We start from the raw sequence: 144179 nt of genomic DNA on the forward strand, positions 1-144179 counted from the left end.
ATACACAAATTGATGAGGCACGACAATCGTAGAGATATTTGCAGATTTAAAACCAGCTTTATAAGTAGATTTATAAAAACTCCATAAACCTAAGTGTGAAGATTTTGAAGGGGGTTTCATGCAAAGGTAAAGAAGACTTTGGAGTAGATTTATGCATTTTACAAGAGAGTATAGTAACAAGCTTCTATGGCAGATTTATGAGGAGATAGTAATCAGCTTAGTGGTAGATCTATTGTTACCATACTAGCAGATTAGAAGAAGTTTAGTTCTTCTGAAGACAATTTAAATGAAGCATTGCTGCCACTAGATGAGCGAGGGGTTGGTGCCTACAAACTGTAAAAGAAGATTTTAATAAAAGCATTAATTTCTGTGGTTTTTTCCCCATTAAATTTTCCAAACATATCTTGTGTTCTATGTGTTACGAGATAGATCTCATATGAATATTAATATGCAATAAATTATGCTTTGAGATCAAGTCATATGCTTTTTTAGTTGAAAAGGTAAAAGCTCGTTGCCTCACTAATTCACTCCCATCCACCCCAATATATTGTTCGATGATTGTACATTAGATATGGGAGGTTATTGGGGACTAACCATGGGTTGTGCCTTGGAGATCATCTTTGCATATTCTACACTGTCGTTGACTAATTTATGTTCTTGGACCAGAATTTTGGTTTGTCTTTCTATGTATTGGTATCGTATTTGGTCCACTTTAATAGTTTCACAAGTCCTTTAGCTATAAGAGCCTTTTGGATGGAAACACCCTTTTCAATGACTTTTTCAAACGTACTTGGGCACTGGACTTGGAGGTGAAACATCACCTCTTGGTTGAGATTTTGTATGAAGATTTGGAAACATTGTCTTCCAAGTATACATGACAAGGACATTTGCTAGCCATATTTCTTTTGTTTGGTATTGTAGAGATCGGTCATTGATATTATATGTTCAATATTATGGAAGTGTGCAATAAACTTCTCCAGTAGCTCATGGAAAGTCTAGATGCCACGTAGCAGCTAGTTGAACCATTTGATAGCTTGTTCACCTTGACTATGTGGAAAGAGAGATGCAAAAGGTATGTGGCATTGTGTGCCCCTCTAAGAAAGCTGCGTAGAACTCTCTTATATGTTCTCTTGGGTAGCCTTTCCCCTTATACTTGATCATACAACATAAACTAATCAACTTATATAAGCCAAAAGGGCTTTTTTCCCAAGGCAATCATTCCTCTCAAATCATTCAATTTGATCTATAGTGGACTGTTAAGATTGCTTTATCTCTATATTGAATTTTGGAATAATAATAGAGATCAATACTTCAATGCAAATTTTTGATGAATAACATAACCAGTGATTCTTGTTTTGGTCCGTTAACTGTTAAGACTGATCAAATAACAACAATTAATTTGCCAGTTGTCCTCTTGATTTTCTATATAACATTATACAGCTCCAATTCTTTCAAATATAAAACGCTAAGGTTCCTCTGCTGCCTTGAAAACATGGGCCAACAGAAAAAAGAAAAACTTTTCTAGGAAATTGGAACATCCACATTTAGCAAGGATGACTTCTATTGACCAAAACAATGTTGTCAAAAACAGTACTACCATATGGGTGACCACCAAAATAGTCTAAAGGCGACCATTAACAAGCTGAAGTTTCCTGGAAGAGAAAAATTTGAAACGGCCTTTACCACTGGATTCCAGATCTTCTGATTTTCGTTTTAGAGAAAGGAAGTTTAACTTTTGTTGCTTTTTCGTGTCCCCTTTATTGCTCCCTCCATCTTTGTCTTCTTCATCTGCTTCCCTGCTCATAATTCAAATCAAGAGGGATCAGAAGCAAAATGAGCAGAGACTGTCTGCAACTGAGTAATTAGCCATATGTACACACAAGATTTGCATCCTTTAAAAGAAATTTGTTAAAAAGCATCTTAAAGCTCAAAAACAATTAACCAATGCATCTTGAAAAGCAATTTTTTATTATGTCCTCAAATTTGATAAAATATTTCTGGATATCCAGAGTTCAATGATGGTTAAAACCCTTACGGACAACAAAGTTCCTTTAATTCTTGTTTGAATCATGTTTTGGGATAAGACACCCATAGCCATTATATCAGAAAACTTTAACCCTTGTGTAATTGTAATGTCCCTTCTTTGGGGACATTAGAATTATTAAGAAGGAACGAATTTTCAATATTAAATTTGACTATGTTACCTAGAGATCTATTATTAAAGGACAAATTAATATCTCATGTGGTCACAAGAGGACGACAAGGAATAAGACGATCTATCAGGGAGAAGTTGAAGAGTCACCGTTGTGAAGATAAAAGGGATGAGACTCATACTTTTGGCATGCTTGATTTACTATTCAGATTTTCAGTTCTCTCTTGTGAGAGTCATTCAAAAAGCTTCAGCTTTCAGCCCATGTGAGGACGTAGCTCTTCATGCAAGCAAGCAGTGGACGCAAACCCATTGCCAGTGGAGATATCAATTCAGGTGTCTCGGTTGTGCTTACAGGTTCTTCTCTTAAGTTTCCAATCTGACTGTAGAACTATGTTTAAGATTGGATTTATAGTTTATTAGTTATTGTATTGCTGTTGTATAATACAATAACGTTTTAGGAGTTATCTAGAAGTTGCTGGTTATAGTATTGCTGATATCTAATGCAACAACATACTTCCAAATTGTGGAAAGTTACTAGTTTAGTACTTTGATTTGTACCGCATTTTCATATGCTCACACCTTTATTACCATTTTGAAGAAGACAGAGTGATTGGAGTAAGTTCTAGCCTTTATTTGTTGTTTGTGTTTCTTCTTCGTGAGTATGTATTTCTGAATATTATATTTAAGAGTTGAAGAAATATCTTTCCGGGTTATCAACTGTTGATTCACTTTTGTTGGTTATTTGATTAGAGGGTTTATATTCTGGGGTTAGCATTAAGGGGAAAACACAAAAATCTGGTTCAAACATTATAGTGCTGGTTCGGGTCATTACAGTAATAAACAGAAATATGCTTGAGAAGTAACTCTTTTTGCACTAAATCCATAATTTGGGCTAAATGTCTGACAACTGACAGGAAATTCTATCCAAACTTTATACTCTATTGGCAGAGTATAAACTATGAAGTAGTACCGGATTTGGACAGAAAGACACTGATGGAGGCAAGGGTCACCAAAGATGTCTCTACACTCAGATAAGTTCTCTACAACTCAAGTTAGTAAAACTCCATTATCAACTCTTGCACATGAAAAATATAAAGCAAATGATGGCTAACGATGACTCATCCTGCCATGAGCTAAGGTGCTTGAGATGACAAACAAGATCCCCATGCTATTGCTTTGCAATATGTGCTTCGTCTTAGACACCAGTTCAATGACCGAATTGTAGATTCAATTTCTTGCCCTGTAGTCTTCATGTCAGTTTCCCAGGCTAACTTCTGGATCCATTTGGGAAGACTCAGATTATATCTACAATCTTCATCTAAATTTAGCATCCATTTGAAGCAGTGTGCTTCAGCATGATACCTGTAATCAATATATCCATTTTGTTGCAAACATTTTGCAAATTTTTCTATGCACTAAAATTTTTATGACATTTTTTAAGAAAACTGTTTGTATCACACTAGTATCTAAATAGACCTATAATGTTGGGTCAAACCATGAGCATACAAATTCCTTTAAAAACTTAAAAAGTTTATTTAACGAATGTTATGTTTTAAGGACTTTTTCTGTGTAACTTGGACCTTTTCACTTTCAGGAGCTAGAGTTTTACAAATGGTGTTATGAATAAGAAACTATTTGATATTGGTTTGCAATACAAATAAAAATTTATACTAAAAAAAATTTCTTATACCTATTTAATAGATACCAGAAATGACATTGCCAGATTAGACTTTTATATTGAGATCCTGTTGAAGATTGTAGCTGCAATAGTGATTTTTATCTCTGATTTTGCTATTGAGAAAATACCTCTATGTTATATCAACAGCTGGAGAATTATTTATGATAATATTTGAGATATTATTATATGAAAAGGCATTTCATGCGAAGAGTCATGTGTTTCAAAACATGAAGAGTCTTGTATTTGGAAATTGAAGAGACTTTAGGGTGTAATATTAAGGATCTCTAATTGCATTTATATATTTGGTTGGTTAGTGTAATGTGATACAGCATCATGTGGAAAGTATTGTACTTGAATAATTATTATGAATAAAAGAGATATTTTTCTGGTGTGGCTGGGTTTTTCCCTTCAAGTTGAAGCGTTTTCCTAGGATAATCTCTTGTATCTTTTGTGCAATTTTATTCTACTTTTTGTTGTTGTTTATCATTATTTCTTGGGCAAAACTTTAATATGGTATCAGAGCCAGGTTAAATAACAGCCATTTAGGAAGTTTCTTTTGTATAGTTCGATCTTTGCTCTTAGCGAAATCTTTTTGCATTGCATTTCTTCTCTTGCTTACTCTGTAAGCACACCTGCTCGTTTGATATTTAATTTGTCATTAATCATCTTCTTTAGAAACCTGAACATGGTAGGATCATTTTAATAATCCTTGAGTTTCGATTCTTTTGAGTTTTGATCTAAGAAAGGCCGTTGACTCTCTTTGTCCGATTAATTGGGTTTAGTTGATTTTTATCAGATTTTGGTTATTTGAGCGTTTCCAGGGTTCTGTATTTAGTTGTTCGAATATTCCTGTATCATTAACCTAACGGACTTTTGATCTGAGCGATGTATTCTTTATTAAATTGCAGAATTGTTTTGGGTCCCTCAGATTTATATCTCTCAGGTATTAGGTTGGCAAAACTTGACTCGTGCGAATGGCATTTTTTTTCTTCCTTCCAGAAAACTGTTTTTTTTTCAGGGTCTGTTAATAGATTTCTACTTGTTTATTTTATTAAAAAAAGACTATATAATATATTATGTTGCCAAAATATTCTATTGTTTTACCTCTGCAGATCTAATATATGTATGTTATCGTGTGCTGGCCTAGATCAGTGAGTTCATCAGATTGCCTTCATTTATTTTGGTCGTTTATTTTTTGTCTTGCTTTTGCTTCCTCTTCTCTTGTCATCTTCAAGCGATTTTAAATAGATCGAGAAGTTACGTAAAACAAATTGCAAGTTGGTTTGAGATAAATTGATCATTTGTCTGTTGGTGGGAGTATTGGGCAAGTGTGTTCGTGCCCTGTTCATGTTCATGCATCTGGTCAAGTTCATCCATGGCCCCAGAAGCAGTGTCTGCTGTTTTTAACATTCCGATTTGACATTAAACTATTTAGTGGGAATAATGCCTTTGGACCAGCATGGCCTCCTGATTTGAACCGAATTTGTGCTGCTATGCAAAACTGGCCACTTTGCATTTTTTATCAATCCAACTACAAGCATATTATCATTCGTGGTCAACGGTTTCAGTTGTCTGTTTCTCACTCATTCAAACAGCTCCCCTTGACAGTGACTTTTCAGGTCTTTTCTTGTTTTCTGGTTACTTGTTTGAGCATCGTGACAACGATATACTCGGCTCTTTAATAGTGTGATATATATATATATATATATATATATATATATATATATATATAGTTCAGTTTGGAATGTGCATGTAATAATCAAGCATCTATTGTATCAGAAATTCAGTGTTTTCCTTTGCTTTGAATGAGGTGATGAATAAGTTAAGTGAATGGCGAGAACTAGTTGAACCACATATAAGGATTTGCATCCTGTTAGAAACCATCTCCGGACTCTGTCACAGAGGAAAGTAAAGTGCTAATCAAGAAAGCTTTACTAGGCTTGTTTTATGAAGGCTGAATATGATAACTAGCATTTCATTATTGAAACTTTTGTGCAAAATATATTCTGGTTTTGTCCAACCCAGCCTATGCAATCAACTCTGACTGGGAGCGACAGATCACACACCATATATTGCATACCAGACTGGCTGGGATGCTTGTCATCATTTGCAGAATATAGAGCTGTAACCCATGGAAGGGAGTTTAATTCTCTATGTACAATTAAGCATCAATATTTGATCAGATAAATTTTATTATGCTGTGTATTAATCTTTTTTGTGTGTGCATACTAAGATTAGACTACAAAGAAATAAGTACCCTATGATTATACCTATGAGTATAGATCTTGATTTTTTGTTATATTACAGGGAACTATGTATAGCATTGATTTGTTTTGATAAGTTATTAACATTTTTTCTTGGGTACAGGATGCATCAAGAAGAATAAGATTATGAGAGATTATATGCAAAAGTCATGAACATAGGAATAATTGCTTACAGTCATGAGACTGAATTGATGATACACAAAATGATATTCAGAGGAAGTACTGTTAGCTTCAGAGGGAGGTTACGTGACAGAGGAGGTGTCTAATTCTTTGCAAGCATACATAGCAGTACAACTGCTACAGCTCACTATTTGGTCAAATTGAAATCAGTTGTTTTAATGGGATGATTTGCTGAGGAGTCTCTGTTGAGAGGGAATCTCAGCCATTCTTATTCATGGTGTTCATGAGTTCTTCTCTGTAATGGAAAAGTTCAAGGTGAAATCCCTCATTCCACCCTCTGCGAGTAGGTATGGTGGATCCATCCTCTGCAAGTAGGCATGGTGGAAATGCATTCTTCTCTGGGAGAAGTCTGAGGTGAAAGCCCTCGTTCAACCCTCTATGAGTAAGCATGGTGGAAATGCATTCTTCTCTAGGAGAAGTCTGAGGTAAAAGCCCCTGTTCCACCTTCTGCGAGTAGGTATGGTGGAAAACACTCTGCGAGAAGGCATGGTGGAAGTCGTGCGTGACTCCATGACTTAAATTTTATGTGCTTTATGTTATGCTGAGATAACATGTTTTAATAACAATCTATATGATGAGAATTTATCATTGACATCTTTAGTTGCAGCTATGTGTGCCTGCCATACTAAAAATCTCTCTTGCTAATAGGGAGAGTTGAAGATTGCAGCTGCGATAGAGATCTTTATCTCTGATTTTTCTATTGAGAAAATACATTTATATTGTGTCAAACAGCTGGAAAAGATATTTATGATAGTATTTGAAATAATATTATATGAAAAGACATGTGTCATCATCATGGAAAGAGTCGTGTATTTTGAAACATGAAGAGGTTTGTATTTGGATATTGAAGAGACCTTTGGGTGTAATATGAAGAGTCTTTCATTGCATTTATATGTGGTTGGTTAGTGTAATGTGATATGGCATCACGTGGAAGCATTGTACTTGAATAATTATTATCAATAAAAGAGATATTTTTCTGGTGCGTCTAGGTTTTCCCCTTCAAGTTGAAGGGTTTTCTCAAGATAATCTCTTGTATCTTTTGTGCAATTTTATTCTACTTTTTATTGTTGTTTAAATTTTTTCCTGGGCAAAGCTTTAACAGATCCAAGGATGTAACTACCATATTACATATGTATATCTAGTTGTTTTACTTCCCAAAAGTTCTATTTCAGGTAAAACTTCAAGTCTTGATCATTTTATTTGAAATGGGAAAAAATATACCACACGTTATAACTTATATTTTTTAATTTTTCAATTACTCAAAGACCACACCATAACAATGTCCATGAATTGTCAAAGAATGAAAATTATAGCTGAAAGCATAGTACGGAGGTTGGTTTGAGTCATTCCTTGCAATTGTGTTTTGTATTTAGAGAAATGGAAATGTAAAATTGTCATAAACTCAAGTTGTAGGTATAGTTGTCCAATTGCTTTGTCATGGAAATGTCCAACTAGAATAAGCGCACAAGTGGGTTAACAAATGTTGCATGATACTGAGGAAGCTATACTTTATAGGTGGCTGATTTTGCCTACATACATTTTTCAAGATAATATTGCATGGATCAGAGAATGTTTTACATATCCACACATCAAGAGAAAACACTAAATAACTATGTGGTCGTCGATGGCCAGATAAATACTTTATGATTTGAAATGTTCCCTTTTTTAATGGGATATAATAATAGATAAGACTAAAAAATTAAATTTAAATGAATAAAATTTAAATTAAAAAAGGAAATTAATTAAATTAATATATGATATAATTATATTTATGTTAAGTTCAGTGAATGGTCAAAAGGCATGAAATAAGAACTTGTGACTCCATCAAACATGGGATATAAAAGCGATTAGAGAAATTTGTTTGAAAAGAGGAAGGGAAGAAGAGAAAAGGAAAGAGGTGAATCAAGAAAGAATTAATAGAGATGAAAATAAGGAAGAGACTCCTTCAAAAGGCAAAAGTTATAAAGGGTTGTACTTATGAAAGGTTGTGACTCTCCCAAGGGGTAGAAATGATGAAGGGTTGTGACTCTTTCTAGAGGTGGTAATTGTAAAAGCTTGTGATCGTTGTAGAGGGGCAATCATGATGAAGAAAGTGAACTCTCTCCCTTATATTCAAAATTTAAAGGGATGAAGGTTTCATTTGAGGAAAGGCATGAGAAATCAATTGGGAAATAAATTTATTACCCTCAAGGTTGACAACAGTCCCACTAAAGTGTTGCTGATAGAAAACAAAAATCTAGAATTTTGTAGGTTTAGGGTGTTGAATTTATTATAGTTCTGCTCAAAATCTACAGGCCAACATAGATACTATAAAGGTTGTGATTATATTTATATTATTAACCATGAGATAACATAATTATATTATGTGATAATATAATTATATTGTATAATTATTGTATTAAATTAATAATATAATAATTGTGATAATCATAATAATATTGATAAATATAGTTATTCATAATATATTGATATTGTTATATATGTTAATATAATTATTTTAATATACAACTATATTAATATATGAGTGGTGTCCCTTGGTGAAAGGGCCTCTTGCATATATATAATGAGATATCTGATCTCATTCATATAGATAAAAAGCGGATAATATTATTCAGATCAATTTACCAAAATGCTCAGGGGAGATGATTGTGTTCATCTATGGTTGGGAGGGCAATGAGATTGCCCGTGGTTAATCGAGCATTGTAAATTCAACATGGTATTGGAGCAAAGCCTAGGAAAAATAATCAGGCCTGGGAATCCATCAAAATAATTCAGAATATTTTGTCGTTGTTCCACGTTGATGAAACATTGAAATCCCAAGTTATAGCCGAAGATACTTGTGATTGCCGTGAATATTATATCATTGAGTTGTTGGCCAAATGACTGGTGATTATTATTAAGCTTGTGAGAATATATTTTGGTTGGCCATAAGGTTCCATATATAAAAAAATTGCAGTGAATGTGAATTTCATTGGGCTGGTAATGTTTGATAATTTCGAAAGTGCGAATGAGATAGAGTGCAGAAGTATTGTGCGTCTGTGTCATTGGAACAAAACCCCCACTGCGACTTGTTATGTTGGCTTCCACATTTTGTGTTAAGCTTTGCCATGTGCAATGACCACAGCCTGCTTATTGTCGATCATATGATGTGTTACAACGGACAGCCAAGCTCTCTACGTGTGTCAAGGTAGGGGGCCATTGATGCTTGGACTTAGCCACAGAGAGGGGTGTGTAAGCCAGTGGACACCAATAAGAACACTTTATTTCAGAAGATATCAGCAAATATGGGTTGAAGTCACCGTGTTAGGAAAATATTTACATGGCTAAAACATACTGGAACAAAGATAATACATAGGCAAAAGGAATGTTAGATGGGAGCAATTTAACCTATGTTGAGAGTCTTTCTAATTCATCAAGTTTCACATGGGTGGTTGTAGTTTTAGTTTGGGTGCACATATAATATGTGGCAGGAATCTATAATCACATTAAGTATTGTATTGGTGAACAACTTGAGCATAAATTATGACGAGCAATATTTTGGATGGAAGAGTTCAAAGATTGAAGATGTTTTTGATGTGAAGGATATCTATCAGAGATCTGAGGGAATCTACATTGTGCGCTGACTAGGAGAACTCAGCCTAGTGATTGCGTCTTCCATCGTTGGCAGAGATTGGCAAATTCAACTCAACAATTTCATATGCTCTTGAGGTTTTGCAGTTCATTGTAGATTGTTGCTAAAGATAATTATATGATGGTTAAATCATATGTGAACCTGCAATATTAAATATTGAGTTACTGTGAGGTGTGGTTATGAGGGCTCATTGTAGCTACCCATTCCAGGCATCATGAGCTGCAATGATTTGAAAATATTGATTGTCATTTGTAGAAAAATAAGCTATTAGACAACGTGAATCTCTGGGACATGGTGCAGTTCCCTTTACTCTAGAGATTGTCTGTGAGATTGTGTATTGTGGATGTAAGCTACAAAAGCTTCTAGGCCTGAAAGTAATAACAACTTTGGACTATGAGAAGCCTGTGGTAATTGCTCAGAGTGTAAAGTTCATTAAGGATTGGTTTTATTTTTCAAACTTTAGACTTTGGGAATGAGTTTGACAGTTGTCTATCATTCACACATTTTTCTCTGTCTTCATTCTATTGCTTCCATTAGACAAATATTGATCAATGCGTCTATATCTGTATGCTGCAAATTCAATGACAGATCAGTGTAGGTGGTTGACAAGTCAATTTAGTTACAAGGTTGATCACTTCACTTGGTACAAAGAGGGAGTCTGAAAATCCATTAGAGGCATCCTTGGACAAAACGAGAAGAGGTCAGAACTTGAGCTTCACTAGGAGCAGTTAGAGGTTCAGATATCCAAGGTATTACAATAATAGATAGTGTCTATTATATTTGTTTAGAATCTAATGGTTCTCTATTTTTTCTAATATTTAGTTTTTTGTTTCGTTTCTATTCTTTAGTTAGCTATAGATAACTGTTAGTTTTCTCTTAGCTAGAATAGAAAGTTTCTATTCTTTACGATCGTCTCCTAAGAAAACATCGTTCCATTCATTTGTATATATAGACCTCTTGGTCTCTGTTAATAATAAGCAAGTATTTTACCAATTACTTCATAATATGGTATCCAAACCAATACTCTAAATTTTTTCGAAAATAATTATAATTTCTTGGTTGAAATTATCTACCTTTTATTTTTGAAATTATTTACACGCATATTTGCTTCAAACTCTCTCTATAATCCGACTAGGGTTTCTGTTCTGAGAGATTGGAATCCGCCGACTTCTGGTTTGGTTCTGCAACCCATTTCTGTCCAGATCCGTCATTTTTTTTGCATATTCAACCTCCATGGTTGTCAACCTGCCTTTTTGCTTGAAACCCTAGTTTTTTACCTCAAATTTTTTTTTTTATACAAATTCTTAGTGGGTTTGTCAAGAACACAACTAGGTTGTCATCCGTTTTTTCTTGGTGCCTCAATTTTCGTGCCTTGATTTTCATGCCAATTGATCCAAAAACTGACAACATATTATTTTTGGATTTTTCGAGCTCTCTTTTAGGTCACACTTCAAATTTTTTGGGTCTTTCGTTTTTTGCCTCAAAGAACATGCCTTCACAAATTTTCATGCTTTTTCATTGAAAAACGTACTATGGCATCATTGGCCAATATTCTGTTAGAAAGCAATTCAAGATTCAATGGTTGAAATTATGGCACTTGGAAGCAACAAATCATAGGATTTCTTTTGATATCAGAATACTGATCAGATTGCTCTAGGTGTTACACATCGTCCGACTGCCCCTGATACTGGTCAGAATTCATGGGATCTGAATAATCAAGAGGCGGTAATGCTTCTCAAATTACTTGTGGCTGATGATCAACGCTCTCAAATTCCATCCAGCAAGACAGCTGCCGAGATATGAGCACATCTCAAAGCACTTCATGAGATTTCTGACAAAAGACGAGCTTTCTTCTTAAAGAACACTCTATTTTCTATTATCATAGATGAGCGAACCTTGCTCCAGGCTCACTTGAATAGGATTCAAGAAAGTCGTGATCAGTTGCTTGCCATTGGTCACAAGATGGAGGAAGAGGACATTGTGGTTATCACTCTCGGAAGTTTATCAAAGTCCTACGAACATTTTATCGAGACACTCAACATCTCGTCTTCTAGTGTTGATCTGAAGTTCACCGATCTCTGCACACTTCTTCAACAAGATTGATGGAAACAATAGTTCGGTAGCAATTCCAGCTGCACCTCCACAGAGAAAGTCTTTGCCGCCAAATCCTTTCAAAAGGACAAAGGTCAATTTCAGCAATCTTTTCAACAAACATCCTTTGCTCCAGATTCAAAAGGCTTCTGGAAGAAAAACATTCAATGCAACTATTGCCACAAGTTTGGCCACATGAAGGTTGAATGTCGGAAGCACTTAGCTGCCCTATCTAAGCAATCTAGTTCATAGCCCACAGCGAACAATGCAAAGCACCTTTAGAAGACAAATCTGCCTTTTACGCTTTTTGACAGCTTTGTGCTCTGGATAGATTAATCATTAAGGGAGGATATTACAATAATAGATAGTTTCTATTATCTTTGTTCAGTATCTAATGGTTATCTATTGCAATCTTCTGTAAATATTAGAATGTTTCTAATATTTAGTTTTTTGTTTCTAGAATAAAATGTTTCTATTTTAAGTTAGTTGTAGATAATTGTTAGTTTTCTCTTAGCTAGAATAAAAAGTTTCTATTCTTTACGATCATTTCCTAAGGAAACATCGTTTCATTCATTTGTATATATAGACCTCTTGGTCTCTGTTAATAATAAGCAAGTTTTTTTACCAATTTTTCTCTAATCGCAACATGTCCCAAAGATTCATATGGATGAACATATGGATCTCCAAATGCTATCAAACAATTGTCCATACTACGTGTGGGAATTGAATACTTACGATCTTGGTGTACAAATCATGACAAAAATCCAAACCAAGACTCAAAGGAATCAATCCTCTAATATGATCATTTTTATCTTCCCAAACTATTTTTCTCCACTGTGTCTTTGGCTTAGTAATGAGACCATAAAGATGAGGCAAGAGATTAAGCCGTCTATAATATGTGATGATTCATTTTGCCCATGCCTCATAATTAAGCTTAGCTGAAGTTATTACAGTAGGATGTATTCCATATCCCATGATTACATCAACGATACACTACTCACATTACAAATTGAGATCAACAAATGTTTACAACCCACAATCACGCTATAATAGATCATTGTGCAAAAGACCAAACTAAGGCCTATGCATTACAATTGCAAAACTAAGCCAAATTTTGAATGTATAATTTCTTATCTCAATCACCATAATCTAATAGCACCACTATAAAATACAAAAACAATTATGCACTTCAAAAATTTGCACCTGAACAAGAGTTTGTATAAGCCCAAACGAAGCCTTGGAAGTTGCAAAAGACGAGATTAGCGATTTTCAGAAACATCAACAACAAAGATCCAAAACCATCCTCACCACTATGTAGATTACGAAATTCTACCCCAAAACAAAAAAGAATATTGCTTAAAGAAAGGAGCCTAGATGATTAAGATATTGTTGTTTAAAAGTTGCCTCTGTAATTATTTTTTTGAATCGTCGCTATTGCACCTCCAAACTTTAAATGGGTCTAGATTTGGCCTCTATTGTCCAATTTGGAGTGGACCTCCTTAATATGATGGCAACTCTGATTTGCACTAGCAAGCTCTAATTTTGACCTCCAATCCAAAAAATCAAAATCATGCTCTTTTAAAATGTCTTTGTTGTCCCTTATTGCATCTTCAATAAGTGCTGGTCTATGAAGCTGAAATGAACAAGCTTTTCAAGCTGTCTTAGTCGTCGAACTTATCAAAACCTACATTACCTTCTCTTTTATGATCCTTTATGAAACAAGGTGATCAATATTAGTACTTGACTAAGCATCATCATTGTCCAAATCATAATTTGATTGGTTTACCAATAAGATACAAAGTTGGTTCATGCAAAAGAACATTAGTAGAATACCCATCTCCATGCAGCTGAGTATTTCATTCAATGTTATGGCTCTTGTGAACGCTTGTGTGTTCTCCACTTGGAAGTGTAGTAGTTGATTCTTGCGTGTGCATGTCTTCCTATAGTTGAAATGAGCTTGTGTGAATGGTTTGATCCTTCTTAGCACTAATTTTGACGCTTTGTTGTAGCCTATCATCCTCAACACCATCACCACCTTCCTTGTTCTCATGCAAGCGAGCTTTAATTTTTCCTCACATTGATCGAATGCATTGTGGACCAATCCACACGCAGCATTACAAGGAACACATTCTTGCTCACAAATAACTCATAGCATGGATGAGATCAGAGAAGCAATAATTTTCGAAAAAACTTGATTATAGCAAATTAATATTGAATTCTACGACTAGTCAATTTTTTCCCTAAAATAAACTCGATTCACGAAAAAAATTGTAGACCAGATTTTCAATGACTATTTTGCATTTGAAGCACATTAAAATCATATTTAAATACCTAAAAATGTCAAAATATTGTAAATCATTGGAAAACCGTGGAGAAACTCACAAAATTAACGAACCACTTAGAGATAGGGTTGATTCTAGGACGGAAGCAGAGTCAATGTAAAATTGTCGTAGAAACAATTTTCTATTTTGTGCCTTTTGATTTCTTTTTTTTCTCTAGAAAACCCTAAATGGAGGAGCAAGAAGAGAAATGATAGTGACCAACCAAATTTGGAAGGGCCTCAATCATCCTAAATTGTGGGGAACGTGTGAGATAGTGCAGAAGCAACTAATGAATTTTCTATAGATTGTGATTTCAATATGACCTGAGCTCTCTAAACACCTCACCTTGTGGATTCTAATGTGATCAAATATATAATTAATATTATATTTTAATTTTAAAATTATAACTATTACGCACAATTATAAATGGCCCTTTAACCAAGAAGCAACAAAACCCTATAGTTTACAATTAATATTATAAAGTAGTTTAAAATTTTAAATTATTGCTGACTATTAATATATATTAATAGTTAGGGTTCATGACTTAGTATGTTGGTTAAGTGGCAGTGGTGTTGTCGTCCCCACCCATGTTTAAACCTCGTGGGTTTGGGCCTCGTGTATTGGGACTTTAAATGGGTCTAGATTTGGCTTCTATTGTCCAATTTGGAGTGGACCTCCTTAATATGATGGCAACTCCGATTTGCACTAGCAAGCTCTAATTTTGACCTCCAATCCAGAAAATCAAAATCATGCTCTTTTAAGATGTCTTTGCTGTCCCTTATTGCATCTTCAATAAGTGTTGGTCTGTGGAGCTGAAATGAACAAGCTTTTCAAGCTGTCTTAGTCGTCGAACTTATCAAAACCTACATTACCTTCTCTTTTATGATCCTTTATGAAACAAGGTTGGGTTATTGTAATCGCTTACATTATCATTGTAAGCGTTGTACGTGGACTGCATATTGCGTATATGAATAAAGTATGTGTTCTGTGTTACATCTTAATCTATTGAATGTGATAAGTATCCTTTTACCCTGTATGGTAAACATTTGGCATCCTTGCCAGTCGAACCTGGTATACAAGAGGTGTTATGAAGATTAATGTCGAATCAGCTTAATAAAAATAGGAATAAAGTAACAGATAAAGATGACATATGTACATCATGAGAAGCACTAATCCTAACACAACAAGAGAAGCGAAAGTAGAAGTTTCAACAACTTACCGACGGGCACCAAGGGGGAGAAGCACTGACTGAGGAAGTGCATTCACCTAGTAGACCAAGGAGTGTTGAGGAGTTGATTGAGGAAATGCGACAGAGATTAAATTTGGTAGAAGAGACAAGGGAGGAGTTCCTAAACCTGTACACGCCGAGGATAGAGAATCTGAACAGAAGAGAAGTAACTCGCACAGCTCAAAGTGTTGAAGGAGCACGAGCATAGAGTGAACTCTTCATTCCTGATACACCTGACAAACAGATTCAGGTAGAGAATCAAACAACTTCGCTTGAAGATGATCTCTTCACATCAAATAATGCGGTTGTCCAAAGTAGGGTGGTTGTCTGAAGTAGCACGGTTGTGCAGAACAATGCGAGTACTCAAAACAACGCGGGTACTCAAAATAGTGCGGGTGTGCAACAAACACCACAGATTTAGAAGAAAGTAGCAATGGCAGGACCGAAGGAAAAATTGTCGAAGTTCAATGGTGATGGGATGACCAATCCAATCAGACACTATAAGACATGCGAAACAATTTGGATGGCAAACGGTGTAACGAATCAAGATGACTGGGTCTGACAGTTTCCAGCGACCCTACGGGGTGTAGCGATTGATTGGTTTTCGGATGCCAAACAGCAAAAATTAACTACATGGAAAGAGGTCAAAAAGGAATTCATAGCAAATTCCAACTATTAAGGGATGATAACAAAATAGTAGCGCAAATATACAGTACGAAACAGGGAAAGAACGAAACAATCTGTGTATATGCAAGAAGGCTAAAGGAGCTGGTGGGGAAAATGGAAAGCCAACCAGCTGACGAGTTAAAGAAAAGGTGGTTTGTGGAAGGGCCAATGAGCAAAAAGCAGAAAAACAAATTGTCGGACTCAGACAATTCTTCATCCGAAAGCAACAACAACGACAAAGAGTCAAGTAAGAAGGTTCGACTATTGCAGAAGGATATGTTACAGATGATGGAGTTCAAAAATTTGAAAAAGAATCCTAACTCAATGAGAGGGGAACTGTGGTGTACAGACTGTAAGGAGGAAGGCCACACAAAGGGCTCTTGCCTGACGAAACATTTTGCGATATCTACCAAATTACGGGACATTCCACCAAGGAATGCTCGTTAAGTATGAAGACAAAGGGACATCAACAAGTATTACTGACGCAAGAAGCGTCCACCGTAGGAGCAGGAACGAACACGAACAATGACACAACCTTAGGAGGGTACCGTAACAATAACCAACACGGGCGAGGCGGTAACAATAATAATAATAATAGAGAGCGAAGTCGGATATAGTACAACTCGAGTGGACAATCGATGATACAATGTTGTGCATGCAACCTCTAGAGACACTTCACCAGAAACTGTACCACAAAGGAAACACCACAATTGTTGTGCAAATGGTTTGGTCTGGGAGACCACAAGGACTCGAAATGCCCTAAGCAATGGGTGAACTTGTTAAGTATTGAAACATGTGAGGAGGAGATATTAGCCATCATGCGTGAGCAAGCAAAGAAGGCAACGTATCCAAATGCAAACGAGGGAAAGAAAAGGTTGCAACAACCACAAGCGGAATTGGAAAAACAAATGGAAGCCGAGAAATTACAAACACAAGACACTGTCGGCACCTCGAAGAGGAACCTAGCAAAAAAAATATTATACGATAGGTAATGCAAATGGAAGTTCCTATGAAACTAAATGACCTTCTTCTTACAATGCCTTAGCTACGAACTGCGATACTGAACATGACACCACTCCCGAAAGCAACGGAAGAGATAGGAAAAGATGGCAGCAGAATGACTACAATAGACACAATGCTACTGGCACTCACTATGGGAAGACATCCTGTAGTAGTAGAGATAGGTATCCTCGGAACCATACTCACAGGCACAATCGTCGATGGAGGGTCAGGAGTGAATGTATTACCAGAGGATGTATGGAAGAAGTTCAGACAACCTACGTTGTGGCCACCTACATTTCAACTACTCACTGTTAATCAGCACGGGATCAAGCCCTTAGGGACCCTAATGGCGCAACCTATACCATCGGGACACAGCCATTCTTATTGGATTTTGTGGTCATACTGTTAAACTGAAAAGGGTATGATGCCATTCTCGGACGGGGTTGGCTGGTACAAGCAAAGGTGAAACATGATTGGAAATGGAATAACCTGTCCATGGAAGGCGGATGTCAGAGATTTGTAATCAACTTACACACAGATGGTAGGAGAGGAGGCAACATCGTCGGATTTCGAAGGTAAAGACAAAGATGAGGGGAAAAAAGAATGGAACCTAATAAAGAGGGGATATTGAGATTGGAAGGAGGGTCTAATGATGATGAGCTGGACTCGGTGAATGACCTACTCCATTGGCAAATGGAGGACTACGAGCTCTTTTCGAGTTGTAATATGTTAGGGTCGACGAAGGTAATAAAGGAGAGGAAAATGAATGTCCGAAGGAATACAGAGAAGTAAAGGAAGGAAAAGCGGTTATAGCTTAAGTTGAAGGAAATAACATACCATACCGCCAATACAAGAGAAAGAACATACCGTATGAACTCAGCATAAGGAAAGATTCCACTGTACGATACACGATGAATGAATCGAGCAGAAAAAAAGGTTACACCGCACGACGGATTTAGTAGAAAGGTGTCGGCAGCAAGGAAAACACATTGTGCAATCAACAGAAGGAGACAAAAAGAACTACGTAGCAACCAGAAGTGCACACCATACAGCCACTAGGCAGTACCGTACAGATCTTGCATGCAGACACAAAACATGCACTGTACGGCAAGGGGAAGACACTACCGTACATTGTACGGACAAAAAATCATGGACACAAGCGAGGGGAACCAGTTTTAGAAGACCGCATACGGATTGTAGACAACACCGAAGACAACACCGTAAGGAAGCATCAAAAAGTGCCACCACACAACAATAGGAGGAAACCGTACAAACACACAAAAGCAAGTGACCATACGGACAGGAGAAGACCGCAAGAAAGGGCTATTGTACGGTTTGCGCAGAGAAAAGACACCAAACACCATATGATCCAAAGGAAAATATAAAAGCATTGTGTTGATGTACAGACCGAGAAAAGGAAGCAGTTGTGCGGACAACGTGGGCGAACAACAAAATCGACCGTACCGTCAACATAGTTAACAAGCATAGCACCATATGGTTTGGGGATCACCATAGGGCCTAGCGAAAGAGGGTTGTGTTGTGCGACGTACTGATAGTGCCAACAGAGGGAGCGCACCTAGGGCTCTGCCTGAGGACCCCACGGGGGTGCTGCCCCTCGACCCTACAAGGGACGTTGCCCCCTAGACCACTGGTCAATTCAGTTATCAATCTTGGGAAGTGTGACTAGTTGATGAGACCTGGAGCTATTGCAGGCATAGTGTCTGCATGCCAGAGGTGGAGAGAGCACTGGAGAAAGCCTTTAGAGAGGGGTGCTACTCTTTGAGGCACTCAGAGTAGGTGTTGGTTGAACGTAAGGCTGTCTTGGTGGATGAATAGAGAGCTTGGGAGGAGTTGACCACCCAGTTGGAGGTAGTAGAGCGACACTTGGCTCAACGTACCTAGGAGTTGGAAGCAGAGAAGGCGGTACAGGTGACTATCAAGGTTAGATTGGCAAGGGAGATAGTATTGAGTTAGTAAAAGCTACAGATACAACGTGTTTTTGGAGACTAGTTTGGTGCAAGCACAGGAGGAATGTGAATGTGATGTGACGGAAAAGATATATCCTATTATAGTTAGTCACAGTTAGTGTATTCCATTTTGTTAATCTGTCTCAAACATTTTGTAATTGTCGTCCAGAGACGACTTTACTTTTTTGGGGGGTATGATGTTTTCGGTAAATTTTATATTGTAGCAGATGGGTAGAATTGTATCTAAAAGGGTGTGTGACAGTTGAGTCACCCCTTCAGAAAAGTAGATGTACATCGTCTGTAGGGACTATTGAAGAATCATCATCATCATTATCATTGTAAGCGTTGTACTTGGAGTGCATATTGCGTATATGAATAAAGTCTATGTTCTGTGTTACATCTTCGTCTACTGAATGCAATAAGTATCCCTTTACCCTATACGGTAGACAGATGTCAAACCCAATTAAATTTCACTTTATTTGGAATCATCATTTTCAAAAAAAAATGGAATTTAAAATGGGAATCCCAAATAACAAGTATTTTGGAGGAATACAAAATTCTTGTTTTGGGGATCAAATGGGGATACCATATCCACATTTGCCTGAATTCCAATTCCCGTTTTGTGACCAAAACAGTGGATTAAATTTTTTTAAGAATTTTGAATTCTAATTCCTACTCAAATCCACAATCCAAATGAGCCCTTATGGAATATAAAGCAATGCAATAGTGGAATATGATTTAATAAGCTTTCTCAAATATTGAACTACCCCTCCAAAACTCCTTGCCTCAATTGCAATGAAATCTTGGACCACTTCAAAATGGTTTCCATTTTCAATAAATTTCTGACAATGGCTAGATTACAGTCTAATAAAATTTAATCTCAATTACTTCATAGATTTAGATAAAATTTGATCTCAAACTTAGACAACTAATTGGTGACTGCCCTATTAAACAATTTGATAAGTTTTGTTCTCAATTACTTCATAAACTTAGCCAATATTTGTTCTCAGACTTAGAAAGGTATTTGGTGACTGCCCTCTTTAAAAAAAAATTGAATATAGTTGTCGGTAAAATGTATAGTGTAGCCGATGGGTAGAGTGGTATCTGAATGGGCACGTGACGCTTGAGTCACCCCTTCGGAAAGGTATACGTACACCGTCCGAGACAAACTTTGGAATCATCATTGTAGTCATTGTATTCAGATTGTAATCATTGAGTGCATATATGAATAAGGTATCTGTTCTCCGTTGAATCGTGCTATACTACATGTGTTAAGTTTCTTACCCTGTACGGTAAACATTTGGCGCCGTTGCCAGACGTACCTAGAATGAAGAAATGATATGAAGATTAATGCCAAATTTGCCTAACAAGGATAGGAACAAGGTGAAAGATAAGGATGAACTACGTACAACACAAGAAATTTTAATTTTACCACAGCAGGCAAAGCACAGGCAGAGACTTTAGCAAATTGCCAAGGGGCACCAAAGGGGTGAAGAGGCACAAACGGAGGGAGTGCACTCACCTAGTAGGCTAAGGAGTGCCGAGGAATTGCTGGAGGAGACTCGACAACATTTAAACTTGGTGGAAGAAACAAAGGAGGAGTTTCTTAACCTGTATACGTCGAAGGGAGAGTGTCCGAACGGAAGGGAAGCAACTCGCATGGCTCGAAGTGTCGAGGGAGCACGAGCATGGAGTGAACTCTTCGTTCCCGATACACCGAACGAACAGATACAGGTGGAGAATCGAACAACTTCATTTGAAGAAAACCTTTCACCAGGCAACGCAATTGCTGGCAAGGTTGTTAACCGAAGCAACACGGGAGTTCAAAACAGTGCGGGAGTTTAGAACAGCGTGGGTGTACAGAACAGCACAGGTGTGCAGAACAGCGCAGGAGTGTAAAAAAGCGCAGGAAGCAGTTCTGGAGAACCCATTACAGGAGGTTGGACAGACACAAAGTGAAGGAGTACCGTATAGCGTTGTTGAGCGTATGGCAGAAGCACTGGAGAGGGCTATGGGTGCACAGTAGGAACATCCAGTAGCGCAGGAGACAAGGATGAGAGAGGCATTTTTTGTTGATATAGCAGCTCTAGCGTCTCTAGCATCTCGAGCGTCTCTAGCATCTCGAGCGTCTCTAGCATCTCGAGCTCGCCAGGTGTTAGCTTCAACGGAGACTCAGGCATTGGACTCAGCCGTTAAGGAGCTAGAGAGGGTTATATCTTTTATGAGATTAGGACGCCCAACTACCTTTATTGTCTTCTTTGAGAAGCAAGGATGGCTAGATGTGGAGACTGCAGAGATGCGGCAGGATTGGGCCACGACGAAAGATCCCGATATAGAGAGCCAAGTAGAGGCTTTGATTCATGAAGTAGTGAAGATATACAGGGAGGCGTATTACACTCTTCGAAGGAGTCAAGCGGATCAGGTAGCAGCTGAGAGAGCTCAGGAGGAGTCAGCTGCCAGGTTAGCTTCAGAGAGGGCAACCTAGGAATCTGAGAGGGCGGCTTGAGAATCCGAGAGGGCAGCCCTGTTGGACAGACAAAGTCAACTACAGAGGCGGGCAACAAAAAAGGAATAGTTAGCAGCAAAAAAGGAACAAGTGGCAATAGGAAAAGAGAAAGAGTTGGGAGAAATTGCAAAGATGATGCAGTCAGCCCTAGAGCTTTAGATGGAAGCAGAAGTAGAACTGAAGATTAGGAAAGAGCAAGTCTACAAGCTACGGGAAAAACTGAACGAGTTGAGGGCGCAGACGGCCACTACGCCAACGACGCATCCCTCTGTCTAATATTCATGCATTGATGGATTTTATTTTGAGTTTTGTTGTATTGTCGTTCGGAGACGACTTTTCTTTTGGGGGGGATGATGTTGTCGGTAAAATGTATAGTGTAGCCGACGGGTAGAGTAGTATCCGAACGGACACGTGATGATGCTTAAGTCACCCCTTCGGAAAGGTATATGTACACCGTCCGAAACGGACTTTGGAATCATCATTGTAGTCATTGTATTCGGATTGTAATCATTGAGTGCATATATGAATAAAGTATTTGTTTTGCGTTGAATCGTGCTATACTACATGTGTTAAGTTTCTTACCCTGTACGGTAAACAAATATTTGCCTTTGTAATTAGTAATATTAATATAAATAACAAAGCCATATTTGTAAAACTCATTTTGGTCTCAATTACTTCATTGACTTGGCTAATATTTGATCTAAGACCTAGCAACTATTTGGTGATTGCCCTCTTAGAAAGTTAACTAAATATTTGCCCATGCAATGAGCAATATGGCTAATATTTGATCTCAGACCTGACAACTATTTGGTGCCTGCCCTCTTAGAAAGTTAATTGAATATTTGCCTATACAATCAGCAATATGAATATAAACAACAAAATTTATTTACCACAATTCATGAGTTAAACTAAATTTTATTTTCATTCTATATCTCTATGCTATGGAAATGCCCATAAGTTTTTAAAAAGTTAGTTTTTGTCCTCTTTTTCTACAAGTTTTTACCTCTTTTTTTAAATCCAAATTTTCCCCAATTTTTTCAAAAAATTGTCGAGGACTTTTGTTTGCGGATTAATTATTCAAACTATTTTTGGTCCTATGGATGAGATAGGTTGGGATATAACATCCATCTCCTCAATACACAAAACCATAATGTTCTTCATGGCTTCCAATAACCTCCATGTCTTGATGTCCCTTGATCGTAACCAAAGTAGCTCGCTTTGATTTCTGCAAAGATTCTTTATATTTCAAGCCTGATTGAAGAATGAATGTTGTTGATGTCATCAAGACCTTGAAAACTATCAATCATCAGGTGCAATACCTCCTTCATAGTGTCATCATCATACAGAACTCGAGGAACCAAGATTCTCAAAATCTTGCTTAGGCACAAGGTAACCATCGGCTTGATCCCTTTACCAGGATATGGCAACAACCATTGTTGTCTTAAAGCGGCCACACTAGGAACAAGGGCTAGTTGTGCTAAGATTGAAGATCACTATACTACACTCAAACGTCTGTTGATGGTGAAAACTGTGCTTGCCACTTGTTTCTTATAGTGCTTCCACCAATCACTCCCCATCACTTGGTGCCTTACTTGTATCCAAACTCCAAACTCTGAATCTTTGTGATATGCAGGCAAAACCACTACCTCTGATACCACTATAATATTGCTTACTTGTTTATGAGTCGAAGTGTATGCCAATTACTATTGTTAGTATCAGACCTGATACACTATAAGACTTTAACACAGAAAATGAATGATCAATCAGAAGCAGTATTTGGGCAGAACTGCATTGAATTATTTCAATCCTTAAACAACATACAAGCAATGTACAATCTGACAATTTTGCACCTTCTATAAACAAGGATTCTGCATTTGAATTCACGGAATGGTGATTCCTTCAAGCTTTTGGAAAGAAGGGAGCTCCTAAAGAAATCTTGCCCCCACTCTGATTAGTTTTGGGAAGCACCAGTCAACACCGAGTGATTGATAATTTCCCTTGCTATTGGTAAACTGGTATCTCTGTTTTGTCCTCTCTGATCAGTTTTTCAGAATGATCTCAATATATATATTTAGAGTTATATACATACATATATCTGTGTGTCTGTGTGTTTGTATATGCTTGTTGTTGTTCTGGATTCAGTATATATTATTTATTCATACTAGGGTCCCACAAAGGCAGTGGTTGGAGCTCCTGTAGCTTGACAATATGTTATTGCAGTTGTGATGTTATTTGTTGATGCCCAAATCACGACTCCAGCAATGATCAATCTCATTAGGAATGGACTTATGACATTCGATAAGATATGATCGTTGGGATCTAATTTTTCAGATTCTTGCTTCATTAGACCATGTGACTCAATTTGAAACTTTGTAGCTTGGCACCATGGCATAACACAGATTGTCTACTTCTACTATTGGAAGTATTATGGACATCTTGACTGCATGTATCACTATTCCTTGCTTCAACCCGAATTGAAGTCTTCATGCACCTTTTCCTCAACTATGCAAGTAATCAACAACAGTGATGGAACTCTAAATTTTGGCAAGATTCAGAGTTAAGCGCACAGGTTCTAAATTTCCTCAACTATGCTTTCTAATGAATAATTCATAAGACACAATACTTGGTGAAGGTTTTGCAAATGGGGTTGCAAGCTTTTGGGTTTAACCATGGAGGAAACTATGTAGTTAAGCGCGCTCAGGCTGGAGTAGTACTGGGATGAGTGACCTCCCTGGAAGTCTCGGTGCTTAACCCTTGTGAGCATTACCTAGATCCAATGAGTGCTAAGTGTTCCATTTATTCTCATGAGAGATGGATTCATGTTGAATACTGCTCGTGAAACATGGGTCAATGAGTTTGACTCAAAATCACACGGTTAAATCCTGATAGCAATATCACAAGATTCAAAGTCCCAAATATCATGCCAAAGGGAGAATCTTTAGATCTTAACCACTACTTATATTCAAACAATATGCTTCAAAGTATTAAAAGTCATGAGCAGGGCAGTTGTAAGTGGTTCACAAAGAATTAAAGAAAGAATGAATAGACAAACAGCAGCAATTCATTCATGACAAGAATGACAATACAATGGTTTGAGAGATAGTGCAGTTGGAACAAAGTAATCATGTACAGCAAACAGATTTATATAAACATAGAAAGTGTTAGATTCCAAATTGCACAAATCAGTGACAGATACATGAAGGTCAAACAGCATACACTTTCATAAAGCAACTCCAATTTGGAAGACCAATACAATGCAAGCAGAAAGGGATAATGTAAGCAAGCAGATGCCACTAACATACAACAGCGATAATCAACACATATGCTTATACAGTGATTATTCATATACAGCTTGATATGTTCTGGGAAGAACCCGGCAATATAAAAGGAGAAAGTACCGTTGAAACAAGACACTAGCGATGAAGACTATCCATAATCAAACAACATACTGTCAGAGATTATATGTATAGAGTTTATACAAAACTAAGTGTCATTATTCCTGAGGAACACGGAGGCTAGACTTCATGAGACAAGGAAATGAAAGAGTGTCTTCACGTTCTTGGCAACTTGTAACTACTCAAGCTTTTTTTCAATTTGTAAGGCAAAGGGACTACATTGAACTGGTAATTGGTGGTATGCGTACACGTCCAGCAGATGGGAAAAGAAATTAATGCAAGGCGCCTTCATTCTGCATTACATGTTTTGAAAGGCAGTTTGAAGGAGTTGTGTGCGCTAGAGGAGATGAGAATAGGAAGCACCAAGACAGAGTTATCCGCAGGAACACTCGAGCAACCTGACACTGAAATACTATCGTGATTGGTTCGTGCATCATTCTGAGACAAGTCGGAAGGATACATGGGTGTATAAGACCAACAATGTGACCAAATCTTATTTCCTTAAGCAATGAATGATTTCAATCAGTTGCTCCTCATCTTAGTAGTGCTTCTAGGCTGACATGAGCAGAGTACTGCAGTGGTGAGATCACCAAACTCAAAATGGAAGACTGCCTCGGCAAATGGCTTAAAATGGATGGCCCGTGTTCGTATCTTGCAAAGGATGGAGGAAATGGGTTAAATCCCACAAGCACCAGACTGTCGAGTTTATTGCCCTTAAAAGTATTAGAACCTGCAACAATCACAATTGTGTGAAAGATGAGTAGATGTGTTGGACTTTAGAAGTCCGGTTCATGTCTAAAGCTGTCAAGGTTCATATCATTGACTTCTCTATAAATTCTGAACGTGGAGACCAGTATGTCTGATAATATTTTGCAAAACCAAAATGCCTAGAATTTCCAACATTGAATGATGTCGTAGATAAATAATAATAATAAGGGACCCGATGACTATATCAAGTGCTTATGATAATAAAAGTGTAAAAGTTGCGATTACAATAAAATTATTATTTTAATGTGAATTGTTAATAAGAGGTGTGACTCTTACAAAAGGTCATAACTCTTATGTGAAATCACAGATATAAATGGGAGTTATAAAATGAGATGAAAAACAACAAGAGACATATTAGACACTAAAGAAGAAGAAAAGCATTCATATTCATTTGTATAGAGGGATAAGGAGCTTTAATATGGCTTTGTAACATAAAATTCAAAAATTATATTTTAATGATCAATAAAAGCCTTTTTTTCTTTTTGTTTATTTAAAAGGCATGGAGATTTAAACTGCAGCTTATCCGTCCTTTATAATCATCTTTAATTTCTGTAAACAATTTAGATGTCAGATAAGTGGATAGGGTCATTAATGGCATTTTAAACTCGATCATCATAGATATAGTCAGAAAAATCTATATCTTCCTTCTTGCAAGCATCTAATCAATTATTGATAAAACATTATACAAACATTTAACCATTTCAAGCAAGCACTTAGATTCATATTGATCGAGTTTGAGGACCTTTCCAACCGGAGAACTCGCAAAGCTTAAATTCGCTATAGAACAACTTTGGATCAGATGATCAAGTCTGAGGTAAATGTCTACCCGCCTAGGTATAGCGAAGCCTGAAGTGAAGGGGAATTAGGGTCATTCCCATTTGTTGGCCAGAACTGATTGTGGAATCTTAATGGAGAATTGGAAAGCTCTTGGATTTCCAATCTGTGGTTTTGGGAACCAACAGATTGGCAACTCTACTAGGGAGAGTTGCTCACAATAAGCATTGTGAAGTTACTTAGAGTTTCAGATTCCGTAGACCAGAATCAGAAAATAGTTGTATCAATTTGTTTGGAGGCATACTTTGTTGCAAGCAAGAACCCAGAAGATTGTCAAATTATTATGAAGTAATTGGTAAAATACTTGCTTGTTACTAACAGAGACAAAGAGGTCAATATATACAAAAGAATAAAGCAACGTTTCCTTAGGAAACGATCGCAAATAATAGAAATATTCTATTCTAGATAAAAGAAAGCTAAATAAAGCTAATAGATAACTACAGCTAACTAAATATTAAAAACATTCTAATATTTACAATACATTACCATTAACTAATAACAGACGTTCATCTATTATCGTAATACCCTTCCTTAATGGTTAATCTATCCACAACACCAAGTTATCCTCTAAATTTGACAAACTTATCAGGACAAGGTCAAACAACTTCACATCCTTCCTTAACAGTCCCTCTGTATTCAGCCTCTATAGACGAGAGAGAAATTGTCTATTGCTTCTTACTAGTCCATGTGATGGAACCGGATCACAAACTGAACACATATCCAAAAGTTATTTTTATCGTCAACAGAGCCTACCCAATCTAAATCTACGAACACATTGAGTCTAGGATTAGAACTTTGAGAATAAAAAAGCCCATAATCTGAAGTGCCCTTCACATAACGAAGCACACACTTTGCGGCCATCCAATGATCAGCCTTCCAAGTTGTCATAAAGCAAGAGATATAGTTGATTGCGAAGCTGATGTCAAGCCTAGTAGCAAAGAGGTAGATGACACTGGCTACTAGTTGTCTATATGTAGCATCATCAATGGGAGGAGAATCAAACTTGGCTGATAACTTGAGACCTTTCTCCATGGGGATAAATGTAGGCTTGCAATCCTGCATACGGAATTTGTCTAACAGAGCCCTAGCAAATTTGGACTGAGAGATGAATATACCAAGAGATTGCTACCAAACCTCAACACCTAGGCAATAATGCATGAACCCAAAGTGAGTCATATCAAAAGACTGGCATAAATTCTATTTGATTCCCTAAATCAAAGATGCCGAACTGCCAGTGATAATCAAATCATCCACATAAATAACCAGAAGGATGATGTCATTGTCAGTAGTCTTGATGTACAAATTTGAGTTTGAAGAACTCTGGAAACCTTGATGACTAAGGTACTTATCAATTTTCATGTACCATGCCCGAGGGGCCTACTTCAAGCCATAGAGAGCTTTCACCAATCTGAGAACCTGATTATCTTTACCAGCAACCTTGAAACCAGGAGGTTGTGTCATGTAGACCTCTTCATCGAGATCACCATTCAAGAAAGCACTCTTGACATCCATGTAATGGACCTTTCAACCAAACTGTGTTTCCATGGCTAGGACTAATTTGATGGTGCTCATCTTTGCAATAGGAGCAAAGGTCTCCTCATAATCAATGCCCTAACACTGAGAAAATTCCTTCGCAACTAAACGAGCTTTGTACTTATCCAAAGTACCATCAGAATTGTATTTGATTTTGTAAACCCATTTGCAGCCAATGGGTTTCTTCCCTGGTGCAAAATCAAAAAGAACCCAAGTGTTATTCTTTAGCGGGCTCTGGTGTTCAGATGTCATGGCATGTTCCTACACTGGAATTCCTTTAGCCTCAAAATATGTTTGAGGTTCAAACACACTATGAATGTTGGCCATGAGAGCAAAGTTAATAGACTTTGTAGGTTTGCTCTTTTTCCGAGCAGTTCTCCCATCAATGAGCTCATCATCACGAAGATGAGAAAATGTCTTAGCCCACCACTTAGGTCGGAGAGGAGAACAACCAACATTAGTATCAAGAGATGCTTGGTGATCAATTTCCTCATCAGAAGAATCTGGATAAAACTCAAGTGAAGCATCTACAAATCGAGGTGATCCTGCAAGAGAAGCTAGAGGTGTCAATACAGGGATCACTAGTATAACTGGAGTTGTAGGAGCTACTGAAGCCCTCCCATCAGGTGGACCTATGAAGCCTAACTCCCAAATCATGAGTCTTCATAAGCTGGTCTGTTGGAACAGGAATAGGAGTAACAAGCATGAATGGTCCTCGCTACTCATCAAAGACTACATCACGACTGTACATGAGACAAGATGTCAAAGTGTCAATCAAGCGATAGGCTTTGTGAAGACTATTATATCTAGCAAGCATGAGTTTCTGACTCTTGGCAACCAACTTGGTGCGTGACGCATCAGCGATCCAAACTAAAGCAAGGTAGCCAAAAACCTTTGAGTGACTGATTCTAGGCTTGCGACCTGACCAAGCCTCTTCCGGAGTTTTACCTTTGACCGCCACTGTGGGTGATCGGTTCAAAAGATAAACATAAGTGTTGACTGCTTCTGCCCAAAAGTTCTTCGGAACATGTCTATGTTTGAGCATGGATTGAGCGATCTCGATGATTGTTTTGTTCCAACATTCAACTACATTGTTCTGTTGTGATTTGTGGGGTGTGGTTAACTGGCATTTGATGCCATGAGTATCCAAGAAGCTAGACCATTCATTAGAACAAAATTCCCCCCCATTGTCTAATCTAAGAGTAATAATAGATTTCCCTAACTCTTTTTCAACTAAAGGTTCAAACTTCTGAAATACAGGAAATGCATCTGATTTCATTTTAAGAAAATACACCAAAATTTTTCTACTGAAATCATCAACAAACAATAGAAAATACCTAGACCCAAGAACAATAGGAGTGGCCATAGGCCCGCAACTATCGACATGAACAAGCTGAAGTACCTGAGAAGCTTGTCATGAATCACCACTGGTGAAAGGTGTGTGATGTTGCTTCCCAACTTGGCATGCATCATAAACTCCAAGTTGTTGAGTTTGAATCTTTTGCAAACCAAGGACAAGCTCTTCCCGAGCAAGCTAAGAGAGATAATGCACCTTTAGGTGCGCATACTGTTGATGCCAAAGTGTGCTAACAGATGACAATTGAGAAGCAATAGCTAAGTCTCGAGAATCACCACCATCCGTAAGTCAAAAAAGACCATGATCCTCAAGACCAACTGCAACAATTAACTGAGTCGCCATACCAGCGATGGTACACTGATGTGAACTGAAGGTGACATCCAAGTGTGGAGAATGTCACAATATCTGGCTGAGAGTAGATTTAGTTCTATCCTTAGAACATAGTACACATCGAGGAAAATGAGATTCCTCCCACCAAACTGAATCTAAAAGATGCCTTTGTCGACAACGGTGTACACTTCTTTGCCACCAAAAATAACAGAATCTGAGTAAGGTTGTTAGTCAGTGAACCAGTCTCTACGATGGGTGAAGTGCCAAGAGGCACCTGAATCAATGTACTAGGCAAACGATTTCACATGATCTGCATGTCTTTTCGCAATGGAGTAAAAGGCAAATTTTGTCTGCTCATTGTAATCTGCACTATTCGCTTTGGGCTACGAACCTGATTGCTTGGATTGGCCAACTAAGCATTTCCGACATTCAACCTTCATGTGACCAAACTTGTGGCAATAGTTGCATTGAATGTTCTTCCGGGAGCCTTCTAAAGCTGGAGCAGAGGGTTTCTGCCAAGAAGACTGCTGAGACTTGCTTTTATCCTTCTGAAAGGATTTAGCAGCAAAGGCTTGCTCTATGGAGGTAGAGTTGGAACTACTACCGAACTATTGTTTCCACCGCTCTTGTTGAAGTAGAAGTGTACAGAGATCGGTGAACTTCAGATCAACACTAGAAGACGTGATGTTGAGTTTGGATAAAATGCTCATACGACTTTGGTAAACTCCGAAGAGTGATAATCACAATGTCCTCTTCCTCCATCTTGCGACTGATGGCAAGCAATTGATCAAGGATTTCCCGAATTATGTTCAGGTGTGCCTGGAGCAAGATTCGCTCATCCATGATAATACAAAACAGAGTATTCTTCAAAAAGAAAGCTTTGTTTTTGTCAGAAGTCTCACGAAGACCTTTGAGATGTGCACACATCTCGGCAATTGTCTCGTCGGATGGAATCTGAGAGAGTTGATCATCAGCTACGGATAATTTGAGAAGCATTACCACCTCTTGATTATTCATATTCATGTATCCTAATCAATACCAGGGGCAGTTGGACACTTTGTAACAGCCAAAACAATTTGATTGGTATTCCGATATTCAAAAATTGCTATGATCTGTTGCTTGCAAGTGCCATAATTTCAACCATTGAATTTTGAGTAGCTCTCAAGTTGAATATTTGTCAAAGATGCCATAGCATGTTTTTCAATGAAAAAGCATGAGTATCTATGAAGGTAAGTTCTTCAAGACAAAAATTGGAAGACCCAAAAAATTTGAAGAATGACACAAAAGAGAGCTCGAAAAACCCAAAAAGAATATGTTGTCGATTTCTAGATCCGTTGGCTCGAAAATTGAGGCATGTAAATCGAGGAACCTAGAAAAAATTGACGATGACCCAGTTGAGCTCTCGAAAAACCCACCAAGAATCTATAGTTCGAAAAAAATTTGAGCCCAAAAATTAGGGTTTTCAAACAAAACCCTAGTTGGGAGCCATTAAAGGTCGGATTTGCAAAAAAAATGGGGGTTTGAGGTAGAAAACAGTCGATTTTTCACGAAGAATGTCATTTCTAGCAGAGACGTCACTGGATCTACAGATGTTTTACACAAAAACGTTGTTCAGGCACGCATCTTTGAGAAATGATTACAGAAAGAGACGTTGCAAAAAACGGCGCAATTTGCAGAGACAATCACAAGCTTTTCCAATGATGTCGTGATTTGCAGAGAAATCAACAATAGAAGACGTGATTCACAGATAAAATCAGACACGAGCAACCATCGGACGTGTTTGTTCTCAGTTACATTAAAATTGCGAGCTACTAGAGACCAAGTCGTGATTCTTGCCGATACCCATAGAAAATATATTCGTCTCAGAAACCCTAGCCGAAACTAGGTGTTAGGAAGCAAGTAAAAAACCGTGAAAAGATTAATTTTGAAAATAAAACACAAAAATGTCAATAAGAAATTATTATTTTCAAAAAAAACCAACCATATTCTAATACCATATTACGAAGTAATTGGTAAAATACTTGCCTAATATTAATAGAGACGAAGAGGTCAATATATTCAAAAGAATAAAGCGATGTTTCCTTAGGAAAGGATTGTAAAGAATAGAAATATCCTATTCTAGCTAAAACAAGCCTAAAGAAAAACTAACAAATAACTACAACTAATTAAATATTAGAAACATTCTAATACTTACAATAGATTACAAATGGATTACCATTAACTAATAATAGACATTTATCCATTATCATAATACAAATCAATATATTCCAGTGTTACCCCGGCGCGGGGGTTCGGCGGTGCGGGGGGACGTCGGGACGAGTTTTGGGTGCGGGAAAAAAATAGCCTCAATTTGGGTACGGCGAGGGTGCGGCGGCGGGGGAGCGGAGGGGGGGTTCAGGGGGGGGGAGGAGAGGGAGTGGGGGGAGGGGGTTGCATGTTATATATATAATATTATTAATATATATGATTGAAAATGCTAATTATGAAATGATACTTCAATATATTATATAACAATGTAACATTAACATACCAAACATAGTTGACTACAATGAATAGAGAATTAAAATGCGATTCACAAACCATAAGTTCAAACTTGATTCTTGAAACTTGAAATTTGAAATTTCATAACCATTACTATTACTAATGACCATTTGACAGATTAACTTAGTTCAAGATGCAAGATTCAAAATTCATTGTTCAAATATGATTTTATGAATATCATATATCATAAAGATGCTCATGATGACAATGAGCCGAACAGCATGAAACAGTGAAATAATAATAATGTATCATAGCCATATCAAAGTGAGTATAATCAACAAAATGACAAAATGCCAATAATGAGAAGCACCCGCGCACCCGCGCACCTGAGAAGCACCCGAGCACTACGTCCCACCCGAGTGCTCGACTGGTGCGGCGGGGGTGCGGCGGCGGAAAAGGTGTTGGCGAGGGTGCTCGGGTGCGTGACGCACCCGCACCGGGTGCGCCGGGGTTTTGACCCGGGTGCGCGCACCCGGGTAACACTGATATATTCCTCTAAGTAGCAACTCTATTCTACAAAATTTCAGTTGGTAGCTTTATTGAGAGAGAAGACTTAGAAGGAAATGGTAGATAGTTTTTCAAATGTATCAATCATTTCAAAGAAAGTTTTTTATCCCATATGGCATCAAGCCATTGGATTTCACCATTTTTCATTATGAACCTAGCAAGTTATCCCCAAAACTTTTACAACTTGAACCAAAGTTCCATGGAGAATGGGATGAATCAACACTTCAACACTTGGATGTGTTCTATACATTCATAGAAGACTATGAGATTTCTATAGAGGATCAGGTGATGAAGCTATTTGTCAGGACATTGAAAGACAATGCGAGGCGAGCATATGAATCACTACCTACACAAAGTATCTCATCTTGGAAAGAGTTTGAACAATGGTTCTTATAAGAATTTCATTGTGCAAGCGAGGAAGTCCCAAGAATCACCAGAATCAACAAGTTCGAAAAGACCATAATCCTCAAGGATAACTACAACAATAGATTGAGTCTCCCTATCAGTGATGGTGCACTAGTGTGGGTTGAAGGTGGCATCCAACCGTGAGAGTGTCACAGCAACTGACTAAGAGTAGATTTGGTTTCATCCTTGGAATATAGTAGACATCGAGGAAAATGAGATTCCTCCCAGCAAACTAGATGTAAATGTTGCCTTTGCCGACAACAGTGTACTCTTCCCCTCCAAAAAAAACTAAATCTGAAAAAAGGTCGATAGTCAATGAACTAGTATCTGTGGTGGTTGAAATGAAAGAATCACCTGAATCAATGTAATGGTAGGCAACTTCACATGATATATGGGTCTTCTAGCCATTAAGGTGTAAAAGGAAGACTTTGTCTGCTCAGCGTGCTCTGCCTTGTTTTCTTTTGGCTATGAACTAGATTGCTTGGATAGGGCAGCTAAGCGTTTCAGACATTCAACCTTCATGTGAACATACTTGTGGCAATAGTTGCACTGAATTTTCTTTTTCTTGAAGCCTTCTGATGTTGGAAAAGAGGACTTTTGCTAAGAAGACTACAGTACATGAGAAATGCTCTTATCCTTTTGAAAGGATTTAGTAGAAAAGGCTTCCTTTGTGGAGGTGAAGCTGGAACTGCTACCAAATTGTTATTTCCATTGATCTTGCTGAAGCAGAAGTGTGCAGTGATCTATGAACTTGAGTTCAAAACCAGTAGAAGTGATGTTGAGTCTCGATAAACCGCCTCCCGATTATTCAAATAATATGTATCCTAATCAATACCAACTGCAGTCAGGCGTTGTGTAACACATAGACCAATCTAATCAGTATTTCAATATTCAAACAATTGCTAGCATCCAGCTTCCATGTGACATAATTGCAACCCTTGAACTTCTAATTTCCCTCGAGCAAAATATTTGTCAAAGATGCCATAGCATGCTTTCAAATGAAAAAGCATGAAAATCTGTAAAGGCACATACTTCAAGGCAAAAATCGGAAGACCTAAAAAAAATAAAAATGGTAACCAGAAGAGAGCTCAAAAACCTAGAAAAAGTATGTTGTTGGATTCTGGATCAACTAGTGTTTAAATCGAGGCACCCATAAAAATGGACAACTTAGTTGAGCTCTGGAAAAACCCACCAAGAATTTCTTTAAAAATTTGGATTTGGTATAAAAATTTAGGGTTTTGAGAAGAAAATGTACTTGGCTCCAAGAAAGCAAAAATTGGAAGACCTAGAAAAAATGAAAAGGTAACCAGAAGAGAGCTCAAAAACCCAGAAAAAGTATGTTATTGGATTCTGGATCAACTATTGTTTAATCGAGGCACCCAGAAAAATGGACAACCTAGTTGAGCTCTGGAAAAACCCACCAAGAATTTTTTTTTTAAAATAGATTTGGTATAAAAATTTAGGGTTTTGAAAAGAAAATGTACTGCACTCCAAGAAAGCTTCAAAAATGACAGATTTTGTAGTTTTAACAGGAAAAAATGGGCACAGATCTAACACAAAGGGGTTAAAAAAACCCTAGGCATCACTAAACATAGGAAAACAATGGGTTGAAATGCCCCAAAAATGGCAACGAGTTTCTACAAAAAGCCGCTCAAAAATGTAGGCAAATACCAAACACGATAGGCAAAAAAGGGAAAATCTTCTACAAATTGTGGCTCAATATAGGTGTGACTTTGCTGAGTATGTGGTCACAATTTGGAGTTGAAGATAAAAGCCACGAAAAATGGAGGATTTGGTCGCATGGGCAGCCCTAGTAACAAACCAACGTCCTACACAATAAAACCTATTCGAGTTTCAAATAAATCACAACCCAAAAAATGATGCACAAAACAAAATGATTTTTGACAAAACAAGGAAAAATTTTGTTCGAAACTTTTTTTTTAAAATGATAATTTAAGTATTTGTTCTAACACCATATTACAAGAAGTAATTGGTAAAATACTTGTTTGATATTAATAGAGATCAATAGATCAATATATACAAATGAATAAACAATGTTTCCTTAGGAAACGATCATCAAGAATAGAACATTCTATTCTAGCTAACAGATAGCTTAAAGCTAACTAAGAGCTAACTAAATATTAGAAAGACTCTAATATTTACAGTAGATTACAATAGTAACCATTAAATAGAAATAGAAACTATCTATTATCATAATATTTTCTAATATTAAAGATTGTTTTATTTTATTTATTAACTTCTTTACCAAATTCAAATTGATGATTCGACGCCTTGGCCCAAGAGTAGATCTACCTTTTATATTCCCCGTGAAAGTATGAAGAGTTACAACTTTTATTAAAACTGTAACTCTTCACAATGGATACTTCTTGTAGTCCCTCATTGATATTAATTGCTCCCCTTCAAAACCAATCACCGCTTCCTTAATTTGTTAGGTAAAACTATACCCTTTGAAAGAATCACTGCCCATAACTATCACTGACCTTGTGTTTCCTTCATTGAGGGTTGAAGGCAAAGTTTAAATGTTGCAATCTGAGTCTTCATGGCGGCAGTATGACAAGTAGAGGTAATTGTTTCTTTCCTTTGTTTTTATTTCTGAATTTCCTTCCAAAGTTTTAAGGAATAATTTTTTTCTACTTTCACTTTTCATTTACATTCTTTTTTTCACAAAAGAACGTGGGCAATAGCAATGACAGTAGTGAACATGACATAAAATAAAAAAATGTTAAAGAGTTTTAATCTCAGCTCAAGGTCAAAGAGTGGAAGTGTTGTGGATGAGGGAGAACCAACCACATAACCCAAAAAAATCATGGGAGAGTAGGGTGTGGTTGTCTCACATTTACAAGACAACTTTTAAAGGGAGATACACCAAGGTAGGTTCTCATTTCTTGGGCATTAAAGACAAGGGTGAAGATTTATCCAAATATAAAGGAGAATGAGATGGTAGAGAGGCGGATACAACGTCTGAGAATGTGCAAATGCCAATACAATCTGCAGAATCGGTTATGCATATGATATCCATGGTTGCAAGTGGTAGTGGTGATATTTCCGCAAAGAAGAAATAGAAAGACTAGTGGTAGCGAGAGGTTAGGAACAATTACAAATATAATTAATATGCAAGCATAATACGTTACAAGTCTTCCATTGCAAAAAAATTATATGCCAATGTCGTCCCCTTTCATGTGGCTTGTTCTCCTTAACTCAAACAAATTTACCTCCCTTACGAACACAAACCACGCATTACCCTCCTTGATATTCTAGGGTGAATTTGGTGATGGGGAACACAACACAAACTTTGCTTATGACAACTTGCTCTGTTCTCATGGATGGGCAGATCGATATTGGCTATTGGCCTCTCATCAACATAATGTTCCCATGTGCAATTTGCTTTCATTTGAGTGAGCTTACAATTTCATACTTTGAAAAAGGCATAGAGGAGGTAATGACTTCAAATGTTGAACAAGAGAACTAATTTGGTATATGTGTACAAATTAGTTTGAATGATGATGGAAGTTGCTTACAAACACATCTTTTGGACTTCATGGTGTGTTCATATGTTAATGCATTGAAAGGCATAAGAATATTGAGTACGTGAAGCAAGTGGTGGCAAAAACTAGACATATCCTTTTTGAAGGAAGAATTCCTCAAACTTGTGGAGACTAGATATAGTAGTTATCTCATTTTGTTAGAAAGGATGCTTCAGGTGCAAGAGGCTATATAGTTGATGATGATTAATTCAAAGTGATGTAATGGTATTGAAAGAAAATTTGTCAAAGAAATGATATTTGATGACAATTAGTTCTATCATTAGGTAAATGAATTCTGATTTTTTTACTTTACTAATGTTTGTAACATGATAACCTTATTTATTTTCTTTTTGGATTAGCATTTTCTCTTTGTTACTTGATTTTACTCTTTTTCTTTCTTTTTTTTGCAAATATGCGTGGTACTCTATCTCACCAATTGTAAATGTCCTTACATTTTTTTTTTTGGACTTTCCTAGTCTTCAATAAATTTATAAGACATTTGAGAACAGGCTTGACCAGACAAGCTAAGCAATTTATTATAGGAACCCTAATTTGGTGTAACATACCTTGCCTAATTACACTAGGAAACTCCTCTTTCTTCGAAGACATTTGATACAACTAGTTGTTTAAATGCACCAATTTAAAATTGCCTAAGTATGATGGCTTTTGAAAGTTCCACAATATTAGTTTGTTCAATAATAATTGGTAAAGGTTTCAGAATCATAGTAATAGTCTTTGGATTTTCTTGATTGCAATGTATGATGCTGTCTAATCGACATTTATATTTTTGAAACTCTTATATAATAGGAAGGGTTGCAAACCTAGGAGACATGCCTTATGTCTCTTTAATGTCATTACCTCACATAACATGCAAGATGTATCTCTTAGAATATACTAATTGGTTTATTAACAAATCCTTTTACTTCAGCGTAAGTAGTTGCTTAATATATAAGTTGTCTTTTCTTTGATTGTTGATGTCATTAATACACCATCGTTAATTGCCATTATCAATGGTTATCATTCAAGACAAGTCAATTTAGCCATCTATTTGATCACTGCACGGTATCATATCCCATCACTCTACAATTATTCATTAATACTTTTATTCAACCCAGACCATTGATACCCAAGTAATAGTTTTTTCTGATATGTCTTCCCTCTTCTATAGTATTGTTTAGAATTATTGACGATGACTTCGATCTTCAATGTTTGATACTAGTATTTGACTTCTACGAGCTTCCAATAAAATAGACAAAGGATATCCTCATGTAGTTGTTTGTATGCTTAATGCTGAGTTGATTGTTTCTGTTGAGTTGGGTGATCTTTTTATAACTGGTGACTCCCATATATTCCTCTTTTCATACTGCAATTCCAAAAACTCCTCCATAGCCTAATAATGTTTGTGTTCCCCTCCATTGAAGTTCATGTAGTGGCTGACGGTAGAGATCTGAAACCACTGGTTGGATTTCTTAGATTGCTGACTGTATGTACGCTTTTCTTCCTGATTGGCTACCTTTTTCTCATACGCCTATGCTATTTCTCATTTAAATCTCATTTACATTTCACTGCTTGACTTCTACTGGGACTTGTGCAGACATACTCATTTTTACTATTATTAAAAGTAGTATTGTCAATTTTAGCAATTAGCAGACTGTAAGTAGGTTTGTGTTCGACCAGTCCCCACCCAAAATTGTCTGGCTGTCACTATTAGATGTTGATTGTATGTTTCCCCAGTATTTATCATATCCAGTTCTAATGTATATTCAGCCTCTAATTGTATTGCTTGGGTTGGCTCCATAAGCAATGATATGGTCCGCAAGATATATATAGCTGTGTGCACATAGATGATTGTAGTTGTTGCCTATGTTGTATAGTTTGATCACTAGACTAGGAGATTCTCATCTTGTTTCCTTGATGATTATATGTATGCAGATCATTGTCCATCATGGTCTATCCACCGTGGCGCTCCTGTCTTCTACATCTACATATAATCTAATGTTGGTTTCCATCTGTTCTTTGTTGATTCTATCCATTGCTGGTTCTCTTTTGATTTCTCTTTGATGTCTCCATATATAAACATGTAGTAACTCACATTATAAAAAGAATATACACATCTTTTAAAAGAAAATCTTATTGAGACTCAACCTTAAAAAATATATTAAATTTTAATCATACCAAATTTACCTCTGAAGTGTTCCACTTTTAATTTTGAGAGCGGCTTGGTATCTCAATGTGTTTTGATCTGTTTTGACATGCTGAATTTATTGAGAGTTTCACACAACTCTGGTTATCACAGTGAATAATAGTGGGGTCCATGGATTGTTCAAACAATCCTACCAGTAATTTTCTCAACCATTCTGCTTCTCGAACTCCCATGGATGTTGCAATGTACTCGGCTTCCATAGAAACCTATGCAACTGAAGATTGCTTTCTACTAAACCATGATATCATGGCAGAACCTAAGCCGAAACAATATCCAGTAGTGCTTTTACGATCAACAACATTGCCTGCCCAATCTAAGTTTGAATATCCATGAACACATATATCAAAATTATCATATTTTAATCCAAGTCCAATCGTTCCACATAGATACCTCATTATATGTTTTGCAGCTACAAGATGTATCTTTTTGGGTTCACACAAACTGACTGAGAGTATTTTTAGCATAACAAATGCGAGGCCTTGTATTCACCAAATACATTAGGGATTCAACTATTTATCGATAGAGTGTGGGATCAACTAATTCTAACTCAAAGGTTGCATCTGCATCTTTTAACTTATGCAGATTTGTTTCCATGGGTGTAGACATAGTTTGTAGTCCATCATTCTAAATTTGTTTAGAATGTCAAAACAGTGTATTTCCCTTGGTTTAGGATGATATAATTCTCTTCTTGCCATACTTCTAGTCCTAGGAAGTGATGCAGGAGACCCAAATCCTTCATATCGAATTCGGAAGCAAGATCTTTGTTTGCATTTTATAATGAGATGATCCTCACCTATGATTAGTAATTCATCAACAGAAAGAACTAAGATTAACATATCACCATTAGTTACCTTGAAGTAGAGGTTGGGATCAACTTCATTTTTGGAGAATCCTAACTTGGTGAGATAAATGTCCTTCCTCTCATACCAGGCTCTAGGGGCTTGCTTGAGGCCATAGAGAGCCTTCTTCAATCGATAGACATGAGAAGCACTATGATAAATAACAAGCCCTTAAGATTGCTCTTCACATCCATTTGATTGTATTTTCCACCCTTTTGAGGCAACAATAGCAAATATGGTCCTTACTGAGGTGTACCTAGCAACTGGGGCAAATGTTTCCTCATAATCAATTCCTATCTTTTGGGAGAAACCTCAAGCAACAAATCTAGCTTTGTATTTTTAAATACTTCCATCCATTACGTGCTTTATTTTAAATAGCCATTTGGATGAGACAATTGATTTTCCTTTAGGCTTGGGTACTATGTCCTCGACATTGTTCTTTAGGATGGATTGATACTCTTCACCCATGGCATCCTTCCAAACTTGATGTTTTAGTGTTTCATTAGCATTAGTTGGCTCAAACATAATAAGTTCACTCATGAGGGCAACATAATTTGAGTGATTTCTCGGATTCTTGCTTTCTTGGAATATGCCCTTGGGTGTAACATAATTTTCTGCTTCTTCAAGAACCTTCCTTGCCCAGAGTGATTTTTTTCGATTATTATTAGTAGGTTTAGATAGCTCGGGAGTAGAATTCATAGGTTCATAATTTTCTACCAAAGTCTTCCTTTCAAGTTCAATATCAAGCTCCTCTTCTATCTCTTGAAGTGACTCATCGTCTATCTCACTAATGTTTTTAGATGTTTTGAATGTTATGTCCTCTTCAAAGGTTACATCCCTGCTTAATTTAATGATTTTATGACCAGGAACATATATCATGTATGCCTTGGATGATTCACTATATCCAACAAATATCCCCTTCTTCCCCGATGGGTCTAGTTTTGACCTTTTCTCCTTAGGAATGTGAATATAGACTGGGCAACCAAATATTTTTAAGTGGCTTAAGTCAGATTTGTTTCCAGTGAAAGCTTCTTCAAGGGTGATGTTATCAAAACTAGAGTGAGGACATCTATTTTGTATGTAGACAGCAATGTTAGAGACTTCTGCCCAAAATGAGGTATTAAAATTTTGATCATTCGTCATAGCTTTAGCAGCTTCTACTATAGTTTTGTTCTTTCTTTCAACTACCCTATTTTGTTGAGGATTATATGGTACACTGCACTCCCTCTTAATCCCAAAAGTATTACAGAATTCTTTAAAGTTTTCAGCGACATATTCTCCTCCATTATCTGACCTAAGGATTTTAATTATTTTCCCAGTCATATTTTCAACTAAGCCTTTGAACTCTTTAAATTTAGCTAATACTTCATTTGATTCTTTAAGTTTTAAAAATTAAATCCAAGTCTTCCTGGACTAGTCATCAAAAAAAATAACATAGTACAAAAAAACCTCCTAGAAAGGGTATTGTCATTGGTCCACATAAATCAGTGTGCATAAGTTCAAGTACATATTTTAGATTTGTGTTCACCACAATGACAGGTCACTTTAGAATTATTTCCTAATGCACAGTCCTTACATATTCCTTCATGTTCAAGTTTTAATTTAGGTAGTTCTGTAACAAGTTTTTCAATAAAGGGTAGGGAACAGATATTAACATGTCCTAGCCTTCTATGCCAAATTTCATTTGTAGTGGAAATATCATGAATCAAGGCTTGATTTTGAACAGTACATAGTTTATAAAAACAACTCCTATACGATAAGCATTTTTTATGTTAGAGTTCTTAGGCCAGGTAAAAACCTTTTCATCCAAAAAGATGACATGAAGCCCTTTATATTCTAGGGCTCCAGTGGATACCAGATTTCTTTTGATTCCTGGTGCAAATAACACTCCGGTTAGTTCTGAGGAAATTCCAGATTTTAGTTGTATAGTGCAAATTTCAGTTCCTTTCACAGGGTCTCTGGAGTTATCTCCAATGTGACTTCTTCATTTTAGTTTTCATCAAGACTATCTTGTTGTTCTTTGAACTCGGTCATATGACGGGATGCTCCATTGTCTGTCCCAGGTATTTCTACCAGACATTAATTCACTTAATAATGCTGAGTAGAATACCATTTTTACTGTATCCTTGACTTCTACTATGGAGGGACACCTGATTTTTTTATTGTTCAGGGCATTTTACAGGAACATGACCAAACTTGTCACGTCTATAACATTGAACTTTAGACATATCCCTCTTCCTTTTGAATGAATGTTTATTGTTGTCTTTTCCCCTCTTTCATTTGAAGTTTCCTTTCTTTCCTTTCTTATGAGAATTTGTGTTGAACACTTGAATCTCTTCATTGGTTTTACTCATGATGATTCCTCTATGATGACTAATCTTGACTCGCATTGAATACAATCAATTTTTAATTGATCTAACTTTGGAAGTTTGGATTGGGCACTTATACCTTGTATGAATGATTCCTAGGATGTGGAAAGTTCATCTAGTGCCAGCATTGTTAATTATTTTTTGTCAATTATCTGTCCAATTGTAGATAACTGGTCCCTCAATTTTGTTATCCTTATAAAATAAGATTTAATAGTCTCACCTTTATTCATCTTAATGTGATGTAGTCATTTTTTTAATGCAAGGGCTCAACTAGTATTGTTTATCTCATACATGTTCCTTAGGAAGGTCAACATGTCATAAGCAATGTTGAATTTTGATATGACAGGGACTCTGTAATCCTTTACTGAATCTACTAGGATCTTCATGGCTTAATTTTTATTTCTTTTCAATTGGGTTTTTGCAGTCTCATCATCCGGTATTGATACAACATCTTCTACAGATGAATCTAATTCCTGTCCTCTAAGTGTCATTAATCTGAGTTTCCGTGAGGCAAAGTTAGCAGCACCTTCAAGTCTATCTTCGAATCTAACTCTGTTCATCATGATTGCTAATTTATTGCAAACTCCTTTTGATGATGTTTTAGATTTTCTGAGGTTGAATGTATTCTTTACAAACTTGGCTCTGATATGTTAAGGAAATTTGGATGAAAAGTAATATCTTTAGTTTTTTTACAGTCTTTGAACAGATGTGTGTGTGTGTGTGTGTGTATGCTGCAACTATGTGAGAATTTCTGATTTAATTCTTAATACAAAGTGTATAGAATAGAGAATGCTGCAGATGTAGTAGTATTAAACTGTGATTGATATATTTTTCAATTGCAGCAATTCTCTCAAAATAGATATATTTGTGAGGAGGCATGTCCAGTGTAGGGAGGGACATATCTCTATGTAGCTCTTGCCACATAGGGACATGTCCCCACATAGGACATGCCCCGTCACTCGTCACCAATCTTCACCATTTAAACAAAGTACGATAACCACAAATACCCGATACTAACATATGTTAATCAGCATTCAAAAGGCCTGATCAGAATATGATTATCAGCAGTAGTTTATGTATTATTTATATAAGGTGATTGGTGCTAATAAGAGCACAATATGTATATGAATTGATTGGTGATTAACAAGACTGATTTAACTGGTCAAACAATTCAGTCTTCATCATAATGACAATAATCACTTGTTAGTTTATATGCAAGGAAATATGTGTGTCTGTCTGTGTGTGTGTGTGTGTGTAAATATAATTATCTAATGATTAACCTATTAATCATCGCAACTGCTTTCCTTATGATCAACTCTGACTGAAGCTATCACATTAACATCCTAAGTGGCCAAAATGCAAGATTCAAATGCAAATTGATGAAAAGGACAAATGGAGCAGGGTAGGAAGATGAATCCAGGACAAGATGATGATTTTACAAATGCAGATCCTTGGTAAAATTTAATAAAATCAGATGAAAATGAAAGAAAACAATGGAAATAAAGATCAAATCTGAAGATCAAGTGGAAAAGATGAAGTCTGTGGGATTTGAGAGTTCAAGCATGTGATGAGATAATTCCAAGAGGTCAGAATCCGACCACCTCTGAAGACTCTTAATCTTGAGAGAAGTAAAAATTCCACCCCCTTTTCCATGTAAAATCCTGACACGTAATCAAATTCCACCTAGGTATAAGGGCAGTCCAATGAGATATTTTGATTTCAAGTTGGTCAAGATAATAGAAAATAAGGATGAGAGGCAAAATTCATGAAATTTTGGAGAAAGATAATCAGATTTTAGAGAAAAAGTATAGATTGAGATTGGATGCGGATGGATTTCGATCAAACAAAGATACAAATCAGAACAAAAAACCATAAAGACAAGCCTTTGGAACGAGTTGGAAAACATAAAGTGAGAGCTGGAAAGGCTAAAAGGCAGATTGTAAATCAAAGTAAAATCAGATTTCCCTCATCAAGATCCTTAATGTCGACAACCCTATTACAAGTGTGATTGTCATTGGACCAAAACATTGAGCTATCAATACCTGATACAACCACTAGACTTATAGAATCCACAGGAGGCGATTAGTTCCTTGCAACGAATCCTAAAGGGAGCATTGACCATTTTGTCAACAATCTATTAAGTTTTGTCTAGCAATAAATATAAAACAGCAATAAGGAAGAACAAAAACAGGTATAAAAGACGCAAGAGATTATCCTGGGAAAACCATTACACTTGAAGTAAAAAACATAGCCACGCCAGCAAAATATGTCTTTTATTGATCATAAAATGTTCAAGTAGAAGGCTTTCACTTCACTTGCATTACAATACACTAGGCAATCACATAAATAGTTTGAAATTAGACTCTTCATCTTACACGCGAAGGTTTCTTCAAATTCCAAATATAAGACCCTTCATATTGCCAAATATTCAACACTTCATATTTCCATACACATGCCTCTTTGCATGATGTATGACCCATGTCTCCTTATATAATATTATCTTAAATATTATCACAAATGTCTCTTTCAAATGAAGGTGACCATAATGTTCATAACAAACATATTTCTATTTCACAAAATCAAAGATAAAGATCTCTATTGCAACTACAATCTTCAACACTCCCTCTTAGCAAGAAAGAGATCTTTAGTAAGGCAAAGCACTCATAGCTGTAACTAAAGATGATAAATTCACATCACATAACACATATTATCTCACCATAACATAATTCATCATAGTTAGTTCATTATTACATAAAATTAAAGTCATGGAGTCACACACAACTTTCATCATGCCCACTCGCAGAGGATGGAACAAGAACTTTCACCCCAAACTTCTCCTAGAGAAGAATGCACTTCCACCATGCTTACTCACAGAAGGTGGTCCGCCATACCTACTTGTAAAGGGTGGAATGAGGGCTTTCAAATAATGCATTTCCACCATGCCTACTCGTAGGGGTTGGTCCACCATACCTACTAGAATGGGTGGAATGAGGGCTTTCACCTCATATTTCTTCCAAAGAAAAGTGCATAAATAAGATTTTCTCTTAACACAAACTCCCTCTCAATACGAACAATTTTAATCACCATAATAAGATAGCTGATTCCAATTGTTTTACTATTGCATAAGCTTGCAAAGAGTTGGACATCTCCCTCTATCACATCACCTCCCTCTGAAGCTAAAGAATTTCCCTCTAAATATGGTCTTCCTCTTTTCATGAAGGTAATGAGCCACCAATTCAGTAACATGATTGCAAACAACAATCTTATATAGTCCGTATAATCTCTCGCTATCTCATTACATCCTGTAACCGAGAGAGATTTATAACATCAACTTATCATAAATGTCCAACACAAATGTATGATCCATACAAGAAATATAGTCATAGAGTACTTATCTTTATGTCGGAGGCAATCCATTATTCTCTCTAGGAGGCAATCCATTATTCTCTTACTACAGCTCACATAATCTCCAAATAGTTCACTAACAACTCCATAAGTCTTGCATGTATATGATGAAACTCAACAAGAAGTGTCAATATAAGCTCAAGTTCGATTGCTACTGTCATCTAGGCATTGAACAAACACTAGAATATCCATCGTATGGAAGAGGTGTTCAACCCCAACTCAAGAACTTTCTTTACATGAAACTCTTCAATACAATAGAATAGAGAAACTCAGTTCCTCGATAATATTGCACTTGTCAGGACTGATACAAGGAAACAATTGCACAAAGTCAAACAATGTGTTTCATCATTAGTTAAGCACTTTAGAACCTCTGAAATGAACTCCCTACTCACAACTGAATATTTTTTTATCAAACACTAACTGCATTGAACAATGGAGAGACCAAAACGTTGAAACCTAGTCCAACTAAGTAGGAGGGCATTGCAACTACTTACACAAGTCCTTATTTAATTTTCATCTCCCAAGAATTAAAAGACAAGAAATTCATATTTGAGATTCACGATTTTAGCAACACACAATAATCCAAATCTCACTTAGAAGAAACACAATTAGGGAGAGAAACTTTGCCCATTTTGAGTAAGACAACCTTCAAGAATAGAGAGGTGGCATTCCCGATTGATGACAATATCTCTAAGGTACTTGATTGTTTTTAATACAATCTCTGTTGAGCATGGTGCAGTTGTCTTCCCCGATTGAATTTCTCTACAATTGTTTTCATCTACTCCTACCATCAGTCTCTTTTGTCATGAGGAAAATGATGAAAAATTGTATCGCCATACGTGGAGAATCTTCAAGTCATCAAATATTTCAATAGAGATAGTCCCATAGTCCATAAATGAATCTAGGCTTCATCCAATGAAAGAATTGAAGTTTGTCCTTCAAAACAACATTCCACAAGATAGGAGGTCCAAATCTTGATGGATATCAAAATCAGCCCCAGATTGCATCATACAATTAGATGATAAGGTGGAAGATGATACTTTTTTTCATCATGGATATGTATTCAACTACATCCTACAAGATAATGTTTCCTTGCTTGTCTAGGCAATGGAATTTTCCCAAGAAAACACGGCCATCAATAACACTAACATATAGCTCAAAACAACTCATTCCAAGTCGATCACAAGTTCTATGGCATGGCCCCACCAAATAGAAAAATGCAAATATCAATCTCAATCAAAATCTCAACTTCATTACCAAATTTTCCCAACACTACTTACGAAATTGGGTGACATTCCCCTATTTCTTTCATCGTTCCATTGAAACTCTGAAATAGGATGTCGAAACATATAATCACCATGAATGTTCCACAGAATTATCGTCGTTTAAAAAATAAAGATCACGCGCATGATAAAGAGACAAACAGGAACCCAAACAAAAAAAACTCTCAGATGGTAAAACCTACAAACGAAATAAAGAATAGAATGATTAAAGAGGGTTGCAGAACTGCATTCTTTGGAAATCTTTTATTTATTGCTTGCTAGTTGTTCCACCCAAAGTATTCAAATATAAGTTATCTTCAAGCATTCTTCATTCTCTACTAAAGAGGTATACAAGACCAACAAGAGTTTGTCAGTTACAAGATACTGTTTGTATATGAAATGTAATTGACAGTGACTACAATAGGCACAACTCGTCAAGACTCAACACACACACACACACACAATAGAAGTCTCGTTAAAGGATAGGACACACTTTAAATGCTATTTTGTACAAGAAAAGAAATGTTGATGATCATCGATGGTATATAACACTTGAAAATAAGAAGGTATCCACTTATGATAAATTGAGAAACTTCAACATAGAATGAGAACAAAACATGTGATCTAAATTTCCTTAATAAAACAGTTGCCTGCTCCAAGTGAGGGTCAAAATATATATCACCTTTGCACTAAATTTGAGGGGTGATACCCAATACCATCAGCTACAGTGATATGCAATTCACAAACACCAACAAATAAAAGCTTTAAGCTCAGCTAACCAAGAGGACATCACAACAGTCCCTAGGATGCAACAAGTTTCTTCATCCTACTCCATGCAGAAGTGAATCTCCCTCTAAAATATATGTCTCTATATTAGTCTGGTTACCAGTTTTGATTACTACCAGAGACTGAAATCTATAGAATCTGTAATCTCTGGCAGAGTTTGAGGCTAACAAAATATGCTGAAAACAGAGAGCTCTTCATCACATAGAGAATGCCTAAAAAATTAGAAAACTAGAGGACCCCCCTTATTAATGTTATCCAACTAAGCTCTAATACCTATGTTAAGTTTTGTCCAGAAATAAAGATAGAACAGCAATAAGGAAGAAAAAAAAGGTACAAAAGCCACAAGAGATTATCCTGGGAAAATCCGGGCCACACCAGCAAAATGTCTTTTATTGATCATAAAATGTTCAAGTACAAGGTTTTCACTTGACTTGCATTACAATACACTAAGCAATCACATAAATAGTTTGAAATTAGACTCTTCACCTTACACACAAAAGTCTCTTCAAATTCCAAATACAAGACCCTTCATATTTCCAAATATCAACACTTCATATTTCGATACGAATGCCTCTTTGCATGACATATGACCTATTTCTCTTTATATAATATTATCACAAATGTCTCTTTCAGCTAAAGGTGACCATAACGATCATAACAAACATATTTCTATTTCATAAAATCAAAGATAAAGATCTCTAGCACAGCTACAATCTTCAACATAATCTACCCCTCAACATTACTCAAAGAGATCCAAACCTATGACAAAGCTTTGATACCACTTTTAACAAGTGTGGTTGTTGTTGCCCCAAAAGTGCGACTTGTCAATGACCAATACAACCACTAGACCTATAGAATCCACAAGAGGTGGTTAGTCCCTTGTCACGAATTTCAAGGGAAGCGCTAACTGTTTTGCCAATAAACCCCTAGATTTTCGTCAATGGCATTTGAGTAAATTCTACATCCTTTGGCATTGTGGTATTTGAAGACAAGAGTTTCAAGGTGAAGATCTCGATCATTCCTCTAATGGAGATCAATTTGTGATGAAATCGCAAGGAAAACATACAATTGAATGAATCCTCGCATAGGATCATGATCCGATCTTTTGTTGAGATTCCCAATCCTAACAATAGGTCGGACTCCAACCTCCTATTAGGATTCTTAATCCGACAAGTTCCAAATTTTTGCCTAGCTTTAAGGCCCAATTAACTCAAGTTTTGGGGATATGCTTATCATTTCAAGTCATTGGAATTGCTTAATCAAGCTAACCAACTCGAGAAAGCACCCAAATTTAAACCAATTCAAAGAGTAAAACTCAGATTTTTCCAAGGCAAAAAGCAAGTTTCAAAAATCAAGTTCTTACAGATCTGAGTGTGTACATTCAGATTTTTATGACTAAATCCTTTGATTGGGTTCCTATTTTGTCTTGATGTGATCAGATTTTAAAGTTTAAAAAAATCACTCTTTCACATCAAATTAAGCAAAATCCTCAATGAGGTTGTATTAGAGTGATTTCCTCTTTATTTCACTTCTTAGCATCAAATGTTGATTCTAGGAAGAAGTATGAAATACAAACTTTTGACGAGTGTTGGTGTCTTGTTTTGCAAGGAGAGGTCAATTGAAGAGTTGAAGGTAATAGGAGACTATGGCAAGATTTCACCGAGAGGGCAAGAAAGATGATGCTCAAAGTTGACAGTGCAAACTCAAAGAACGAGATCAAAGAGGAGTTCAAAGAGCAAAGAACAAGGAAAAAGAACAGATTTGAAGGCCTAAAAGTGAAAGAAATCGTCAAAACTTGAATACTTCGAAAATTCAAATTCACTTTGGCACACCCAGTGACATGAAAGACTTTATCACTTCAAAAATGTCAAGGTCAAGAATCCAAAATGAGAAAAATTTCCGAGAACAAGGATGAAAAGTTCATAAAGATGAAATAAATACATGCCATCAGCATCAAGCTAAGGTTTGATAATGTTGAGTATCAAGAGATATTTTTTCATCACCAAGAACTGATCAAGTTAATGAGATAAGCATGTTGAGGTGGTGCCTACTCATCTTCAACCAGTCAAAAGGCTTGATTTTCACATGTCCAAGCACAGTCAATCAGATTGTACTAAGTATACATGTGCAGTACACATCATGCCTCTAGCTAATCTATTTTTTCATTGGCTCTCAAAAGCATTGTAATTTTCTTATTGGCCCACAAGGTAGTGCCTTCATATAATTGGATAAGCATTCAAATGATTGAAACAATCAGGTAGATTAGGGCAGTGTTGGCATAATCTTGGCCCTCATTGTATTTGAACAACTATAAAAGCCAAGGCATTTTCATTTGTAACTAATTAAAGGTAGAGTAGAGTAGGAGAGACTTGTTGAAATTGTTGCCAAAATGCTATCAAAGTAAATTTGCTAATTCATTGTTGATCTTCGTGGTGGATTACTTGTGTTGCTTTGGAGTATTGCATGGTTTCTATATTTCCTCACTTAGAATAGGATTTTATTTCATGTTGTTTAGAAGTAGTAATTAATTGAATGGAAGTGATTGTGAGTGTGTCTTTGGTGAACTCGCTTAGACCAAACCAGAAGCTACTTATCCTTGGATGGTTAGATGGCATATTTATGAGCTTAACTTCAATATTGCTTGCACATTGATATGCATTGATGGATGATGTTAATGAATGGTGGTAGTTTGAACATCTTAGATTTACCTTAGAAGATTGCACTAGCTTGGTTGATGTTGATGGCTAAACTAATTTTAGTAGAGTCACAAAGGAATTCGTCATTTCTTGCATTCTAGGAGTAAAATAGCTTCCTAAACCCTTTCTCTTTGTAGTTTGTTTGGTTGGAAAAGTTAAAGTCCCATTGAAAGAATATAGTAAGTGATTTTGTAATAACCAGCATAGTGCATCATTAAAACTGAGTGAAGTCCAAAATAAGAAGGAACCTTGAGCTTGTCTCATTTGATCACACAGTCCATTTACATTATTTAGAATATGAGCATCCTCATTCAAGAGTTGGAAATTCGGTATTTCATCTTGTAATATTAAGTCTTTGATTCTACATGTTGGAGAGGCATAAAACTTACATCAACAATAGGTACATTGACAATGAAAGCAAATATATTTTGTTCAATTTATTCAACTCTCAAGTAAACTCCCAATTCAGCTCTTATGTTACATATTAAGGATCCATATTGTAAATGATGAATGCTTATCAATATTATCATATGAATATTTGGAACTTTCCAGTATTTTTCAAATTTTCCCTTATAAAATCCATCCTCAAAATACAGCCATCCTTTATCATCCCCATCCCAAAAGCTTGGTGTCACATAGCTTTTAGTGAATGCCTCCAAAGTCCAAAACACGCAATTAACACAGAAATTAGGTGAAGAATAAAATCTTTGTGAGTACAGCCTTGTTTTACCATTAAACATTTGGAAGATATTTTTTTTAAGTATCTGTTGTTTTCCACTTATATCATTTTTTTTACATAGAAAGCCCTCCGATATCATGCAAAGGAAACACTTTGGACCAGACCCAAGGTTTTCCACTTCTCATCATAATCCATTACAATGGAGATTAGGCTGTAAAGTTTGTATGTTTCTCTCTTGTATTCCTTAACTTATTTCTAGAGAGTGCACAATCTCAACTGAAGGTTGGTTTTTTGAACTTTGAAGTAGACATGATTCCTTTGGAAATTCACATATACTAATTACCAGTACCTCATGGCTACCTACATGTAGTTAAATATCAATGTTTCCATATTTAATAGAATAATATGATACTTAGTTTTATACGTATGAAGTGGATAGCATAAAGGAGAAATATATTTCTTGTGTTAACTTTTGAATGTACTGTCCATCTTTAAGGGTATTAGAAATTTCTGAGCCAAACATGAGGCTGCACTCTCTTTTACTTCATTGAGTGTTTTCCATGTCCAAATCGGATGACTTTAGCTATGGTGTGACATAAGATCTGATAAATCCCAATAAGCAACTAAGCATAACAAATGGAATAAAGTAATTGAAGATTTTCTTATATTCTGGCCTGTTTTTCCTAATTTAAGTTATAATTTAAGCATGATAATCCCTAGTTTCTTATCTCAAATCTCATCATATACCCAATAAATTATATGCGGGTGAATTACCAGATTACTTCAGCACATTTGTTGATGTAAGACTTGCATGTTCCCCAACTAAATCTCACTAATGAGGGAAATCCAAATACCACATGTTTATTTTGATCCAACCAAGCTTTTGTTTCAGGATCTGTACATAACACTAATAAGTTAGCAAAGGATCTACAAAGGTTTATGGGGACTCAAAGAAAAACTATAAATATATTTAAATTTAAAACTAATCAAAAAAATTTGACCTTTGGTCAGAGAAAACAAGTTATGGAAAATGCAATGTGGAAAGAAAAAAGTTAAAAGAGTACATACCCCCTGGATATCCAGATCCAAAGTTTCTAGTTATACATTCAACTTTCTCATCCATGACCCATCCCCGCAAGGCATTATCCCTGGTGACCTTATATCCAAACACCATCCAGAAATTTTCTTCCTTAGTAAACAAAATTTTCAAATAGATTTTAAATACAACTAGAATGCATGCATTAGCCTCAAATCATTTGCCCACCTTTGCAACAATGCTTGCTCCACTAACAATTCGATAAAGACTATCAGCTTTCTTAGCCACAATAAATGTAATACCGGGAAATTTCTCTTCTAGTTTTACTTTGTACTTATCTGCATCTCCAACAGTATCAACAAAAACCTGGTACAACCATATCCACAAAAAGGATTAAAAGGAGAATATTGATAGAAGAGAGGCAAGACAAATGTCAATGTGATTACTTAACTTCTGAGACAAACACACAACAAATCAATATCATGGCATTGCCAACTGTCTTAAACAAAGAAAGTCAAAGATGTCAACACAGAAACCAGTTAAATAATCTTCTTACAATAAGAATTGCAGGAAGCTAAAATTACAGACATTAATAAGCATACTATTGCTTTGCCAGGTCAAAACAGCATAATCTACATATCAACATCCGTATCCAAATTCCTCCACAGTCCAAGTTCCATTGTAAAGAAAACATAGCATGTACTCAAAAACTGGTAAAGGATGAACGAACAGAAAATGGCCAACTACAAGCTTACTGAAAAAAATCTCTAGCCAATATAATGAAATTTGACTCAAATAACAACTATGAAGATATGTTCTAAAAATCAAAATTTACATAAAATATTCATACCTCTGTTACTAAAACCCCCATAGCAAGAGCCCTATTGACAAGACCCATTGCAGAATCGTGCGAAATCGTATTCAGGTTTATTTTGTCTCTGTTCAAAAAAGTGTCATTATAAGCATTTCTTGATAATTATTCCAAAAATATGAAAAAACTAATTTAAAATGCATGCAAATTCAATCACAACATGGTTGCAAGGGCATCCCATCATTGCTTGATGGACGTAACAAACTGGTATGTTAATTGATGAAAACTTCAAGGATTTACACAATTTAAGATATTTTAATTACTTTTTAAGCATTTTTGCTGAAAGCTCTCTTGGGTCAATTATATCCACAGCCCAGCCCATGGAATTGTCAGCTTTTATACTTTCAAACAGCTCTTCCCTCTTCTCCTCCTTTAGAGTTTTAGAATCTGTGCAGAATATTTGACAACAATATGTATGAGGTTCTCTGTCATTATTAAACATGAGCACACTTTCATGATTCAAAGCCTCCATCACAAGAGTAATATATTAGATCATTCAATTGCTTGTTAAACCCACATGCCACGAATTTATTGAAACGTTAATGAAAAATTGTAATATGACTATAGTCAACAAAAACATATGGCATATATGAGAGTCATGCATGTAGCAGATGTCAATCACAAAAGGGAAAAGGAAGAAAATGAATTACTGGTAGCCACTTCATTACCATCTTCCCTTAACAATCTATGTTCAAGATAGATTAACACTCTATAAAAGAATTCCACCCACATTTTAATATGTCCCTCTAACAACAACATTGACTTCCATGCATGGCTAGTTTCTGAAATAGCTATGTGCATAGAAATGCAATTTTACCTCTCTGTAAGTCAAAGAATTTCTGGAATAACAGTGTGCATTGAAGTGCTATTTTATTTCTCTAGAAGCCAAAAGTTTTTAGAACAGGAATGGGCATTGCTGTTTTATTTCCCGTAAAATCAAAATGAAAAACTAATATTCATGAGCATCCCTCAGCTAAGGGGGAAGTTGAGATTATTTAAAGAGGAAATAGCTTTTCTTGTTAAAGATTGAAAAAGAATTTTCGATAAAAGTGATGATTCTTCACCTGAAAAGTCGCAGGCTCAGAAGTTAGCCTTTCCAGCCTTCAGGATGGACTTGCCTTGTAAACCTAGTGTTAAATCAACATGCTAAAGTTCCATGATGTAATACACAAGGCATTTCTCAAAAAATATCTGAAATAAATGAACTTCTCAACATCGTTCTCAATTCACTTTGGAAACGATCTAATATATTACTGAGAGTAGCTAACTGTTCACAAAAGTTATTGCCTTACATTTGTCTATATGCTTTACAAATGGCGTGCTGTAGATGCTAACTCAAATGCCATGCCCCTGCCTAATACAAATGGTGTGCTGTAGATGCTAACTCAATGTCATGCCCCTGCCTAATACCCCATCAAACCATTCTTAAAATACAGCTTATATAAAGTACAACTAAAATCGATAAAGAAGAAAATTGTCTTATTTATAAGACATCATAATTTTCCAGTCTCCAGACAGCAGTCATTAAGAGTCAATCAACAAATCTGACATAATGCGACCTATAAGTTAACAAGCAGAAGACAAGCAATTTACAATAAGCCACGTGGATCAAGAGGAGCCACAACTAGATCAAGAGGCATAAGCAACAGTTTTAAGAGGGTGCAGTAATTCCCTGAAGGATTATTCATTAATGCTAGGTGATGCATGTAAGGGTCAAAAACAAAGTGATTAATCGAAGAGCGGTATCCCTTGAAAGGTGGAGGAGGGTGACATCTTAACATTGGAAGCTATAAATAGGAGATCTCCATCTGGAGGTACTTGGAAGCTATCAATCGAAGAAGAGAGGAATCTCATACACATATACATCTGAGTATAAGCCGCAGATCAGATTAACAAAATGAAAAAACAGCAGATGTGCATTAACAAGTATTTGGTATGCAATAGGGACCATGTTATGCATCTTTAATCCTTAATATATCTTACACCAAGAAGTTAATAAATTTTGTAAATTTATTATGTTTATTTAATTAATAAATAAATTTAGCTATTCTTTATTCCCACAAGCAATCATATGAAAAATTGGAGGAAATATGTAAGAGAGAGCCAGTTAACCAGTTCCCCTAAATTAAACAGGACACCCCAAGTGGATGGAATTGCCTTAGTTGGATGTTCCTGCCATTTGTGGGCCAAGGAGCAATGTCTTAGTTGGGTGCTCCATGCTCTTGGGCTTAATTGGGCTTAATAGTCTTCCTCAACAACTTGGGTTCTCACATATTAAGAGTGATGGAATTGTCTAAATTAGATATCGTTGCCATTTTTGGGCCATGGAGTGAGCTGTCTTATCTGAGTGATGTGTGCTTTGGGCTTAATTTGGCTGAACACTCTCTGGGCATCCTTTGTGTTTTTTAATTTTTCCTCTCCAAACCCTACTATGGTAAATAATGGGAAATGGTTGATGGTTTGGTTTTTAAAGTTCAAAAGCTATTGCATGATTTATCTAAATAGGTTAAGATGATTATTGATATATATGCATCTAGTAACATCAATATTGATTTCTCATGGTTTAGTAACAGATTTATAAAACTCTAATGATCCCATTGTATAGGTCATAAAAATTGCCAATTAGGGCTATTTGTATTATAATATCATTAAACATATTATAAAACTTGAATTATAATCAATTATTAAAGAGATCAAATTTCCACAATCCATAGTAAAAATAAACTGATATATTTCTGGATTCAATTGTGTAAAGATTTTTAACCATCAACGTTTCGAATCACACCAAGTGATCCATCATCAGGATGAACAGAGCAAGAGATGTCAAACAAAATGATGATGGATCACTTGGTGTGATTCGAAACGTTGATGGTTAAAAATCTTTACACAATCGAATCCAGAAATATATCAGTTTATTTATAATCAATTAATTTCTTATGTGAATATCCCATTACTTACTCTAATTACTAAGATCATTCTTAAATGGTAGATTTAAGTACGAAGGTCGCGTGAAATAGACTACATGCAGCATCCCTCATGGCCTAACCCTAGTATTGGAATAATTTGTCATAGTCCCGAAATTACTCTGTCTTTCCCTTCCACAAACTCCCTATCTAAAAATACCTCTGTACGAAATAAAAGATGGAAATTTTCCATACTTAAAATAATATGCTTTTAATACTATAATTTGTTATTTAGAATACTATTATTATTTTATTTAATGTATTTTAAAATCCCATATAACAACATATCCATATCCATATCCATATCTATATCACTTATTAGATTAGTTATCCTAAAATATACTCATGGTAAAATGCCTTCAATTTTTCTTTGTTTATATCAATTTATTGTTTTTGGTCCTCCTCTTTTTTCTATGCACTTACGTTCCATTTAATTTGGTACTTGTTTATTGGTCAATTTACCTCTATTTAATATCATTCTTTATTTCCTTCTTATTTTTAATTTTTCGTTGGAACCTAATGCCACAGAAATATATACCATGAATTTAAATATATGTGTCCCCTCCCACGTGACCTTTGGTCACTAAAGTTTATTTGAATTGTTATTTGGCCGATTATGTTTAAGTAGTTGTTTAATTGAATTATAATTAGTATTTAAATAATGTTTAATAGATTTAATTATTTATATTATAATAATATTGTTATTAGTATATCTCATTTATTAATATTATTTAGTTATTAACTGATGTCTAATAAATAATAGTTTATTTATATTGATATGGTAAACAGTAATTTGTCTTCAATAGATATTGACAATTATCTGTTTAAATTATTGTTTAATTATTTTAATATATCTGATTATTTTATTTATATAATAATCAATTGGTTATTACATATATATTCTTTTAATTGATTACAATTACGAATATCAATTATATTTAGTATTAGATTTCATTATTAGAGGGGATATTACAAAAACCTAGCCAAAAGTGAAAGAGAGTGATATCTCAGAAAGCTGTGCAAATTGAAAAATGCAGATTCCTTTGAATAAAATTAGTAACTCCCAAAAAGTAAAAGTGGCCAATCCTCTTCTAACATGATCACATAGTGTAATGACTTATCACAAGAGATCATACGTAGAAAGATCTATTAAAGACTCAAAGCAGGAAGAAACCCACTGATTGTTTAGCTACTCAAAACAATTCTCCCAACTTAGGAATATAAACCCCCAATAGTCAGCAAACTATGTTGTGATGCTTGAGATAACAATAAATATAGCATTTGACATTTTAAGGGCTTTGCTTACTATTCAATACATGTAAGGGATGCCATGTGGAGAATTGAATGCATACTGGCTTTAATCCATGAAAACAGCAATGTGGCACTAGGAAAAACAATTGGAGAAAAACAACTGGAGAATCCTGGGTTCTTTGTGCTCCTGCGTAGCTGGTATAAGCTTCTAAGATCATCTCATATACGCTACCTGTTCACTGAATGTTGCTGCTTACTTAACCAGAATATGTACTTTCGATTCCAACAGTCAATAACCTATAGTGTGCCTTTTCTTAGAGATTATAATCTGCTCCTCAAAGCTCCCACTTTAAGGGTTTCTATACCTAACAACTCACAATACACACAAACACACACTCTGCTTTATTGGAAAACATATATGTAAGGGATGCTGCAACAACTTTCTTTTGAATGGTCCAGATCTCAGTCCTTAGCCACTATGTTCAGGGGGTTCATTCAATGATCGTGCTCAAGTTCATAAGGCACTTTCCCATCTGGATGCTGTTTCTGTCTGTCTGGTATAGACTATGGGTTCTTTGCCAGAGATTTGTCTCTCTGGAAGGCTGGTTCCTTAACAAATTGAAGTTCATACATAGCATGGCATAAGGGATGGTTCTTCATTCGTACTCCAGCTGACAATTTTCTTTGGAGACATTAATACCTGATTTTTCAGGATTGCAGCTCTATTTTAGTTTTATAGAATTCAGCATGGAAATGGAAGAGCATGCCCTGATCCTCCACTCCTTTCTCTCCCCGTCCTAGAAATCCTTCTTAGAAAGTACAGCAGCAAAAGTTGTGTCTTTGACTTTAATCGAAATGCCATACAATGGTAGTACTTTGTTCGATATACAATTTTCACCACTAGCTTCAAAACCTTCCCTAAAGCATGTGATCATACCACAAGGTCCAGCTCCAGTTCTTTCATGCCCAACAAATATGAAAATTTTCGCACCTAACTGCTCAAATTTCCACAGCATTCCCAGAAAAAAATGAAACTGACTATATGAACAATCAGAATGTGTGTGTGTTTCTTATAAGTGCCATAACATTCCTTGAAATATCCCAAATCAGATATTTACTAGATTTCTCTTTCAACAATAAATTCAGAACTAAAACATTGCAAATGTATTCCAGCACAATCGGAACCAGTAGAAATCCCAATTGAAATTTAACCAACTTCTTCTTAAATATAATATTCAAACTCAACATAGACAAATATGATACGATACAACAATAAACCAGCAGATTCTCCAAAAGAAAATAACTAGATTTTCAAGATACTATTCAAGATTTGATCATCTGAAAGTACGTCACCAACCAATAATATAAAACCAGAAAACTCTTGTACAACTCCGTAAACACGTTATTGCATTATACAACAACAATACAATAACCAGCACTAGAAAACCCAATCTTAAATACAGATTAACAATCAAATTGAAATACTAGAATAAGAACCTGAAAGCACATATGAAACACCAGAACTGATGTCTCCCTAGACAATGGGTTTGCGTCCATTGTCTGTCGGCATAAGGGGCTACATCCTCATCCTAGCTGAAAGATGAGGCTTTCCAAATACTCTCACAAGAGAGAACTGAAATCTGGAATAATAATCAAGCATACCCAGCAATGAGCCTCTTTCCCCTTTTAATACACAAACTAAGACTCTTCAACTCCCCTCTGGCTTTCGTCCTATTCCCTTGTGACTCTTCAACTTCCCTCTAGCATTTCATCTTATTCCTCCTTGACCTTTTGCTCTCTTTGTAACATAAAATTGACCTTTTAATAAATTCAGTCTACGTCTCGGAGTCAATTTTAACATTATATAAAATAAGACTTCAATATTTATGATGTCCCAAAAAGGGGACATTACAAATCTCCCCTCCTTAAAATTGCTTGTCCTCAATCAATTAGTACCAGGATCCCATACGAGTCTGCAGGTAGCCCTAGAGTCCAAACTGAAAAAAATTCCGGCCACACCACAAAGCAAGATGTCACTCTGCAATATGTCTCTCAACCGGATCCCTAGATCCCATATAACTCTCTGAAAAAACTTTGCACCTGTAAACTGAACAACTCTAATCATCACTAATACCATTGAATCCAACCTCAAACTGAGAAGAATTACAACAAGGTCCTCAACAAGCCATAAATACATATGATCAACACCTGGATCTCAAACCCTATTGTCATAACCAGCCAATATGATAAGATAAAAATGTATCAGTGAACTATGCATAACCCAGTACATGATGATAACACAACCTAAATAGATGATGTAATAAACAAGTCGCTCAAAAACTGAGTGTAACACCCTGGTCGCAACAAATACCAAACTGTCATCTTCAATCTGGAGAATCTTCGAGTACATAGGTACTATGAATAAGAATGAAGCTGAAAGACCATTCCCTATGATCAACACATAACTCTCCTCAAAACTACACCAAAAACTATCCAAAGGCTGATGTAAATAATCCAACCAACTCCTGTATGGTGTGAAATCAGGAACCCAATGTGGACTGATTGTATGATGCAAAATCATAGTCAAATCACCACTTCCATCCTGTGACCCATATTCCTTGCTAGAAATCGTAGCAAGATTCCATATCCTAAAATCAGAATCATCTCCTTCATGATAATAAAAAGGAGAGTCCTCATTTACCTCAAACAGGGTATTATCGAAAATCCAATCAGCATCAACTTCAAACACAGGGTTATCGATAAGCTGAAAGTGATCTGAAACTTTAGTACTTGATCGCTTGGGGCAATTATACAAAGCATACATCTACTAAATGCTATCAAGTTCATCAATTACCTCTAGGAAAAAATTATGCCTCTCTTTATCCTCCTGCTCCTCAGAGTGATTTGTGATTCTAATCTAATTTTCTGCTTCCTGAAGGGAAATCCAAGCATCATTCAATGCCTCCTGTGTTTCCTTAAGCTCTCTATTGAGCTCCTTAATCTCATTCCTCTCTTTATTCAGCTAATCAACATGTGTTTCAACGACCTTAAGAATGTTATCCCTGTCGGAAAGCAAATGCAAATATTCTGATTTGATAGTTTCAAGGCCTGTTTTGATCACTTGCAAATAAAAAACAAGCCATTCTTCTTCCACTCCCTTTTGAACCTTCCTGTAGAGATCCTCAACCACCTTGTGAGTGTTGTCATAATGGACCGAAGATGCCACAACCATTTCTTCATTAACCTTCAGCTAGTTTCTAAATGCATGATTTTCATTATCATGTTAATATAGCTCATCGTCTTGTAGTGTCATCTTGGATTTTTCTCTAAATTTGTCATGGGCGTAGGTAATATATGGTTCATCACACAAAAATTTCAATCTATTATTACCTTGTGTGCAATCGTCCTCATCCGCCTATTTGTCAACACTAACCTCTAATTCACCAACATAAAAACTTGTACCCTGGGTAACATCTTCTACATGGTCATTGGAAGGTTGTAAATCAATGGTAGTTGACTGCTCTTCTTTTTCAAGAACCTCTATTCAAGGAAGATCAAGTGAAGAGAACTGCGGCTCTGATTATCAAACTCCAGAGAAGGAGAGACAAGTTAACCAAAACTTTGCAGCTAGATTAGTTCCGCTCCTGCCTTGGGGGGGTGATCATGTGGGTCCCATAGGCTACTTTAGCCTCGTGGACGTCATTAAAATCTATCATATCATTCATTGATCGTGATTTTCTAGAAATTCCTCGTACACATTTTTGCCCTGGACCCTTGCAAGAAGATCCTAAACCACTTCCAGATACTTTATTTTTGCCCTACCTGTCTTATTTTGCTGCTCTAGATGAAAATCCACGTGATCGCTCAATGATAAATCATTCTAAATTCGAGTAGGAAGAGTTTATATTCTTTGTAAATATCAAGTATTTTTGCTGTTATATCAAGTTCAAAATTCTGGGCTAGCTGTGGTTATCGCTTCATAATATTTACCATGATGTTATCCCAACCCTGAATTTTTTTCTTGTAATATATGTTGCTGAGGAGATCTTTATTCCCTATACGAGAGCCCAAGTGAAACTAAAGATTTTGAAAGATTTGTTGTCCATATTTCTCTATACAAATTACTGCCCGTGTTCTTTGTGATGCTTGAAAGATACTTGACAAGGAAATCTTCCTTACTACATGCACACCCCTAAGGTTCCTCCTTGCACTCACAACTATGATGGCTTGATGAAACCTCCACTCATAAAATTGATCGGAATTACCTCAAACCAAGAGAATCACTCTATAATAATCAAGAATGTGTCCCCTATAGGAATTTGTGCAAGACATTCCCGTGTGCAGCAATTAGTTTCCACTAAAAGCTCTAGTTCGACATTGTTCTTTAATTCTTAGCAGACAAACTCTAATGATATTGTACACAACAGTCTTTAAAAAATGTAGATGTTGATCGCCTGAATTTGCAGGTTGGCCTCAACAACATTCATCTGGAGCTAACAACTCCACGCCAAATCACATCGGCCATTAATATCACCTAAACATAAATGCATAGATTCTACCTTGAATGGAAGATGGATGCCAACACCCAACTGACCAGCACTATAATTTCTCTTAACTATGAAGACTCAAAAAATTTCCAACTTGGATGATTGTATACCAGTAAGTCACAACCACACTCATGTTCAACTTTCTTGTTACTGTTAGCTCAAATTAAATTCTACAAATGATATGAATCACCATGGTAAGTAGCACTGTTTACTTGTAAAGCTAACTCAACTTCTTGTTTTGCAATTAGAAAAGTAATATCTGATTCCAGCTGTTTGATTCTCAGATCTGTTTCTTTTCCCCACTCCGTTGTACATTCAATCCATGAAGCTTGCAAGCTACATATATGTACTCAACCAAGTCATATGCCTTGTATATTTCCTAAAAGATTCATAGTGCATAACGTTGGTTCAAAATTAGGAAATGATTAAATGAGAGCTATCATCATCTCTAATATGCTTGATCTCTTGCATATGCCTCCCCTTTTCCAATTCATACCGATCCCTCTGTCTAAGTGCTAAGTCCTCCTCCCACTTGATGCTCTAAAAATGGGACTTACATAAATCATCAAGAACTCCAACTCTGATGTTCCACGTTCATTGTTGCTCCCTTCAACCTTGTCGATTGTCTCTTCTTCCGGGATTTTCTGTGCCTTCCAATAGATTCCTTTATTCCCGCAAGGACCTCAAATGAGCTCGAATGTCTTTGAGTGCTCATCCATCTTCCCCAATCTCAGAATTTTATGCTCCATCTCCGACACTTCTACCAGTAATGCACACAGATGTCAAGCGAATTATGATACCACTGGAAAGTCATTACTTCCCGATATCCACGTCTCCTATAATGGCCAGCAAATCCCACGATAGTGGTTATATTTAATTTGGCATTACAAGTCGTGCATTAAATCCAACTGAGATAACTCCCCGCTATAACAAATCCTCTAGAGAAGTGAATGTGTATTATCGATGGTAGATTATCGAGTTGTAACGTTCTTGTTAACATTCACGTTGTCAGTTCTCATATCCTTCTAACACAAGAAAAGCCATTCAAAATGTATCTCTTTGCCCTGCAACGTAGCTTATTTTGTAACCGTCTCCATAAATGATAATGAGAGCCGGTAGGGAACTCTGAGTATCCAATGAGAACTAGTCCAGTCTTCAACTCTCAATGCTTAGTCAACCTGTCATCTATCACTACATGAAATGCATTAATTTGACTGTTGTTCGATTCTCCTTCGCAATCTACCTAACTTCATATAGTTACAACCCAACTAACCTCCCGTGACCTGGGGATAGTGAAATGGCCTTCCTCGATGCCATGTGCAGTCCCATGAAACATTGCCCAGTCCTCAGACGTTTTGGCAAACACACTATCATTGTGTCTTGTTCCTATTGATGACTCTACTCTGCCTAACTGTAAGGAAGACACTCCACCTCTGCTCCTTGTCCACTATGGAACTATCAGCCAACCTTGTCTACTGTAAATACCTAGCTCTTTTATCATGTGGTCCTGTGAATAAGTTATGAGCATACGTTATGAAACTTCGAGTGGGTGTCCTTACACCTAAAACTTTTCTCTCTTAGTCACGCTAAATAGCCCTTAAGTTGGGCAGTGGTTGTAATGCAAAAAGAACCACGCATAGTACTTTAATACCACGACCAATAACCCGATTGCAAGTTGAAGGAAGGACAATGTCCACTCTCGAACTCTTCCTAGTATATTGGCCTTAGAATGAAATTAATTCCTTCATTCGTGAATAATGAACAATTCAATGATGTGTTTATAAAAAAACTTAGGCCGTCCACGTAATGATAAAATATATGCCTGAATATTATCACTAGTTTCCAAATCTCCTGTTCTGTGCTAAGTAATGTCCAAAACATTGACCCAATTATTTTTTTTAAAATTTTCGGGATAGGTGCCTTCTACAATGTCTCCACTCTCCAATATAAACTTTAGCGGATCGCTAGTATTTAAGCCATTTTGCATTTCTAATGGGAAACATTTCCCCGACAATTCACAACAAATCTTGGGATGACAGTCCTAAGTTTTGTTACTTTGAAAGCTCACAAACAGACAACAGAATCTATTCTAATCCCTTTATAATATAGCTCTATTTCTGAATCAAACTTCAGTATGAAAATATTTGATTTGTGCAAAGTTAATCTTCAGGATGGTAGGATACAAGGCTCTGATACCACTGAAATATCCCAAACCGGATATTTACTAGATTTCTCTTTCAACAATAAATTCAAAACTATAATATTGGAAACATATTCCAGCACAATCGAAACCAGTAGAAATCCTAATAGAAATTTAACCAACTTCTTCTTAAATATAATATTCAAACTCAACATAGACAAATATAATACGATACAACAATAAACCAGTAGATTCTCCACAAGAAAATAACTATCTTTTCAAGATACTATTCAAGATTTGATCATATGAAAGTACGTCACCAACCAATAATATAAAACCAGAAAACTTTTGTATAACTCCGTAAACATGTTATTGCATTATACAACAGCAATACAATAACCAGCACTAGAAAACCCAATCTTAAATACAAATTAACAATCAGATTGGAATACTAGAATAAGAACCTGTAAGCGCATATGAAACACTTGAACTGATGTCTCCTAGGACAATGGGTTTGTATCCATTGTCTGCTGGCACGAGAGGCTACCTCCTCATACTAGCTGAAAGTTAAGACTTTCCAAATACTCTCACAAGAGAGAACGGAAATCTGGAATAATAAATCAAGCATACCCAGCAATAAGCCTCTTTCCCCTTTTAATACGCAAACTAAGACTCTTCGACTCCTCTCTGGCTTTCATCCTATTCCCTTGTGACTCTTCAACTTCTCTCTGGCATTTGATCTTATTCCTCCTTGACCTTTTGCCCTCTTTATAACATAAAATTGACCTTTTAATAATTTGAGTCTAGATCTCAGAGTCAATTTTAACATTATATAAAATAAGACTTCAATATTTCTAATGTCCCAAAAAGGGGACATTACATTCCTCAATGCTCAAGTCTTGTATATTAGCTATATCATGAAAAAAAATATTGGATAGTGAAATAGTCCTGGAGATATACATTTTGTGTCATGCATTCAACTTCTCAGATTTTGTACAAACTTTCATATAATACAAACATCCATTCTATAGTTTTCGCATGGTATCTATTTGCTCTTGAACTCTATCTTGCGATATAAAGCTCTAATTGATATTTGCATTGTATCACTCTCCATTCATAACACATTTAGATAAAGATTATATTTGTTTGTCTCCAAAGCAAATCTGTGGTATTAGAGAATTTAACAACTGAATTCTTCTCTGCATTTTGCATGCCCACTCACATGAGATTTAAGTATAGGAAGCTTGGTCAGATTACAATATTGTATAATAATGAGAAGGTAAAAGACAAGGTAAAAATATTGCGCTCTCATTCATTTACATATTTTATGTCTTCAATATTTCATCATCACCGGAATGAAATGTATCATCATTGGAAATGTATCCACCACAAAGAATTTAATCATGTCCTATGTCTCCTTGGTAAACCAAGAACAAAATCCATACGAATGGCTTCCTATGGCCTCCCAAGTACAAGTAATGGTCAATATAAACTTGTCATCTAGCTTGTGCCCTTTGCAATCCGGCGTACTTCACCAACTGACAAACTTCATCACATCTCCGTGCAAATGTGGCCAACCGTAATGTTCTCCAACAAGTGCAATGGTCTTATGTAAACCAATATGTCCTACAAGTCCTCCATTTTGCTTCTCCTTTGTCAGGTTCTCTCTCATGAAACTCTTGGAATAAACAACTGGTTCTCTTGTTTCATAATCTTAACAGATGGTAAACAAATTTACACCAGAGATGCCAATTTCAGAAATATTTTGAAGGATGATAGAAAATGTGTAACAGTGACAGCAAAATAATTTACAGCACAATTTTGCAAAAGAAAAAGCAAGGATTGTTGATCACTTCTCTCAACTCTAACTATATATTCATCTCCATTTGGCTCATTGAGTTCATTAAAATCAACTGTTTGGAGGCCAGACACCATACAAGATAAAAGTCCATTTTGTTTCCCTAATGTTTATGTTAAAATAGATGCAAGTACTCTAGATAATTATCTTAATTTCATTTATTCCAACTACATGATTAATAACTTTATCAAGAAAGACTATCACTGCTCTCGTAAGAGTTTCCTTGTCTATAAAAAATGTTGCAATGGTTTTGTTGAAGCCTTGAAAGAAACCCATCCCCCATTGCAGACTATGATCACCAATATATCAAGTAGTCCCAACTTCACCAAGATTGTGAAATGTTTGTTCAATACTGAATATTCCATACTTTGGCTTCTAAGTTCAACATTCAAGAGTCTAAACAAAGTGTCATTCAGAATATAAGTCAAGCTTAAGAGCATACATCCAAACCTCCATATCTCACTCCAAAGAAAAGTCAGTGTGCTTAAAAATTCAAAGTAAATACTAAGCAAAAGTCTAAGAATAAAGACTACACATCACAAGATAGGTTGCAGGAAAAAAATTCAAGACTAGAGCCAAACCCTCAGAACAAGGAAAAGGAACCCCAAGTCATACTTAGAATGACATATCAACTAAAGAGTAAATAAAACAACCAAAGATTAGCTAGAGATGCACAGTACATACATACAGCAAACACTCCACTAAGGAATGTTGTGCTTGAAAAGCTTTGTTTGCGCAGATTAAAGCATCTAGTTCTACCCAAACAATGCAAGACAAAGGCAAACATGACATCACTATGAGTCAGATGCAATAGTATCAACTGCCAAGATTCTCTCTCCTCCAATTAAGATACAGAAGAAGCAGAAGCATTGTTCCATTTTTAGATGTGTGTCAATGAACAACATGTACACTTCATCCACCAATGGCATTGATGAGCACACAATTATTCTAAGCAGGGAGGTGAATAAGTTTAAGAAACAAAATTGCCAATTTAAACTTTTTCAATCACAACGCTATTATTTACTAAATTCCAACAATCATGCACATAAGAACACAATAACAATGTTTACGTGGAAACCCTAATGGGAGAACACCACATAAAATTACTGTTTTTATATAATTCTCTCTTTACAAAGCTTGTAGGCGCCAACCCCTAACTTAGTTTGTGAGCACCCACCCATGGGAAGCATCAACTCCCACTTTTAAATTTGTAGGCACCAACCCCCAACCAATTATGAAGCATCAACTTCACTAGTTCAAATTTCTACCTTGTCAATGTTGCTTCTACAATGGATGATGGCTGTTTCAATTTCTTCTACTCATACTTATCTTGACAAGATATGTCTGTTGGTCATAAAGTTGTATTATCTTTCGGGGATAGTTAAGTGTACGTTAGGAAGTTGTTAGTTACCGAAGGAAGTTATGACACGATGATTGAGTCGCAACCCTTCAAGTAGTATAAGGGTAGTATATGTATGCTTTGTCATTTACGAAAAAGGCATCAAATGTTGTCTCAATTATCTTGTATTGTCTTGTGTTGTACTTGAGAGAAGGATTAATGAAAGATACAATTGTGGTTTCATGAAACACTGCATTTTTATGACTTTTGTATTGCATTCTCAATTCCGTGGAATGTATTAAACTCAATTTATTGTAACCAGTAAAGATTTGGCGTTGTTGCCTTCAAAAGATTCCAAGAAGCGGCAATTGAATGGCAAAGGGAATGTGATGGGACAACCAAAAGATAATGGTCATAACAATGATGAAGACAAGAACCCCAAGTTGTTTAAGGGTGAACAAGAGTTGGCAAGAGACTTTGTGTTACTACTTCGGGCATCCGTAGAAACACACGTGCATAGAGAAGCCACACAGGAAGGAATTCTTGAAGGTGTTGTTTGGAACGCACTTAGAGTTAGCCATGTTGTTAACCGTTTGATGAGCCAACTCCCACAATTACTTGCACAAACATTTTTGGCACTACAAAATCGAAGGGGAAAGATTAACCAAGAGAACTGATGGCAACAAATCCTTGAGAACTTCTATCGAGAGAGGAATGTTATCGTCCAGAAGAGGAAGATGAAACTCGTCATAGGGGAGACATGAATAGAACCCAAAGGAGAAAGAAATAAAGAACAATGTCATGATTATGTCCTACAGAGACATGAATTATAGACAAAATATTATATAAATAAAAGTGTTCTTTCAAATTTTATTTTGTGTTGTTACTTTCGTGTGGATGAAAAAGTGAAATCCAATTGAATAAAAACAGAAACAAGAAAAAAGAAATAGAAGAATGGGAGGCCACTAGACAGGCAGTACTACTGCAACAAGTCGAGAGAAGGAAAAGATTCCAGAGGATCACTGAAGGACGATTGGAAGAGGCCAAACATGAGCCTGTAGGGAGTGGACACGAAGAGGAGTTTGGTCATGTTGACAAATGGATTAGTGAAAAGTTCATGGAAGAAACGAGGAGTTTTCTTGGCAACCTAACCTTAACGTACGGAGGCAAGGGAGGCTAGGAAGGCTCGAAGGAGGGAGAGAGAACAAGTTGCGGGTAAAGATGTTGAGGATACTAGTGGTGCCACAAGCATTGAAGTGACTGAGGGGCACAGGGATCAAAGCAATTTACTAGGTTTAGATACTCCTAAAAGTTTGAAGACACCAAGTGAAGGTCGGTGAAACAATTTGGTAACATCGAGTTCAAGGGTACCAACACAGCCTACAGTACCAGCATAACCAATCATACTAGCATAGCGAGTACTTACATCAACCGCCATGGCGGGACAAAAGCAAAAGTTACCTAAGTTCATAGGCGACGAGAAAGAAGGTCACATACAACACTACAAAACGTGCAAAGCAATCTGGACAACCAATGGGGTCACAGATTAGGACGACTAGATAAAACAATTCCCATCCACACTAAGGGCAATAGCCATTAACAAGTTCTCCGTTGTTGATAAAACAAAGGTACCCATATGGGAAAACCTGAAGAAAGAATTTCAAATAGAGTTTCAGTTGCTAAGGGATAACGAAATCGTGGCAGAAATCTATAACACCAAACAAGCCAAAGATGAAACCTTTGAGGGAACGAAGGGAAACTCAAGGAGTTGGTGGGAAAGATGGAAAGTCCACCATCCGACGGATTGAAGAAGCGTTGGTTTATTGAAGGGTTAAAAACCACCCTTCAGAGGAAAATGAAGATAGTACCTCCCGCATCATACTATGATGCTTATAACTGAGCAATGGATCTCGAGAGTGAACAAAACAATGAAGAAAAATAAGAATAAGTCATTTGATGATGACGATGATGACTCTTCAAGAGAGAGCAGCAGTGAAGAGTTGAACAAGAAGATTTGAGTCCTTCAAAAAGATATGCTCCAGATGATGAAAGAATTCAAAAATGTGAAAAGTAACACCACCAAAAGTGACAAAGGGGACTTATGGCACACAGATTGCAAGGAGGAAGGTCACACAAAGGATTCTTGTCCAAAGAAGCAATTATGTGACATCTATCAAATTGTCGGACATTTCATTGAGGAATGTTCGTACAACATGAAGACAAGAGGGCTTCAACAAATTTTAATGACACGAGAAGCATCCACTTCAGGTGTGGGCACGACAAACACAAACACAAATACGACCTCGTCTGGCAGGTATAAAAATCATTTGCATGGAAGAAAAGGTGAAAACAATAATAATGGGGGTCGTAGCCATATCCAGTATGATGCAAGTAGATGCCCAATGATACAGTGCAAAACATGTAACCAGTGGGGACACTTTGCAAGAGACTGCACTAGGGCAGAAGTGTAGCAGTTGCTCTACAGATGTTGTAGTCCCAAATGTAATGTCCCCAATTTTAGCAGGTTCCTACAGTTGGCTTGATTAGTTCACCATCGCGACCCTCATGAGCTAATAGTGGAATTTGAGGGTCTCAATTGTGGAGTCATAAGCTTTCCAGCAACCTATGGTGTGTTTTGGCTCCGTTTGCGAGACTTACTATTTGTAGCAAGTCAATTGTTGGTTCTAATGAGCTCAATTGAGTTAGAAGAGTTGAGTGATGCTCTCAAATTTTATTTTGGGCTTTTGGTTTGGGCTCCAAGAATCTTGGAGGGAGCGTCTATTTATAGTAAGTCACCCTATCAAGTTTATTCATCATCTTTATTCATCAAGGTCACTCTGGTGTTGTCATATTTTGATTCTAATGCTTCTACAGTTGTTTTCGCAAGACGGGTGAATTATTATTATTATTATTATTCATCTAAATATGCTGAGGTTGTTATTTTTGTTGGTGTTGTATGCTGGTCACCTCAGTATCATAGCTCTTTGGAACCGGGTCGAAAACTTTTAAATCGTGGGCACAAGAAACAAAGGCATTGTGTATCAAAATATTATGTTATGGTGGAAATGTCATTTTTGGGAGCCAAAAGCAATTAATAAATTTTATTATAATGGCATTTTATTATATTTTAAAGTTGTGGAGTTTATTTCGGAAACTTGTGTCATTTAGAGATTATAAATGAGCCCATTTGCTGAGAAAAGCATCCGATTATTATTTATCTTATTTGCTCTTGTTATCTTAGTGACATTTTCTGAGTTTGATGATTTTTGTGCCCTTATTAAGATATAAGGGCTTGAGTCTGAGGAGTGCATTAAATGTACTGCTGAGGTATGGTAGATCATCCTAAGTTTTAGCAATCTGAATTTTGTTGTCTTCCCTTTGTTCTTGCTGTGGCAAGGAAGACAATTATTGGAGTTGGGAGATTAATTGCAATTCTTTCTTGCAATATGTAAATTTCGAACTTGTATTGAAGTGATCTGAATCTGGGGTTTGTGTGGATTCTGGACATCTGATTCAATTGTAAATCTGGAGTGATTTATTTCATGCATGTTGGCGTAATTTAGTGAGTGTAAATAGCACCTAGTTTCCCCACTGCTAGGCATCTATGTTTTTTCTGCATATTGGTGGACAGTATGGTTGCTTCAAGACGTGGTTCAACCTGCAAAAACCTAGGCGCCTTTCCCCTTGTCGCGGCCACTGTTGGACACATTTCATCCATCAAATATGATGCTTTTGGGCACACAACAGTCCATGTGGAGTCTGCAACGTTATTAAACTTGCAGCAAATACATTTGTCTTTGTTTGTTTAGGCAATTTAGTTAATCTGCTATAACCGTTGATCTCTTTCATATGAACATGTTACATTTGTTATAATGGTCTTCTCGTGCTCATGAATAGGACAAGTAATCGTGTTTAATGATATGATAGTTGTTGTTCAAGGTTGGGAAAAACAGTTGTTACAATGGGTGTCCCCAGTCCTCATTTCGTTGAAGAAGGATGCTAATCAGATCAAAATGTGCGGAATTCAGATGTTTGAATGCAGTCACCATCAAGAATTTGTTCCCAATACCTTTCACAGATAGCATTCTAGAGGAAGTGGCAAGACATGCGATTTATTCATTCATGGATGTATTTTTTGAGTACAAGCAAATATCCATCGTCCAAGAAATAAATTGAAAACAACTTTCATAGTGGAAGACAAAGTGTTACGCATACAACCAAATGCCCTTCGGACTCTGTAACACTCCTGCAATGTTCCAAAGGATCATCCTACACATTTTCGACAAGATGTCGGTTGGAAATTTCAAAGCTTTTGTTGATGATTGGTCCATTTTTAGTGTCGAGGACAAGCACCTAGCAACCCTGAGAGAGTGTATGGAGAGATGCAGACCGGCTAGGTTGGCACTTAATCCAAAAAAGTGAAGATTCATGGTGCCTCAAGGGAAACAACTGTGACACATCGTGTGCAAAAGTAGATTGAAGACTGATCCAGACAAGGTGAGGATAATTTTGGAGATGGAAGCTCTGATGGATGTGACCAGGGTGAAGTCATTCTTGGGACACATCGATACTACAAGCAATTCACCCACTTAATAGGTTGACTCAAAAGGGAGAGCCCTACATGTGGGGAGCAGAGCAGGAGAAGGCATTCGAAGAGCTTTAGTCAAGGCTAATGGGAACACCTATTCTCACTTACCTGAACTGGGACAAGGAATTCCACATCCATGTGGACGCATCAAACTTCTTCATCAGAGCAACTTTGGCACAAACAGTCAATCATGGACTTGACCACCATATTTATTTTGCAAGTAAGCTTATGTCAAAAGTTGAGAAGAACTTCAAAACGACAAAGATGGAAGCCCTCGGAATGGCTTACATTGTATACAAGTTTTGACATTACTTATTAGTGACTCCATTTATTTTCTATGTGGATCACTAGGCTCTCATGTATCTAGTGAATAAACCTATTATTCAAGGGTGAGTATGCAGGTGGCTACTCTTATTGTAGGATTTTACATTCAACATTGTCGTACAACCTAGGAAGAGCCATGTAAGCGCCAATCACTTATCGCGAATCAAATCGAGAGTGCCACTTGAAGGAGTAAATGATGATTTTCCAGATGCACACCTATTTCAGATGGCAGTGCTATCATACTGGTACACAAGTATCAAGAATACCTCTCAACAGGGCAGTTTCCAAGAGATGCAACCAAGTGAAAGCAGGATGTTAGTGTTGAGAAGTAGAACTTTTCAGCTGATTAATGGATTGTTGTATAAGATGGGGCTTGACCACGTCCTTCGCCGATGTGTTATGGAGGAGGAAGTCCCAAGTGTAGTAAGGGAGGAACATGAAGGTCCTGTGGGAGGACACATGGGTCCAAACACAATGGTGCAGAAGGTGTTACTGGCTGAATTGTGGTGGCCCACGGTTTGCAATGATGCAAGAGAATGGGTAATAACTTGTGATATGTGTCAGAGATCAGGGAAGCCCTTGAAGAGAGGCTTCATGCTTCTGAACCCCTCCAATGAACAAGAGTTGTTCAAAAGATGGGAACTAGATTTTGTGTGGTCGCTCAAGGCAAACGGAGCATGAAAGTGCATGTATATTGTCAAAGGAATACCTTACGAAGCGAGCACTCTCGGATAACTCAACCTTGAGTACGACGAGGTTTATAAATGCACAAATAATCACGAGATACAGTACACCCATCCAACTTATGAGCGAACAAGGGGGAGACTTTGTCAACCATGTGATCAAACTGCTCACCACCGAATTCAACATTTTCCATTCCTTTTCAAACCCATACTACCCGAGAGCGAATGGCTAGGCTAAAGCCACCAACAAGATATTGGTGTCAATAATATACAAATCATGCGGAATCAAGGAGGATTGGGAAGAGCAATTGCCATTTGTACTATGGGCCTATCACACCACTTATAAGATCACTATAGGATATACACCCTTTCAATTGATGTACGGATAGCACGCTATCATACCAAGTTACATGTGTCGAGTTTAAGGATTTCTATTGAGAACAAGTTGGAAAATATGGAGAGTCCAAGAGAAAAATTATAAAATCTCAATAAATTGGATAAACAACATCTTACGCCACGATGGGCAACTGAAATAGCGCAGCAAAAGCAGGAAGTGTGGCACAATAAGAACCTGAAGAGGACAAGAATTGCACAAGGACAACTAGTGTTGAAGTCTAATGGACACAACAAGATCAAGTCAGGCAAATTCAAAGTGAAGTGGCTTGGGTCTTACAAAGTGTGGGAGGATGGCAACAATGAGGCAATTAAACTATGGACTTTGGATGGAAAGGAGATAGTGGACCCAATTAATCGATCGGAGCTAAAGATTTATCATCAAAGGTATGGGAGTCCAAGAGGTAATGGCTTTCACTAAGACAGGAGAAATCGTTTAGACTAGAGCAAAAAAAAATTTTAAAGGGAAACCCAATCTGTACAATGTGGCATTTAAATGGAGTTATGACCAACAACTATACTATATGGCATTATAAAAAGCTACCTAAGGAAATATAAAGTCCCCGCATAAAAGTCGAATGACAAAGAGAAGACAAGCAAAAGCACTTGGAAAACAAAGTAAATCATTCCGAAGGCAATTCATCATCTCTAGTATCGTACGATATAAGTCTTTGTGAGCGCATGCAGTCTTTCCAGAAAGACAAAAGACCTCTAGCGAAGGAAAAAGTATTTGATGACCCGCAAGTAGCACCATGCGACAACAAGGAGCTCAGAAGGCATTGGAAGCTAACCATACGACTCAATAGAAGAGAATATTATGAAGACCACACAACCCGTGCTAAAACAAGAATAAAAGATATCGAGATAAAGAAAACACATGTGTCTAGGAGGAATCTCACCATACGGTGAGGGAAGGCAACAGTTTACTAAAGGACGAGGAGGGATTAAATTCACCATGTTGCAAAATACTTGTATAAACACCGTACGGTGATAGTATGAGATCAAACACAGTAAAAATATTATACACATCATATAGTATTTTCCAAGAAAAGATAGGGGTGCGTAAATAGTATCTAGCATTGTTGGAAGAGAAGAGAGTGCATACTTCATAGAAACTATTTGATCTAGATCGTCCAAGGAAACTCGAAGCCGCTGGCTAGATACAACAGTGCATACTTCACACTAAAGGCATAAGACGACCCCAAGAGATAGCAGGTCGTATCGCCATACATGAAAGGCGAATAGCAAGGACGGTAAGAACAAGTGCGGGCAAGTGCTAGGAAGGAAGACGCGCTAGCAACAAGCAAAACCATTCCCTTGACGTCGCACCATGAAGTCTTTAATATGAAGCTGGTGAAATCCTAACCTAAATCAATTTTTGAAAACACTGTTGCGCCTTTCATTTGATCAAAAAGATCATCTATTCGAGGAAGTGGATACCAGTTATTGATGGTAACCTTATTGAGCATTTTGTAATCTATGCATAATCTCATGGTCATGTCCTTCTTCCTAACAAACAACATTGGGGCTCCCCATGGTGAAATATTCAGCCGGATCAATTTCTTGTTTAACATATCCTGTAGTTGTATTTGCAACTCCATTAATTCTGTGGTAGTCATTCGATATGGTGCTTGAGAAATGGAAGACTCTGGAAGGTGGTAGGCCGAGAAGTTCTTCAAGGAATACATCTTGATAATTCTTTAGATAGGGATATTTTTCTTCGAAGGATTCCTTTAACTTTTCTCTAATTTCCCCATCTTGAAAAATGTAGTCATCTCCATATGTGGTGTTTTAGAATCTCTCATGTCTTCAACTCTTACTGTGAAGATCTCACAACTTTTTCTTCCATATTTCTTAAGTTGCATGGCAGATAACTGCTTTGATTTAATTTCGTGTTTATAGGTCTACCTTGATCATCCAAACAATTTACAGTTTTGGCAAAACAATCCACCTTGGCCTTATGTTCACTGAGCCAATTAATGTCTTTGATAATGTCGTATGACCCAAGAGGTGCTACATACAAATTCAATTCCGTGAAGAAGTTTGGAAAATCAACTTGAGCCTCAAACAAACACTGCTCTACCTTAGCCCTTGATTGGCTTGCATATTCGACTGTCCATGGTTTTGCCATAAAACTAGATCTCTTTGGAAATCTACTTACTAGTTTAAGCGATATAAAACATTCAAAAGCTCCAGCATCAATTAAAATAGAGACAGGGCTCTCGTAGATCTTACCCAGAGTTTCAATCGAGCCTATTTGTTGTTTTGCTTGTCTATTGTCCATGGCTGCTTGGCTCCTTTACTGATAAACTTGTTGTTGTGGAAGAGGTGGTCGTTGCAGCTGATTGGTGTTGGGTTTGACGGGGCATTTATTAGCATAATGATCTCCTCCACAATTGAAACATCCTGAAGGTGGCCCCTTCCTTTCATTACTCTTATTATTCTTACTTGTACTAAAATTACTTTTAACATCCTTGACTCCGTTTCCTTTTTTATTTTGGCTTGCTACACTTGAAATCCCTAAACTGTTTTTGTTGAGATCCAGTATCAACACCTTCCATATTCCAGTTTGTTTTCCTTTTATTATCCCGAATGGAGTCATCCTTCTTGATTTTGTATTCCTGGCGAACAGCATTCTCTAGAGCTTCCTCCATAGTTTGAGGAGTGAGAACATCAACTGCTCCTCGTATTCTGTTATTCAAACCCATAATGAATTTTCTCACCTTCAGATTTTTATCTTGCTGATATGGTGGTACATACTTCAATAGTTGGGTAAATTTCCCCTAGTACTTATGTATAGACATCCTTGCTTCAAGTTTTGGAAGTCCACAAGTTTTTGGTCATAAAAGGTTTGGGGTAGTCAGCAATTCCTAAAAATGGTTACAATTTTCTCCCAAGTAATCTCAGTGGTTTTAATGTTTTGCTCAACTTTGGTGTTTCCCCACCAAGTTGCAGCGTCTCCAATAAAGTGGTATATTCCCCAAACCACCTTTGAGGTTTCTAAGAAGGTCCTAATTTTAAAATACTATTCCATTTCAATTAACCAAGCCTCTGCGTCCTCTCCAGACTCAGAACCGGCAAATTTGGGTGGTTTGATTTTCTTAATATCTACTGACAAATCAGCCACTATTTCTTGTTTCTTTTGTTTTTCAGTTTGAGTGGATGAAGAAGTTTTCTTATTATATCCAAAGACTTCCGTCTCTAATCTAAGAGGAGGTGAGGATTGTGTTTCCTCATGGTTATGCCCCATCTGGGCTGCCATTTCATTCATTCTTCTTTCCACACTATCCAACTTTAGTTGTGTTTCTTGCAAAATCTGAAGTAGCAAATCAGTGGATGATTATGTGTTTTCATGGACCATGTCATGATCTGCAACATTCTGGTTGTTGTTCATTTTGTTTTGTTTACTGGCTTAACCTATTAATTTACAAAATTTGTGTCAATTTATTGAATTTATATATTTTTAAGTATTCCTACAACAAAAAGAATTTTGCGAATGCATGAAACACATGAATTAATCCAATTTATTTAACTTAATACTTTGCTGCTATATTCATGGCAGCCTTATTTACAAAAAAAATTCTCTATTGAGGATGTTTACATCATAATATCTAATCTTGCTTGTCAGCATTCAGTTCTGACTCAGATCTATACATATCCCACACCATCCAGGATCTATGGAAATGCAGAAGAGAGTTGCCCTGACGAGCATTCCAGTTTTGAATTAGTTTGTTCCTGTATGTTGTTTTACTAGCAGGAGTCCACTTGACTCTTTCTTTCTTCATTTGTTGCAATCCCTGGTTCAGAGTTTCGTTATCTTGGGGCATGAAGCAGCAAGTATAGTCAAATTTTGGCATGTTTTTAATAGGGGAAAATGGGATGTCGAGCCTTCTTGCAGGGTGTTTTACGTACTTGCATCCTGTACAATTATTCTAAGAATTTTTCAGGTTAACATGGAAGGTAGTGTGCCCTAGGTTCAATGTTGAACCCAACGCTCTAATACCATATGTAACAAATGGTTTTCTTAACGAAAAACAAAGACAGTTTAAATAAAGAATTTCCAACATTCATTGATAAAAACTGATTTCCTTTTCATATGACATTAACTGATCTAACAATGAACTGAAATAACCATAACCTTTTCATTGATCATCTGAAAAATAACTAGTTTAACGGTTAACTGAAAATAATTGTATCCATGTTCATCTGTAATAACTAGATTAATGATTAACTAAACATAATTGTATTTATGATCAACTGAAATAACTAAATTAACGATCAACTGAAATTAACTGTATTTATGATCAACTGAAAGTTACTAGATTAACAATCATTTGAAGACAGCTGAATTATCAATTATCTATCCTTTCTATATACAAGTAGTGCATATAAAGAAAAGAAGGAAAGAACATTCAAGTATCTTCCGAAGGATCTTTAGCTGGTTATGCAAGTCTCGGCTTGGTAAGAGAAGAAGCATTGACATAGGCTTAACCTCCCAACCTCGGACCATACTTATCCCCACACAATCTATTGAATTAGAAAGGCCCTCCCTTCCTCAGGATCGGGCTTGGGATGTTCTTAGTCCAGCCACCTAAGCATCCTGGTGTTTAAAATGTCCGCACAATTATAAAATGGACATGCTTGCATAACTAGCGCCTCTGACATCAGGTGATCATTAGATGGCAACCATGCCTTTAACTACCTTGGCCAAGGATTTCAAATGGGTTCATCGACCCAATCACCACCGCTCAACTTGACAACAGGTTTCATTACAGGGATGAGCACGAGCTATTAAGTATGTTTAATTTAATTTAATTAAATCATGTCTGATTTCTCTTCTGTTTTCTTGTAGATTCATTCCACCTCTTCACCATTCATGGCTACACTGTCGGTGAATCCAAGGTGTTTCTTGGAAAATGAGCAAGCTTCTCTTGGCATAGTTTCTAAAAAGATTCATTGATTTGAATATCTTATCATGAACTATGACAAAATAAATTATGTTCTTGAGATCAATAACACACATCCAGGTTTAATTGCATTTAGAAACTCTTTCTTAAGAGATAATATTCTACTCTTTTTATGATGATTCTGGAACTATGAGAGTTGAGAAGGAAATCATTATCAATGACATGGATTTATACAGTAATCATGGATAAGAAGGAAGTTTCAGAGCCTAGCCGACTACTATAGAAAATGAAATAAAGCATTGGTAAATCAGAATCTAAAATGATAACTCGTGATCTGTTAGGAATTTGGAGTTGTCTGAGAACCTGCAAATTGATTTGAATCAGTTTTCGTCCAGTTGCTTGAAAACGTCACCACAGTGAATATGAACTTTTATCCTCAGCAAGAATACCTATACGGCAGGTTGCTTGAACAAAGCTTTACAAATGATATTGCAGGGAATCATCACAAATATAGTTATGAAATCACTGTGTTGAAGGTGGAAGTATCTATTGGTAAGGATGTAAATCGCTGCAGACAAGAAGTCGGGTGTTATGGAAGCAGAGAGAATATTTTTTTTAAAAATTGTAGCAGCAAAAGGAGTCGGGTGTATGGAATATGATCTCGTCTCTTCTCACGGCTTCCATATTTAAATAACAAATCGTGACTTCTTGGCTTCCACAAGTTAGAAGATTATTTGCCAAATTATCATGCCAAGTGTTAAATCGGTTGAAAAAGAAAGGAAAAATAAAAGGAATGGAAAAAAGAGTTGGAAAAAATTATAATTCAATTATTATTATAATATATATTTACATACGTTCATGTAAATATATCAATGGGTGACATCATTTCATTAAGTTATTATAATATAATTGTGCCATTTCATTTTTATATTTATATCTTCATATATACATATATGTTATAATAATATGATGAAAAATCCTTTGAGGTATGTTCTATATTTTAATTAGATTACTTTATGTTTTCTTAGATTACTTATTTAATAGCTCATGCGGGTCCCACAAATGTATCCTATGTTCAAGTCGTTGGGTCCTTACCAAAGAAGTTTAAGGTCATACTTGTCAATACTGATGACTGAACTAAGCGAGCATCCCATTCCGATGATCCCGTTTAGCAATGCTTCCCCCCCTTCATCTTCTCTTGCAATCACTCATGACAACACTTCGCCATAATAACAATTCTATAATAATTTTCATATAAAAATTTAATCATAATTCCAAAATTAAGCAATTGCTAACATCATATAACATTTAATGGTTAACGACCATCTTCATTAACAATTAATACAACGGATATAAATAACTACCTACTTCATATGATCATGAAAGATAATCCGTTAAATCCAACGATTATGAGCAAATTTAAAATCAAGTCAAAAATTTGGGATGTAACAGATCTGTACGATGCAGTAGGAGATCCATACGAGTTGGCAAGAGGCTGTACGATAAAGCCAAGAATAGGCCATATGGTGGAGAGAATCAGCCGTGAGGCTAGGTTGAGCTGGTCATATGATAGGTTCAGAAGGATGAACGGTGTAGCTGGTTGAGATCACAGGGTTGTACGGTATTGTTATGATGTCGTACAATACTGTTTGATGTCGGCCAAGTCAATAGACTATAGGGTGGAGGAGTTGTATGGAAGGAGTCACACGGTGGTGGAAGAAGGGGTGGTCAGTCAATAAAACCATAAACAATATCAAAGTTCCAAATTCACCAAATAAATGCCAAGCAAGAATGGAGATTGAACACAGATAACCTTAAGTTAATATATTTGCAAACAAGATGGTGCTCTAATTTGCCAAATCCGAGCCAAGAAATACAGGGACGAAATAGGGTGAGGGTTGAATCCAACTGAAACCGGAGAGAGCCAAGTAGGGAAGATCTTTCACTTCCGAAATGGCGAACAATACTGAACTCCAACAGGAATTCGCAATACAAAGAAACAATCCAAAATTCATACCAACTACTACCTACATGTGCTTAAATACCCTTCGAATGAACTTCCCGAGGGTTTACAAAGATAGCTGACGGCCACACCTATAGAAAAAAAAGGGTCCAAGATATACTAAATCAATCAGAACCACAAATACAAATATTATTAATTTGGACCCCATATTAATTGATTAAAGTCACTAATTAAAGGTCCTTTTATAATATTATTTAAATTCTGGGATCAGTTAATTAATTAATTTAATTATTACATTAAAATTTGAGGACATGACAAGGATCAAGACGTATGATAGGCACTCTAAAATCAGCACCATATCCTACTTGGATTGTGACGTGCAAATTCAATGACAGCCTCTAAATTCACGAGGGTGTTCGACATGCCTGGGAAAGGCCACTAGATCAACTTGAAGCCCAAGCAAATGACGCAGGAAGTGAAGGATTTTTACATCAGACTAGTATGTAGGGACAACCTCTCCCAAGCAAAAAAAGATTTTCTCGGGAAATCTTCTAAAGGAAAGGAAGATGCGTGAAGAAATCCCTTCTTAGAGAAGGGCATTGGTGCTACCTCCTAGATGTGGTGAAAAGAAGCCCACAAGATCAAGTCGTGCCTCAGATTTCACCTTTCCACAGTTAGAACTCACGAATGGATTAATGGGTGGTAAGGTGTATTATTGAGCAGGGTTACTATCTCAATGTATGTATGAATTTATGACATTACAACACAAGAATTTCTACATGTCGCATTATGCTATCGGTTTCTTCCAGGATGCTACAATCAAATAGATTCTGGTAGAGCTACTTGAGGTCAAACCAAGGCCCTTGGTACGAGGAGAACCTCCTATCATGCATTGGCATCACTCAGACACACCCGAAGATAGAAAGTTGTCACAAGATCGAAAGTTGTGGGGCAAAAATAGAATAGGCAAAAGGTGGATTCAAGATCAGAGCAAGAGAGATAGATAGTGGCCGACAGGATACTTCCAAGAGTGAGAGTGACACAAACAAGGGAGATAGCACTCGAATGGTCTAGGAGGATGACGTAGAGGTACTGACTCCAGCACCTATACTTCAATGCGTGGAAAACACTTAAAATGCCTTCACACAAATCCTATCCATCACAAATTTAATGCAATCTCCTTTATGTATTTTTCTTGTTTAAATCTGCATATACCGTTCTTACAAATCAGCTAGAGAACTCCTTTTCAATGATCTTCTTTCATATATCTTAATGTACAGATTTGTGCAGATTTGTAGGTGTAAGTCTGATATATTCTCTTTGATTCCTTCACACAATGATACCTTCTTCATCAAATCTAATTTACAAAAAATATTTCATTATCCACTTTACACTCTTCCTTCAAATAATCTTTTCTTTACACATGAGATTCTTGGTGCATACGCTTTTTATCTTCTTACACTCACAACTTGCATGCCTTTCACATCTAATCAATCTTCTTCTCCACATTTTCTCAGTGACATCTCCCTTCACCAAGTAATCACATCTTCTCAATACAAGCACATCTCTTCACAGGGTGTCTAGCTGGTTGTGGCAATAGCATGGATGAGCAAGCCTTCAGAAACTATACATGCATCTTTATGTGCTTCAAAAATTGATGGGGCAGATTGGCCATCTGGGTATTCATGTGTAGTCTTCTGATGTCCTCTGACCTCCCAGTAACAGGAGCGTATGGCTAGGGAGTGAGAGAATTCAATTTACACATGCCACAGGAAGGGTTTGGCTGGTCGTACGGTGAGTCTAAAGGGGTGTACGGCAGTAGTGTAGGTGTCTCAGTAGATGGCCATACGGTGGGCAAAATGGAGGGCCATACGGTGAATATGCTAGTTATACGATGGTATAAAGGCAATGATGCATGACAAATGATATTTGCAGATGGTGTATGGTATGCAGGGTGGTCGTATGGCTAGACTAGAAGGCCATACGGTGTGTATACAGGTCGTACGGCTGAACTAGAAGGTGTATAGTGAGCAAAAACTAAAGCCGTACAAGGACGTCGTACGGTGTAGTGTGCAAGAGTATGGTGGGTGCAAGGAAGGTACGGGGGATATGGAAGGTGAGATTGAGGTCGTACAACCAAGGAATGAACAGCACAAGAATGACAAGAGGCCACTCGATGAGGTATCTGAACCTAATACGAAAGATAACCTTGTTCATTCACAAATACCATAAATTAATATGAAATCCAGACACTATTAAAGGCTTGAGTGCAAACAATCCTGTATATAGATATGCCAAAAGATGGTGCTCTGATTTGCCAGATCCGAGCGAAGTAATTACATGCAACGGAATAAGGTGAGGGTTGAATCCCATCGAAACCGCACAAGCCAAATAGGGAAGATCTTTCACTTCCGAAATGGCCAACAATCCCGAACTCCAACAGGAATTTGCAGTACAAAGACAAATAATCCAAAAAGCATACCTAAGACTTCTTACAAGCCGTGCTTAAATACTCATCCGGAAACCATTCTGAGGGTGTATAAATATAGTCGATGACGACACAAACTTCGAACACACAAAAATAAAAATGGGTCCAACATAAATTAAATCAATCGACCTATTACAAAGTTTAATTTATTTTATAACGGGGACATTACAGTCCTCTCATCCCCAAGTTTGCTTGTCCTCAAGCAAATGCAGTGCCGGATGCTAGAGAATGTGCTCGCCTTCCCACGTTGCGTCATCCAACAATAGGTGTCGCCAGCGTACCAAGTATTCCTTCATAGTGCGGTTTCATAAGGTCTTTTCACGTACTTCAAGGATCTCGGCAAGTTACAAAATGAGCTTTCCTTCTTCGTTGAGTGGCGGAAGGTCAATAGTGACTGTGACGTTTTGCCCTATGGCTTTCTTCAGCTAGGAAACATGGAAGACATTATAAATGCAGCTTCCCTCTGGGAGTTCCAGTTCATACACTACCTCACCAATGCGACGAACGACACGATAGGGGCCATAAAATCGTGGCTTCAATTTTTCCTTTCCTATTCCCTTTAATGAAGATATTCGGTACAGCTGAAGCCAGAGATAGACCAAATCCCCCACTTCAAAACTCCTCTCTATTCGGTGCATGTCGGCGTACATCTTATGTTGATTTTGTGCGCATTGTAGGTTTTCTTTCAAGCTCCTCAATATGTCCTGTCCTTCCTAAAGCCAATCCCTCGCCCTTGGTGCACAACTGTCACCCAAAACTGTGTTGATGAAGGAGAGGGGTTTGTACTCATACAGAGCCTTGAATGGTGTCATCTCGATAAACATATGATATGTGGTATTGTGGCAATATTCCCCCAGATGGACCCATTTTACCCACGCTCGTTGTTGTGCTGAGACGTAGTTCCAAAGGTAGCCTTCGAGCCATTTTTTCAAAATCTCGGTTTGATCGTCTGTTTGCGAGTAGTAACTTGAGCCTGGGGATAATTCTATCCCTGCCATCCGAAACAATTTTGTCCAGAATATACTAACAAATCGTCCATCCCGATCATTGACAATGTTTTGGGGTAATCCGTGCAGACGAAAGACTTCTCTAAAAAATAGATCGGCAAATTGTGCAGTCTGTAGGTCTAAGGGGATGGCGAAGAAATGTGCATACTTTGTTAATCTATCAACCACCACAAAGATACAATCGTTTCCTTTCACCTTGGGAAGACCTGTTATGAAGTCCATTGATATACTTTCCCACTTATTTTAGGGAATTGGCAAAGGTTGTAGCAGCTCGACAGGAAGAGTGTGTTCGGACTTGTTCTATTGGTAGACCTTACATTCTCTTACATACTGCAACACATCCCCTTTAAGTCCTTTCCATGAAAACCTCTCCCCAAGACTTCTATAAGTTTTGAGGAAACCTGGGTGTCCAGCCAAAGGTGAGTCGTGCATTTCCTTCAAGATCTTCTGCTTCAATTTGGATTCTGGTACCAAGTATATTCAGTCTTTATAGTAGATGATGTCGTCCACCACTCTGTACCGATCATCGTGGGTGTGGCCATCCATTATTTCACAGGTAAATGTGTTTTTGGAATATTCCACTAACAGATGTGCCTTCCAGTCAACGAACATCTAGTCTAGTGAGCAGATGGTGGCTTTCCGAGACAAGGCATTTGCAACCACATTGTTTTTTCCTTTCACATATTCAATGTCAAAATCAAAAGCTTGAACTTTGCTTACCCATTTTTGTTGCCGTTCGTTCAAGTCCCGTTGCTCCAGAAAATATCTCAGGCTGTTGTGATTCGTACGGATGACAAACTTGGCACCTACCAAATACTGTCGTAGATGGAATATAGGCGTTCTGCTGGAGTAAGCTTCCTGCTCTCATAAGTGATGGGATGTCTATCTTGCATCAGTACCGCTCCAATGCCTTCCTCGGACGCGTCGCACTCTAAAATGAACAGTCGAGTGAAGTTTGGTAGTGCCAACATGGGACAAGTGCTCATGGCCTCTTTCAACTTATCAAAGGTGAGTTGTGCCTTTACGTTCCATTGGAATGACCCCTTCTTCATTAGATCTGTTAAAGGTGCGCTAAGCTAGGAGAATCCTTTAACGAACCTCCTATAGTAACTGCACAGTCCGAAGAATCCTCGCAAATCCGTGAGTGATTTTGGGGGAGGCCAGTCGAGGATAGCCTGAATCTTCTCCTGATGCACTTGAACTCCGTATTTACTGACGACGTGCCCCAAGTACAATATTTCTGTCATACCAAATTCACATTTGGACTACTTGGTGAACAAGGACTGTTCTTCCATGATACTTAGAACTTCGTTCGGATGCTTCAGGTGCTCCTCCCATAACCTGTTATAAATAAGGTCATCAAAGAATACCAATAAATACTTACACAATTGCTTGTTGAAGATGCGGTCCATGCATGATTGAAATGTAGCAGGTGCATTGGTCAATCCGAATGGCATGACCAAAAACTCATAATGTCCGTAGTGACATCGAAAAGCTGTTTTCTCCACATCTTCTTCCCTCATGCGAATCTGATGATATCCAGAACGGAGATCTATTTTTGAAAAATAGACCACACCATGCAGTTCATCCAACAGCTCATCTATCCTTGGAATTGGATATTTGTTCTTTATTGTTTTTTTGTTCAACGCATGGTAGTCCACACACATGCGCATCGTCCCGTCCTCCTTTTTTACCAAGACCACAAATGACGCAAATGGGCTAGAACTGGGACAGATCCATCCTTTATCTAGCAATTATTGAATCGTCCTTTCGATCTCATCTTTGAATTTCTTGGGATGGCGGTACAGTGTGGTTATGATCGGCTTTGCCCTTGATTTAAACTCGATAGTGTGTTAAAACCCTCGATGAGGTAGTATGCCCGAAGGAATATCCATGAAAACCTTTTCATGTCTACTTAAAATATCTTGGAGCTCATGTTCTTTGCCCTTTTATAGGTTCTGCTGAGATAAAACAATGTGCAGCCCAGGCAATGTCATCGCGCCGAAAAATTGCCTCCATCCAATGCGCAAAAACTTCCTTCGGACCTTCATTCGCCATTCCTCATTGGACAACCTTCTTCCCGTCAACAACAAAAGTGAAGTCCATCCGTTTGAAACTCTGAGTGTATTCATCGAGTGTCTCCATCCACTGTATCTCAAGAATAACTTCCATGTCAGCAAGGTCCACTATGAAGAAATCCTCAGTCACCGTGTGATTCGCCATTGTGATACTCAGCTAAGGAACAAGGTGCGTGCAAGGCAGGAAAGTCCCTCCGGCTACCTTGACCTGAAAGCCTGCGTGGGCCTCCGTAGGGAGACTTCTTTGTCTTACCAAGGATGAGTTGATGAAATTTAGAGTAGCATCACTATCCAACATCACCATAACCCTTTGTCCTTGAAGGGTACCTCGTACACAAAAAATTGTGCACCTCGGGCTGCCAGCCAATGCAATGGCTCCTCCGCACTGTACCAGACCAGCAATTCACTCCGTACAGTTCATACTGATGTTGGTGTCATGGTGGGGTAGGTGATCTTCGACCGGCATTTCTTCATGTTGGAATCCAAGAGGAATCAGTACCAGCATTGCACAAGAATCAAGATTAGAGCCTATACACAAGGATCCAGTAACTCAGAAACAAATAAAATATGTAATGTCATGTTATTTCAATATTGGAATTTACAACTCGAAACCAACAAAATATTGGAATTTACAACTACCAACCAAAAGTGTGACCATCCGATCAACATTTTGATCATTTAAATTTTCGTTACAACACATGGAACACATCACATTGTTTGGCCACTTGATTCCCTCAAGCTTTTTATGGATGTCAATACTATTGTAGACAAAAAATTACTTTGAGATATGTGATGCATTATTATTCGAATTCTAATGTGCTAAGATTTTGAACTTGAAGCATTCTTTACTTCCTCAATTAAATTTCTCTTTCCTTGCCAAATCATTCAACTCTTGAAAGTTATCACTACTTTGGCCCAATATTTCCTTTAGCAAAACTATCTTCTTCTTTAACAATCTCTTGACATCAATGATAATTTGTCTATAACATTGTCTTCTTGACTACTTAACATCAATGACAAAATTTCCAACCCATATATCACCCATCATCATACGCCATTGGAGGGTTTAGTTCATTCTTTAAGAAATGTTTCTCTCATCTATGTCGCCTAGTTTACAAAATGTCAAAATCAAGCATTTTCAAGACTTAGTCCTTTGTGATGTAACACCATTAAAGATACGCAATGTTTAACATAGGAAACCATTACTTTTCATGCATATTGTGATCAATGTAAGAAATCCTAGGAATTCCATTATTGGTGTTGTTAAGGGTAGAGAGCATATCTCAAAAGTAGGCCAAAGGGCAAGAAATAAATCCGTGCAGTACAAGTTAACATTGCAACCCCTTCAACAAAATAACAATGGTTGAACACAACCTTGGAGGATTATAATGGTATATTTCAGATACCTATTTGAGTGTCTAGCAATGGGCAATGAGTCATGCTATTAAATTGATTACGAAACCACTTCTTGCCATACTATCATTAATTCCCAAGTATCAATAAAATAAAATTGTATTCATCAACTCTTGGAAAAGGAACTCAAACCCAACTATTTGCCTTGCAACAACCCAATGGTGCTCAGACCAAAGAAGGATAGCACATGGAGGTTGTGCATCAACTACAAATGTCCCCTCAAGATCACCATGAAGAACCATTATCCCCTCAACGCTTATCACAATCAACTAGCCCACATTCTTTCATGCCATAGTCCCATTGAAAAAGGCCTTCCGGAATGAACCAAGTGAAGTTGCAAATGAGAGCATTGCTTGTTGCATTTATGCCAATGGGCTTCCTTTCAACCCTACTAGATCCCCATATTAATAAGATTGGTGATAGCAATTGCCAATGCACTTGAACATGTTAATCCTAGGTATGCAAAAGGGTATATACTCGTCTATTAGCCAAAGAAAAAGCTTCATCAAAGGCATCATTGAGATGAAATCAAGGATTATTGCCTAAAAGAAATGTATCCATAAGTTCTAATTGATGAAAGATTGTAAACAATAAGCCCTTAAAGAAAGTCATTATAGTGTCCCCTAACAAAGCAATGATTTTGATGGTAGTGAATTAAGAAGAGCAAGACGAGGATGAAATTTTCATTATCGATATCCTCATAGAATCCGTTGAAATGGTGGGCCTCATGATTTCGATTCATAATAGACAACACTAAAAATTTAGAGCATTTAGTTCTATAGTGGAAGGTATATAAGAGCATATTTTTTGAAAACCATGTGTTGTCTGCTCAATTTGGTATTGCAAAAGATTGGCACAAAAATCGAGTGGTCAAATAAATCTACGCGAAGATTGAAAAGACTCAAATATTTTTGACTTATCATTTATATATTTCAAGGCATCTCAAGACCTCCATCTTGGAGATGTTGAAAGTAATGTAAATTTTATTTTTTAGCATATTTTTAATGTGACACGCCATCTACCTTTTAATAGTTTTTTTTACACCATGTTAGATTGTCAAAACTCATTTTAAATCACACACAATCATCTTAAGATAGCTCTGTGAAGCTGCAAGATGCATTGAGCACTATGATCATCAATAGTCTCCCAAGTGTATGAAGGCAATTAAATATAACAAAAGCCCAAAAATTCAAAGCATTGATCCTAGATGATGAGTGTTGGGTTTGTCTAGAATATGTTTTGAGTTTCCTTAAGCTTGTTGTCAACATCATTAGGTATGTTGTTATAAATTGTCCATATTTAGTGAGATTTATAATGGCATGGGTTCTATGGTTTAAAAAATAAGAACCACAGTTGAAACTAAAGAGCATAACCCAAAACAAACATTTTTCAAAAGAATGCAAAGTATCATTGTTGGCCATTGGAACAAGATGATTGTGCCCTTGCATCCCTTAGCATTTGCTTTGTCCCCAAAGTGCTACAATAAAGTGATACTTTCCTTACAAAGGAGGATGGCACCATGTAGGGATGAAAAGGATATTGCTAGCTACAAGACTGTATTTATAAGAATATTCTCAAATGTAGATATACAAACTATTGTGTTAAGTGAGTTTTGTTTATTTTATATCTTCAAAGAATCATGATTTTAACTTTGTATGAGACAAGTCCCAAAAATGACCTTCAAAGAATCATGATGTTTGTTCTCTTTCGGACGAGTACCAAAAAATGCTCATGAATGTTGATAAATGAGCCAGCGCTTTATTTACTTGTAACCCCTTGTTATAAAAATTCTCTCTCAAGTTTGCATCATTTTATGTTTTAACTTTTTCATTTTTCACTTGCTACTATCTATTTTAATTTTATAATTTATAATTTAATAAATTTATGCTTTGTAATTGTAAATATCAAATAGCATACGCAAATTCAAAAAAATTCAGTACTTCTGCAAATGAGTGGAATTGAAGTACATACACCATTCAATCAGTTAAGCACAACTGATTGGGTACAAAAAAACAGAGGATTTGGTCTTTTTGCACTCAAACATGCATCTCTTGTCACATATGACACCTAATTATAATGAGAAGTGACAAAAAATTAAGATGAAACCCCTGAGAGTACCAACTCAGACACCACAATTGCACAATTTGTCAATATCTCTATAGATGAGACAACTTCTACACATTATGTGGTTAGAGGGAGTTGTACTATAGCTGATTGTTGTTCAAATGAAATTGAACCAAATGTTGACTTTGATGGTTTTGATGGAGAGTAATATAAACATTGTTAAATGTTGGTTGTAATTTCATTGTCAATTACAATTGACAAATCATTAAATTAGGAGTTATGAGTATTTTATTTTTGCAAATTATGAGGCATTTAAAAAAACTGTTTGTTGATGAGTATCAATATCACTATTTTTATATTTTACTACGTTTGTGTAATACATATATTTTATATATTTAATTGAACCCAAAATCGTACCTGTTGAACTGTCGTTTTGCATGATGCTAACAGCAGAAATTCTCACAAATTTCTCTCTTGAAAAGTTGGTCAATGACCAACTCCAAGGTTTCAGATGCTTGTTTTTCAATCTGTTGGGTAACTCAATCAAAGATAAATGTGAATGTTCACAAGGAGGCCTTTGCCCGTATCTACCAATTCAGCACAACTTTGCTGAAACGTAACCACAAAACCAATATATTTTTGTATTTTTCTGTTTTATGATGAATGCAATTTTTTAATCAATGCAACTATATGAATTCCTATTTTAACCACGTGTTTGAAAAGCAAATAACAAAGATAAGGTGACAAGAGATTTAAAACAAATTACTGAAAACAAAATTCCTAACGGACATAAGCCAAAGCAACAACACGTCTGCGAATTAAATTATAGAAAGGATCTAGTAGAAAACCAACGAAATTGGGAGCATCGCTTCCTTAACTCCACTAATGCAATTGTCGATGGGAACTTTAATGAAAACCGAAAGATATTTCATAATTCATCAAATCGTGCAACCACGGAAAGTGCACACACACGAAGCAAAACACTATGCAAGAACAATAATGATACTTTCTCCAATTCGTCACAACAGCGGAATTTGTTAACAATAGGAAAACACCAGAATGAAAAGATCACACAATTATAACGATGCAATAAATTCATTACTTCTATTATCATTCATGAACATGAATTCATAAAAAATAACACACCCCGGCAAGATTTACTATACTCAAAATGAGAGCACCAGTAGCATTTATTATTGCATCAGAATATCAGCCTAGAGTACATATTACATCCACATATTTATAAGAATCCCTCTCCTCTTTTTGTGTTAGGAGTGAATGCTCTTCTAATGCAAACACTATGATAAAAACTAATAAAATAAAGCTAATTCTATACAGGCTGACTCTCTAAATGGTGCTAAGTAGGTCTTCACCCTTGTTTATATCAATTAATGGGTGCATGAGTCTTTGCATGACTTAAAAACAATAAAAGAATAAGAAGATAAGAAGATATAAGCCATGAGCTGATCTGAGAGCTACCGAGAGTTCCAAAAATGGAACTTTGACCTTTTCTAAGTGTTAATGGCAGTTGAAATTCTGTCAAAACGCATTTCTGGTGCATGGAATGCTCAAAAATAGCAACAAACATTTAACTGTCGACGCACTGCTTCATCTTGAAAATTGTCGGTGCACCTCTTAATTTGGCATACCTAGTAAATGAGCACTTCTGGAAAAGCGCACCTTGTAAAAAGTGCACCTTGTGAAATGCGCACCTTTGGGTGACAAGACCAAAATTGTTAGAATTTTCACAAGTGTCAAAACTCAATTTCCAACATCTGGGTTTTCTTCCCTCAAGACCAAAATGATGTTTGGATGCGCTATTCTGAACTTTTGAATTATGGTCATGATTTCTTGAGTTTCTAGCAAATCCAAGGACTCATACCTATTATGCACCACCTGGCGGTAATTACTAATCTCTAACCTAGTATCTGCAAAATCTTCCAACCTCGAATCTACTTCAGTAGTGCTTCTTCTGTTTTGAAGATCTATCTAATATCATCCTTAAATGAAGCTGCCTCAAATAGTGCTCTGAATTGTTACATCACCATTTCCATTGAAGAAAGTTGAGCTCTCAACTCATCTCCAAAAATCTCTAGGCTAGCGGCATTATAGTACTTATCCGCTTCCAAAAATTGCCTCTGAGCTTTATTCTTTATTTCTTAGATATCCTCATATTACCCTACCATAACTTTGTTGTTGGCTAATACCTTTTTTATCCAATCATCTATTTTATCTAATTCCTCTGCCATATATACTTCCATCAACACCTGATACCTTCATCCTTTGATAGTCTTCAATGCTTCCAAATCATTGGCCCAGGTATGTACTTCATCCATCAGCCCAAAATCCTGGTTTATTACTATAACCAATTTATCGACTTTATTTTGGATGTTGTGTAGAAGGTTCAAATCACCCTCAATTATATGTACCCCTCTATCTTTAAAATTTTGACGTGTCCAAAAATGAATTACTTTCCTCTGTAGCTTGTCCTCGCTCTTTCTTTTCTAGAGCAGCCCCTAGAGCAATCTCTGGATGATCAGGGTCAATTGGACCTACTATTTCATTTAAGTACCCCCTTAGCAATTCATTCTACTTCCTTAAAACCAAAATTTCTGATTCACCCTAATCCAAGTGTGAAAACACTTGCTTGAGGCTCGTGCTGATCAGAACCTTTGTTATATCAACTGTGGGCTTTCCAAGCACTATTTCCTTCATTTGATAGTCTTTTGGGGAAACTTCTTCCGTATCAGCGTGGGGAGGCAAAATGGCAATATGCGCCAAAAGACCCTCATTTTGGTCCTTCATGATAAAAGTCGACGTCTTAGCATCACCCTTGGCAGGTTCTGGCATCTTGACTGCTTTTATCAATTCCGTCATACCCTTCTCTTTTGTAAACCCCATATGTCTCCTTTGTCGACTTAAGACCTCCCTTTTTAACCACGTCGAAGTAGTTCCCATGGGGGACATGTACTAAGCAGATGAAGTAGGTTTTGAAGCTAGTCCTTTCCCTTTATCACCTCGTTCTAGAGTCTTCTCTTCTCGTGGGAGGACTACTGATGGAGCTTTTGTTTATGCCTATGTTGAGGACCTACTCTCTACTCTGGGAGGAACTTGTTCTTCCTCGACAATTTGTCCTTCTGATACTTCACCTATGTGTAACTAGAAATACTCACCTTGCTCTATATTCTGGCTTTTCGGCTCCGTTATCGGAGGAGGTATAGCAAGTGCTTCTTGTTCATGCTAAGGAGGTACAGATGGAAGGTCTTCTAATGGTGGGGGAGGTATACCAAGTGGCCCTTTAGGTAAGGAAGGCAATTGTTCCCAATCTTCTCCTAGTGACTCATTCCGAGGGGTATCCCGCATCTTTTCCCGTACCATTGTTGTGCCCATGAGCATGAACTCGAAGTCTAAAATGTTGAAGACAATAGTCCCTTCTCCTCCCATCTCTACCATCCATCTTTCTTGTTCCTGATCCAAGTCTTCTATCCAAATTGGTTGTTCTGGGATGGAAGGTGGTGTCTAAGTTAAACTCTTCTTTCTTCTTTCGCAGCTCTTCCTAAGCGGGTTCATCTGTTGAGTGGGATATGCTCAATTTCCTCACCCTCTTCCTCATCTTGAGCCTCAGGTATCGTCTCTAGAACATGAGGGGATAGGGTACTCTTCTTCAACTTCCTCTTTTTCTCGCCTACCACGGTCGTCTCGGTTTAAGCTCTCTTTGGTTCTGACGGGGTGGCCTCTGCTAGGGCTGATGGGGCTTCTTTGGCCAGAGCTTCTTCTTGCTCAGGTTGAGCCTCTTCTTGCTTGGTTGGTTCTGGTTGAACCTATTCTTGTTGGGCTCTCTTTTGAGTAACCCTGTTTTTATTTTCGCTCTTTAACCTCTTGGTTTGGAAGTACTCCACCTCCAGCTCATGCTGATGTATTGTCTCCAGCCTTACGGTGACTTTGCGGGATACGTAGGAACTGTAACTTTTGTTCCCTTACCTTTTTTTGGTTAGGCAGTGGCTTGCAAAGTCAAAGCTTGGGGAATTGGATCCAAGCGGAAAGGGTTCCTGACCCACTCCCTAATTAATTCTATAATGTGTCAGGCCCTATGATGAATATCATTATTCTCCTCTCGGAGAATTTTTGTATTCATACTGGGCTGCTCGTAGATCTTGTCCCTGTTATATAATGGGTACATCACATCGAGAGTATCCTTGTTCCACACCTTAAGGGATATCTCCAAACTAGGTACCTTTTCTGCGAGTTGTAAACTCATCCTGCAATAGTCCCTAATCTGGACATCATAGTCATCTACAAAAGTTCATCTAGTGATCTTCAATTGTCATCTCAAGTACGAACTATTTCCCTACAAGATGTTGTACCATCCCAATATTGTCGAAAGTATGGGCAAGGTGATGGATAATCCTCTAAAGGGTATTGATCCCATTCAGAGTCGAAAGTGGCTGTCTTGTTTTTGTTTGACCTCAAAGGCTCCAATGGTGATCGACCAAACCGATGTCTTCTTATGATGTTTTCACACCCTGTCATAAGCGGAGGCCAGTTGCCTTGTTATCTCCAATAGTAACAATCTATCTGATGGATAACAAGGGAGCTTCTTTGGGCACAAAGTGTACCAGCTACCCAGATATAGGAAAATGTGTTAAATTGAATGAAATAAGCTCCTATTTGCAATATCTGAGTTGTCGCTTCCATTGACATTCTCTTAGCATAGTCCCCTCCAACAAACCGAATGACAACAAAGATAAATCCATCATTAACCAATCTATATTTGGGGCTTTTGAAAGTAAGCTTCTTTACAAGTTAGGGGTGGACTATGTATGGCCATGCGTTTGCATATTGCATACTACCTCTCTTAAACAAACCAGGATAATTTGTTGGCCTTGCAGCTAGGAGGTACACGACATAGGTCATGTAGAATCATGGGTCATTCTTTGTTGAGATGAGCTGCTCATCCAAGTTGTCACTAAGGATCATAGCCCAATCAATTGGCATCTTTCCCGTCCTGATGGTTTCTATGAAATTTACCATCCAGGTTTCTAGGTAAGTCGCTGCTAGAAGGCCCATGGCTCTACTGAAAAGGACTATAGAGTAGCCAATGTCGTCGATCATGTATCCTCGGGCCATGTCAACCTTCCCACCTCTTTGGTTCAATGGTGACCTATTGATGAGGTACTTCCCTTGTACTAGCCTTCTTGCTTCCGACTCATTCTCCCTATACCATCGGTCTACCATGTCATAAGTGATCTACAAATATTGATACACCCTTGGTAGATGGAAGACCTCAATGTTTCGCGACCTTATGTCTAACACAATTTCTCTTGTTACACTTTTGACCATTTTCTTTGCTAGTCTGTAGTGGTGTCCTAGAGTCATTATCAGTTCAGATGATTGGACGGATAGTGGATGAGAAGTCACGTTCACTAGCTTGCTCCTGATCAATGCTGACACAATAGCTGATCATTCCTTGGGTTTGTTGCACAATAGTATTAATGCATTCCAATCGATGTGCCCTAACTTGATATCTCAAATCTCTGAGTGTTTATCCCCGAATGTAGACTTCTTTGGTGCTCCCTGATATTTGAAAGCTATTGGTTTGGGTGCAGTTATTGCAGCCATAGAAGATGAAGATAATGTCATTTATCTGCACAAAAGACAAATGTCAGTATCATTAATAAGGAAACCTAAGACAACCTTACAGACACGACCTAACTAGCAAAAAATTGACCAAAATGAAGGAAACTTGACAAAAAGTCCTACAATACCTAAAATGCACACATGCACATGTGTGCAAGGTGCTCATTGCATGCATCTAGCATCCTTGTCAGATTTTTGGAAAGTGCACTTAGTGAATTGCACATCTTGCACAAATGCACGTGCGCAACATGTGCACACTGATGTGCGAGGAGACTTATGTCTGTACTTGTTCCTTTTGCCTAACGCGCACCATATAAGGGTGCACAGATGCGCTTGTACGAACTAGGGATCTACCTTGGAAGGCTTGAGGACCGAGGATGCGGATGCGTGGATGTGCAGACATTGCAAGGGTGCGAACGTGCGGGCTTTGAAGTCTTAATGATGCAAACTGGTGAGTGTAAAAGGGGGGGTAGGTATCCATTTTATATGTGCGGGAGTCAACTAGTGCACATGTGCGCATTTTTGAGGGTCGAGGCACTGTGGGCACACATTGCACACCTTTAAAGGGGTGCACATATGCGTACTTTTGGATTGATGTAGGAAAATTTTGCCTTTCTGACCAACTGGCATAGCTTGGGATTGACCGACGGGAAATCCAAGACTCAGAGGGAGACGTTTATTCACCGAGGTGCCCGAGTGGGTGCCTTGTTCTAAAGAATGGAATCCCTCACCCTAAAAGCAAAGAGGGGGTCCCCATTTTGGACTCAAAATGGGGCATGCGTTGTGAAACCAAAACAGGACCCAAGGAAACAAAAGTCATAATGCCATTGCAACCAATACTTGTAAACCCACAAAGACTAGCAATTTAGTTATTTCATTAAGGGTGGTAACAAGAGCATGATCTTCGCACCTAGAAGGCAAGAAACAAAGCATTTTTTTCACTTTGAGAAGTCAGATGTGAAATGTATATCTTATTTCAATTTGGCAAATTTATTTACAAAAATTGAAAGATTGATAAATGACACATTCAAGCTACTAATATCCAAATTTAAGCCCATTTGAAATCATTTTAAAGAATTTGTTGTAAAATTTGTGCCTTTGCTTACAAGGATATAAGTTGAAAAGTTTCTTATTTTTCTTCAGAAAAGTGACTTTTGGGTATACTTAGTCTTGATGGAGGGCCAAGGGGACCAAGGCCATAAGTTTGGAGATAGCAAGGGGATGACGACATTGGGGCAGTCTGGGAGTGTCGCAAATACATATAGTACTTTAAAAAATCAATTATAAAAAGATGTACAGAAGTACAAGAATTGCAAATGAAACTTTGGCATACTATGTAAAGTTTAACTTTAAACTAATAACTTAAAAAATGTGATAATGATTGCATTGAGATTCGTACATTAAAAATGGTTGGCAAAGTTTTTGAACTTTGGGAGCAAACAAAGAAATAAGAATCACAAATGAAACTTCGACACACTAGGTGAAGTTTAAACTAATAAACATAAAAAATAGCAATGATTGCATTAACAATAACAATAATGGGAGGAAATTTGGAATCAAGGGGCAGTGCCTCTTGTTGGGATTTGGGGAAAAGCTGCAACGCAATCAAGGGACAATACCCACCACCAAGTTCGCGTACAACACAAACAGGACATCCAAACTTTATAAACCTTAGAATTTCATTTTTTCACAAATCTATTGCCCTTTTTTCTTTCAGTTGAAGTTTCTAGCTAAAGGTTGCAAGAGACTCCCAAACATCCCAAACTTCCTAGTTCCCCTGACATAGTCCCAACAGCAATAGTGTTGCAGTGGGGGAACATTTCCCCCAATTCCCCATGGTACGCATCCTCATGAAACAATGGATTATTTTGATTTTGAATAAGTTATTGTGAATATTATTTTTACAACATGATTAGGGACTTCAACAGAAGGTAGGAGACTACAAAATATCCCAACAAAGATGGTGCAATACTTGAGGAGACACATTTTGTAGATATTTTGGCATTAAAGGAGGCGTTTAAAGGGTTCCCTCCATTAGTGAAGAGATTTGATTCTCTTGTGCGTTGTATGGACTCTATGGAAGTGATTTCTCATCACAAGATTTTGGAATGAAATGTGTCTTCCAAGGGACGTGATGTTTTTGGGTCCAATTCATATCTAAAGATGGCTAATCATCCAAATAATTCTATATCTAAGCACTTCAAACAAAATATGGATATGCAAAAGTTTGATGGCAAGGATCCAACCAACTAGCTTTCCCAAATGAAGAAATTTTATGATCTTCATCAAGTTGCATGTCAACAAAAGGTTGCAACGACATCCTTATACTTGGAACCAAACAAATTCATTTAGTATCATTAGCTATGTGAAGATAACAAAAAAAGCTAAGTTGTCGATTCGGGTTCAAGGTTCAAGCAAAAAAAAAAAAAATTCCCATTTGGGTTCGTGGGTGGATTTGTGTATGTGTGTATATATACAAAAGAAGAACAAAAATGTGCATAATTGTAAAACTAAGTCATTTCATAGTATGAATATATCAATGTTACTTGATCACTAATCAATGCCAAACGTCAAAGATAAACATTAAATACTCGTTCATTAATCTATGTTCATGATTGTAAAGAAAATAATAAAAATTTGGTTTTTAATGTTTTAAAAGTCACTTTTTTGGCCCCACAGGCCATGGGTCCACCATGATTCGCCTGGGTCCGCGATGAGTCTGGGCAGGGTTCCTATTGGGGATTGTGGATCTGCCCGGGTCCCGAACGAATTCGGACCCAAACCCGGACCCGAATCCAAGCTCTAAGATCTGAACCCGACTTCTTAGAAAAAAAGTGATATGTTTTTATAGGTACTTAAAAAAATCAAGGAGTATTTAGCTATGACATAAAACAACATAAACAAGATAACCAAAAACACAACAAAAGGAGTTTTAAAGTGGGAGATTGAATTTTCTTGTGATTACAACCATATTATCAAATCTCCCTAAAAAACAAAAGAATAACAAGCTCTCATCTAAATATTATAGTCCATATCGGATATTGCAAAAGGTTGGCAATGTAGCATACAATCTTTAGTTACCTCTACCAACAAGGTTACGTCCAATTTTTCATGTCTCGTGTTTGAAGAAAATTTATTGGTCAATAGGTCTCTACACAAACTTTTACTAGAGCTAAATGAAGAGGGAAGAATCATCTTAGACCCTAAGTTAATTCTCCAAATAAAAATAAACAAGTTGAGCACAAAGACAATCAAAAAGTAACTCATTAGATGTTATTTACATTATATAATCATAGATAGGTAGATAGTCAACATAGATGGCATCCATGGCATAAGTATTGTATATATAGTGGAGAGTAGTTAGCTTATTATCACTTTATTGTGAATTATGTTCTTGTTGAAGACTTTTCAAGATTCACCCCCTCAAAGTAGCTTATTATTATCAAGTATCTATAGAATTATTTCTATTATATTTTTCTCTTGTGCGCGTTATTTCATTAAAGCCAGAAGGATTCAGTTTAGCCAAATCAAAAAGTTGAGCATTCTAGAAATTTGGACCACTTTGAGAGAAACAATTTATGAGAAAAAGTTACAAAGCTAGGGAGATGTTACTGAATTCCCTTGAAAGGAGACGTCGCTGAATTCCCTCCAAAAGTGAGCACTTAAAAGTTGAAACCATGTGATATCCCCTTCCAGAAGTAAATCTAATATTAAACTATAATAAATATCAAATGAATAACTGATAAATATCAATGATAATAAATGATTGTAGAATAATCAATTCAATACTCATATTAATATATAATATAATATAAATCAATCGATAATAACATATTATGACATTGGTCAAAGGAGGGACTAGATTATGGTATGACACGCTAGAACTACAAACTCCAAGATTAACTATTAATGAGACCTGAGCCTCCTGAAATGTAAGTGGAAGTTGGTGCTAATAAACCAAACAATATTATGGAGACATATATGTTATAATGTTCAACATTGGAAAATAATAGCCTACATTGCAATACTGGCGAAGAAATTGAAGATTAATACAAGGGAGACAAATATTACTCTGAGAACACATTTAAAGCTACAATATGCAGATCCTTAGCCAGCAATAAGTATTCAAAGTCAATAATTAAGGGAATATTGATATCACAAACCAATAACGATTCAAGTGTTTTGATCCATGGTCATCAGGCCTCTCTAGATATTAAAGTTCAGACATATCAAGGTATAAGTTAATATCTTGATTGCTGAATACAGTCAACTATCATCAATTGATCGAAAGTTAGTAAGTAGTTGAGCCATCAGTATGGTGATAAAAAGCTAGTGAGTAGTAGATGTACAAGGTCTGACGGATAAAAACAACAGATATAATTGAATACATATTGCGGGCTCGGATTATCTGCTCATTACTTAGCTAAGAAAAGTGTGACATACAACTATACCAATCAAGATATCCAGCCGTACTGTAGATTATATCTATGTGATTAACAATAACAAACTTTAGTTGTTATGCGATGCAATCATTACATAATCGTCATTAACTTAACGGATGTGATTAGGATGAAGGAAAGAGATGCATCCAAACCATATCACTCTTCATTCCCTAACATAGATATAAGAAGAAATTCCATCTATCCTTTCAAGGATCATCAAATAGGAAAGAATATATAGCTCGATATAATAAGAAGAGCGATTGTTTGTAATTATCATAGTCTAAAAACGACACGAGGGGACTTCTCCCATACTCATACATTATATCTATATTCAATAATAGGGACTGAGATTGATATAAATTCTATTATGGGCAAGGATTCATATATGGTCTTATATATATATAATAAAAAATAAAAAAGAATTATATAAATTCATATTTATAACAAATTGATAAATTTATATATACTCAAGTCCTATTACTATCTAAGAAGGGAAGGTTGTAATGTTACCAAAGAGGGGATTGTATAAATCCAAGCAACGGCTATCTGTCCCAAGATAGTGTAGGGATCAGCAACCCTGAGTGCCTTGCGGGCATAATCCCAAGAAAGGTTAAAGGGCTTCGATCTATAAACTTTGAGGGAATCCATTGCAATTGGTATCTAGACAACTTGGGTAACACCTACGCCTTCCTCATTAAGTTGAACAGTAATATGATTGGATAAGCAGGAATTAATGTTACAAATAGATTATTTGTCCTGATTAAATGAATTCATAATTTCTGTTTATGAATACCTTAAATTGAATTGTTGTATTCTTAGGACAAACAATGTAAAGTTTGAATTAAATATGAAATAATTATATCTAGCCTCACACGGAACATTAGAAACCACCGGTAGTAAAGAAAAAAAGGAAAAATATACAAACTAGTGTTTCTAGGAGGAGACACCTAGATGGAAAGAAGAATTTCCCGAATGGCAATTTTTTTCTTGAATTTTGTGGATAATGGGAGGAATGACATGGGGACCTTATTAAAATGATATATAGAAATTAATTCAAAATTTAATTACAAAAAAGGTTTAAAACAATAGAAGTTGCAAATTATTATCTGCGTAAATTGTAAACAAAATGACTAAAAGAAGCTAAAATTTATACAAAGTTATACTACTGTAAACCATCTTGCAACAAAGGCAACAATCCTATTTTTTTACCCTTATCTTAAATGAAAAGTACAGCATTGACCAAAACTCCACTAATGGATTTTGTAGAACAACGTTTGGCACCTTCCAATGTTTCGATATCAACTATAACACAAACAATCTGAGCAGATTTTATCACCGTTGCTGCAGTTGTTTTCAAAGATGATAAAATCTATTACAATTCCTTCCAAAAAAATGTACTAGCTTTCAGAATTAGTCATCAGACAAATAAATGTACATATGCCAATACCAGCAAAACTTTTAATGGGTCGTTTTATAGTAGCAGGCAATGAATTTAGCATGCTCCCAAAACATCACTGGAGACCTAAACTTGACAATAAGCCTACAAGCAAATAGAAGTGTCAATGTTCTCATGTCAAGTATCCAAAGCATATTCACTAATATTCAGTCAGGACTTGTCGCAGGTCATGCATGTACCCCAGGTCGGCAAGCCAAGGCAACCTAGGTGGGTCAAAAAGGCCCTGACTGATGACTCGGCAGGTCGAATGCCATGAGCCGCGTGACTCAACTCGGCAAGTCTGTGGTCCATGACCCAACTACAGCAGCCCATTTACATTTTGCAAAAATACAAAAAAAATTAAAAAGTTTTGCTTCTTCTTACATGTTTTTTTCATTTTACCCTAAAAGATGATCTATTTGTTTGTTATGAAAAGGAAAGAGAGAAAGTTTGAGAGAGGAAGAAAAACAAGATGGCATAGGTTTGCAACCATCAAGGAAGAAAAGCTAAAAAACTTCCATAAATCACATTGGGGCAGCAGTATACTTGCATTGAGAGCATCAAAATGTCCATACCAGCTTGTTCGAAGACTTCTCAACTCATTCGAGAGGTAAGTGTTAAATTTTGAAGATTTTACTGTTTTGTTTTGTTTTTTGTATGTTTATGGAATTTTCTTTTTTTGCTAAATTTGTCAAGTTTAACTTTCCAAATCTTAAAAGTTTTCAATTAATATATAAATTGTATACTTCAACGAGAGAAGTAGAACAATAGCAAATGCTAGATTTTTTTTACAAAAATGGTAAACATGTATTTACAAATTTTCCTTAAAAAAAGATTTTCTTCCTCTGAAATTTTTTTAAAAATCAAGAAAAAAACACAATGCACAAATGTAGAGATTGCTAATTTTTTTTTTAGTTTATAACTTTATAAAATACAATGCACAAATGGTAATTTGTTTATAAAATTGTCTTATTGCGGCAGCCTGTACGTTTCAAAAACGTTAATTTTTCCCAATGGGTAAAAAGAATGAGGCTTGGAAATATGCTAAAGAGTTTACTAGAAGAGCAAAAATCAAACAAAAAGTTATTTTTGTATAGAAACAATCATGGTGGCATCAACAGATTTAAATACCATATTGTCATCATACGTGGCAATGATGTTGAGCCATGTAAAAAAACAACTGTCGAGGAAATTTGTTTTTGTTATGTCCAATTAGAAACTTTTGAACAAGAAAAAGAATCTAAGAAGAGGCAATTGGAAGAGTTAAATGTTATTGGTTCCTATTCATCCACATCTACTTCCCTAGGTTATGTTGGTGAGAGTTCTTCCATGACTCCCTTTCATCCTAGTGCTTCTACTAGTTCTAGTGCTTCTTCACGAATTCGCGTACACAAACCTTAGACCCAATACATTCGGACAACCCTAGCGCACTCTACCGTCCAGCACCCTTCCTCTTTCATTTCAGCCGGAAACCTCTGCAATGGTCGTAGAGCCCCCCTTCCCTATGCCTAGAAACCATCCCGATCATAACTACAATAGCAATCTCACTCAACAATAAGAACTACACTAATCTATATGCAAACGTTGATCTATGCTTTGCCTGCCTTTCGAACGAGTTTCCCCAGCCAGCTTCAGCTTAGAACTGTATGGAATAGAAAGGAAGAAGATCTTTTTGCCTTAGAATTGTAGGGCATCTTGCTTCCAACAAGAAGGAATAAATTGTGTTTTGATCCTCCTAGAAGCACTATTACCCTTGGTCCTAGAGTTCGGAGATCCAAGTTGGATAATTATTTTGTGTGATGTAGTAATTCTAGTGTATAGCCCTCACTTGAGAGAATGGGTTGGAACAAGGAGGTCCACGATGCTACAAGAAAACAAATGTACTTCTGCAACATTCCATTAATTAAGCCATGTAGTTCTTTTTATTGTTTTAAGCTAAAAATTAAATTTTAAAATTTATAGTTTGATGTTGAGATTCGCTTTGTCTAATGATAATCTATTTGTGACAAGTCTCCTTACTAGCAAGGCATAATAGATGTCATAACCATTTGTGGGGCGGGATTTAAAGCCCCTACTGATACTAAGTTAAGTGGTCCCCTCTTGTTAGAAATGGTTGATAATATGAAAGTTGAGCTAGAGGACCACCAACAATCTTGGGAGCCAAACGGGTCACACCATCATGACAGATGGTTTGACAAATAGGAGGAACAAGATACTTCTAAAGTTTCTTGTTTCCTATGCAGGTGATTGATCATTCTACTTCCCCAAATGCATTCAATAATTTCAATTTTGTAATGATTGATCCATGAACATTGATAATTATTTTGCTTTATTTTCAAGAACCACCATGTTCTTGAAGTCCATTGATGCTTCTTCACAAGTGAAAAATGCCACATGCTTATGTGAGGCTATTGAGAAAGTCATATGTGAGGTGGGGGAAGAAAATGTGGTGCAAGGGGGTGACAAATAATGCAGCAAGTTATGTTGTTACAGGTAAACTTATAAGTTTTGATGGAGAGGCATCCAAGAATTTATCTAAAATTAACTTATCACGTCTAAATTTCCAATTAATTTAAAATTGTTGCAAGTAAAGTTTTGATGGAGAGCCACCCAAAAACAAAAATGGTCCCCATGTACAACCCATTGCCTTGACCTCATGTTTGAGGATATTGGTAAAGCATGAATGGATCAAAGCATGCGTTGAAAGGGCCAGAAAATATTTGCAAATTTGTCTACAATCATACATTAATCCTTGGCATTATGAAGCAAAATACGGAGCAATAAGAGTAGGCTTGTCCAAGTATCACAAGATTTGCCTCAAATTTATTCACACTGCAAACCTTTACGAAATCAAAGGCAGCTTTGAGGTGCATGTTTGTTGGTGAGTAGTATTCCTCATTATATGCTATGACAACTAGAGGGATGGATGTGGCAAATTGAATGAGATGGACACATATAATAATGCAATAGGGATGAATTTTGCAAGCAAAATGTACAAAGATGCTCAGACAACATTGCAACAAGGTAGAAATATATGTTGAACTTAAGATTCTTAAGTTTATGGCTTATGCATTTTTATTTTATTATCTAGTCTTAAAGTTGAAAATGAGACTAACGTTTTTCTTTTCCTTATTTCAGATAGATGGTGGCAAATTTTTGGGCCTACAGCCCCAAACCTTCAAAAAAGTTGTCACCTGTACATTGAGTCAGCCATGCAGCACTTTCGAATGTGAGTACACTTGGTACATGTTTGAGTACATCCACTCGAAGAGGCATAATAGATTGTGGAGAGGTTGAATAATCTTGTATTTGTTCATTACAACAATCGTCTTAGGACCAAACAAATTTTGGATAGTAACTCGTCACTTATCACTCTAGCGAAGAGGTTGATCCAGAGTCTGAGTGGCTCACTAAGTTTGCCAATCTTGTCTTCACTAATGAGGACTATAAGTAGGTTAACCAAGCAGATAGAGTGGTTGAGGCTGTGACTATGGAAGAGGAGCAAGATAGAGCACAATCAGACATAGTTGATGTTGATCGAAGTGGCTCCTCACAGGCAGAGACTATAATTGCTCAGTCATCCAGGATCTAGATACCTTAGATGCCTTTGTTGGAGGCAAACAAACTACTCTAAGGCTAAGGCTAAGCTAGAGCTAGGGCAATAGCCTTGTTTTTGTTTACACATATGGTTGGGAACATTTGATATCATAAATTTTATAGTATCATATACATTTGACTATATTTATAATTCTATATATCTATGTTTTCTATTTCCTTCAGCTACAATTTACATTTGTACTTATGTGATGGATGTATATTCATGTATGTGACCACATTGGCTTCTATTTGATGATGTTATAGTGTGTTTAAGTTTTATTTAATATTGGGTGCATGAAACAAGTTTTAAAATTGTTAAAAATTTGCAAATTTCAAGGGTTTTTTTATTTTGCCGAGTCAAGGGTCAAGTCGACCTAGCTAAGACTGAGTTGAATCCAAGTCTGGGAATTCCGCTAATATTATATTTACTTTCTAAAACATTTGGCTATAAAAATAGTAGCATTGCTTGAAGTTGAAATCTAGGAGTATATACCAAACTAAAAGTATAAATAGAATTTCAATTTAATTATGTGAGTTTTAATTCGGTGCAATTCAAAAACAATTTTTTATTTATTTCTCTTTAAAATCAAAGCAAGGCTTAGACAGGGATCAAGGGAGCTCCCCCTTCTATTTCTCCATTCCTCTTTTGGTGGTTGCACTAAAGCATGAACAAGGATTTAATCATTGGGCACCTTGGTGGTCTCCTTTTAAGTTCAGGTTAGGGGTTTTTTTGTTTTATTTTGTTTTGTGCTTTTAGTTGCAAGAATCTCTTTCTTTGGATGTTCCCATTACCACCTTGGGGACAACAAGATGTGCTCCCTACAGAGGAAAAACCCCAAGTATTTCCCTACATGTGCAATTTCATCCCTGGAATAGACCTATATTGGAGTTTGGACCAAAGGGATGACAGGAAATTGGGGCAAAAATTAAAGACATACTATGAGATGAAATTAGGAAAATAGGATAATGGATGCTTAGGCATAATGAGATAATCTTGGAATAAGTACAACTGCTTAGCTGCCGATTCGTGACACGAATCCGATTTGGGCATGTGAATCTGATCCATGGATTCGGGATTTTTTTTCCCCAATTATGATTTGTGGAGGATTCGTGCATATATATATATATATACTAAAAAAAGAGAAATATATATAATTCTAAACTAAATCATTTCATAGTATGAATCTATGATTCTAGTATGCCTCTATGAATCTAGTATACTTGATCAATGATAATTAATCTATTTTCACAAATATAAAGAAAATCAACACATTCACATTGAATTAGTAAAAGTGAAAGTTTGTAACATTCAAAATATAGATCATTAAACTTAAAGTTTGTAACATGATTTACTCATAAAAGAGTCAAGAGTCAAGACTAAAGTTTTTGATTTAATCATCAAATGGATTTTCAAGAAAATTTGCATCAGAGGGGTATTGATGAGCTGCAAGTGCTGCAACTATATGAAAGAGGAACCCAAACCACTAGTAGTAGAGGGGATTGTGAACTCATAATCCTCCTCCTCATCATCCACATCGATCAAAGTAGATCTAGCAAGATCCCGGATGGTCATATCTAAATCAGGAGTCTTGGGTGCTACATCCCAAAGCTTTTCGGGCCCCTTCTTGTACATTGGATCCTTCCGTGACAACAACCGCAAATTGTTGTGAATGAACACAAGGTCTTCTGATCTTTTTGGAGCCAACCGGTTGCGTTTGACTAAGTGGATAAAGGAGTAAGTACTCCAATTCCACTCAGCTGCAGAAGAGCTGGTAACCTAAAGAGAAATTAAAAATTATCAATACAACAATCAAGATAAATAAAATAATAATAAATTCAAGGAATTGAGAGAGTTAACTTTAAGCTTAATTTTACAAACTTACTTGAGATAGGACCTTTACGGCAAGAGGTTGGAGGTACATGAAGGCTTGCCCATGAAGGTACCACCATTTGATGACACCCATCCTGCTTTGGTCTGCTACGACAATAGGGTGGAAATCCTCACCTGAGATGAAGGCAGCAAATTCACTCCTCAGAATTGCCCCAATCTCTGGATCTTGGAATATCTTAGCTAGTGCCCTCTTATACCCATTTGCAACCTCTGCATCTCTAAATGGTGGCACTCTACTTGGAAGACGAAGTACATATGCACTATAGTACTTGGGGATAACAAAAGACAATTGAACACTATCAAATATCAATAGCACAAATATTGGATAAAATAAGCACAAGCATTTGATAAGAACTATAGTACCTCGGGGATAGAGCATATGCAAGGAGGTGTAGAGGTGTGGTCATCTTGTTCCATCGATGATGAACAATTTTTTCCACCTTCTTGTAAAGGGTGTCCTCAGGATCATTCCCCCTCCTTTGTATGACCTAGGATATGAGATATGAATAATAATTATAATTAGTGAATATGTCAATTTAAACTTTAGAATCTAGATATCTCTCAAATAAAAAATTGTTGTAAAAGAGCGTAGAACTTACCATTTTAATTTTTTCCAGCATAGTGTCCATGGAATTATAAATATCCCCAAGGCACGGCTCATCACTGTCGGCAAAGCGAAGCATTGCCATTATTGGATCGGTGATTTCCAACACATAAGTCAGATGACCCCACCAATCCTCATCTAGTATCATTCTTCTCACATTTAAGGCCCTTGTTGTATTGGAATTCTTCCAAACGCCCCATTGGGGGCTAATGACCATATGTTTCAATGCTTCTTTTACCTTCACAAGTCGTCTCAAGACGATTATGTGAGAGGCAAAGAGGGTTTCAACAACCTAAGAATATGTTAAGTTAGTACTACATTTAAAAATTAAAACATGTTAATGTAAACAACAAAAAAAAATTATGGAATCCAATAATATTCAATTATATATTAAATATAGAAATTTACCTTCAATAATTCTAAGTCCAAGAAACTCCTAAAAATTGCTTGTGACATGTGGTGATTTGTCACAAACATTTGAATCTCTTCAACTTCCTCATATATCTTTTTCACCCAATTTATTTCGGTGCCAATTGCTTTCATCACTAAATTGAGAGTGGACGGTGCATGGTGTCCAAAAGATATGATCATATATAGACTCTACAAATTATCCCTGCAAACTTTTGCATTGTCTGTGACCACTTGGACAACATTATCAAGACCCACTGACTCTATGGCATCAATGAGAATGCGTGAAATAAATTTTGCATGTCTCATTTGCCCTTCACAATCAACTGCCTTCAAGAACATTGCCCCCTTAGGGCATACAGCAATAACATTGATCAATGGATGGTTTCTACTATTAAGATAATATCTTATACTTTCTATAATAGTCAACTACTTGTCTGTAGTTCGTCTTCAGTCTAGATAGGAATGTTTCCTATCCTTTCTCTTTTGTCTTCAGTCCAGATAGGAATGTTTCCTATCCTATCTCTAGTTTTGTTTCTAATTCCGTCTTTAGTCTATGTTGTTTCTTTTAGAAACAACGTCCTTGTAATTCTTTATAAGGAACACATTTGTTCCTCTGTTAATCAATCAATCATCCGGAAATCCGTTAATCTGCCAACACTTCTTGAATCTTGTAACATGGTATCAAAGCCATGATAAGGAATTTTTCGAAAAATTTATAATTTCTTTTGAAATTATCTGCTAATTTTTTTGAAACTATTTCTAAGGATTTCTCTATAGTATGTCCAAGATTTCTACTTTTTTGAGAAATTTATCTGTGCCCATCTAAGTTTCAGCTAGGGTTTGAATCTGAAAATCGTTTACATGCAAAACGAAAGCCATTTTTATCTGCTCACGACTGGTAAAATCGTGCTTAGCAAATCACGTCTGATATTATTTTGTTTGCGGCCTACAGTTTTTGTTTGGTCTATAAGTCGTGTCCGCAATAGCTAAGGTTTTTTTTTTTTTTTTGAGTTCTACACACCACGATAGCCATCTCTGCTCATAGCCTCCTGGTCTGCAAAATCCGTGCCTGTATCCTTGGGAAAGCTCGCAATTTTTTTCTGCAAATCACGTCCAAATCACACGTGTTTGAAGCAACTCGCGTCCATATATTTTCAAGCTCATTTGATAGCAAAATCACGATTGTAGGGTCAAGGATTAGTTCATTTTGTCTGCATTCTTCGTCGTTTGTGCTCTCCCTGAAAAAAAATCTGCCATTTTTATCAAGAAATCTTAAGTTTTTTCAAGCTTTTTTCAACGAGGGCCCTTTTTTTTCGAAACCCTAATTTTTGGGGTCGGAAAAATTTTTTGTTTGCAAATTCTTGGTGGGTTTTTCGAGACCTCATCTGGGTCTTCGTCAGAATTTTTTGGGTATCTCGTTTTTTGTGCCTCGATTTTCGAACCAACGAATTTACATTGCAATTGCAGATTCCTTCTAAGTTTTTTGTCTACTCTTCTGGGCACTTGTCTTTTTTTTGGGTCAGCCTTAGCATTGCCTCGAACTTCATGCAAATGGCATCTTTGACTAATCTGATGTTGGAGGGCAGTCTGCGATTCAATGGCCACAATTATAATCACTGGAAGTAGCGCATGTTGACAATCTTTGAATATCGTCATTTAGATGAGCTTGTTCTAGGCACAAAGACTCGTCCGATCTCCAACCAAGCAGAACAGGACAAGTTTGATGATCGCAATTGAGAGGCTGTTATGCTTCTTAAGCTCTCTATTATCTATGATCAGCTACCGCAAATTCTTTCCGGCAAGTTAGCTGCAGAAATCTGGAAATATTTGAAGGAGCTGCATGAAACATCTGACAAAAGTCGGGCATTCTTTCTAAAGAATCAGTTGTTCTCCATTATGATGGATGAACGTATGTCCTTACAAGAGCATCTGACAAAGATTAAGGACATCCGCGATCAGCTCGAAGCTATTGGTCAGAAAATGGAGGAAGAGGATATGGCAGTCATCACTTTGAAAAGTCTACTAGCATCCTATGAGCACTTCATAGAAACACTCAACATTACGTCAACTAATGTTGATCTGAAGTTTCGAGAATTATGCACCAAACTTCTGCAGCAAGATCGTTGGAAGCAACAATTTGGCAGCAGTGCTTCTACACCCTCCTCAAAGCAGGCATTTGTTGCAAAATCCTTTCAACAGAACATTGGCAACCATCAGTCTTCTCAGCCTTCCTAGCATCAACCTTCTGCTCAATCCTTGGATGGCTCTACGAAGCAAAATGTACAGTGTAATTACTGTCACAAGTTCGGCTATATGAAATTCGAGTGCCGGAAACGTTTGGCTGCCCAAGCAAGGCAAAATGCTTCCCAGCCAATAGCACAAGTTGTCGAGCTTCCTGATCAAGGCAAAGCTGCATTTTTCGCCTTCTGAATTTGTTTCTGTTTTTTTGGGTTTGTTGATTTTCTCCTCAAAAATCATTTCAAGTTGTCTGTAATACACAAGGTTGCGTGAGATTCTGGGTTTTACCGTTTTTTCCACAAAAATGAAGTTTTGTAATTGCAACCTATTTTGAGTTATAGCACTCTTCTGGCAAAGCTTCTTGGTTTCAGCATTCTGTAGATCCAAGGAGGGTCTCAATTATCACAGAATGTTCCGACATCCGCACGTTGACCATTAAGGGAGGGCATTAAGATAATATCTTATACTTTCTATAATAGTCAACTGCTTGTCTGTAGTCCATCTTTCAGTCTAGATAGGAATGATTCCTATCCTGTCTCTTTTGTCTTCAGTCCAAATAGGAATGTTTCCTATCATGTCTCTAGTTTTGTTTCTAATTCCGTCTTCAGTCTACGTTGTTTCTTTTAGAAACAATGTCCTTGTAATTCTTTATAAGGAACACATTTGTTCCTCTGTTAATCAATCAATCATCCGGAAATCCGTTAATCTGCCAACTCTTCTTGAATCTTGTACATCTACAATCTTTCCACCCATCCGAAATAATAGACACACCCAATTGAACCCAAAAATCTCTTATTGGTTGAAGTTCAGCCTCTACAGATTTCCTCTCATCATGTAATATTGTAGTACGCAACTTCTCATAACCAGGCGGTTTGTAACCACTGGGTGCTTCATTTATTGCTTGCCACCATCTCCCTAAAATAAGGTGATCTCACAAAATTAATGAAACACCATTTGCAATTAAACAACGTCCAGTTTTGTGATCAGCAATGTCTCTCTTTTCATTTTGGAATGCCCTATTTGGTGGGCCTCTCTTGCGGGTGACTGGAGATGGTTCTTCATCTTCATCATTTGTAGTTGGCATAGACAAAAAAGGATGTGCTCTTGTGTTTGTTTAATTGGATGATGGTGTTGATGTATTTTTTCTTTTGGAAGCACCGCGTTTTGCTTTTGCAACTGCTCTATCAGCATCATCTTGCTCTTTTGCTAACACTGCTATTTGTGCAGCTGGTAATCCCTTCTTATCACTACCTTGACACATGTTAATTCTTTCACCCGCAGGGCCCAAAAAATGTAGTTTCACTCGGGAATAGGAGCTTCTATGTTGTATGTTGCAATAATTACATTTCCATATGTATGCCCCACCCCCAAGACATTGTGCGACTCTTGTTGTGTGTCTCCATAAAGGAGACCCCTTATAAATTTTGAAAATTGGTGATGCAGCCCCACCCCCGCCCACTGAGCCTTGACTACTCATTGTTCTATTATTGCAATCTAGAAAAAAAAAATTGGAAGAAAACCATGCTTCACACTTACACAAAAACTTGAAAGTTTGGAAAATTGAAAATAAATCAATAATCTATGAAAGAACTCAACAATATGGTTGAAATGCATACCTTAAACACTTAGTGCAAGGCATTTGGAGCTCTACAACCGATCTCCTTCAAATCCAAGCAGTTTACTTCAAACTAGCAAGTATGAGAGAGCAAAATAGAGAGTAAATGAACTTGCATTATGACTAAAGAGGTCGTTTTTAGGGTTTAGGCCAAAAAAAAAATCCAATAGGCCCACTTTTTATTTGTTTTCTTGGCTCCTTTGCTGCGGATCCACGATGGATTCTACCCGGATCCTCGGGGATCCACGCGCAGATCCGGATCCGGATCGGACCCGAATCCGGCAACTTAGAGTACAAGTAATCGTGATACAAACAAGCGAGATGTAGGAGGGACACCACATTTTTGTTTAGGCCATGGATATGAATCATCAAAATCCATTAAAACCCTTAAAACATAGACCAGCATATCCTTCCAATTTTGATTCATATTAATCATAGTGTTTAAATCCCATTATAAAACATGGGAGGAAAAAATGTAATAGTCCTAATATTGCATGGCCACCCATGCACCTCCGAGTCAATAGAATCATTGATCATTTATTATTTACAATAGTTAGGAGTGCTGCTGTAGTTCTCATGTTCAGCTCTACCCCACTATCATTTATTAAAAAAAATTGAGTTGGGAATGACAAAGAATTAACAAAATATCAGCAGACCGAACAACACTAAACACTTCAAAATGAAGAACCATGTTTTCCAATCCTGAAGTAATGGAGCAAAGTTGCCAGCTTATGGGGATACTGGCTCCCAGTTTCAACATCATTGCCAATACGTGAGAACATGTATCAATCAGAAGCCTGCAAAACCTCAGTTTTGAATGCACCTCATTCAATATTGACTACCGATAACTTCAACAAAGTTATTTCAAGGAGCAACTTCACTTATGGATGAAATAAAAACACTATTCTTCATTACAACCCTTACAAATTCAACTTGCACCTGGGCTGGAAGCCTGACTGGAATGACTTCCTGTGGTAGGTACGAGGTTCAGTCTCCAAGCCCACATGGTACTAGAGGGTGTGTCATGTTGGCATCACTGGTAACGTACCTGACACATTGCAGGTTACCGGGGCTACCCGATTCCTGCAATCTTAAAAAATCCAATTGTACCTGCATTGCTGGTTTTCCCGCTTAACGCATAATCCATATTGACTTTATATGGAGCTTGAGCTCTGCTGGTCTTCTGTGCTCCTTTCTTTTCCACCTCCATGAATGGAGAAAGAGTTATGCACCTTGTTGTCAAAAAACGACATGAAAAACTAATTGATGAGAGTGAGCAGAAGCTGAGTCTGCAGACTTTAGAGAAATGAATTGTTTCATGTTCGAGTTCTGGCTTCTGTTTTATCAAGCATAACAGTAGCATCTTTGTTGTTCTGCTCGACAATGGCAAGGTAGTCCTTTTATATCTATCTAATATTACAAATGCAAGTCTTCTGAAAGCATAAATCCTATGGGAACATGTACTATACCATGCAATCTTAAATTCTTAATACCTCGAGCTGAGGAAAGATATAATTTATTGAAACATCACCAAAAGCATGGTTTGACCTTATCTGCAGTGTTGCGTTTCCATGATAAATAACCAGAGGAATTTGCAAACTCATAATCGAAAGGGGCATGAGATAAAAGTTCTATATTATATCTAGATTAAAATTTACGCACAAAGGAATTAAAATCCAAACTCCTGCAACTCCACATTTTTCCGTGGGTTTAAGACCTTCATAGCAATATCTCTTATAAAACTTCTCAGGTAAATCTATTTAAAATATAACTAGAAGAAACATACTCTAGCTTCTGTTTACTTCCAAACTTGGTCATAAGGTCGAAACCCAAAAGTACAGAGTTTGAATAAAAGAAATATCATTTTATTACCCATCACACCTCCTGTGTCGAACTCCCGTTTGGGTTGGACTGAACCTAAAGTCAAGACTTTAGGTTGTATGATAAAAATACGATTAGTGCTGACAGAACACGGTTAGCTTCTTTAAATTCAAGTTTATAGTATAGTCCATATTGATTTCGATATCGGGCAATTGAGTTAGGAATGTTGAAAGAGTAAATATATGGTTGAACCGACTTCAATAACACAATACCCATTGATAATCGCATGGAAGTCCAAATCTGTTGTCCATGGTTGAAATTAAGTACCTGTGCACCACGATTTTATAAAAGGGGAAGAAATGGAACAAACAAAAGCGAAGAAGTACCTGCAAATTGCAATGTGGCTAGAGTTTTCTGATAAGAAGCCGAACAATATAAACATCCATAGACCATGGGACCTAAAAATAACAGATAATGATCAAAACCATATAATAACGTTTGCAGTAGGTTAACTTCAACGGATGCAATGTAATTTACCCAGCACGGGGCCTCGACCAGCTTCATCGATGCCCATTATGCACGGCTCGCTGGCCCATGCAGGAAGAGGATTCGAACCCATCACTTCCTGCATCCCAGTAAAATGGACTCTTCTATCTTTTTCAGCTTCCCCAGAATCCCCACAAGTCCCTGTGGCCTGTCAAAATGTTCCTCCCTCGCAAGTTTTGAAAATGTATATTTTGTAATTTTCAAATGGCCGTGTTCTGTCAGCACTAATCGTATTTTTATCACAAACACCATTTAATTGAAAGACAAGCCTTCGTTCTTAATCAAAGGCACTAACAAAAAAATGCTCTAACTTCTATCAATCAAATATACTCTACAAGATTAGCATAATGTGAAATCTTCTACTAGGATTTTGCATGTTGTATGGTATTTTTTCTGCATTTACATCTGATTTTGCACCTGCATTAATTGTGAAATCATTAGGAGTTTTTTATTATAGCTCTAGCCAACTTTAACCCAATAAGTTTTACTAGAGCTGGAGTTGTTGCTACGGATGCTCATGGTGCATCCTCCAAACAAACAGCCGAAAAAGTTTGTCTTGAAAGTGCTTCAGGAGGTAAGCCCTCTTCCCCTAATATCGTCATTGACAAGTTTGAAGATGCATGTAGCTGGTTAGAGCATCATACCCTAATAGGGTATTTTGTGGGTCACACTCCTCCAAAAAGCATGCTCAAGGAATGGGTTGCCAAGAATTGGACTCCTCATGGAGTCTAGCTTGATGGCATTCAAAGCTCTACTATGTTTTTTTTTTTTTCGTTTTTGTTGCTTCGCTAACCCTTATGAAGCCAACACAGTTTTTAACCATAGGTCGTGGTCAGTTAGGTCTTCATTGCTAGTTTTTCAGTGGTGGTCTCAAGATTTCACCGTGTCTCATGACAAGAAGTTGAAAGTCTCTATCTAGGTTGAGTTTCTCGGGCCCCTTGTTCCCTATTGGAAGTTGATCCATGTTATCGTTTAAACCCTTGGAAGGGTTGTTTGTGTGGAGCCTAAGAAATTCTGTAATGTGTGCCCTTAAAGGAGGGTTTGCATTGAGTTGGATCTTTCTAGTGACCTCAAAGAATCTGTGGATATTTAGGTCGGAGCACACACCTTCACTCAAAAGGCCTTGTATTTGAACCTACTAAGCACTTGCTACAGATGTCAGTCGACTAATCGCAAGATCAAAGATTGCCCTCTGGTTGTGCCTTGCAAGACAATTCCTACTAAGTAGACACATGCAAAGCCTGCTAATAACTCCAAAAAAGATGAATGGATAATCGTAACATGCAAGGGTAAGGCTTCCTTACCGACTAAGCATCAAGGATCCTCTTCTTCCCACCCTTCACTGGAGATTGTTCATGTTACTACCTCTACTATAGTCGGCACTCTGGTGGCTCTGCCACCCATTTCAAACCCTAGCTTCTACAGGACGGACTCGACTGTGAGCACTCCTCGACCCACTTGGGTCCACACTCCACAAGAGGCCTCCTTGGTTGTCCCTAGTGGGTCCCAACCCTTGCGACATTCACGTAGTCCTAAAGGTAATGGTAAAGACCCCGATGGTGGCTCAAAGAAGAGGAGACTCATCTCTGCGGGAATTTCCTTTCTGACACTTACCTCCAGTATGTTCTTGCACTCTAGATTCTCCTCTCTTGGGGAAAAGGAAGATATGCAAGAGTTATTTCCGTGAATTTTCTATCGTGGAATGTGTGGGGTCTTACCGACCTCCTTCGCAAATACTACGTGCAAGAACTATATGTTGAATTGGTATCTTGGACATCTTTTGCCTCCAGGGAAGTTAAGATTTCAGGGTTTTTGCTTAATGTTGCTTGATGTGTTATTTGGCTAGACAATGTTATTTATTCTTCCCAAAACGAAGCTAGTCAAGGTGTGTAGTTTCTCTCCTCTCAGCTCGTTTGATTTCTTCTGTTATTGCTCATGGTTGTGACCCTATGCACAAGATTGTGTGGATTTTATTATCCTTTGTCGATCATTCTTTTGGGATTATTATCTTTTATGCTTCTGATGATGTTGTTGAGAGATCCCAACTTTGACATTGGTGGATTCTTTTCCACCTACCACTTGGGTCGTGTGTGGGGATTTTAATATGGTTGAGTTGGCTTCTGATAAAGAAGGACCTCTGTCATTTCATTGGACAACTGGACAACGAGAAGCCTAGTACTACATGCGAAATAAATTAGGCCTTTTTAATCCTAATGTCCATTATTTTTGTGTTGGTGTTATTTGGCATACTTGGTCTAATTTTAGAGTCGGATCTAATAAGATTTTTTTAAAGGCTCGATTGTGCGATGATTTCTGCAGAATCTTTTTTCTCTTTTTTTGAAGAAAGGGAATTACATGTCATTCCTCTATCAGATGTGACTTTGTCAGATCATTTCACCGTTCTCTTTACTGTCACCCACCTGGCAAACAACTTAGAGGTGTCCTTCTAAAACTCATTTTTTCTCAATATGTTTTACTAAGTCATGAACCCACAATGGCTCATATTTTGTGTGTCTAGAACTTAGAGACTCGACCCCAAACTTAATTTGGATGGATACAATGGTGGAATGATACCATCAATCATACAATGAGATTTCATTGGATCTACGATAGGAAGGTTGCTCTATACCACATGCGATCGTACAAAGCCACCACCAAAAAGTTTTACACAACCTCTGATGCTTTGGCCTTGAATCCGTTTGATTCAAACCTACAACTTTGGCTTGCCAACCTTTGTCGCCAAAAGCAAATTATCAACAATTATGCTACCAGGGGAGCCTAGATCAAAGTTCACCTTAACTGGATCTAAGTTGGAGATAAGGTTTCAAAAGGGTTTTTTCAAGCTCTTACAGTGTGTCATACCTTTGTGGGTATTAAAAGAATCAAGGAAGGTTAGCAGGTTTTTTCCAACCTTCTTGACATCCTTCAAGCCTTTGTTCATCACTACGAGAAGGTCTTCACTGCTTAGGATCTTATGTCGGAGTGTGAGCAAGCGAGGAATGCATTATTATTACTCCTAACTATCTCACGATTGAGCAACATGCCTTCTGTGAGAAATTGCTTACCCTTGGCGACCTCAAGGAGGTTGTCTTTTCCATGGAAGATGATAAAGCCCATGGGTGCGATGCATTCCCTTGTGAATTCTACAAAGACTTATGGGACTCCATTGGGCCTGATCTTCATAAGCTGTACCTTGAAGTGTATTATTCTAAATCTTTAGGCAATATTATTAACAAAGGAAACATTAATTTCATACCTAAAACTGGAGATCCATAAGATGATTGTAATTGGCATCCCATCACCTTGTTGAACGTCTCCTATAAAATTATAGTCAAAGCCCTAACACTTAAGATCTGACATCTTTTGCCTTTGATTGTTCGCCTAGAACAGACTGGTTTTATCAAATCTCACTTTATCCTGGACAACATCATTGTTGTCTGGGAAGTTATGGAACTGGCTTGCCGATCTAAGCAACAAACTCTTTTTCTCAAAATTGATTTTTCTAAAGCTTATGATCGCATAGAATGGTTTTTCATTCTGGTTATACTTCGTGCCCTCAGCTTCAAACCAATTTTTCTCCAGTCTATGAAGATGCTCTTTGGCAAAGCTTCTACGTGTATCACCATCACTAGCATGTAGTCTGAGGCTTTTGGACTTTTCAACTCCATTCATCAGGGGTGTCATTTGGCTCCTACACTGTATGTGTTGGTGGTTGAAGTGTTTGGTTACCTATTGGCTCACTCCATCTCAGTCAGTCGGGTTCGTAGCATCTCTCTACTAGAGTCCCTATCTCAGTTGGTCAATGGTCATTCTTTCGATGATTCTTTCCTCATCCTAATTGAGGATGAAGAGAATGTCATTAATGCACTTCAATATTTGGACACATTTTTCTTGGCCTCTTTGCCTACCATTTATTAGTACAATACTCTTTGCTACAGACAATCCTTCCTTCTTGCTCCACCATGGCTTGCTCAATTTCAGTGAAGATGGATCTAACATGGAGAAATTTTTCAGTTTTTAGGTATCCCCTTTACTTTCCTAGCCTCATCAGTTGATCTCTAGAATTTCGTGCTTGACGAAATTGCTAAAAAGCTGGATTACTAACTTATTAAGCCTCTCTCACTCACTAGCAAGTTTCAAATTTTCTCCAAAGTTTTAGTTGCCACCTGTTGGGACTAAAAATTGCATGCTTCATTTTTAGTCACATCTCGAAAATTTTGAGAAAATCAGGCCTATAAATGCTTTGTGAAGCCTATGTATCCCGTTGTTGAGTTAATGCATAAATGGTGTTCAATGTTTTGAACACCCTTCATTTAGCCCGTTCACATATTCTATAATGATAAATTGACATTCTGAGCTATTTGGCGAAGTCCTATTTTGAGCCATTGTCTAATTTGCATTTTACCCAAAGTGTAAAATAGCGACAGGAGGCTGTGTTTGAACTTGAATATCTTGCACCTAGAAATTTTTTGTGACTTGCCGCTTTGGGAATGCCTATTGTCCATACCTGAGAACCTATGTTTCAGATTTTGAGTCATTTCGAGTCCGTTTGACTAGGTTTTGAATCCCTCGAAGTTGGTTAGTTGCTGTTTTCATGCTTTTACAATTAAATCTAAATTCTGGGAAGCCCTGTTTGACGTATTATAACTTTTGACCAGTTGACCCAAATGCTAAAAGTCCTTTTGAGTTGCATTGTAGATGTCAGAGCTTGTTATGTTTCAAGTTTTAGTTCATGACGAATCCGTTTGATTAATTTTCAAACGCGATTTCAAATGCAATTTATAACTTTTTACTAGTGTCAACAAATGCAGATTGATTAGTACCCCTATTCGGGATGTCATAACTCCTATTCTGTCATTGGTGAGATTGAATGGATTGTACCACTGTATTGTCCCCTAAAAATACTACAAGTGTGCCAGTTTTTAGAACTTGAGGAATTCGTCTTCACACTTTACCAGGGTCATTCCATTCACAAAAAATGATATTTTACTGATGCCCTCTATCCTGCAAATCCAGGTAGTCAATTTTGCGCCCTCGCCAGATTTTCCCTGTGATTCGTCATGAGCCCAAATCATAGATTCATAATGTCCTCATGACAGAGAACCAGTGCCCCAGTTTCCAGATCCCCAAGTGCCCATATGTCCAATTTTCCAAGCCATTTCCAAACGCCCTTTCCAATTTTCTAACATGTTTATCTGCAGGTGAATTTAAGTTAACAACTTCGGAGGTCAATATCTTTTGACCCTGATGTCATCATTCAATGAGATCTGGCAGGCCTGTTGAACATGTTAGAGAGAACAAAGATCTCGAGTTTCGGAGCTTGGTCAGTTGTTCGGGTCAATTTTTAAAGGCAATCAATAGACCTCCTAGCAGTTTATTTGACTAAGTTGCAGAAAGTGATAAAATTTGAAATGAGTTTTAATGATCAATTAGTGCTCAAATTTGAGTTTAATCAATGCCAGATGCTCATTGAATCAATTTGAAAAGTTAGTCGCCTGAAAATGAATTTTTTTTAGCTAGGCCACCATGTGACCCAAGTCCTATGATCAAGATATGGCTTTTCATGCAATTAGGGGCCATAAGCATTATTGAATTGCAAGGGTGATTTAGTCTAAATGGAGTCCCTATTTTAAAACATAAGTGCTTAGGCTGCCAAAGGAAGAAACATACAATTGAGAAAGAAAAGTACAATCTATTAGTTGAAGGCACAAATCTTGCAGCTGTAATGAAGGGTTGTGCAAAGGAAACTGCAATACAATTTGTTTCTATTGTGGCTCTTTTGGAGAGGCCTTGAAGTTCTTAAACTAGATGGAGTTGTAAGGTACGAAGCCAAACATGGCCACACTTGCCAGCATTCTCAATTCTTGTGCCAGTATGAAGGTTTTGAGATATAACAAAAGAAATCCATGCCCGTGTCATTCAAACTGGAGCATGATAAGAAAGCCTTAAGATTGTTCTGTGAAATGCAACAAGCATGCTTAATGCCTGATATTTTCATCTTAGCAAGCATCCTTGGTGCATGTACAGACCTATCAGCACGTCAAAATGGCCAGCAAACAAAAGAAAACTGTCGCCAAAGTTAGAAAAAGGAAGAGTCAGTGTTAGAAAGAATGGAAGCCGCCATGAACAAAGGAAGTCCATGTAGGGTAGTGGCAAGATACAATCACAACAGGGGTCGGCACCAAGGCAAAAAGGAAGAAGGAGTCTGCACCAAACATGAGGGAATTCGTAGTCAATGAAAGATAGAAGTCGCAGGGGAGGTGCTCACAGCACACGACTCACCAAAGAACAACCCGCAAACTAGTAAAAACAAAAGAGAAACATCACGTAAATGGAAAGAGGAGCACGCACCAGGCAAGCCGATGCAAGCATAAAGAAGAACCAAATCTGTTTCAAAACAGGAGCAAAGGAACCCTGTGTTTGAAGGCAAAGGCAGCACCAAGGAAGTGGTGAAAGTCATGTTAAAGAGTAGCCCAGCGCATTTAGCCGCTAAAAAAAAAGGAAAATCGCAGTCTCAATGTTGAAAGTCGTTCACGCGGCATAAACAGTGGAGGGAACGTTTATCCCACATTGTTCACAGCTTGGATTTTTATAATGTTCAATTACTCTGGCACTCAAATTGTAGTTGTCCTCAAAGGCAACGCCTTTTGAGATGTGAATATCTGATGGAGGGGCCCACTCATTCGACCAAAATGGAGGCAATGTAAAATTTTGAACAGCCAAACGTACAAAGAGGATGACGTCAGCAAGAAAGGTGTCAGAAAAGCAAAAATTCGGCTAGCGCCATATCCAAGAAATTCGGTTAGCGACTTCATGAGTCGTTGAAAAATTTCAAAGTCTAACGGAGAGTTAATAAGCATCATGGGTCCCGCTTCAAATGTTGTCGACGAATTCGGTAATGCCAAGTGGCAGTGAGCAAGATTGATGATGACATCAGCAATAACATGAGGTCATCAAAAAGTTAAAAATTCAACTAGTCACTATGGCGCTAGCCAAAAAATCTCAGAAATCCAGCTAGCGACATAGCGAGTTGCCGAAAAAACCTAAAAATCCTGTGAAAGATGGATGAGTTCAGATGGAAGGAGATTGCAACACATGGCAAATCCAATGGCTGTCGTTAACTCGCTATGGGAGAGTTGCAAGGAAGTTAATATAGTGAGGTAGCGACGATGATGTGGCATGGGTGACTTGGCGATGATGTGGAAGGAAAGTCAGGATGAGATGTGGGTCTCGCTGGAGTTTAGAGCCAATAAAAGAGTGACACGTGGCGGATGGTCAAACCAAGTTTGAACTGGGTAGAAAATGAGGAGAAATTTCAGATTTTTCAAATTTTAATATTTTATTATTATTTTTCCTCAAATCTCATGCCAGGTTCATTTAAATAAGGTTTCAAAATTTATATAGTTTAAACTATATAATAGTTTAAATTTTTGCAAAATATTGTTCAAACCACAGAGCAAAGGCCTAATTTTCAAATGGCCATAACTAGAGTAATTTGTAACCAAATTGGGCACTCCAATATACCATTGGAACTTGGAGAACCTGAAATTTCCATTTCTGGAGTTAGATTATGCACAGGTTTTCACCATTTCAAGTTATAGGCCAGTTTGTGAAATTCAAGGTATTGGCAATAGAACAAGCAGATTTAATCTTTGAGCAGCTGAATCAGTTACAGGGCAGTTTTGAGAATCTTTTGAAGCTTTTAAATGAAGAAAATCAATTCTTCAATGTTGAACTAATTTTTACTTTTACCTGGTGACTCATTTTAACATCAGAAATCAGTTGCATTCTCATCACCGAATATCTGATTTTCTTTATGCTTCTAAGAGCCAAAATCATGGGATTTGATTTTCAATTAGAAGGAGAAGTTAGAAAGAGGTTTTTGATCTTCTTAGGAGGGAATTCTGAAGGGACACATGTCAGTTGCATATCAAATCCGGGAATTGCTTCCTCTCTATTTATGCTTTCTTCTTCTCTTTTGTAAGGGTTGGAAAATATTGGAAAGTCTCTGGAATGAGGGCAATTAGTAGAATTGGCCTTGGAATTGATGAAGTCTGAGTAGAAGACCTGGGATCTGCTGGTTCCAAACCATGAAGCTATGATTTGGTTCTGATACCCCCTTCCCATCCCATCAGCTTCTCATTCTCGCCAATTTCTCTCTTGTATGACAGCATTTGTTATTATACAGCCTAGTTTATTAGGTAGTTGGTGAGTTAATTTCATGCATTTTCATGTATTATTTCAAGGAAATAAATACAAAGAATAGCAAGGGTTTAGTTTCAGTTTAAATCTTGTCTCCATTCTCAGTTGATCTGTGATGTTTTAAGATCTTTTAACAAAGAGCCCAGGTCATTTTTGCAGTCCCTTAAGGCTATATGTTGTTTCATTGTTGCTGACGATTCAAGGAATTGTGTAAATGCTTCAGAGATTCAACAAGGTTGCAAGTTTATTGAGAAGGATATCAAGTAAGAATGATATTTGAAATGAACATTAATATCTATTTGCAAGGTTAATGGATAGATCACATATTTGAATATATGAATAAGTATTAGATATTGAAATGCATGAGGGAGATTCATGAATTTGCCCAATGGATCAGGCACTGATCAGATACAAGGTCATTAAGTTGTTGTCCATGCATGGTTTTCATCCGCTTTCCCCCACCCACATAAAATCAAAATCAAAATCATCTTCACATTTTATGTTAAAGGACCTAAATGTTATACCCTCACTCAGCTTGTGAATATTCTAGATTTGCATCCAGCTACCGCAAATCTGTGTCATTTCATGAGTTATTAGGAGATATAGGGGTTTTTATCTGCATTAAATAGATTTAGGGATATGCTGAGGTCCACCTGCCTAGGTTTAGCAGAGCTTGAAGAAGAAGAAGGGTCATGCCTTATAGTTAGCCCGTTGTCAGAAATGATATGTTGAAAATGGGAGTTAGCTGCCCCTAGACCTATCACTTTCTTAGTGGGATAATTGAAAACCCTCTAGCATTTTCAAACACCAACACCACCCATGTTTATTACTCGTCCTATTGGGCCCCCTCCAAAGCCTCGTATGCTAAGTTGGAAAAGCTCCTTAGAGATTTTCTCTGGGCCTTGGATGCAAAACACCATGGTTTCCACCAAGTTGCTTGGGAATATTTTTGCTTGCCCAAAGAGTCTTGTGGCATGGGCCTTGTTTCTACCCAAAAACAAGGCATTACCTTGAGCGTAAAGTGGGTTCTTAGGGCCCTTTCAGGGGATGAAGCCTATAAAATCCTTCTCCAGCATTGCATCTCTTATGGGTTTCCTATTAATAGGTCAGTGTGGAATGGGATAGGGTTTCAGATTCTTCTCATCACCTTAGAACTTGCTCACATTCAAGGCTCTTTCATGGTCAAGAGCATTTGGAAAGCTTGGGATGTTGTTAATTCATGGCTTCATTGGGCTGGCAACAAATTCAAATATGGGTTCTCCATGAATCAACATAATTTGTGGTGGTCACCCTTGTTTTCTCTTGAGGATCTACCACTTGCCAAGATTCAAGGTGTCAGTGCTCTATGTTTTTTCAAACGTGGCAGCATGATGCCCAAGGATATTTTCTCTAGAACCACCATGATTTTGAGATCTTGGGAAGATATGCATGTCCAACATCATTTGACTCGCCCATATCAACTAACTTTTGATTTATCGATCTCTGTTATTCCCCCTCATTTGCTTCACAAGCTAGGTAGTCAATTTGTCAAGCCTTGGTGGAATGATTGAAAATGGTATACGTGCACTCCTCTTGTCAATTACAAGCCTAGAATGAGATACTTGTGGCTGGTGCATCACCTGCCCATGGTTGAGTCTCTCAACCATTGTTGTCATCTTTTGTCCACTCAACATAATTGGAAATATAGGTTTAAGGTTATTTGGAAAGCCATTATTGAGTCAAAGATTGCACACTTTGCTTGATTTGTCCTTTTCCAAGGCTTGCCTTTGGGGCCTTCACTTAAGCATCTGTTTATTACTGACACGCGGTGTCCTTTTTATGGACAACCAGAATCTTTCCTGCACATATTTTAGTTTTTTCATAGACCTTTGCTTTATTAGCTCTGGATACATGACTTTTTCAAGCCCTTCAGGCCAGAGTTGTTTTCTTGGCACATAGCCTTGCTTGGGGATTCCACTAGGATACTCTCCCAATTTCTCAGATTTGGCATGCTTTTAGAGTGGAGATTCTATTTTCTTTATGGAAAGAATGAAATGTGGTGCTTTTCACTCATACTTTTCTTAACATTAATGTGTCTTTATATACTAAAGCTTGCATTTGCAATAATTTATTGCTTCATATTCAAGTACAAGCCAACAAGGTGCCCCAGGAGGTGGTCCACCTTGTAGAAGTTGCTCAACCATTGGGGCAATGCTCCATGTATAGTTTTTTGGTTGTCATTGGATCCTACTTTGGTGGATCAAACTCCACCTCATGGTTGTCATTGTGGGCATAACTCCTTGGCTTGTTGCTTGTAAATGCCTCAATCCTAGGCCCCACGCTGCTCTCCTAGCGATTGGGATGTGTAGTGTCCCCGCTCTGCCTTGCTGCAACATGGCTTTGGGTGATCCTTAATTGCTCCTCCTGCTACTCCTATTTCTGTCAGTTGGTCAGCTCCTCTGGCTTTAGACCCCAAGTGGTCATTCCCTCAGTTGGACATGACCATATTGCCTCCCAAGATGGAGGGAGAAGAAAATGAATAAGCTTTTATTGTTGTTGATGACGGGTGGGCCCCTCCTACCTTCTACCAACCCCATAGACAACTGGGGTTTTAATGACAGACAAGATCCTCCAACCTTGGTTGGTGTTGCATTGGCCACCTGATGGCAGTGTTTATGTTTTTTTATTTATAAATAGTTGTTAAGTGTTTCTGGCTCTGTCGTATGAACTTGTGCAGGGGTGATCTTGTACCCCCGACCCCTTTTTTGTGAATATGTAACTTTAATATTTTATTAATAGAAAAGGGACTATTCTCCCAAAACAAATATAATCCACAAAATTAATATTGTTAATCCTTGTTGAACAAACATTAATCTTGTGATGGAGAGACAATTTTTCTTTTTCGTATAGTTCGTAATGTCTATATTTTATATAAAATGATTAATATTTTTGGTTTTTTCTATAGAGGTTATTCATAATTATGAAAAAATGGAGGGAAAGATGTGTTAACATTTGATATTATGGACAGTGTGAGAGTTAATTTCAATGCTTATTGATCTAGCTATATGTGGCAGAGTTAATTTTTATGGAATATTTTTTTCTCTTTGTATGACAGTTTTTTTTGTTTAATTTGTTTGTTTGGCTCTAGATTACCTTAACAACTCTTTGTTGTTAAAATAATTTGGCATTTTTTAGCTTAAATTAAAAATTTTGTGAGTTTTTTTTTTTTGTCTATTATGTCATTTAGACAAGGGCTATAAAAAAATTGTAAAATAGCTTCATCGTGAGGCTAAAACCACTTGGGTTTTAGATGTTGCTTCAATTGCTGATCTTTATCAAGCTTGTTTGGTATTTTTGGGGTTTGCATTTATATTTTGGTGATATCTGACAAAAAAAGAAGAACAACAGGAGGTAAGGGCTTTTAGGTATGCTAATGTTTTTTGTTTAATTTGTTGGTTTAGCTATGGGTTTTCTTAAAAATACTTTATTATTAAAATAGATCAGATTTTTCCCATTTCAATGATAAATTTTGTAGGTTTTTATTGACTATTATTTAGTAATGTCATTTGAGCAAATGCTAGAATAAATTTACGAGTTAGTCTTCATCATGATGCCTAAAATCACATGGATTTTAGTAGGAGCATCCAAAGTATAAAAAATGTGTATTACCCATAAATGTATATGTATATAGTTGTGTTGTGTGTGTGTGTGTGTGTGTGTGTGTGTGTGTGTGTGTGTGTGTGTGTGTGTGTGTGTGTGTGTGTGTGTGTGTGTGTGTGTGTGTGTGTGTGTGTGTGTGTGTGTGTGTGTGTGTGTGTACATATACATATACATATAAGAGCCAAGAATGATGTGGTTATTAAAGATATGACGTGTGACACATTAAAGGAGGAAAATGACATGAGGAGCAAAGGGTCAAGGAGTAGAGAATTAAGGATCAATGGTGCAAGGAACCAGAAAGTAGAGGATGGACCACCAAAAAATGGGAGAGGCAATAAATATGGAAAGGAAAGATGGGGAGAAGAAGTAGATTGTAAGGTGTCAATCCCATAGACAACTGGAGTTTTAATGATACACAAGATCCTCCTCCCTTGGTTGGTGTTGCATTGGCCGCCTGAGGGCAACGTTTATGTTTTTTTTAATGAATATTTGTTAAGTGTTTTTGGCTCTGTCGTATGAACTTGTGTGGGGGTGATCTTGTATCCCCTGATCCCTTTTTTTTGAATATGTAACTTTAATATTTTATTAATAGAGAAGGGACTATTCTCCAAAAATAAATATAATCCACAAAATAAATATTGTTAATCCTTGTTGAACAAATGTTAATCTTGTGATGGAGAGACAATTTTTCTTTTTTGTATAGTTTGTAATGTCTATATTTTATATAAAATGATTAATATTTTTGGTTTTTTCTATAGAGGTTATTCATAATTATGAAAAAATGGAGGGAAAGATGTGTTAACATTTAATATTATGGACAGTGTGAGAGTCAATTTCAATGCTTATTGATTTAGCTATATGTGGCAAAGTTAATTTTTATGGGAATATTTTTTTCTCTTTGTATGGCAGTTTTTTTTGTTTAATTTGTTTGTTTGGCTCTAGAATACCTTAACAACTCTTTGTTGTTAAAATAATTTGGCATTTTTTAGCTTAAATTTAATTTTTTGTGAGTTTTTTTTTGTCTATTATGTCATTTAGACAAGGGCTAGAAAAAAATTGTCAAAAAGCTTCATCGTGAGGCTAAAACCACTTGGGTTTTAGACATTGCTTCAATTGCTGACCTTTATTAAGCTTGTTTTGTATTTTGGGGGTTTGCATTTTTATTTTGGTGATATCTGACAAAAACAGAAGAACGAGGGGAGGTAAGGGCCTCTAGGTATGCTAATGTTTTTTGTTTAATTTGTTGGTTTAGCGATGGGTTTTCTTAACAATACTTTATTATTAAAATAGATCAGATTTTTCCCATTTTGATGATAAATTTTGTAGGTTTTTGTTGACTATTATTTAGTAATGTCATTTGAGCAAATGCTAGAAGAAATTTATGAGTTAGTCTTCATCATGATGCCTAAAATCACATGGATTTTAGTAGGAGCATCCAAAGTATAAAAAATGTGTATTATCCATAAATGTGTATGGTGTATAGTTGTGTTTGTGTGTGTGTGTGTGTGTGTGTGTGTGTGTGTGTGTGTGTGTGTGTGTGTGTACACACACACACACACACACACACACACACACACACACATATGCATATGCATATAAATATACATATACATATAAGGGCTAAAAATGATATGGTTATTAAAGATATGATGTGTGACACAGTAAAGGAGGAAAATGACATGAGGAGCAAAGGGTCAAGGAGTAGAGAATTAAGGATCAATGGTGCAAGGAACTAGAAAGTAGAGGATGGGCCACCAAAAAATGAGAGAGGCAATAAATATGGAAAGGAAAATTGATTATCAAAAAATGGGGAGAAGAAGTAGATTGTATGGTGCCAATTTGGGATCTTTGCACAAAAATCAATAATAGATGCCAAGCTTGTGGAGATGTACTAGGGGTAGAACAAAAATAGACACCCATATACATGCCATTATGGTTGTTTGAAAGAGTGAGATGGGTAGACAAATGTGGATTTCTAACATTGATAGCAAGACAAAGAAATAATACATGGAAGCTCCACAAAAGGAGAGAACAAGGATAAGTGGGAAAATAGGGAAAAAGTGAAACTTCAACTAAGAAGGAAGGAGGAGATGTACCCCATGATGAATTAGAGGCATATTATAATATTTTCAAAATAATTTTGGAAGACATTAGTATGGGTAGTTGTGGTAAAATACAAACACATCTGACAAATGGCAAGTTAAACACTCTAGCAATCTAGGTGGACAAACAATAAATATGTTGAAAAACCACATCAAGACCTCAAACAAAAAAAGTGCATTAAAAAATGGAGACTACACAGGGTAAGTGCCATGTGAATCTAAGTATTCCTATTGTTTTACACAAAGAATGAATTCAGAAAACAATAGATAGATATAAGGAAGTTAGTTTGATTATTAAATGGGGAGGAGGGCATATTGAAATAAAGAAAATGCTTGAGTGTAGATCAAAATGGGGCGATGACTTCCAACTATAAACCTCACTGAATGAATTATTTATTGTGGTTTTATCCTCATGCGAGGAAGAAAAGGAATGCCCTAGAACAAGTTCTATAATTGATAGATAGAATAAAAGTATTAATGGAAATATGGATCCCCAATTTTCACCCATGAAATTATGAGATCAAGGAGAAAACCACATGGATAAAGCTATACAACCTACCAATAGAATATTGGTAGAATGATATATTAATGGAAATAAGAAATAATACGGGGAAATTTCATGAGACGAAAGATTTTTCTAGTTGATGAAACACATGGAAACTATGTTAGGATATGCTTTAATATCCACCCATATGCATTAATCACTTAGGAGATTGAAATACATATGGATTAGGACATCTAGGTGTAGAAAGTGGAAGAAGAATATTTTACACAACCAAGCCCAACAAATGATGTTATTGAAAAAGGGGTATAAACATCTTTGAAGGGAAAGAATGAAGACAAACTATAGGGGTCTCTTATCCCTAGTATGGATGTAAAAATGGAAGAGATAAGGTGTAGTTAGACAAAATGAATTATAAGGAACAAACAATCTAAAGCCCAAAAATGAGATAAAGAGGTCCAAATGAAGTAGTAGCCACTTCAAAACATAGAGGTGGGAAACGTAAATCAAGCAAATGAAAAAGAAAATCCACATCAACTTGAATAAGAGAAGAGACATTTAGCAATTGTCAGGTCAATAATTGTAGGAATGGAGCAATTTGACATTTTTTTGGAGAAAATATAGGTCATAAACCTATTGATTATAGGGAGAGATGAGGCATAACTTGTAGTAGAGGATGAAGTGGAGGGACAACCATTATAATCTAAGGAGGAAGAAGAAAAATAGGGTCTAGACATGATAATTATAGAGGAATGATTTCTAGAGCATAAGATTGGGGCAAAAAAATCAAAGCTAAACTGGCTCTAGAAGCAATTGTTGTGGGTCAATGGAAATTGAGATCATAGAAGGATATATTCCTTCATAAAGGGAAATATGGTACATAATGTAGGTCTTAAACACCCCCAACAAATGTTAGTTGATCAAGCATTGAATAGATCAATCCAAAGTCAAAATTTTAATATTGCAAGAAGAAAAATGGGATAAAGATGTCAATGTCTAGATAATGGGGGTTTGGATACAAAGGGAATGTTCATTTGTAGAGGTAGACAAGAATTGTAGAGGATTGGGTATCCTTTGGAATCTCCTAAGAGTACAAGCAAAGATGGATGAGGAGAAGAGTTGGATGTTGATGAGAATCAATATTCTTCAAAATAATTCATCATTATTGTAATCGATATATATGACCCTACAACCACACAATAGAAAAAAGAAGTATGGATCCAACTCACAAAAGTGTTGGGAACATAGAGGCATAAGATAATTATACTAAGGGGATACTTCAATGCCACATTGAATAATGAGGAGAATAGAGGAGGGTTATCTACATAACCAACTTACAAAGATTTATTGGCCTTCATAAATTAAAACCACCTAATAGAAATCAAAACTAAGAATGAGACATTCACAATGAGTATAAGGAAAAATTTCACAAAAATTGCAAAAAGACTAGATTAATTCCTAATTTATGGAGTTTAGGACTAGAATAAGAAGCAAAAATTTTAGTATTCACTAGCTTTTTCATCACCACTGAATTGAGCTTACAATATTCCTGGAAATTCCACCAAATGATAACATCTTCAAATTCAAAAACATGTGGTTAAGAGATTTATCCTTGTTACCTCTAACGAGAAAGTTGTGGGTAGAAGTGTATATTATAAATAATTCTAGTCTCTATATTGTAAGAAAATGGTTCAAACATGTCAAATGAAAATTGAAAGTATGAAACAATAACTTAAAAAATATTTATGAAGAAAAGGAAAAAGTAGAGTGGGAACTATCAAAACTAAATAATTTCAAATGGTACGAGGATTGAGGAATTTGAAATATAAAAAGCATTGAAGGAAGAGCTAGTAGAGATTCATGCAAGAGAAAATTGAGGGAAATATAGCTTAAATATTGGAGACAAACATATTCTAGAAATGATATGGAAACATGATGAGGTCTATATAGAAGAAGTAAATGTAGAAGTAGTAATCTAATTTGAGGAAATTCTAAATAGGCAATCACAAGTTTCATATTAAAAAGATGAGGTTCTTAGAAAGATACCAAGTTTCATTACAATTTACAAAAACAGAGTATTATACAAAGAAATCACCAAAGAGGAAGTCAAGAGCATTGGTTTTCAATTCAATTTAAACAAAGCACTAGGGACATATGCTTTCCTGGCCAACTTTTTCCAAAAATTTTGTGAAGTTATTGGAGATGAACATAATGGTGACAAAAAATGAATTGAAGAAAATAAAGGTAGTTATACAGAAAATTTTTTTACGCTTTCTCAACACACTGCCCTCCAAAAAAGAATGCATAAACAATGAATGAATTTAGACATATTACATTATGTAACATTACACATAAGATTATCAACTAAGATTAAAAAAAAAAAAAAACCAAAGTCTATTCTAAAAGATATAATATCATATGAGCAAAGTAGGTTATCCCCTGTGAGGTTAATAATCAAAGGATAATAATTGTCCATGAAGCACAACATAAGGACAAAAAAATAAGACCATACAATATCACAATCAAATTGTATATCCTAGAAGATCATGACTTGGTCAACAAACATTTTTTTATGGAGGCACTCAAAAGAATTAGTTTTTGTGAATATTGGATACAATGGACACAAAAGTTGCATAAAAAATCATATATTCTCAATTTTAGTAAATGGAGCAACTCATAGTTATATATCCACCACTAGGGCCATAATGCAAGGATCCACATTCTCTCCCTTCCTCTTCATCACCATGGTAGAAGAAATGGGTAGAGGCATTACCTATCTTAGGGAGAAAGGGATATGGAAAGGAGTGAAAATCACTAAGGGGATAAATATCATATCTCATCAATAGTTTGTTGATTACACCATTCTGTTTGAAGTTGAAAGGTGATTAAAAGCTAGAAACATGAAAGATTTCTCAAAATACTACTACAAAGTATTAGGAAAACTATCAATAGGAGGAAATCAAAAGTGTTTTTTAGAATACTTGGTTTGGTCTACAAATGTATATTTCCTGAGCACTAGGACTTAAGATTGCAAATATTGTTGGATTTTTTTAGGAGCACCACTTTTTGTAGCTAAGAAGAGCAAGAAATTAAGAAAATATAATCAATGAATATAAAAATAAAATAGAATCCTAAAAAGATAATTGGTTGAACTCTTTAGGGAAGATGATGACAATCAAAGCAACCATTTCAATCATTGTCATATACTTTATGACTTGTATGAAACTCCTCAAATCAACGTTAAAAAAAATACACACTTGTTTTAGAGTGGAATATGGGATAAGAGTTCTCACTAACTTCACTAGATAAAGTTTGCTCCCCCAAGGAGGTTGAGGGTATTGGAATAAGACATCTAACCATAATGAACTTGAATATGGGAGAAAGATAATATGGAATATATACAAAAATGGTTACCATAAAAGGGTCTAGATACTTTAGCAAAAGTACTTGGGTAGTAATGAAGACAAATAGATCCTAATAGTGGCCAAACTACCCAAAGGATTATCCATTTGGAACTATATCCTAGAGAGTGTAGGTACATTACTTCTAACTATGTCATGTGGGAAACAACAAATGGAAATAAAGTGATATTCTAAACAAACTCCTAGGATGGGATGAAGTGTCAATTGGCACATTAGACTTACAAGATATTAGGGAGGACATGCTTAGAATATAGGGGCAAAGGTAACTAACTATGAAAGATGAATTGATTGAAATAACACAAAAATATGGGAATGGAGTCCCCTAGGTATAATTAATGTTCCATAATATAAAAAATCCACATTAAGAAAAATCCTACAAGAAATATAAGTCTTGCCTATTGTTGTGGTTTCATAACACATGCCTCATTTCAAGCACTTGCAGAAATGGGGACCCCTTTTTTTACCTTGGTCTTATTGTTTAGGTTGTCTTCCCTTTTCTAATTTGTTAGATTTTGTACACTTCCAATTGTTCTTGATAGTTATCCTTACTGTCAAGTAACCTTGGTCAATTCTGGTCAATTCTTCATAGTTTTTAATTTCTTATTTTCTTGTTTCTTCATAGTTTCAAAAAAAAAAAATTTTACAAGCCTACAGTCAAGTTCAACCTTCCTTTTTGTTTTTTTTTTTTTGTTCATAGTCCCCATTGAATATGTGGAGTTACATATGTAATACCCCTAAATTGGCACATTGGCATTTTAAACCAAATTTGGTGCATCAATTGTACAACATCAATTTCATGATCAATTAAGTCCTATTATACTAGGCATTTCTAATTCTGATTGTCTTCACTTGACGTTAGTGTCAAATATAAAAAACCCCTAATCTGTATTAATCACATACTTTAAATAATTCCTAAATATTGACTTAAATTGGCTAAATTAACCTTTTAATCAAATTAATTTAATTACAAGTCCTAGCACTTTTAATTAAAGTAAAATCCACCCCCTTTAGCTAATACGCATGAAAATGGAATTAAAAAATATTTATTTGATTAAATATCCTTATCATAATTGTTGAATCAAATTATTTAATTAATTAGAATATTAGATTATGAGGTCATATTTGAATAAATAAATATTCCTTCATAATTCATCTCATTTAATTCTTTAAAAAATAGAAGACTCAATCTCGCCTCTAATATGAACCATTCATGTGGTTTAATCTTGACCATTGATTGGGTCCAAGATTCTATAAAAGAGACCCTCAGTCTCTCATTTAGGAATGATGCAATTGATGAGTATCGAAACATTTTTGGATTGAGCACTCAAGCATTTCACATTTAGATCTCCATTATTTTCATATATATTACAATGCATCCATTTAAGAGTAATTTTCTTATCTCATTCTTAGATTAATCCTCATATCATCTAGATTAATTCATATATTTGCATACAAAATCTCAAAACCATAGATTAATCTTGCATTTGCATACATTTAAATCTTTCATTCTAGTTGGTTTAGTTATTGAATCTCAATTCTGAGAGCACATAGTTAGAAGGCAACAAATGGCCTTGTGCAGACATTCAAGATGAATAATCTCATGTTTATTCCTAGATGAACCTAAAAAATTATGATCTTGTTGAAGTGTGTGGTTGATTCAGAGGCCCATATTTAACACTCACATTTCTTGCACCCATCGTGGGGCCAAAAAATTAATTTTCTTGACTCATTTATCTTCATTTTTAACATTCTGCATTCTGTTCCATATAGTATCGTAAAATCTCATGCGAAAAGTTATTTTCTCATGTGAGAATTTAGATTCCTCATACCATACTGTGTACTTTCTCACATGATAATTGCATATGCTCGTGTGAAGAGAGCATTCTCTCATGAGACACAAAGCATATACTTGCGTGACCCTGTGCAAAGCCTCGCATGAGACTTGACAACACAGTAATGAAGTTTTGCATTTTTCCCATTCTGACATTGATGTTTCTGTTCTAACCTTTGTTTCTGAAGCATTTATTCCATGATTTATTATTTTTGGAGCAACATAATAGTGGTTTTTAGGATGATTGTTGAAGACACCTTGAAATAAACACACAAAACTTGCTAATGGTTTGATCGTAGGACACTTTCCAAAGACATTTAAAACCCACTCAAACATTATGTCTTTTTACATGCTTTCAATCCACATAGTTTAAATAAGCCTTGTGAACTTCTTAGAGCTCTAGACAAAGGAATAGGGGATTATGCTCTTTGCTACTTGGAAATGATGCCCAAGAGTAAATAAAAAACCTAGACACCTTTGGAAGACAATACTCATGAGAGGAAAGGAAGGTAGTGGTTCTCCCAAATGAATCTTGTAGAGAAGGGATTATGCTCTTTTCCCTTTGGGAAAATCAAAAACCTAGAATAAGACAAGTTGGGATTGATGAACTATCTTAATGATGAATGTGTTTTGCATGTTTGGTGAGGTGAAAACGTAGAGGAGTATGCTCTTTTCCCTTTTGGGAAAATTAGAAACTTGGACCCTTGAATTCGAACCAAGTCTGAGTAAACCTTTAGCTGGCTTGTTGGAGCGATCCAACCTTTAGGAATGAACTAACTAAGCACACATGTTTCGTTGGTAATTCCAACTCACTATAATAAAGAAGCTTTGTAGAGTGAAAGACTCCAAAGCCATGCTAATTTCTTCCTCATGATTCTTGGAATCACATATGATGAGGAGGCTCTGTCTGTTGCACTGAGGAATGCCACTCCCAGTCTTGCTAGCCAAGTGTGTGTACTTTCAAATATTGGTGTGGTTGAGAGGCCTTAACCTCATTTGCAAGGCCATGAGGGATTAATGTGAACAAAAGCATATTAAAAACTTATAGTCAGTTTCTACCTGGTTCACCTCTAAAAGGGGGCATAATCTTTTTGCAAGGAGGGTGAAGAATCTCTCCTGAAGATCCTCACCATAAGCATGTCCCTAGATGTGGGAAGGTGGTATATAACATTGGCCCCTACCTCAAAAGTAACCTTTGAACATATATGTTATTGAGTCTTTGGAATACACCAAAAACATGGGTGCTCTCTAGTGGGGTGACACGGCTGTGTGAGGTGAACACATGCACATAAGACATGAGACAAAGGTTTTCTATTTTTATTTATAGGGATAAAGTGTGTCTTTTTTGAGTCAAAAACCATCCAAAAAAAAGGTCAAGACTCCCTCATCCCTTTGAGTTTCTTTGTCCTTCGTTGGATTATTTATGACTAATGCTTGTGTCTCCTTGACTGTTTTTACAATATGAAAAACCAATTGTTATACTTGCAAATTAGTCCAAACTATGTCAATCTGAAAATAATATCCAAATCTATTTGAAAACTAGAATCATTGTTTAAAACTTGTTTGAAATCTATCAAGACTGATCAAAATCCAGTCAAATTCAAAAATTCTATCCTTTACTCGCTTGGTTTGCTACAAAATCTCATGCAAGATAGGATCTTAAGGTCTTGCAATCTATATTTCCTCATGCCACTCTCTGCACTTTGTCGCATAGGAAGATCTTCTTTTTCATGCGAGATTGTTCAAGAATACTATCAAAATTGTCCAAATTTGGTTTAACTTGCCAATTTTGTCACTTCCTTGCATGGCTTGTTGCAAAACTTCATGCGAGACATGAATTTGGGAATTGTTGTTCCCTTTCCTCGTGTCAGTCTATGTACTTACTTGCATGGGTCTATCTAGATTCTCATGTGAGCTTTTACTTAAAACTATCAACACTTGATCAAATTTGTTTGTTAGGAGTATTTACTCACATGGTGTGTGTCATTCACTCACCTTAGAGTTATTTCTTCATGCGGGTCAGTCAGAAATTATCAAAAACATTGAGCTATTTTAAGCTTCCTCATCAAAACTCTATCCAAATGTAGTCTCTATTTAGGAACACCAATACATTTCTCTATTTGTAATAGTCTAAAACTTAGAAAACTTGATTGGTTGAATACTTGTGATCCATGTATGAAATAGTCTTGTCACTTTGTTGTCTCATTTGTTCTACCATGTTGTTATACCTTGTGTCATGACAATCTCTTGATTGTTCTAACCACTTCTCTGACTACTCATACCCTAGTATACATCACACTTACTATCATTTACCTACTTCAAGATGAAGTTCTAGCATGTTCCTTGTCTAAACTTTGTCATACATCATTGCTTACAAGTGTTGCAACTAGGAGTGGAAACATGTTTCATTCTCATTGACCTATACAAGGTAGAGGTAGTAGTAGGAATCATGGCAGAGGTCATTCTAGGTTTTATACATATCTTGAGTGTAGTGTAGGATCCTCATGATCTCCTTCACCTGTTGTTCCAAGGAAGTATTTTCCATAAAATTACAACAAGTTAGGAATCCATTATTCCAAGAACATCCAGGAACTGATAGGTCATCTCTTGAACCTAATTTTGACAACACAAACAAGAAACATATGTCTTTAAACAAAACTACTAAACCTCTATACGAGACACCTATACATTCTAGACAAACTGAAAACTTGCATACTCATAGGATGATAGGCTAAGACCAAGAAAATGGTAAAAATGATAGGAGGGAAAATAGAGATGAATCTTGAAGAACTGAGAGGTTCAAGGGTCATTCACCTACACAAATGACTATGGTAATACCAAAGAAACACCCCTAAAAGACAGAAAAATGTCGCAAAGACAAAAACTTCCAAAAGATGATAGAAATCTTACTTAATGACGAGACAAAGAAGTATTTTCTCAAACTAGCTCAAGGAGCTAAGCTACCTCAAGAATACAATGTTGAAATTGTTTCCATCCAAGAAGAGGAATCTGAAACCTCTAAACTACAAAAATAGCTACAAGCCATGCAAGAGCAATTGGCACAAATAATGAAAGAAAAAAGACAAACCTGCTAAACAATACACACCAGATGTTATTTGTCAATTTCCTTTTGATAAGGATCTGTACACACCTTCTTACACACCTTCTTTTCCTAGAGGAGTTGAGCTACCTAAATATGACAAGTACATGGGTATGATCACCGAGATCACTTGAGAGGGTTTGGTACCTTGTCCATGGATTTTAAATTCACAATCAAATATACCTCATGCACTTGTTCCCACGTAGTCTGGATGGTCAAGTTATGGAGTGATTCTCATGATTACCTACTAGAATAATTTTTTTTGATGAGATTTCCAACATGTTCATACAAAAATACTCATATAACTTCCAACATCTAGTTAAAATAAGAGATATTTGTAACTCTCATCCATTTCTACCCCTTCCAAAATTTGAATATTCAAGGTGACAAACATAACCACATCTATCATATTATTCATTTATTGCCATGCAAGCCAATAGGGATACAACATGAGACTTTGAATTTTCTTTATATCCCTAAGCCCTTATATTTTTGCATATCAAAGGAAGCATTCAAGCTACGATGATGTGATCTTTCCTTCTTCGCATGGTCGTAGGCAGTTAAGGCCTAATTGTCAAAGGAGTTGTGATGGAGTGATTAGCTTCAGTCACATGATTGCAAGAAGTCTCATCTTTAAATGTTATAGGTTGTGACCATGTGAAATTTAACTATAGAAATTCATTTTATACTCGGTTCGCACTATTGTAGAAGGATAACGATAAACTAGGGACAAGGATGTGAAGCTACGAAATGCTTTGTGTACACAGTTGCAGGGTTGACCTTTGGGTTAATGAGTTAAGCTATGACGGCGTGATTGCGGTCAATATAACAGTTTTTCTCATTCACAATGATTAGTGGAGGAAGTTAGTTGGTGGTTCTGATGATGCAATCACAGTTAAGTTATGGTTTTGCATGGTCATAGGGGTCTAGACTACAGTTAATATTGAAGTCATGATAGTGTGAATGGAGGATGCTAGAAGTTAAGTTCTTAGTGATTGCAGCGTTCCCAACATTTTATGCTAGCCTGGGATCATGGTTATGAAAAGATGATTAGGAAAAAATAACTACTTTCACATCATTGTGTGGTTAGAGGGTTGTTCAATCCAAATCGCAATGACAATGCAAAAGGTCATTTTCATATTGGACATAGGTTCGCAACAATTAAAAAGATAGAGTGAAGGCAAGTTGCAAAGCAATGATAAAACATGAGGAGGTTGTGGCTTCGTAGGGTTAGATAGTTAATGAGGAAAATAAGTTGCAAAGCCACAAATGTAGAGCAGTCCACAACTGAACAAGAAAATAAAAGACTAGGCGAGGTGGCAAAATGCTTCGGTGATATTGGGCCACATGGCGAGTTTAACAGTTGAATTGGTGACATATCTGATCTAGCACATCAAAACACTATCAAAAGAAGCTCTTTAATAGTGAACTAATTCCTAGATTGACTGTAACCACCTTTTGATGTTCTCCATGCCTGTTTGATACAAAAGACATTCTATCGCTGCCCTGAGTTATTCATTCACTCAAACATGTAGTTATGATCATTGTTTCTATCTCTTCGGGGTAAAAAATATATGAAAGATATGATTTTGTGCATCTGGGCATGCACCTGATCAAATCTTCTTTCGATCAGTAGTGATTATTCTCTATGATTTTAATGGTAGTAGTTGAACTTTGGCTTAAGGCATAAGTCTTCTCAATTATACTTGAACTATAAAAACAAGTTTTGTAATCCTTCAAAGGGTCAATCTTTTCTTTGATTCTATAGCAGTTATACTGCATACTCTACTACTATAATTTCCTTTGCCCCTGAGTGAATATAATTCTCAATTATATCTCCTTCTTCCATTAATATATAATGCAATATATTCTTGCCTTATATCGATGTATTGCTTACATTCTCCGGTTATATGGTGTATCCATTTGTCTTTGAATGATATATAGTGAAGTTCTTTTATTATACCATTCCATTGATGTCTGATTTGTGTATAGTTATTGAGTTAAAGCCAATATAGAATGTGTATCTAAGGATTATATTAATGAACTGTGCTCCCCCAGGCAGGGATAAGATTAAACAATACTATTTGGTGTATCACCCCCTCTAGATTAAAATAGATAGTTTGATTTTCATGCATTTCCTTCTCTCTTTTCCTCTCAAGAAATAGTTAGGTGCACCTTGATCATAAGGAAGTTGACTTTCTCTGGAGACTTAATCTCTAATTGGAAATTCCCACACTTTCGAGATTGTTTCCATGTTACATGAGGTTGCCTTTAGGTAAAAACTTTAGGCAAGGTGCAAACTTTTGCATCAACAATTTTTGGCACACCCAATGGGACCTTATTGAAGCATTTCTTAACTCGACTAGTTCACTGGTGTCAAAGAAAAGAGACTTTGACTTATGCTGAGGAGATAGTGCTTCTCTCAAGCATTTCAAGCCTTAAAGAGGTTCTCATTCAAGCACTTCGTGATTCCATCTCTACATCTTGGTTTCTAGACCAGAGTTGTTGAGATTCATGCCCAAAGCTCAAATAAGGGCATCTTCTTTTCAATTTACTGAACTTTCATTTTCAAATCCTAGAAGGAAAAAAAATAGACTCTCTCTATCACAAGTTAGGAGTTCAGTAGTACCACATACACCCATCAGGTCTCTTTCTACTCCTCTTATTGATAGGACACAACCTATGGTGCCATCTATCCATTTGAATAGATTCCTATTTCACATGGCTCTCCCCAAAAATCAAGTTTTTTCCACCTTCAATGGTGGGAGTCCTCTCATTTTAGCCGAGAGACATGATATCCCAATATCTTCTCTTAAAAACTTGTCTGATTTTACTGGTGAAACTTCTATCTATCCTATATAATACATTCAAGAAATTTTGAATATTTTCAATATACATGGTATTACAAAGGATAATGTTGTTGTTAGACTTTTAGCCTCATCACTGAATGAAAAAGCATTACAGTGGTATAGGGGATTACCACATAATTCTATCACTGATTGGGATGAAGGGGAAAGATTATGCAAACATTTTGAGGATAAAAGTGATCATCTATCACTTTTAGAGCAGCTAACTACCATTAAAAGAGCACCCCATGAATATATGATTGATTTTAATTATAGATTTTAGAAGACATGGGATAGGATACCTATTGCAGTAAAGCCTACTCTTGGTAATGTCATCTTGCATTACCTTAGAGCTCTCAATAGTGATATTGCTATCATAGTGCAAACCATGGGAGGGGATACCCTTCTAGCTGCATATGAAATTGCTATAAGAGTAGAAAACATCTTGATACAAGGAGGAAAGTTAGCTCCAAAGCCTCTAATGCCTTTCTTCCTAGACTTGCCTACTAATCAGCCTACAATAGCCCTTGTTCCTACCACATCCACGAGTCAACCTCTTGTTATAACTCCAATAGCCTCTACATCTTCCAATGAGTTTGGAGAGTTGAAAGACATGATGCCAAATATAGACAAAAAACTTCAGGATCAGAGTACATATATGGAAAGGAGGCTGCAAGATAACCTCTTAGTGGTGCAAAAGATGAGCAACAAGGTGGTGACTTTGGAGAGGCAACAAGCTAAAAACAACAGACCTTTCTAGCCTCATTATCAAAACCCTGTGTATAGATTACAAAATCAAGGTTAGGGTTATATTTGAAACAATCAAAATAGACCTATAGGTAATGATTCTACAACAAATACAAACACAAATCCTAACAGGGCATTAGTTCCTCAGAATAACCTAGCTCAAGAGCAAGATTGTTGTCCTTCTTGCAATTACTTATTTGGGTATTGTATGTGCCAGAGGATGGAACCATCCTAAGCATTAGTCTCATAGGACTAGACAAAAGGACAATAGTATAGTGTGAGTCAGCCTATTAATGCCTCACATCCATCGCAGCAAGGAGATTGCTCTTTTATGAACCATTAGCTAGAGGAACACTGTCATGATAATTATGATACCATAGCTCACAGTACGAGAAGTGAAAGAAGAGCTACTGAGGATGTTATACCTCTTCCACCAAATCAAGCTTCAACTTCAAGTATTGTTCCTCATATACCAGTGATGAATGCACAATCAAGTATTGCTACCCAATAGATGCAAAACATAAGCAAAGGGGAGTCTCCTAAATCTCAAACTTCTCAAAATAAGTCATCAATCCCTGTAGTTCCCAAAGCTCGAGTCAAGGAAATTGATACTCCTCTCAATATAGTAGATCAAATGAAAAAGGCTATGATTAATATCTCTATATGGGATGTTGTTTTCACTATACCATCATAGAAGAAGCTAATGTAGCCAGAGTTAGAAAGCATAAAGGTGACAAATCGATCAACCATCTTGAATGATGGAACAAGACTGGTGCAACCAATAAAAGAAGGAGACACAAGTAAGAAAATAAGGCCTTCTCCTTTTTATGTCTCTTTATAGGGGACAAGCTAGTTCATAACTACATGATAGATTCTGGAGCTAGCAGTTCTATGATGCCTAAATATATTGCTGACCTCCTTGGTGTTAAATATGAGCCAATGGTTAAGGATGTAATCCAATTAGATGGTAGCTTTGTCAAGATTGTAGAAATCTTTAAAAATGTGGAAATGACATTGCATGCATGCCCTTGTTGTACTATCACTCAAAACATATCAGTAGTTGAGGTTGAGCCACATTTTTCCATTTGCCTTTCTAGGGATTTCATTGCACAAATAGGTGGTTACATTGCATCTAACTTGTCTTACATATTTTTTAGAATGAGATATGGAACAAAAGCTTCCCCAATAATGTAGATGGAGCATTGATTTATTTTTCAAATCTGTGTATTTTCTTCTTATTGTCTTTCTCAACACTAATTTAGAGGCTCACAACCTTTCAATGTTCCAATAATAGTAACATTGTTTACTAAACATAATATCATTTCGATATAATAGCTTCTATTAACATATGGTACTCCATGATTGATTTGCTGAATCAAAATCACCCATGGATGCCTTACCTTTAGCACTCATCACGTGCCATGGATGTGATTATTCTCACCACCTCGTGACTAATTCTAATTCCTTACCACCGCCTTTCTCATGTTCAAGACTGAGTACCGAAGTATCATGATCTCTCCCTAAGACCTTCTCATGATACATGTTTGTTATATTTACCTTCTTCACAATCACTGCTCCCCCATGTATAAAAATCTTATTATCCACTAATAATAAGGTGTGGCTTGGCTTCTCTTCCTTCTTCAAACTTGAGATTTCTTCTTCTCTATTTTTGCGGGTTTACTACCCCGCGCTCGACTTGTTGTGCATCTGATAACAAACCGCCACCTTTTGTCTTTTATCATTATCAAATATTTGACAACAGGTGGTTCTTTCCATATCGATACTCAATGTGGTCATCCCAAGGTACCACTTCCTTTCTCTTTGTTCCGCGACCATGGCCAACTCTTCATTTGCATTCAGGCTTCCGCACATTCTACCCACAGATTCAAGTCATGCCATGGTCGAGGTGTGCAGACGTGAACACGTATTTCGCCACCATCTTGCACAAATGAAATGTATTTGCTATCACTAAAGAGACATCGAGTTTCCTCCTTCAAGACCAAAGCCTTCACAGAACACGACTCCCAGATTTGTTTTTGTTTTTAAACAAGAATGGGTGTTTGGTTCCCATAACTGGCTTTCCTCTTTTGTAAACTTCTATAAAAACTGACAGCCATGGATAAGATTCAAAAACCAATAATGATAGGAATTAGAAACTTGAAGCACCAAATAACTATGAACATACACTTCTATTTATGAACCATCTGCAGATTACAGAGGTGTGGCTCTATGGCTACTACCAGAGAGCCATTTCGAGGTTCTAGCTAATCATTCTAAAAATGATTTGAACTTCCTATCAATTTCCTTCTCTATGTTCATGAATTACAGTGGTACCTCTTTTAAAGCACGAGTTTCTTGGGTAGTTATAAGATTTCCCATTTACCCAATTACATTTAACATGTAACATAAATGATTAAGGTATTTGACATCTACCCAATTACATTTAACATGTGATATAATGTTTAGGGTATTCCCAAGAATACATGAATTCTAATTAACTGAACCATTACAATATATTTTCCAACACTGGACAATGTTTTTAATGAGATCCTAAAATGATTTAAATTCGAAGTTGGAGATGGTGCTCCTCCACCACCTAAGAGCAGAGCCTTTGGCCCTCAATCATATAGAAACTTATGCTCCGGCCCCATAAACATGAATTGCACAATTAGAAAGGAGGACGAGGAATAAATAACTCATGAACATGCCACTTCTCTAGCAGAGGTGCCTGATTATCTTTTGGATGAGTAGGCCATTGCTTACCAATTTGATCCAGTGTAGGAAGCTCTAGAGACAGGTCTTGGAACTTATTGCATATTTGAATAGAACATTCCTATTCCCAATCTCATAAAAACAAAAGAAGATACAAGTAGATTGTGGAATATGTTATTTGATGGCTCAAGGAACAAAAATGGTTCAAGTGTTGGTGTAATGTTGGTTTCACCTAATTTGGAGAAATATTGTTTTTCTTATACACTCCAATTCAGCTGCACCAATAATGTGGCAGAGTATGATACAAGGTCTACAACTTGCACAAAGAAGAGGCATTAAAATCTTGAAAATATTTGGGGATAGTGAGTTGGCTGTGAATCAAAATCAGAAATTAAAATGTCACAAAGAACAACCTTCTCAAGTCATACAAACATAGAGTCTAGGATCTACTTGAAGGCTTCCAAGCATTCAACATCTAGAGTGTTCCTAGAAATAAGAACAAGCATGCTGATAGGCTTACAATAATTGGTGCTCATTATGACATACTAGAGCATGTTGCTAATGAAAAGAGACAATAGACCAGACTTGTTGGAAGGCATGTTGCCCTAGACAATTGCACAAATTGGCAAGTATTTGATTCTAACTTGCAAATTGTTAATTTCCTACAAAATGAAGCATAATTCTCTGCTAAAAATTAGCCTAAGTTTCAAGGTCAGTATGGAGACCATATTGTAAATCTCAACTAATTTTTTTTTCCTAAAGGTCTATTCACTTTGGAGGGCATATCAACTCTAATGAGCAAGCAAAGAGAAAAGGTTCAAAGTTGACTACAAGGAGGGATGACCACACACCTGTCACCATTGTTGATGGAAAGGCTTTGGGAAAGGTATGCACTGATATTGAACAAGAAGTTTTCATTAATTTATGTCAAGAATTTAGTGATGTTATTGCTTGGGCATATGAAGACTTAAAGGGTTTTGACCCAAGTTTGATTCCAACATACTATAGATTCAAATCATGACGCAAGTCTATTAGAAAAAAACATAGGCCAGTCAAACCTAAGATTGAAACTTTAATGAGAAAAGAATTGTCTAAGCTCATAGAGGCTAATATCATTTTCCCCATTAAACATTCCTCATGGGTGGCTAATCTTGTTCCTGTTAGGAAGAAGAATGGAGAGATTAGGTTATGTGTAGATTTTAGGGACATTAATAAGGCTTCTCTTAAAGATCACTGTCCTCTTCCTTCTATGGAACAAATTTTGTCCAACGTTAGTGGTTCAGAAAGGTTTTCTTTCTTAGATGGTTTTTCAAGCCATAATTAGGTGTTAGTCCAAGAGTTATACTGATATAACATAGCCTTCACTACCAAATGGGGTACCTATGCCTATTATAAAATGACATTTGGACTAACTAATATAGGTGCCATGTTCCAAAAGGAAATGGAGATGGCCTTCAAAGTTGCATTGGATAATTTTGTATTGGTGCATCTTGATGATATAACTATCTTTTCAAGACATGCAACAGATCATTTTTTGATCATTTGAGGTAGGTATTCATCAGATGCAGGGAGTATGGTGTGTCCCTAAACCCCAAAAAGTGTGTGTTTTCTGTTTGATCAAGGAAAGCTCCTAGGACACATTGTATCAAGAGATGGATTAACAATAGATATAGAGAGAGTAGAAGCAATTCTCTCTCTCCCACTTCCTAGCCAAAAGAAAGGATTGCAGATCTTTCTTGGTAGGATCAACTTCATAAGAAGGTTCATCCCTTATCTTGCTTCCATG

General features: G+C 36.7%; 1 protein-coding gene across 1 annotated transcript; it reads right to left on the reverse strand.

The window, feature by feature from the left end:
• Positions 1-1283: 1283 nt before the first annotated feature.
• On the reverse strand, positions 1284-113504 carry LOC149530658 (Polynucleotidyl transferase, ribonuclease H-like superfamily protein). The gene is made up of 8 exons (XM_089810318.1): positions 113282-113504; positions 113131-113202; positions 53311-53434; positions 53027-53114; positions 52405-52542; positions 52209-52296; positions 51915-52035; positions 1284-1796 (listed from the first exon to the last, which is right to left on the reverse strand). Exons 1-8 carry the CDS (start codon positions 113373-113375, stop codon positions 1622-1624), a joined length of 900 nt encoding a protein of 299 aa, XP_089666444.1. The 5' UTR covers positions 113376-113504; the 3' UTR covers positions 1284-1621.
• Positions 113505-144179: the final 30675 nt, after the last annotated feature.

The sequence above is a fragment of the Cupressus sempervirens genome, chromosome 11, assembly GCF_028749045.1.
Source record: "Cupressus sempervirens isolate cs-2001-9-10 chromosome 11, ASM2874904v1, whole genome shotgun sequence".
NCBI classification, from domain to species: Eukaryota; Viridiplantae; Streptophyta; class Pinopsida; order Cupressales; family Cupressaceae; genus Cupressus; species Cupressus sempervirens.

Excerpts from the sequence above, each read along its gene's own strand:
- LOC149530658 (XM_089810318.1), bottom strand. The coding sequence starts at position 113,375 with ATGCAGGAAGTGATGGGTTCGAATCCTCTTCCTGCATGGGCCAGCGAG. Across the intron at positions 53,115-53,310 it reads TCAGCAAAAATGCTTAAAAA|AGACAAAATAAACCTGAATA; the intron begins GTAATTAAAATA and ends TTTTTTGAACAG. Across the intron at positions 52,543-53,026 it reads TGGGGGTTTTAGTAACAGAG|GTTTTTGTTGATACTGTTGG; the intron begins GTATGAATATTT and ends TGGTTGTACCAG.